Source organism: Diadema antillarum, unplaced genomic scaffold, assembly GCF_040938485.1.
Source record: "Diadema antillarum isolate AM-2024a unplaced genomic scaffold, OU_Dant_1.0 seq00002156_RagTag, whole genome shotgun sequence".
Lineage (NCBI taxonomy): Eukaryota > Metazoa > Echinodermata > Echinoidea > Diadematoida > Diadematidae > Diadema > Diadema antillarum.
Genome location: NW_027272795.1, coordinates 11,080 through 155,258, shown reverse-complemented (window position 1 = coordinate 155,258; position 144,179 = coordinate 11,080). Strand labels below are relative to the sequence as shown.

The 144,179-nt window shown below is 38.1% G+C and overlaps 3 protein-coding genes across 3 annotated transcripts in view; 1 reads left to right on the top strand and 2 right to left on the bottom strand.

Annotated features, from left to right (window-relative positions):
- Nucleotides 1-40,268: 40,268 nt before the first annotated feature.
- On the bottom strand, nt 40,269-85,976 carry LOC139714076 (uncharacterized). Its single transcript, XM_071625802.1, has 8 exons — nt 84,953-85,976; nt 78,516-78,721; nt 75,710-75,817; nt 64,083-64,171; nt 53,824-53,972; nt 44,837-44,950; nt 41,984-42,127; nt 40,269-40,845 (listed from the first exon to the last, which is right to left on the bottom strand). Exons 1-8 carry the CDS (start codon nt 85,028-85,030, stop codon nt 40,804-40,806), a joined length of 930 nt encoding a protein of 309 aa, XP_071481903.1. The 5' UTR covers nt 85,031-85,976; the 3' UTR covers nt 40,269-40,803.
- An 8,617-nt stretch (nt 85,977-94,593) lies between these two features.
- On the top strand, nt 94,594-116,168 carry LOC139714077 (josephin-2-like). Its single transcript, XM_071625803.1, has 4 exons — nt 94,594-94,718; nt 107,385-107,855; nt 108,425-108,550; nt 114,257-116,168. The coding sequence occupies exons 2-4, from the start codon at nt 107,740-107,742 to the stop codon at nt 114,555-114,557; spliced, it is 543 nt and encodes a 180-aa protein (XP_071481904.1). The 5' UTR covers nt 94,594-94,718; nt 107,385-107,739; the 3' UTR covers nt 114,558-116,168.
- Nucleotides 116,169-126,337: 10,169 nt separating this feature from the next.
- LOC139714078 (4-aminobutyrate aminotransferase, mitochondrial-like) overlaps nt 126,338-144,179 on the bottom strand; it is a 26,997-nt gene continuing 9,155 nt past the window's right edge. The window contains exons 5-14 of the mRNA XM_071625804.1: nt 138,387-138,467; nt 136,224-136,316; nt 135,324-135,383; nt 134,274-134,337; nt 132,493-132,641; nt 131,854-131,991; nt 130,954-131,121; nt 130,144-130,290; nt 128,649-128,760; nt 126,338-128,133 (exon numbers count right to left, since the gene is read on the bottom strand). Coding sequence (XP_071481905.1) covers nt 128,015-128,133; nt 128,649-128,760; nt 130,144-130,290; nt 130,954-131,121; nt 131,854-131,991; nt 132,493-132,641; nt 134,274-134,337; nt 135,324-135,383; nt 136,224-136,316; nt 138,387-138,467 — 1,131 coding nt within the window. The 3' untranslated portion in view covers nt 126,338-128,014. The remainder of the gene's footprint in view (nt 128,134-128,648; nt 128,761-130,143; nt 130,291-130,953; nt 131,122-131,853; nt 131,992-132,492; nt 132,642-134,273; nt 134,338-135,323; nt 135,384-136,223; nt 136,317-138,386; nt 138,468-144,179) is intronic.

Below are 144,179 nucleotides of genomic sequence, written 5' to 3'. Positions count from 1 at the left end.
TCATTACTTTAAAAGCAATCTATGGTTCCCTTACCATCACCAGTACCACACCACAATGACGTCTCTAAAATCAATGGTAGCACATTTATCATTGCATCATGCATTAACTCCCTTTGCCTAAACTACCAGTGGAACGTGTCATATTATATTGCGTATTTCGATCAGTAGTGATTGACTTTAAAGAAGAAAGATGATGCAAAAAATTGAACGCTTACCACATTGCTTATAGGGCTATTCCAGTTTGGTACTGATCTGTTCTATTCTCCCAGATGCCAGCAACATAATATCACCTATGGCTAACTAGTGAAACAGCCATGACGAAAATAAACGACAGAGAACCCCGTCATAATCACTACACTTGGAAAGGTGTTGCCCGAAATTCCTCATTATGAAGCAATATCAAGTCACTTCCTTCCCTGCCTGTCTTTAACTCCGTTATTTGGTCAAACAATAACCTGGAATTCCAAAGAGATAAGCGAGACGCCATGCACCTGGACTAGAGTTAATTAATTCAGTTCCCATTCATGTTAGTTATGTAAACGAACACGTTCCTAAATATCCTGCTACAGTATAACAAGAACAAATGAAGAGAAAAGGAAAGAGAAAACGAATCGTGGCAAGCGGGACACTGTAACAAGGGGAAATTTACAACATTAAGTGTGACAAAATTATTGAAGCAAACCCAATCTCCAAACTCCAATACAAAGCAAGCGAAATAGAGCAGCCGTGTTCACGGGTTACGTACACTTGATAAAATAATACGATAAATGACATCGGAGTAAAGCTGAACTGCCGAAAAAAAAAGAGAGAAAAAAAAAGAAGAAAGAACGGATAAAAGTCCTGCGGGGGTCGAACCTCTCGCCTTCCGGTATGGCGTTATGAAGAACCAGCGCGCTAACAGATTATGCCACATTGCTGTCCTGAAGATCGAGTGCAAAACTTAAATGTAAATACTATTGTGACAGTGTCGACTTGTGATGGCGCTATTCAATTTCTCACAAGTGGCAGCGTGGATTCGATCAATATACAGTTGCAAAGAAAAATTGGGAATCGTTCCGTACAGATTGCATTCTCATTTTCAGTTTTAAATTGCAAAATTGTCAACCTGATGAGGAGATTTGAAAACATAAAATGCATGATTACTAAAGCTTATTGTCTAAACTACAACATATTTATGTTTCAGAGGAAATGGAGCAAAATCAGATGAGGTAAAGGTGCTTAAACGTTGTCAAGTCAATGCATGGTTTAAAAAAAAAAATCACCTCCCATAGACATAACACGTAAACTTGTCTGATTTTGAGTCTTTACCTTTAATCACAATTTCTAGTGTGATGACGTCATCATATTTCAAAACCATCACATGGACTTGAAAGGCAAATGTTCAAACTGCAACATATCTGAATTTGGGATAATATTGAGCTTAAACAACAGAGATACGAGCAAATGAATGTCAGAAACAGTACCTCAAAAAAATCAATTCCACTTTTTTCATCTAAAATGACGATATGATGACGTCATCGCGTTTTCCTGGCAATATTGATACCAGGAATGTTATTTACAATTCATATACTTTTGTAATATGCAATAGAAATATAGGGTCAACGGACGATTTAAAGAGCCATGGCGAAATAAACAAAGACATGTTTTTTCACTATATTTGCAGAAAGACGCGCACGTGGAATTTCAACTTTGACGCCAGTGCATTCCTTTGTTATAGGTCGAAATCGATCGGAAATCAATGGATATTGTTACTCAAAGTATCAGGAATCCAAATCAGTCAAAAAAATTGCATTTTCATGTTGCTTACGGGCTCTGCGCGCGGAATTGCGCGGACGGACGCGCACGCGAGAAAATGTTTGAAACGCTTAAAATTGTCTGAAACTTCGAGATTTCCCATTGGGAAGTCGTTTTGAGCCTTTTAAAATTTTGACGCGCGCTTACGCGCGCGTAATGATGACCTGTGTAACTAGCGTTAAAAAGTAAGATAGAGCGTGACCTGAACTTCATGTCCACCGAAAATGATACAGAAATGACATCTAGTTATGAAGTTATGATCGATCATGTGACAAGGTCCGAAAATCACAAAATGGCGCCTAGATGACGTCATAGATATGTTACTGTCATGAAAACCTTATTGTGGCTAGATTTTGTCATGAGACATGTTGACTGAAAATGTCATGTTATTTCGTTATGTCATTCTTGAGATATTGACGACACAAAATTGTCCAGAAAGAAAGAAGAATAAAAAAAAATAAAGAGAGATTTTGACAATCACAATAGGTGATACGCTGATAGCGTATTACCTAATTAATCATATGAACAGGAACATACCATATACATGTAAATGGATAAAACCTTCATTCTAAATATCTCTTTGAATAGCACATTGAGCTTTATATACAGACCTTCATTACACCCATTTATCAATGTTTACATGGGCCTCACCAGGGGGGGGGGGGGGGGTGCGTTGGGTGCGGACGTACCCCACTTCGGACAACAACAACAACAACAAAAATCACCACTTCAATCTGCGAGCGACATCAACGCCGGACGCTACATAATTATTCTTGGGGTTTTTCTTTTTTACTTTTTTTAAAATTTTGCACCAGGGACAACAAAATCGTGGGCAACAACAATTCTCATCCTGGGCTCTGTCAGCACTCATTTTATACATATTTACGAGTATTCTACATCAGCGTTTACTATTCATCGACCGTACTGTACATCCGTACGGTACTTAGCACGTATACACGATTGCATGTACGTGTGCTACTTACAAGTATGTAGGGTCTATGTACAGCACGTTACTTCTGACCAATCCATATTGATATGAATGCGAGCACAAGTGCGAGCCTTAGCCTCATTAAAAAAAAATGGAGGGGCAAGTATATCATTTTGCCCACCCCAATAATTCCCGAGAGGAGAAGATTTTCATGCTTTTTTTGCCAGAAAAAAAAGTTTACCCCCATAAAAACATTGGAAGGGCACGCATATTTTAATTTAGCCCCCCCCCCCCCCATAAGAAATGATTAGTGAGATGAGATTTTCTTGCTTTTTTGACAGAAAAAAAAGTTGCCTCCATAAAAATTTTCGAAGGGCCAGCGCACCATATCTGCCCCACCTCATATGATTATAACTCCCGAGATGAAAAGATATTCTTGCTTTTTTGTAAGAAATCTGTCCAATCATTTCACCCAAAGTGTGCACTAGATGGCAGGTTGCTGAATTTCAGTTCTAAGCATTGTGAAGCAAAGTCTTTCTCGTGTGGGAGGGGGATACCTCTTCCCACACCTTCCCCCGTTCGGTCTATTTTCCATGGACTTAATAACCTATAGATTGACAGATTTACAAATGTTTCATCGAAAGTGTGCACCAAATCTGTCACTTTACTTAATGAATAAAAAATGCAAAAGTTCCGTCGTGGGGGAGGGGATATTATCTCCTTTCAATTGACAATTAACCCTCTTTCCCAATGGCGTAGCCAGGGGGGGGGGGGGGGGGGGCGATGGGGCAGTCGCCCCCCCCCCCCCCCAAGATTTTGACCGGGGATTTGGAAGGCGGAAAAAATATAATAGAATATGGGAGAGGTATCTTACCACCCTCCCATTGCCTTGTCCCTTCTATATACTGATCGAGTACACTATGGGGAATGACAATTTCCGGATTTTCCACGAAAGGCATGCTTCAGATCGCTTTATTTAAATTCTAAAAACTCAAAAGCTCCGTCGAGCGGGAGGGGGTATCCCCCTCCCACATCCTCCCCCTAATCTCTACCTCACTATACTTTGTACATACACAGAGATTATGCACACTCGGAATAAGAGCCATTAACATTTCACCGAAAAAAAAAAATTTTTAACAATGATTATTTTTGGTAGGGGGCTGCAAAAAATTCAAGTACAGTTGTATTGCACCAAAAGTTTGCACCAGATCGCTGAATTTCAGGCCTGAAAATACAAAATCATCTTCGTTTGGGAGGAAAAATGCCACTTATGTACACCCTCGTGTGCATGCTTTTTTCTGTTTGATTGCTTAACAGACAGCGTTCGTAATATTCAGTGTAAGAATTAATACAAGAAGTTTATTCAATTACACCATTTTATAGGCAAATTGTTTAATAATGATTTACATCAAAATGTACTGCTATTTTAGTGGGACTGTTTCAAGTCGATAAAACACGCAAAAACCAGCATCAAATTGCAACATTTACAACATCAAAGTGCAAAAAGTTCTGACTGTGGGAGGGGACAACCCCCTCCCACGCCCCAAACCCTCGATCGCTCCGCTTTTTCGGGCTCGGTCGCGTTCATGACATCCCCAAGAATTAATACAAGAAGTTTATTTAAATGATACTATTCTATAGGCAAATTGTTCATTAACAATTTACATTAAAATGTACTGCTACCTTAAGGTAGAAGTACATTTTGATGTAAATTGTCTTTACAAGTGGGACTGTTTCAAGTCGATAAAACTTGCAAAAACCTGGATCAAACTGCACCATTTACAACATCAAAATGCAAAAAGTTCTCACCGTGGGAAAAGGACACCCCCTCCCACACCCCCCCCCCCCGCTCACTCCGTTCGCTCTTGTTTCGTCGTGTTCATGATAACAGTGTAAATATTAAACAGGAAGTTTATTTGGATGACACTATATTTTATAGGCAAATTGTTCAAGAATAATCGACATCAAAATATACTGCTACCTTAAACAAGTGGGACTGTTTCAAGTCAATAAAACTAGCAAAAACATGCATCAAATTGCACCATTTACAACATCAAAATGCAACTAGAAATGTCGCTAAGGCGACTGGTATGCCTCCGCCATAGTGCACGATTCTCCTAATAGGTCTATAGTACATGTAGACAATGTGTGATTACATTTTTACAAAATTGGCAAAATATTAGAATGACAAGTTTGTCACAAATGTGTTGGATGTTCACCTTTCTTGACCTAGGTTTAATTGAATGAATAGGAGAGCATGTACTTGGGGATTTAAGGACTTTAACTTGACTTCATAACTTTATGCATTGAGTAATTTTCAAGATATGGAGAAAAAGTGCAATTTCTATAATGAAAAGTTCATTGTTACCATTTACATCTGGCCTTTGACCCTAAAATTCATAGGATAATCACTGTCAGGTACAACATGTATAAATATGTAGTAAGTTTGAAGAAAACTTGAGCCACTTCTGAGATATGGAGGAAAAAGTTAGTTCGGCACTTTCCCTTAATCTTTGACCTTTTGACCTTTGAGGCAAACAAAAAAAGAAGAAAAAAGAAAGCTTCCTGAGAATCTCTATTAGTTTATACATGCATACACCAAGTGTAAAAAAAAACCAAGATAATCCTGCTGGTATTGCATAAATATGAGGGAAATAGTACAATTTGAAGTGTTGCCCTTGACCTTTGACCCCTGACCTTTGACCCATGAACCCTAAATTCTCTAGATATTCACTGCCAGTCACTACATGTATATATACTATGTTCCATGAAGATACCTTGAACAATTTCCAAGAAACGGAGAGAAAAGTTAAGTTTTAATATTTTTACTTGACCTTTTGACATTTGACCTTTGACCTCATGACCCCAAACTTTCACCAAAGAATTTTAATTGGGTAATACATGTATGCACTAAGTTTCAAGAAAATATCTTCAGGCATTGCATAGATATGGTGGAAATAGTGAAATTTTACGTATTTGAGCTTGACCTTAGTGACCTTTAACCCTGAGCATGTGCACCCAAAAGTTGATAGGCACAACTTCACCCCCTAATACACATACATGCCAAGTTTCATTAGGATACCTCAAAAGGTTTTTTAGTTACGCTGTCCACAAAATTCATTACGGACGGAAGGACGGACGGACGGACGGACATCCCGAAAACATAATGCCTCCGGCACCACTTCGTGGCGGAGGCATAAAAAGTTCTCACCGTGGAAGGGGGGACAACCCCCTCCCACACCCTACCCCCCCCCCCTTGCTCGCTCCGTTCGCTCGGGCTCGGTCGCTTCGCTCCCTCGCATACTAACAGCCCCCCCCCAGAAAAAAACAAAACAAAACAAAAAACAAAAACAAAAAAAAAGAAATCCTTGCTACGCCGGTGCCCTTTCCCCCCTTGGTTTCCCTAAAAAATCCTAAAAGTCTGGGGATTGAGAGCTTTCTGAATTCCAAATGTCTGCCCAAAAAATCTCGTTACATTTAGTGTCAAAACGCACCCCCCCCCCCCCCTTGAAAAAAAAGCTGGTGACGCCCCTGGTTTATGATATTACGAGATGCAACATCCTATATTCTGACGCTCATTCACAAACTCCTACAAGCGCTACGTCATGTACATGCGTGTAAACACTGACCCTTTGCCGAGAATTAGAACCTTACTTCTGAGCTTAATGACATAGGCCTATATATGTCAGCATTAATGCTTTGTCTGGTAATTCCATTCAATAGCGCTCAACATCTATACCCGCCTTTCCATTCCGCCTACCTGTTTGTACTGTTGCCGTTCCAACGTTAACCGGACTTGGAGCATTGCCCAATACGTTCACTTGGTACTGGTTCCGTGGTGTCAAACCTGTCACTGTGATAAAATTGTCGGTGGTGGCCAGCTGCCGAGTGCCTTCGGGGCCCGACACAATAATCTGATACACGATGTTGTTCGGTATGGCTGTCCAGTTCAGAGTGGCGGTCGTAGGAGTTTGAGAAATGACTTGAAGCACTGGAACTGTGTTAACCAAAACATGTTGCGTTATACGGTCATTACCAGACAGGTGGCTTAATTTACGTTTACAGCGTTAACCCTAAGTTCCGTTAATAAGCAAAGGAAATAAGGTTTGTTATCGCGAAAGTTCGTTGATATGAAAAGGGAAAAGGGTTCCTTATTTCGAAAGTTTGTTATTTTGATTGTTCATTTTTCCGCAAAGCTGAAATGTGTTCTTCCTAAGGTTCTTTAAGCGGAAAATGAAAAGGCTCCTTATTCCGAAGGTTCGTTAATTATTATGAGAAAGAATAAAGATTCGTTATTCCGAGGTTTGATAATGAGAAAATGTAAGAAGACTTGGTATTCCGAGAACGAAACAAGGAATAAAGAACCTTCAGAATAACGCCACAAATGTTCGGAATAACAAATCTTTTTGTCATTTCCAGATTAAAGAACATCTAATTAGAGGGAATTTGTATGTTTCGGAACAACGGTACGAACCTTCTAAATACCGAAAATCCCCCTTAAGCCCCCGTCACATTAGAGCGGATCGAGCCAACGAATGCCCAGCGGATCCGAAAATTTGCAGATACGCTCACATCCGTTGCTCGTCGTTCTTGACCCGCTTGACGTTCGTTGTATCCGCTAGCTGTTCGCAGAGATTCGCAGAGATCCGCCGGAGCCAAATTTTGATTTTGGACATGTCCAAAATCTTGAGCGGATGACGAACGGAATGACAATCCGCTCTGTGTTCGCTTAGCATCCGCTGATTGAAAGTTTTGGTCGCTCTGCATTCGTTTCTCATTCGTCCGCCGTTCTTCCAAATTCGCCCAGCAAATCTGCTCAGCAACACACGTTAATCAAAGGTAGATAAAAAATAGATATTCATATATAGCACACATAATAATAAAAATGATAATCATAATAATAAGAAAAAAAAAGTCTTATTTGCCCAGGGTAGTCTCTTCAGTGTTGCCACTGCTCTACCAGAGGGCCCTGCCATTATTATTACCCCAGCGTTGCCAGGTACCCATTTATACACCTGGGTCGAGATGGACATCGTGGGTAAAAAAAAAACCAAACAAACAAATCTTGTCCAAGGATGTAAGCATTGGGCGGGATTCGAACCCGGGTCCTCGGTTTGGGTCAGTCGGATCCACTATGCCACAGGCCCCCCCCCCCCCACATGACATTTTATTATACGTATTCTGACATTAAGTAATAAGAAAACATTCTTCTAAACCACTGCTATAAAAGTCAACCTGTAGTAAATGGGAATCTCTGAATGGAAATTGGGAATTGGGAAAGTTCGACTTCAGTTGGAGGCACCAGACGCAATGGAGGATGTTGGACTACCAACATCATCGTCACGTGATCATCAGAAGGAAGTACTAGGGAATCTTGAATGAGCGACATCAGGAGTACTTGGTGGTTACTTCTGCTTCCTTCTTTTTGGGGCCATTTTTACAGTCACAACTATCTAAAAAAGAAGAGTGAAAATGTTCAATTTTTAAGGAGTGAATAACAGAAAAGAGTTAGTTTCGAGTGAAATTGGAGTGACTTTGGAGTGAAAATTTTCATTTTTCACTACTTTTGGAGTGACCTTAGGGATCACTCCAAAATCTTCGAGTGATCCCTGAGGTTACTCCAAAATTAGTGAAAATGAACATTTTCACTCCAAAGTCACTCCAATTTCACTCGAAACTCACTCTTTTCTGTTGTTCACTCCTTCATGAGTGAACATTGTCACTCTTCTTTTTTTAGAGAGACAACATTACTTGACACTGTCACTGCTCAAAATGATTTGGTAAATTAGTGTGCGTCATCCGAGATCCGTCACGTGATTGCCGCAGTATCGCTCTGCAAATGTTGGGCATTCGCTGCTCATTCGCTTTGTCCGCTCAGCATCCGTTGGATGGGCTGTACGCATTCGCTTTCATTCGTTACTTTATCCGCTCGTCACACGGTTAGCATATGCCCATCATTCGTTAGGCGAACGTTCGAAAACCACACTTTGCTTGCGAATTCGAGCGGATTCGAACGTATCTGGACTTTGCCAAATTTTGCCCATCCGCTAGGCATTCGCTGATTTATACGCTGTAGTGTGACGGGGCCTTTATTTCACTCATGTTGACAGTTAGAGTGAGACAGCTGAAAAAAAAAAGAGAATAACAAAACAAAGCAAAACACTCGTAAGAATTCGCAAACGGTTGAATACAGTGTCGCTAACATCTTTTTTTATTCGCCACTGCTATCCAACAAGTAACCATATGGTTCTTATATAAAATTGACCCATTAAGAGAAATTTGTCATATAGAAAGTTCATGACTTTTGACATCTCCATCATGTAATTGCTACAAATGCTTTACATATCGACTAAAGTCTGTCCTCTGCAACAACCACTCTCTTTGCATATGTTGGGCATTCGCTGCTCATTCGCTCTGTCCGCTCAGCATCCGTTGAATGGACTGTACGCATTCGCTTTCGTTCGTTACTTTACCCGTTCGTAACACGGTTAGCATATGCTCATCATTCGTTAGGCGAACGTTCGAAAACCACATTTTGCTTGCGAATTCGAGCGGATTCGAGCGTATCTGGACTTTGCCAAATTTTGCCCATCCGCTAGGCATTCGCTGATTTATAAGTGTGATATGGCCTTTGTGAAAATGTATAATCATTAATGACTCAACACGATAAATGTGGTTGTCTAGTTTACTCACATGTTTTGTTTTGTTTTTAAATAGTATGTCAGCCAACTTTGGGTCGTCACATGTTCGTTTTGCTCAAGGGAGATGTTGGTTGAATGAAAATATACTCCTGCCTCGTGATTCAAGAGACTTACGTGTTGTAGCAGTAGCAGAGCCGACATCCATGCGATTGGTAAGAGAGCCGCCTTGTACGGTGAAAGTGTAAGTACTGCCCGGGGTCAAGTTGGTGATGGTAGCACTCGTCGTTGTGGACGGGACTGTGGCGCTGGTCACCCCGTCTGTGTAGGTGATTGTGTAGAACGCAGTGCCTGCTATTGGATCCCACATCAATACAGCCGTGTCCGACGTAATGTTTTGAATAGTCACCGATGTTTGACGTTCTTGTGACAGAGCGATCATCAGAAAAATAACGAGAAGTGGATCGATTGCATTATTATAATCATGACCTTTTTCCCCTAGCTTTCGATATTTTTGTCCAATGTTATAAACGTTAAGTTCCGACTGAACAAACATAAGATCTATTCCTTTTTTCTTTTCTTTTTTGGCTTAACAAGGCGAAACTTGTCCCTGATCTTGCATTTCAGACCAGCAGAGAACCCCCCCCCCCCCACACACACACACACATTTTGGCGTGAATAGTTCACCGGAGTTTGTGGAACGGAGATGAAAACTACTGCCGTTTTCCTTTTCTTTCTGTTTCTAGCGCGAAACATGTTAACGTCTCTCTTATTTTTAGCTTACACTCAAGATACACTGTACATCAGTTTACTCGCTCCTGAGAATATGGATATAAACGACTCATATCGCCATGCCATTTCAAACCTAATTCTCCTCAGTCGTGAAAGTTCGCTTGTTTGAATTTTCTTCACCGAGTGAATTATGAAAGATCACAGTCCGATGAATCCATTTGTGTTGGTCGAAAACCAGGTCTTAGAGTTCTAGACGTACCGGTATCAGGCATGATCCGATTATAGGCAAGATTGTCCGACATTTGAATCTAGCTCAGCGCTTAAGGCCCAATTCCACTGACCATCGGAGGCTCATCTGATCCCCAAATGCCAAAAATTCGGCGTTCCGCTGAGTTCCGATGAAATCTGAGCCGACAAGCGGTATTTATGGGTCCTGTTTCCTAGCAAATCAAAAAAAAAAAAGAGAAAGAGAGAGAGAGAGAGAGAGAGAGAGAGAGAGAGATCTGACTTTGATCGGGGTAGTCGGATCGAAGTCTGGTAGCCGCCTGATATCTGTTATCTGTTCATCTGATTATGATTATAGAGGAGGATCTGACGCTGACACAACACTTCCAACAATCGCAGGACACCAGTTCAACTAATCGGTCATATATCGAATGACAATCAGACTGAGACCAGATACTCGACTGATTTGCGCCAAAACCGTTAATTGTGTATGTAAGTGGGTTAAACAGACTCCAAACCAGTACACCTCCTGACGATAGTGTAAGTGAAATGCCAATTCCATGTATCTCTGAAGTCTTTAGATTAAAAAGAAACAAAAACAATCCAAACAATATTTGTATTATAAACAGATACCTATATTATTATTCTTTATTCTAGTTTCGTAAACTCCACTGTACTTCCCAGCGCATAAGGGGTGACATGGACCAGAGTAGTATATCCTCCGGAGCCGTAGGCCTGTATAGGTGTGGAAGTGTTTGAGTACGATCTTGTCCACCGGCACTTAGGTTTGTAGTGGCGCAGGAGAGTCTGTTTGTTTGTTTGTTTGTTTATTCATTCACCGTATAAAATCACAAAAATAACAATGATACAATACAACTGGGATATATGTCTGAAGAAAAACGGATGGATTGCCCTGCTCAGCTCGGCCTTCATGGCCGTGCTGGTCTTCCGAGGAGTCTGCAGTCTCTTAAAGGAAATATCCAGTCCAAGTATGACTTAGTCTGATAAGAAGAAGTAAAATATTTCGAGTTAAACGGTAAGATTTTGATCGAAATCGGATGAAAACTAAGGAAGTTACATGGCATTTTGAAGTTTCGCTAATTTTTGAGGAAACAGTTCTTGAACGGTCAATATGAATATGCAAATGGCGAAGTGAACATGTGTCATACCCTAACAACTTGTCATAAGTGTGCATAAAATGTTGACATTTTCAGTTTTTCATTCAAACACAATTATACCCGGGGCTCAAATCCTGATACATCTAACTGACCACAATATTCTGAAGTTATTCAACCAGGAATAACATGTTTCAGACTTCAATGACACAAACATTGAATTTTTGTCATTTTTTTGTACACAATAAATGAAAAATTGTGAGGTTATGACATGATCAGTTCACTCATTTGTATATTCATTTCCACTGTACGAGAACTGTTTTGCAGAAATTTCATAACTTCCTTATTTTTCATCCAATTTCAGTCAAATGTTTACCTTTAAACTCGTAAAATTTTACTCTTTGTTATCAGACAAACTTATTTTTGGACTGGATTTCCTTTTTAAAGAAGAATGTAATTTAAATGTATGCATGGATTAAATAAATGCAGCAATATTAGTAAAAAAACGTTAGTGAAATGATTTGGAGGAAAATCGTTCCATCACTTGGAAAGTTATGAATCCTCAGAATTCGATGCTGCTAACGTTGGATGAGAAGTCTACAACATTTTGTGACGTTGCCTATGGAAAACGAAGTTAAAGAAATATAAGAAAAAAATGACATGTTTTCACATTTCTGGCATCTAATATTATCACTTATTTACCTCACTAAGAAAGCGTGGGGGAAGGGGAATGATTTTTCTCTTATCATATGTTAGCAACAAGTCGAAGGAATGTGAAATTTTCACAAAAGAAAATCAATTTTGTGGAATTCGTTATATCGTTTTCCATAATCAAACGTGACGTCACAAAATGCTGTAGTGCTCTTATCCAGGAGTAGCGGTGGTAGCGGCACCGAAACTTTAACAATTTAAAACTTGTGAACGGATCGTCCGATTTTCCTCAAGCTTTCACTGATGTGTTCAACTAATATTGCTACATTAATTCAATCTATATTTGTATTATATTTGCATTTGTATGTCATTTCGTATTAGAACACAGAAGGGGACTTGTCGTCGACTCCCAATCTTCACGATCAGGATGTAGCTAACAGTTTTTGCCAAGGCGCCCGTTTTGGCTGACTGTGGGATCACCCTCCTTTTATAGACCGTTGGCAAACGGATGTCACTAGGTTTGTACGATGAGTGTACGATGAGTGTCGGGTGACAGTTGAATTGATAAACTTTTAACCTTTCGATCTCACAACAGGTATAGTAATCGAACGGTGCAGAATATCGTTTACCCTCTGATGAGTGTTGCATTGGGCTGGGCGACTCTCGAACACGTCGGGCAGACCGCAGATTGGAATCAGATGAGCGTCTGATGACGGTTAATTATCGGACACTCCACAGATTGTTGCCGGAAGTCAGCCAGACACGCCCGATACCTGCGCAATACAATCTGACACACAACAGACTGACTCGACACTCATCCGACACTAATTCGACTTGCGATCGGGAAAGGCGTCCGATGACGATCAAAGCCCTGAGATTAGTTCCTTCATCGGACGATCTTGCCTCATCGGAACACACCCGACATGTATGACACTGACCCGATAGTCTACCAACACAAGTCGGATTCATCAGACTGTGATCCGATACACTTCGATGAGTGACTGGAAGCAACAAACCTTGCTTCCGACGAGTGACCGATGAGAGAGAGAAAAAAAAAAACCTCTGTGGAATGGTGGTATCAGTTCGCCATTTGTCGAAAGTGTCGAACTTAATAGTGAGCGATCATCCAAGAATTACCCCCCCCCCCCCCCACCCCACAATCAGATGAATCGGACGCTTCGGATGAAAGCTTCCGTCAGATATATCGGGCGGTTACCAGTCTTTCACCCGATAACCCCTATTAATGTCGAATCTTTACCGCAGGGCCCCTATAATATGCTTCTCGGCTCAGATTTCTTCGGAACGCTGAAAGTTATGAATTTAGGGGATCAGATGAGCCTCCATATTGTCAGCGGAAGGAGGCATTAGCCAGATTAATCTTTTCAATAATATGAAATAAGCAAGGCCTGTGCGGTTCTGATTTTTGTTTTATTTTTGTTTTCTTTTTTCTACCAATTCATGAGTTTTATGAAGGGATAAGAAATTATTGCTTTGTGAAAATATCACACAAAGCAGTTGCAGTTGTCGCATACCTCTACGAAGCCCACGGGTAACAGGTGTTTCCGCGCAAGCATGATAGAATTATAACCTTTACATGGGTGGGATGGGGTAGTTTTTGTTTGTCTGCTGTTATCTATTAATCAGATTCAGCCTCTTTTTTCAAATATTTTCCTTTTCTTACCAGTAGTGGCAGTGTCTGTGCCAACCTCTAACTGGGAACCGTCATTTCTGAAAGCCACAACTCTGACGCTATACGTCGTCCCGGGGATGAGGTTAGGGATAATGATTGAGTTCGCTCCGTCAGACACTAGTGAAGCCCGTGAGTTATCAGAAGTGTAAGTGATCTGATACACAGTGGTATCGGGGACTGTCGTCCAATTCGCAAAAATTGTGGTTTCTGATGTCGCCGTAGCAGTTGTTCCCAACAAAATATCTGAAAAAAAAACACCCAATAATATGCAGGAACAAAGACAAAGAATTACGGTGGCTAATGAAGCCGGAAGAATGAGAATGCTAATCACTGGGATAATTCTGATGATGGTCATCATCATAATCGCACAAAACGGAAATGTAACACTTGAGCTGAACAATAGACACATTTGCCTTACCATCCATTGCTGTTACTACCTGCACTTACTTTTTTTTTACGCAAGGGTTTCTGAAATATGACGTAGTGATGAATGGTAAAGCAAATAACTGTGTTCATTGTCCAGGATGATGTCACAGCTGCAGGGGCGGATCCAGGAATTCTGTAAAAGGGGCGCAACTAATATTTCTGGTGCCACTTCCGGGTTTCATTTCATTTTTCTTTTTCTCTTTTTTTTAAACGAAAAAATAAAGGGGGGGCGTGCGACGGTTGCGCCCCCCTCTGGATCCGCCACAGCGGCTGGAAAATGAATAAAGATAATCGAGAGGATTTTAGTTTTTAGTGGTTGGCTTAATCGTGCACAGAGGAAAAAAAAAGAGAAAAGATGTTGAACTAGAAATGTCGCTATGGCGACTGATGCCTCCGCCATAATGCATGATTCTCCCAATAGGTGTATGGTACAATGTCTTCACAATGTGTTATGACAGTTTCACAAAAATGACAAAATATTGAAATGACAGGTTTGTCAGAAATATCTTGAATGTTCACTTTCCTTGAACTAGGTTTGCTATAATTGTCTAAGAGTGCAGGTACCTGTATTTGGGGAATTGAGAATTTTTACTTGACTTCTGACCGACCCTTTTGTAAGTTTATGCATTGAGTAATTTTCAAGGTATGAAGACAGAGTGTAATTACAGTGTAAAACATATATTTCTTTTTGCATTCAAACCTGGCCTTTGACCCTTAACCTTTGACCTTTGACCTTCTGGCTGGAAATTTCTCAGAGAATCTCCATTAGGGAATACATTGGTTCTCACAAAATTTCGATATCACGCAAGAAAACGGCTGGTCCCAAGCATTACGCGTTCAAGAATATTTATAAGGCTTAGCTCGAACTTTATCGAATTTTACCAGTCTCACACGGCTCAGACATACACTTTTTCTTCCTCGACGTGTTCTCTGTTCACATTTATGCTCATGGAAAAAATACACTTTTAGGGGAAACTAAATGCAACACTGTAGTCATATTATCGGCCCTCTCCGTTTTATTGTAACTCTCTTAGGTTCGTACTGACTAATTTCTATGATGTTCTTTATGAACAAAAAGGGACGATGCTGGGTTCTAAGGCTGATACCTTTTGTCCATCAGACAGTGGCAGATTTACCGCTGAGCTGTCTCCACTTGACAATGCACCTTCAATAAATATTGGAACGAATCCTACGCGCTATAATTTAATTTCTGTCCTGTTTCTTCCATGAATAGGATCTTAAGGATTGCATTAGAATAAGTGAAAGAATTATTGCATTGCTTGCATTGAGCACATACATTGTTGAATGAATAGAAATATGCAAAACATTGGAGAAATAAATTTCGTTGCCATAAAATTGTTTTAAAATACTAATGAAAGCAAACAGAAAGAATGTTTTCATTGTTGTATTCTTATATACATTATATTCAAATGTTAGGCCTAACTGATTTGTATCACCCTTTCTCACCTTGGGAAGAATTGAAAGAGGGAGCTAGGATTTGAAGAGCTCCAGGCGTCCTTAGACCATTTCTCTGACTATAAAGCTCGAATAGATAGTCAGAGTTGGCGATCAGGTTTGTAGCTAAGTATGAGTTTCTCGTAGGAGTGAGGTCAACACTGGTTACAGAATCTCCAGTGGAGGTGGCAAAGACGACAACAAAGCCATCCACTCCTGCAGGTATGTTCCAGTTGACTTCAAAACTTGTCTCAGACACCTGTTGTACGGTTCCACCAGTAGGAGCGACCGGCAGGACTGGGTTAGACAGAGGTAACATTGATAAGACTCATATCTCTGATACAGACGATCCTCTCCAAAACTTAAATGAGAAACCTTTTGGACCGCCCCCTCAAGTTACAAGAGCGGGAATGACCTGTGAGAAACTAGCATTTATGGTTCGACAATATCTGTGCATGGTATAATTCTTCTGTGTTCTTCATATACTTTATTTCAGGAAATATCGAAGATGAAAATGTTTTCATCGACTTCATCATGCAACAGCAGTTTACAGCATGCAGCTTTATGATTGTAATGCTCCACCGATATTTTTCTGAAGCTGTTCTTGTTACAGAAAAAAAAAAACAACCCTTAACACAACGACACCATCGCCATCTGTAGCTGCCAGGGAAATGAGGATTATGAAAATGTAATTAAAGCAACAAATATTTGAGTCTTTGGTCTTTTAGCTAAAAATGACATACGGGCGTAGACGGTAATATTCCATGCTAATTTCGTATTTACCACTCCTCAGTTCACATCTGTAGGTTTCGTTAGTACTAAAGAACTTTGGCATTTATATACATTACTCATTCCGGGATACCTTTACGTGAAGATGAAGGTGGCTGTTATGAGTGTCGACATTCCAATCGTATGATAAAGTATAAATTCAGCGATGGTGATTTTTTTTTTTTAATTTAACAAAGCGAATAAAATCTAACTCTGGATGCCTTTATCTGTTATCTCACGCTTTAAACTTCAAAATACAACTTACGACCAGCCGGCGGATTAGTTGTTATATCAGTGGCCTGCACGGAATTTTCTGGCAAGATGCCTCCAGTGGTGATGGAGACAACAAGAACATTAGTGGGCCTAGCTCCATTTAGAGTTTCGTTGCGTAGTGTGACTGTTGTTCGGGTCCCATCGAAGATGTACTCGTCGAAGATGAGTACATCTGTACCTATGTTGTATTGCACAACGAACCCGATAACTGGGTTTACTGGGAGAGTCCATGACGCTGTGAAGAAGTCGTATGAGTGGCCCTGAAGGTATGCATCCCGTGGAGCTATGACGACAAAGAATCAAAGTAAACATTAAGGTAACGTTATTTTATTTTGAACTGTGAATATAATAAACAAAAAGTCTTTGGGGATAAAAAAAAAATGATCACATGACTCTAAAGAACATAAAAGTAGGGAAAGTATGTTATTGTCAGGTGTATTGGCAACTCATGCCTTGAAGCAATTTTTGCTATTATTATGACTCCGGATCTCAATATCGCACGGTGAAATATAGAGTGGCAAATAAGATTATGTCGTGAATAATTTTTGAAATATTTTATCCTTAGCATTCGTTCATCCTTCCATCTGGTTATCTTACGTTTCCCTACTGTTTATCTCCCGATATCTTACAATTTCATTAAATTGCGTAACCAATAAATTATTTCCAAAACATCGCTGTGGGGTAGTTTATTATCTTTCTTTCGTCCAGGTATTTATAGATCTTTATCAAACTGTTAAGAAATGAAAAGAGAAGGTTCAGTACAAACCTTGTTGAGCCGTAACTAACCCTGGCAGAACTATTGATACCAGAATGACGCAGATTACTGCGCCAGACCGACGTCCCTTGCTGCAGGCATCCATTGCTCATCTCCAGCAAAGACAACTTCGATCCCCGTCGCACTGCCACTGTCCTTCCAGCTCCAGTAATCGCTGGGGAGTGGTCAAACCCTCTATTGCCAATACTATAAATACCCTTGTAGGGGTGCTAAATGCTTCAAGTACATTGTACTATCCTTCGTTTAATACCGTACATGACGTAAATGAATGCAAATCTGATGATTGGCGCGTGCGCAATACAAAGAATGGCGATACATTCACACGTCTGAACCATTTTCTATTTATGTCGTCCATTGGTGGGCGTTACTGCATGGGCTCCACTCTGGCATAAACAAGATAAATCAATATCTACTTATGAACGAACCAACTGCATTCTCTAGTTAAGATTGCGCAATTGACAATGAACACCTGTTAGTGGGAATAAAGTGCCCCAAAGTGGATAAAGAATGATTTTATCTTCCTGCCTTACACACGCCAGATCATATACAATTATTTTCGTGAAAGTTGCTTATGAAGAGAAATTTACCACAATGGATAAATATGAATTTATTGACGAATGCAGAAAGATTAGAAAGCACTTCACTATAGAGGTTGAGAGAATTTGAACGAGGCGGTCCAAAGTTATGAATTCTAAACTTTTTGTTAATCAATATTTCGTCATCGCTGGATAGGAAGGCTACAGTGCGTAATGTCATGGCAATACAACGATAGAGAGAAAATACGAATAAAAAAAAATGCATTTCAACGATACTTACATAATCCTACTTCCCCGACTTCTTGCCAACATTTATTATGGGTAATATAATTTCCTGATTTTATTCAAAAGATGAATCAATCCTTCAACTGATGTATTTGAGCATCGAGTAAATGAAGACTTGAATTTCGAGTAGGCTGCCTTGTGTAATGCTCGTATTTAATGTGGGTTTTTTTTTTTATTCATCATTGATAGAAACAAGTTGTTTTCCGTTGGATGCACTACCGCCGTACCACTCTAAGGCCTTCCCACGGATTTATTCGAAGTATTTCATTTGTGTACGGTATCGTGGGTCTGAGGGCCTGTTCACACATACGCAGACTGGTTGCCGACCTCCATCAGCCTAAAAATTATTGGCGACAAAACCCAACAATTTGGGATTGGCGGCGGATTGCAGACCAGTTATAGACCAATTACTGTCGACCGATCGCCGCCCGTTTGCAAGCCATTTGACGACCAGTTAGCGAGCGCCTTGCGAACATTTTAACAACAACAACAACAACAACAACAACAACAACAACAACAAAACCATAACAATCCTGATGATGATGAATTGACGACTGCTGGCAGAAAATTTTGCAAATGGTCAGCAACTGGTAACCAACTACATGGTCTGCAAGTTGGAAATTGGTTGCTGATTTTCGTTTGGAACTCGGCAACAAGTGCTGCAGGATTATTGAATTGGTAGGACTGTTGAGAAGAACTACTAGCTGTCAATGAGGAGTCTACAGGGTTTTGCCAAGACAAGTCAAGATCACAGATTGAGTGTTTACTCGCGGGGGGAAGAAGAGCAAGGTCATTTGTATGTCATTGTATGTAGGGATCGCTTTGTGTGATCTCGGGGGTGTTTCACGAAGAATTTACGTCTGGCTTAAAAGTTAAGATCGACCTAAAATTGTGGTATGCCGTTGGTTTCCCTTTTCAGTTTTATGATATGATCCACTTCAAACTTTAATCAAAATTTACAAAACAATCCTTTGTCTCTTACTTTATTTTGTTAATTGATGCCTGTACGAAAAAGTCTCCCAATTCTCATTCTTACGACGAAACTTACAAGACAAAGGAAGTCACACTCAGTCTACCATAATCTTAAGTTGGTCTTAAAATTTAAGTTTGACTTAGTTAATACGGTAAAAGTTTATCAACAACCGTAAATATTTTCCAAAATTGACCATATATATATATATATATATGTGTGTGTGTGTGTGTGTGTGTGTGTGTGCGTGCATTGAAACACATGCACAAGCACACACACATTATACATGTGAAGAACAGACACAATAAAGAATTTACCTTAATGTGTGTGAATGTGAATGTGTGTCCCCACAAAAGGATACGACAATGGCTCACTATACAACACAATAAGGAGAAATTTGGCAACTCTCAACCATCTATACGCACAACAAGACTACTGATGACATAGCCATTATAGACTCACGCTAGTTAGATTTATATTGTTACGAGTGTACCCATACGAGTGAGTCATTTTTGTATCATTACAGCCCTGATGAAGGTCCTAATGAGACCGAAAGCTCGGCAATAAACACGCACGTTGATCACTAGCTACGTCCACGAATGCTCTTCTTCTCGCACTATATATATATATATATATATATATATATATATATATATACAGGGCTCGACACTAACGGTGGCTCGGTGGCCCAGGGCCACCAAAAATGAAAATCGGGCCACTAAATTTCAAAAAAGGGCAAATTTGGTCGCCCGCCTCGGGCCACCAAAATTTTTTTGAAAAGTGTCATTTATTTATGTTAAGATGCTGCAACCCATGTGCCTGTCAATGAATATTCATACTTAGTCTTACCATTCAGCAGTCAAATTTGTTTAGAGGATGGATGAAAAGGACTGATTGAGTGCCTGAGAGTGAGTGTTGCGAGATTGTTGAGGTTTATTTATGAGTAGACATGTCCAGCTTCCAGTTCTTACTATGATAAAACGTAAATATTTGACTTATCAAAAAAAAAAGGAATTTTAATGTTTTTATTGTTTTTGGGGGGCCACCAAAAATTTGAAATTGATTATTTTGGTGGCCCCATCGGGCCACTAAATAAAAAAGTTAGTGTGGAGCCCCGATATATATATATATATATATATATATATATATATATATATAGACAGTATATGTGTGTGTGTGTGTATGCATATACGCATACATAAACATCTATATGATAAAGAGAGATACACGAAAATTAACACAAAGGTTGCCATTATTGTGAAGTGCTGAAATTCTGTTCTGCACCAGATAACTTTTTTTTTCTTTTTTCTTTATTCATTTTTCACTCATGAAAAGGATTGCCCTTTCAGCCACAAATATATATAATTTTCATTGGGGTTCCTGTCGTATATTCAGAACTAAAAAACAAACAAATGTAGGCTACAAATAACATTGTTTCATAAATAGAAATAAATATTCAAAATACAGCAAATTTCGGTGCAGTTACTCAAGATGTCGATACACACACACGAAAGATAAATACAATGATGCAATATTTAATACTAAAATCAAAAGGAAACCTCTACTATTATGCGAGTAAGGGGCATAGTACCATACACTGTAAAAACATCGGTGTTAGATTTAACACCACGGGTGTTAAATCTAACACCGATCAAACTTCAATAAAGGACCACACCCACAGGTGTTAAAAATGCACTGTGATGGTGTTGAAAAGTGTTCACCTGACACTTCGTGGTGTTAATTTGACACTGTACCTGGTGTTATTTTGACACTGTACTGGTGTCAATTCAAAAATGACACCACATGGTGTTGATTTGATATTTGTTGGTGTTAATATCAATGGTTTAACACCCGTCCAGCTTCAATAAGAGACCACACCAGCTGGTGTTATTACTTTGGTGTAAATTTATTTTCACATTTTTTCAAAAATCTAGTATTTTAATGTAAAATTCTTGATCGTCTTGTTTAAATTAAAAATCAACAAGAAGTGCAGTTACTAAGAAACTCTTCAAAAAACAGTTTAAAATTTGGAAATGACACCCGGAGGTGTTAATTTAACACCATAAATGAGCACCGAAAATTTGACACCAGCTCGGTGTTCACTATTTAACACCGGACTTTTTGCAGTGTACAAAAACAAACCTCAATCATACACTTTACAAAACAAATAAAATAGAAAAGTAACAGCAACTATGAAAACATAATATGTGAGAAAAGAGATGAATCATAACCTATAGAAATTTCATGTGGTGCATATTTTGTGCAAAATTAGGATTATAAATATGGTTTTTCATTAATACGGGCAGAACTGACAAATGTTACGTTTAAATGATACAATTAATACAGATGCGGACTCTGGATATTCGAATTCATTCCAGAGTTTCGGTCCTCTGTACGTGAGGGCTCTTTTACAGTAATTCGTCTTGGTTGTTCAAGATATAATTTCCTCGGGCCAGGTCGTGTACATTACACAGATTCTCGAAAACAACATAATTCACTCAAATAAGAAGGACACAGCGAATTAGTCGCTAGATACATTGTTCGTGCAAGTGTAGACCAACGAACCTGCAGTCTGTCTCGGGTCATACAAATCATTTGTTGGAAATTTGTAGTTTACATTCACCACAATGCGACGCGATTGTTTTGCAATACTTACATAGGATTTAGAGCCGTTTTACCAGACGAATTGCAATAATTAATTGTATGTATAACCGATACATAACCCTTTAGAAACTGAAGATTTTGCACAAAATGGCCTATGGTTCCCTGGAAGGCACATCATTTCGACAACTTTCTAATTTGATTAAAATTAGCTCATCGCATGCTTATTTTTGTCTATCATAAGTTATGTTCATTTGAAAATCTATTAAGACTTAACCAAGAGAATGGTGTGTTTCAGAAATATTTTTGACATACTTTTACTGATCTTTGACGTCTTACAAATTACATGATTATATATTCTATAAGAAACTAGAAATGTCGCTATGGCGACTGATGCCTCCGCCATAATTCATGATTCTCCCAATAGGCGTATAGTACAATGTCTTCTCAATGTGTGATCCATGACAGTTTCACATAACTGGCAAAATATTGAAATGACAGGTTTGTCAGAAATGTCTAGTGGGTTTGTTATAATTTTCTAAGAGTGCAGGTACACATATTTGGGGAATTGAGACGGACCTTTTTATAAGTATATGCATTGAGTAATTTCCAAGGTATGAAGAAAGAGTGTAATGACGGTACAAAATAGATTTTAATTTTTTTCTTGGGGGGGGGAGGGGCATTGAAACCTGGCCTTTGACTCTTAACCTTTGACCTTTGACCTTCTGGCTCGAAATTTCCCGGAGAATCTCCATTAGGTAATGCATGTATTAAGTTTTGAAACAAATAATGCAAGCATTGTATATACTGGTATATGAGGGAAATAGTAACATTTTGAGGAGTTAACCTTGACCTTTGACCCCTGACTATTGACCCATGACCCCTAAATTCCCTAGATAATCCCTGCCAGTCAGTACATGCGTATGTACCAAGTTCCACGAAGATACATTGAACCATTTGCGAGAAAAGTGATATTGCAACATTTTCATCTAACCTTTGACCTTATGACATGAAACTCTCTCTGGAGAATCTTTACGCAGCATTACATGTCCACACCAAGTTTCAAGAAAATACCTTTGGGCATTGCATAGATATGGGGGAAATTGCAACATTTGTAGCATTTGACCTTGACCTTTTGACCTTTGACCTCTTGCCAATGTCACTAAAATCTACTCAACTAATTGTCCCATCATACATCATCCTTGGACCAAGTTTGGCGAAAGCTGCTTCATCCAGTTTTGAGTTATCACGTAAACAGATGAATTTTAGGATTTGACCTTGATCTTTGACCTTTGACCTCTGTCCGATTTCACTGAAAAACTAATCAAGTAATTGTCCCATCACACATCATCCTCCAACAAAGTTTGGTGAAATTTGCTCCATCCAGTCTTGAGTTATCGCGTAAACGGATGCAATTTCATGATTTGACCTTGACCTTTGACCTTTAGCCGATTTCACCCCAAATCTAATCAAATAATTGCCCCATCATACTTCATACTTGGACCAAGTTTGGTAAAATTCTAGTAAATATTACTCAAGTTATCGCGTAAACGAAAGCGGACGGACGTACGGACGGACGGACAACCCGCAAACATAATGCCTCCGGCACCACTTCGTGGAGGAGGCATAAAAAATGGTAACGCATAAAACTACTGAATAAAACGGACGCGGGCAGTTTCGGGCGTTTTAGTGAATATAAGACAGGGCGATGGTTGATGAACTGACGTTATCTCTTCAACTGTACATTTTCTATAACTTTCTTCTTGATATGTTCGATATGATTGTGCCACGAAAGATTTTGGTCGATATCTACTCCTAGATATTTGCAGGAGTCCATCTTTTTTTATCTCATTACCATTCATGGAAATGCGACAACTTTCAATCTTATTAAAATTCAATTTTTAAGCGATGCACATTCCAATAAACAATGTTGCACATTTTATTATAAGCACCGTAAGCTTGTTGTTATATAACCAGTGTGACAATTTCAGTAAATCTTCATTCGACTTTGTTTCAATTTATCTTAGCTCTTTTGACGATATGAGTAAACAAGTATCATCTGAATACGTGTATAATGTTTATTCACCCGTTTCAACGCTACGTGGCATGTTGTGAACAAACAAAGTAGATAACAACTGGCCGTTAATGACGCATATGACACCTGTAGCTATTCAAACCCACGCAATCCGTTATTTAGGCCTACATAGGCCCCTACTATTGTTTACGCATAGATTCTGTGAATTCAACATGTGTCGGGGGCAAAATAGTAGCAAGAAAAAATGTAGGTAGAACGGGGATTCCCAGTCTCTTTGCTAGCTGTGATATCATTGATTTTTGTTTTCATTGTTAACATTTATGTAGGATAATCAATGCTTTATTCTACCCTATACATTTTGCCCTACTTATTTGTTCTCAGAATAACCTTAGGGCCTTTACACCAGCACGCGTAATAAAGAAGTATGGGGATGGGGTGAGGGCATTGTCTCACTACAAAGAATACTATTATGTTGAAGAAAAATTGAAGAGCCGTGATAAAAGTCCTCTGAACCAAATGCCACAGAGATTTTAAGCAACTGTTCACAATTTCCACTGACATCACTCTCTTTCAAATTGTGCATTTTGTATATGTTTTAACTTTACTACCACCCTCTTTTACGATGACTTAGTGAGTTTTGAAGATTGTACAAGCATGCCTGTGTTGGTCACCAATGATTTCTGTCACAGAACTGAAATGTTTGATTTGATTGCTTTATGAGATTATCCTGGGTCAAATAAGCCAGTAAGAAGGAACCTCGCTGCACATGTTGATAGCGTACTGTCCAGCGATGTCGCACAGATTAGTTACCTCATGTCGTCGCTCGGGGCGCCCTATACGGAAACTCTCGAATGACACGTTCAAGGCCACCTAGAAAAGAAGAAAGAAATCATAAAGAAATGTTTTTGATTTTTGCATAAGGCAATTTTTCGGCAACACCGTGTTTTGTTTTTTTATAGATCATTTGACCTCTCAAATGAACAATGGGAAAGCGCCGTTCTACACTGAGGAAATACACTCAAACTCTAGACTAGTCCTTCGTTGAAACTACGTAGTGAGTTAGACCAGGTCATTGTTTATCTATTTATTTCTTTTCTTTTCTTTTTTTAAGCCAGAGTGCTCTTCTATGTCAATTTTGTTCTTTACATGTCAAGATTTTTCTTGCACATAATCTAGAAGGGATCGCTTGAATATCGATATATCGATATAAGGGTATATCTCCGTCAAAGGCAATGAAATAAAAATACACAATATTATTATTATGTAAGAATGGGGCTAATTGGATTTTATTCCAAGAGTCCACGTTCTTGAGTACAGTACAATCTTTTTGTCAAACAGGGATGAAGTTGCATTTTAAGTGTTGGTATTATGACCCCGATGATTCCTATTTATTGCTTTACATTTTCTAAATTAGTGTTAACCTTAACATCTGACAAGTAATGATTGCATGACAGATGCGATATTCTTGAAGAACACATAATGAATTAGGAAAGACCGGTAGCATAAGTGAAACCCACATGCATAGACCTATAAATCGCATGCCAGATGAAATTCAAATGAAATGCATTTTCTCTTTAATACAACTGTAACTTAATTCGATATATATATAAATAAATATATATATATATATATATATATATATATATGTATATATATATAATGAGAGAGAGAAAGAGAGTTGCCACGGAGCTGGAGGGCTTGGGGAACTTTGGTATGAAGTACATTTTTATCATAAAGCACAGCGCATGTTAAAGAAAGGACACTGTGTAATTATGATTCAGGGAAATGAAATCGCGTCGATCTCTGTGAAGGCCAACATGATATCGAATGTGACCATATGTTATAGCACGGGAGAATAAATACTTGTTATCAAACAATACAAAGGTCATCAGCAGGGTCTCGGATAGACCCTGATGGAAAGAACACAGCGTTTCACGGTGCGAGAAACACAGTGTGAACACAGTGTGAAATCTTTTCACACTGTTAAATTCGAGCGTTTTAACAGTGTGAGCACAATGTGAGTCATCAGTTCACAGTGTGAAACAAAGCATTAGGAGACCACAGCACAGTGTGAAATCATCTTCACATTGTTAAATTCGAGAGTTTTCACGTAGTCGACCATTTGAACACACTGTGAACACTGTGAACACACTGTGAACACACTGTGAACACACTGTGAACACACTGTGAACACACTGTGAACACACTGTGAACACACTGTGAACACACAGTGAACACACTGTGAACACACTGTGAACACACTGTGAACACACTGTGGGACACTGTGTTCTTTCCAGTAGGGAAACACGTTTGTCGCCACATCAAAATGACTGCAATTCTAGAAACACTTTCCTACGTGATCAGAGCACCCTTTCTCAACGTTTAAATATTCTTTTGGCAATCATCTTTAAGTTGACAAAGTCTGGCAATTTTGAAGGACATCTGTCATGACATGTGTGTACAGTCAGAAAAACGTACTTGCAATGGACATAAACCATATTACAGTCCTTTGTTAAAATAAATCTAATCTATGGATAATGCTCATATAGCTTGAGAAACACACTTCATAGCAGTATGATAGTCTATCGAAATGACTTATTAGAAATCATACAGAACCTTAAGAGCATTTGTTTTTCATAGAGACCAGTGACTTTTTGTTATCGGTATACTCAATAGAATTTTAGAGTGATACGATTAGAACCGCTAGCTGCAATGTAAATTTCAGCCAAAGTTTGACTATTTGGAGTCTGGCTCTTACATGCTGAAGTTAAGGGATAATGTGAAAGATCAACATTTAAGTTAATATTAAATCATTGATATTCGGTCAAATCAGATAATAAAGACATGGAATCTCTTTCAGCAAGGAGAGAACCCATTGATACTTAAAGAAGCGTGAATTACATCGTTAATGCAAGTGGGGTTTTTTTCTATTCAAGGAGACAGAGAGAGAGAGAGAGATGCTCTTGTCTAAACATATCAAGCGATGAGTTTCATATATCAAAATCAACATTGAGCAACGGTAATGATGATATTAAACTGATGTGAAGTGATCTAACTCCCAATTATAGCAATAGGCATCGAATTCCACACAAAATATATTTGCCGAGATTTTCATATTACAGTATTACAGTGTGTATTGTGATGGCATTGGCTGTAATCAATAATTTTCTGACGCTGCCTATTTTAAAGCAGTAGGGATTTCCATATGAAATCGATTCGTTTAATGATACATGACACAAAAGGATTTATAGCATGCACAATCTTGTTTAAAAATGGTTGTTTCATTACATCTGGTCATGGTCGGCAAACATGTTTGCATTTAACCTCTGCGTAACATGCACTCACCAGATGAGATTTGATCGCTTGAAGAAGTCGAGGTATTGAGCTGTTTGTCACGTGGTACCTGTCTAGAAAGCACGGACTGTCATCCATCAGGAATTCTCGAGGTTTGTAGACAGTCAGGTTCTGTAAGAAAAACATTCTCACAAAATGTACGCGTGTATCGGTTCGGTGTCATATACATGTACTTGATAACAGACATGATAAGCGAATATAGAGTAGTTCCATGACATTTGCTCCTGCGACAATAATTACTGTCATGAAATATCTGCATGCTGAGCCAAGCACAGATTATACCCCATAAAATAACCCTAACCCAGATCCTAATCTTCATATCAAACTAATCCTATAACCTTATCACAACCATAACCCTAACTCTAAGTCCTTTAAGAAAATAAGACCACAGCAGTTGTTGCAGGAGCAAAAATGTTGTGTCTTCTAAAGACTGACATACCTTTCGCCTTTAACGCTCTTTAAAGAACTTCATGTAGGTAGGAAGCAGCCTTTCAAATTTCTAGAATTTTACCTTTATACGATTCATACCACCGCATTTTTCAGAGGCGTATTAATAGTGCATTTAACAGATATTGTAATAAGAAAAGAACAATTTAATATAGTGTAAAATAAACACAATATTTAATGATAACTTACCACCCCCACCCCCTTATGATAAAATCAATTTCCAGGATGACATTTCGGAGAGTTATGGGTTCGTGAATTTTATCATCCCTATTATCCATATTATTATTTCGGTTCTTTTTATTCCTGTAAAAATGAGGGAGTTGGAGCTCAACCCCTCTCCCGTTTTTGCCCCCGATTTCAAATTGCACATACACATTCACAACATACCCCAAACTCAAACATAAGTGCTTTCCGCTTTGCCGATTGAAACATAATTATCTCGATACTTGTGCTCACTAACTCCATTCATTCCTGGTCCTACTGTAGCAGCAGGGGATTTATTTGATATCCGCATAACGCACCTTTATTTTTTTCTTACATTTTAGGCCATTTAAACCTGTCACCCCATGAAAAATACAGCAATAATCTTCACGTTTGGCGGTATTCAACGTTTTCTAACATCATTAGTTTTAGTCCTGTATATTTCGTTTCGTGTTGATCTCCTCTATGTGTGTTCTGAAGCATAGGCGCAAAACACACTGACAAGATAAAATGAATGATGGAAGCAATGGTGATGGACCGGTGCATTCATTTTTTTTTTCACAAGAGGGCGCCACTCCCCTGGTTTCTCACAGCCTCAGTAAGTCGGAGGTTGTGTCCACTACATCATGTATGTAGAGGTCACAAACAATACGGTCTAAATCTAATATTTCGAATCGGAATAAAACTTAACATAAATCTAATTTGTTATAAGCAACTATGACTGTAATTGTGTTTCAATTTCATCCTCAAATCAATAAACGGAGACAAGAATGCCAAATATTACTTATTTCCGACAAGAAGACGACCTCGAAGTGTTTGTAATCAACTGCGTAGCAAAGATAGGGTCAGTCTGTTTCTATTGTATGGTCAGGAAATGAGTATCAAGTTATATGTCCTAATTAACATACTGCACCATGATAACAGGACATCATATGAAATTCATATACCTATTTCCTTATAGATGGTGAAACACTAAAAAATGGTTTCACCCTAGTTCGAGGGTGCTGGATCCAAAGTGGACGATGCAACGTTTGTACCCATGGGGATTTTCACATTTATTCAAAATGGCCACCCAAATGACTGCAAAGATGGCCGCCAAAATCTAAAATCCAGGTGTACATGTGTGTAATTAACGTTATAAATCATGAAACTATTATAGTTTTACTCTGCTTCTAAATTCTACCAAAAACACTCTCCCCACATCGGCCCACCCCATCAGACAGTATACATTAAAAACACACACAGTCACGGATCTGGGGGTGACAGATACCGCCTGTTAGTTAAAGGTATCGTATAGTTTTGGTTGAGACCTAATTTCAGGTTTCTAACATTTTTTGGTGAGATAATGAGACACCACTTATAAAATATGAAAGAGCATGCAATTCCATGAGGAATTCAATGTTTATTTGATGAAAATTGGTTTTGAAATGGCTGAGATATCCAAAACAGAGCGATTCTAATAAAGACGTGAGTGTGGGACCCACCTTTTATTGCGATCGCTTTGTTTTACTTTGCTTTTGGATGTTTCAGTCATTCCAAACCTGATTTTCGTCAAATAAACTGTGGATTACTCTTAAAATGGTATGCTCTGTACTATTTCATAAATCTTTTCTTGGAATCTCGCAAAAAATTTAAAAGCCCAATTATCATCTCCGCCAATTCTGTACTATCCCTTTAACTATTCATATTACCCTGAATATTCATTTTCCTTACTTTTTCGATTGGGAATTTTCCAGATTTTCCTCCGAGGGCGTGCATCAAAATGTCGAATTTCACTCCTAAAAATGTAAAAGCTCCCTCCTGCGACAGTGGGATATCCCCTCCCTTGTGTGTCCCCCTATATACCTCCCCCCCCCCCCCCGAAAACTTTCTGTGCATGGCCACGCATGTATGCATGTTAGGGGTATCACATGCATGCGATGTCACTCCCCCCCCCCCCCCCCTCCTCATTTGTTTCATAAAATCGCCGCCACTGATTGCCGCCATTTCTGGTGATGCTACAATATGATAACATACAAGTCTTATAAAAACACAAAACGAGTTTCAACATTTAAACCAAAAAAGTCACACAGTCATTGACACTAGCCGAGATAAACTTCACATCTTGGGAGCCATCTTGGCGGCCATCTTTTTGGCCATTATAAAGTTATCACAAACATATTTGTGTTCGCAAGTGTTGGAATGACATCTCTTGAAGATGTTAACATCAATCATTCCAAGATACGTATGCAAACATCCTGACATTCAAGATGGGGAAATATTAGATTAACATTGTGGAAACTATTTTGATACCGTTCTTGCTGATTTGACAAATTCATTAAACTGGAATGTAAATGAAATACCATTATCGGTTCCATCATTCGAATAACCCTATCAGAGCACAATGTTTCACCATTTGTTAGGAAACAATAGGCCTTAAGGAATTTTAGGTTTTAGAAGCCATGAGAATATCTCAAAACCTTTCAACATGTTCAAGGACAAAAGAGTTGCTTCGCCCAGACTCGGATTCAGCGCCATAGAAAACGGGTAAAAACTTTAATGTGTTTCAATTTTCACCATTTATTAAAAAGATAAAATTTTCAGATATTGAAGCTATTTTGACGGCCATTTTGGTGACAAGCTCGTCGCTCATCTTAAATATCTCAAAACATTCAAAGATGAAAGAGCTGCATCATCCAAGTTCAGATTCAGTACCCGAAATAGGATTAGATTTTTTTTTTCAATTTTCACATTTATAAGGAAATAATAGGAATTTCAGATTTTGGCAGCCATTTTGCGGGCGTTTCGTATATCTCAAAGCCCTCAGGGATGCGTAAATTGCACCATCCAGATTCGGATTCAGAACCCTTGAAACATGACAAACCCTCAGAAACCAGTGGGCAGAAGGTAAAGAGAGGTTCAACCTCTGGTACCCATACTATCTTTACCTGTGAATGATAATGAACTATACGAAGAGCGTCGATGGGGGTAGAACCAACGAAAGGAATAGCCAACAAGCTGATGTCATCTTCATCTAAGGTGGAGTTCTCTGCTGTTGTACTATCAGGCATCCTGTACAATTTTGCGTATGAAATACGGGAGAGCTGCACAAAGAGACAAATCAAACATGTCGGGTCACGTGAAACCAGACTTTATGTGTAACTGCGTTGATGTGCACTTATGAGGACTTGCGTCTAAATAACGAATTCTGAGGATATTGCATCTGTATCGATACTTGATTTTATTCTCAGTGCTGTATCTTTATTTTTACTCTTGACATTTTTCTCGTGACGTCTTTAACCAAGTTAACGCTGACATCTTTACCCCGAACCCACCATCCTTTTGTAAATCACTGCGATTTATACCCATTTTCGTTCTTTTCCCCCTTGACTTTTGAAACGAAACAAATTGCTATAAACTTGTAAGAACATAAGACTTCCCGAATATACAATGTATTGTATTTTGATATGGTCATCATTCACTCTGGGCGTGTTTTGATACCCCAAATCGGTCACAAAAATGAGTATAATCATAACTTCATAGCAGGAAGCATTAACTTCGTATACGTATCAGCTAAACAGTATTTTGACAAATAAGAACTGAAATTATACTCCATGAAATCCGTGTAAATGATCTTTCTCTGAGGCTTAATCCTTTATCCTCGTAAATAGGCAAAGTGACTTCCCTTTATTACCTATATACTGTGGTGTGTGCTCTTAGCAAGCTAAGTGTCAATCGATACCATTACATATTGCCAATCTTTTAAACATTCAACCTCTTACACTTTCGTTTCTTCGACGTTCACATTCACTTTAAAAAGTGAGGTACTGGAAGTACCTCCTCACTTTCAGCAGAAGTCAAACCTGGCTATAGCGGCCACTCAAAGGAGAAAAAAACGGTCGTTACAGACAGGTGGCTGCTATAGACGCTGTCATTAACATGATTTTTCTGGGGGTGTTATTTTTGATTGGCCGTATACCGCAGGGGTCGCTATAGACAGGTGGCCGTTAAGGCAGGTTTTGACTGTATGCAGGACTCATTCTTGGAAACCAAATCAGCCGGGATCGAGGTGTCCACCCTTCTCCGGAGTAGCCTGACCCACCAGAAGAGGTTTTTGGGGTCTCAATTTGCATCATAATCTGTTCGTCATGACTGCTATGTCTGTTTCTATCTTTCTAAAAAAAAAAACAGGATTGAGTTGAATTGAATTATTGATCTAGATCCCTTGCCATAAATTTCATTAAACAATGTACGAAGAATGTTATTGAAACTCTCATCACACCTTACTCATTACACATAATACATTGTAGGTCTACTTGGAGCACGTGGAAACGTTATCCGAGAGGCTTCGACCGGGGCTTCCAATGAACAGACAGTGTTGTATCCAACAAAAAGAATCCGGACATTGCGTATTCCTAACGATGAATAATTATTGAAGGCTTTGTTTGCAGATAATATCATGCGAGCGCAGCAAGTCCCTTTTTACATTCTTGTACAAATTAAACTAATTAACTAACAAATAAAATCAAAGAACTTACTCTACTCTTCTTCCCCGAGCTACAGTAACTAAGTTCTGACTTTGTTTATATCGTTTTGGTTGGTTTTTTTTTTTCTAAATGCATTCATAATACATAATACGGCTGTACTTACATGGCAATTAAACACGTCGATGGAATGTGTGTGTTGGCTGCACTCCGCTGGGGCAGTAAATATGACAGAGTACATGCGAGCATACCATATCACAGAGAGAAGCAGCGAAACCAACGTCACCATGCAAACGAATTTGACTGCCTTCAATTGCCCATGTACCAGAAGCTGTCAAGTGTGTATAGAGAACGACTTCAGTCAAGTCGGATATATCTGACACTACGAGTATGAATGACGATAATGGCGAGTGTGATAATGCTGGCAAAGGGAACAATGACGATGAAAAATGGTTTGAAATTTAGGGGGAAAAGAGAAAAAGATGGCGGTGTTGGTAAAGAGTAGACAGCGTATTTAGACGGGTTTGAAAGCAGACGTAATACAAATTGAAAAGGCAAAGTTGGAGACACTAAGGAAATACTAAACATACACAGCGAAAAATTCAAACCGCTTGCCATCATAATATGAACGTATTAATAACATGCAACACTAAAGATTACTAAAGAAACGGGTTTTCATAACATGTGATAACATTCTATTTTTCAAATCACGCTGGCAATAAAAACATCGTTTTCTAGTTAATTCCTAATGACCGTCGCTCCAAAATACATTTTACATAATTTCGTTTTCTTTAATTCTGGACATAAAAGTTTACAAATACCGGTAATAACATCAGTAGACATGCAATGGCAAGCATCGTTGTATCACCTCAAACAATTATCTATTGAAGTGGGAAAATATATTTTGCTGAATTAGAAATAACATGCGTGTTGATTATTAAGATAGGATTGTCATCCTCACACAAAACACAATATTTGTCTTTCCGAAACAAGGATTCTGAATCGACCGTGTCTCTTAACAAACGTAGGAAACGAATTAACGGTAGAAAACCTTCATAAATGAAATTTTGTCAGACCTTGTTATCAAATGTATAGATGAACTTACCTCTTGAGATTGACACTTCATTGTTTGCGATCTCTCCTTCCCGCGGTTTCTCGTAAGAGATGACGAATTGAAAAAAAAAAGGCTTCTAGGTTATCTAGAAAAGCAAGATTGTGGTGTACAATAAAAGCTATTTCGCGTTTTGACAACTTAGTCCACAGTCGTATTCTGTGTATATTCTGAAGGAGTCGCTAAGTGAAAACATCTCATATAACGAATGCTGAAAGCACCAAATAGGCTATGCTTTGGCTTTGTGCAAATTGCATGGTACGACTGACGTTGATACAATACATAGGCACATCATTGAATGGAAGCCATGTAGTGTAGGGATATGCAAATTTCTTCAGCATCTGCTGCAAACATATGGCTTCACTAAATATGGCTTTCTCCTCAGTACCTATATGAAAGTCATATGCAATACATGCATTGTCACACATCTTTCATGGTATAAGACTACTGTATTACATAACAAAAAAACAATGACAAATTATATGGTTATAAAAGCAGTTATTATGCACTGATACTTCTGAAATGATACTCCTCGCACAATGTACATCTAGCATTACACTGTATATCCATTGATAATTCCTGTTTACCGGTACTTCTTTGAGAGACAACCCGTAAGTGTTATTCATTTTCGGTACATGTACGAAACAGATTTCTTCGAATATCCTCGTTCCTAACAATATTATTCTTGGTTTACTCCATAAAATTGCAGCTTCACTGCAAAAAGTCCGGTGTTAACTAGTGAACACCGAGCTGGTGTTAAATTTTCGGTGCTCATTTATGGTGTTAAATTAACACCTCCGGGTGTCACTTCCAAATATAAAACTGTTTTTTGAAGAGTTTCTTAGTAACTGCACTTCTTGTTGATTTTTAATTTAAACAAGACGATCAAGAATTTTACATTAAAATACTAGATTTTTTTTTTTTAATGTGAAAATAAATTTACACCACAGTAACACCAGCTGATGTGGTCTCTTATTAAAGCTGGACGGGTGTTAAACCATTGATACTAACACCAACAAATATCAAATCAACACCATGTGGTGTCATTTTTGAATTAACACCAGTACAGTGTCAAAATATCACCAGGTACAGTGTCAAATTAACACCACGAAGTGTCAGGTGAACACTTTTCAACACCATCACAGTGCATTTTCTACACCTGTGGGTGTGGTCCTCTATTAACACTTGATCGGTGTTAAATTTAACACCCATGGTGTTAAATCTAACACCGATGTTTTTACAGTGTTGCATGTTATTCTGTAGTTAACTGTCTCTCCCTCTCTCTCTCCCTTTCTCCCAATCTCTGTCTCTCTCTCTCTCTCTCTCTCTTTCTGCTCTGATTAGCAGATAAATAAGTTAGTTACTCTACAAAATTTAGCCTCATCGGATACTGTAGTTCTCAGGAATGTTTTCCATGTACGGGGATCATTGTTGAACTGAAGTCCAATCGAACCTACCGAGTGATAGGTTAGTTCCTAAAGAGATAAAGAAACTGACAGTCAATGAATACATGTCGTGATTCTGATTCTTAACACGTCATGAAGTGATCTATGAGGGGTGGGCCAGGGTCCTTTCAATTCTCCGATGTAAAACAAAGTTGTGGTAACATCGATTAATATAAATTTAGTTATATTCTTTAATTGAACATAGTATAGGCTTGCATTCAAGGTCCTACGAGTGTATGCATGCATGATTGCGAAAACGATGTTTCAGAAATGTCTTCTTCTTTGGGATTGAAATTGTATTGGAAGTAAAACGTTGGTCTCATTCGTTACCTTTCACAGAAACATACACTCACACACAACATGTAGCGTCTGATAAGACAGTTCGCATAATTAGCCCAAGTGCACATTGGTACACGTCATGACCTTTCGTTTTGCTCAGTTAGTTAGGCACTTCACACGTTTTCAAAACGGCATAATTAATAAGCTCGCCAAATGTAACGATTTATGGAATTCATGTCAAAATATGGAATTAATTTGCGTAGACCAGATGACCAGAATGATCCGTCTATTAACTCTTGGAAAACATCCATTTCATTGGTATGCATAGAATGCATTTAACAAGTTGTTTGTTATATCAATATTGTCAAATATCAGGTTTAGAATCGTCAAGTGGATGTGTCGGCAAGCACCATTTATGTATAAGGATAACACGAATGATCATTGCTTCACAGATTCTTATTTCAGTAAATTTACAAACCAACATACATGTTGGCACAAACGACCTTTTGTTCTGCTCATGTACAAACTGTAACTACGATCTAGCTTATTCACACTCGGTTTCCCATGCCTCTCTCACCCCTCACTGTTTTACGCACATGAACGTTCTCCTCTACTCTGTCCTAACATGAAAGAACGACGGAGACAATTAGGATGGAATTCAAAGTATTTATTTAGAACAGTTCTCATTTGTAAGTCAATGTTACAGTTTTATTTAACCCTAGTATACAGTAATACAACAGAACAATTTGAAATAGTATTACTTCCAATTAAAATGTTCCAATAATTACATCTAAACGTCAGTTTCATTTGAAACACATGCATATCTTCAAAACTTTCATAAAGAAAATGCGTTGACAATTTTTATATATCTGATAACTTCTCATAAACTTTTTGAATACACTTCTTATACACATGCAAAAACATATTCAAGACAAACAGCGCTTGGCTGAGATATAGTCACTATGCGTGAAAACCAGATATTAACGTCAAGAAATAGTCTATGAGAGCGGAGGTTGCTTTTCCTTGAGAAACGAAGATATTTGGTGGAAAAACTCTTTACAACTTTTTGAACTCACATCACGATAAAAATGATCTATCCCAAATAGTTTTGTTGCTTGAACATTTTGTCACTGGATTAAAACCTAGAAAATAGACGTTATACTAATCTAAAAAGTGTAGTGTGTTAATCAGGATTGAAACGGACACGAGACAAATTCTTCACTCCTTACAGAGATGGAGAGAGAGAAGTAAAATAGAGATTAACAAAATAATGTGTGTCCCTCCCCCCCCCCATAAAGGATCTTCAGGTAAGTATCTATGTGTGTGTGTGTGTGTGTGTGTGTGTGTGTGTGTGTGTGTGTGTCTTAAACATTCAGAACAGACTACCATGTACTGCTTTCCATTGAGGTACCTCAAAGTATCTGTAAAAGGATTTTAATAACATTTAAAATAACTTTACAATATCGTCCATCACACACACACAAACACACTCACACACACACACACACACACACACACACACATAAAAGATGAATTGGATCTAAAACAAATTTGGAACAAGAAATCAAGTCTTAATTTGCTATTATCTATCAATCAGTTATCCTATTGCCTGTTGGAAATATCACACACAGCTGGTATTACAAACCAGGCTCTTGAAGGAAAGATAGCCTTCAGACATCTGTGAGAATGAGGGATGGTAATTCATGACGTATCACTTTAAGCAAGCTGTGTATGCCAACATGTGTATGGGGATCACGAGTGCTTGATTAGCCTTGTTAATTCCAATGGCTACCGGAATTCAGTGTTACATGCTGAGGCCTATGCCTTTCTGACATTTCTGTTTCTGTGTTGAATTTCACTATCTATAAAATCCTCTACAATAACAAAAAGGTAATAAAAAATAAATATCAATCAGGCAATTTTGCTCTTCATCTTGATGTCATCATTAAGTGGTTTTAACAATTGGCAGTACTTCATTTTTCTCAAACAAAACTGAAACATCAATATTGCTTTTTGTTTCTAAAATGACATAGACATCACAAATATGTCAAGGTAGGATTATAAGTTTGAAGAAGCCACAAAAACAAACTGTAAAGAAAACACAAGAAAGATACATAGAAATATGCCAGTCCATGCAACTCCTACATTTCAGTAAGTGAATGAAATAAACAATAACAGCTGCATACTGCACAACACCAAAATGGACATGGGACTTTCTCAGGAAACGGTAGCAATCAATGAAATTTTGATGTTGTTGCTGTTGTTTTTGCTGCTGCTGCTGTTTTGTTGGCAAAACCTCATATCCAGTGATGCAGAAGGAAACAGGTTAATAGTGTTCACAAACATGCTTTACCTTAAATTTCAACAATTGTAGTACACTATTCAAATTCTTCTAGCATTTTGATAGGTATCAAGTAGCATTGTGACCATTTTATCAACCACGAGTTAATCAGGCATATGAATTTAACACAAACGACACACTGCCAAAAAACTATACAGGATTATTGATACTAAAACTGAACCCCTTATAAGCGGGAAAAGTAATATCAACATTGATGCATACTTGCTTTTAGTAAACAAAAGGTGAAAGGTATGTGAGTATTGAAGTATATTGTTACACTCGCAAAGAAAAAAACGAACAACAAAATAATTTGAAGCTTTTTTTATCTGCTGGTAGTTTTTACAAAACTGCCATGTTCATAGAGCAGTGAATTTTCTATTCAAATTTAGTTTAACATTACACTGAGGAGTGATAAACAGAAACACTTTAAATCTGAAGATTAAATTAACTTATTCCAAGATAACATAATCATTGAATTGCATGTATACAACACTTCTATTTTAATTGTACTTTGTACCAAGTTTTCGCATATATTTGTAAGAAAACGAAAATTGCACTTTTAATAAAACAATAAGAACATGCACTTGCTGTCAACAGCTATGATGCTAGCGTATCAAAAACTCTAAAATATTTCAGAGTTCATCTTATCATTCCACAGCAAACATATTGCTTTAGAGGTTGTGAAATGCAAGAGAATACTATAGGCAAGGTCTAAAACTGGAGTGGCAAATACCAAGTGAATGAAACTATTGTGCACACTCTTGGATTAACACTACTGATTACAGTTAACAATATTTGACGAAAGTTACTTTCAGCAGTAAAATCTACCAGGTTAAGGTACAGACGATGCAAACATGTTGAGAACTGCACTGGTACTTGTAGTTCCCATTCGTACATTGTTACAATGCTACAGAGCATTACTATTCTGATTATCCCTTTTCTGCTGTAAAAAAAAAAAATCAAATAGTTTTCACAGTTCAACTTTAAGAAGGGCAGGTGTCTTGGTCTTGCTGCCCTGAATGTGAATAGCTGAAAATGCCAATACTCCCTCAAAATTTTGTACAAATATAGCCAAGAGGTTTGCTATGAAAACCTTTACCTCCCAATAAAGTCATACCAGCCTTTTCCATGTTTGCTTATTTTACCAGGTCTATTTATTTAATTTTCTGTCAGTTTACACTTTAAGTTCCAAGAATTGTGGAAGAAGTTTTCAGTACTGATGCACTCTGAAACAAGACTCAATTTAGTAGAATCCAGTGTTTATCAGTGATAGCCTGAAAAAAAAGGTAATATTTTGTCACCAATTAACACCTGCATTAATAACTTTTAATAATATCACAAGCTCCAATTTCATGAGAGGTGCATATAGCCACCAAGGCAGGCTAAACTGTTATTTTAAATATCAAATACTAAATTATATTGGCACAAACATTTTCAGATATCATCTCTTTCTTACACATACTTCACCCTTCAGGGTTGAGTATATCCCCCCCCCCCAAAAAAAAAAAAGAAAAAAAAAGAAGAAAGATAATGATAGTGTACATTAATGCTCATGTTCAACCTGTTTGATATTTTCAATCAACTAGAAAACTATGTCCATTTGTAATGGGTACTTATAAAAATTGTTTCTCTTACAAACAATTTGTATGTTCCTTTCATACTTTTCAAATTTAAATCAACCAATTTAAACTGATATACCACAACAATCACCAACTCTACAAAATTCCATCCACTTTTCAATGATGACATTTCCATATATGAATACGTCAAGTAACTTTTAACTCTCAACTTGAAACTAGCAAACAACAAAATCAATAACTTGATAACTGAATATTATAGAATTAGTACAATGTAATACACATTTTCTTTTCAATGTATATGTATTATGTATATATATATCATATATATAAAGCTATCCTGTGGTCACACTTCTCTTATTGGTCTCTAAGTTTTATGAAAGCCTTTGATTATGAACAACTATAAACCTAAAATCACCACACAAGGTATGCTGAACAACCACACATAAATGAAATATTTGCTATCCTTCAAACTTTACTGCTGCAGAACTTACTACATGAGATCTGGGTAAAATGCTCATCAAAATATTTGTGGCAAATATTCAACTAACGTCTTCTGCAAATCTGCAGCATGTTAGCAATTTGAAAATAGAGAAATATCATCTCTTTGATAATGATAGATTACCATTTGCTATCTTTTTCTTTTATCCACACATCGGTGGTCAAACACTCTATTGATCACCAAACTATGCTGGAAAATGGATAGCTCTAGTTATTTCCCACATCAAATGAGATGGATAATCTAACTCGGTCAACAGAGTTCATCTTTGGTCACATGGTACCTCGCAGAAATATTCATCTCCAGACGAGTAAGCAATGAATAATTACAGATTGGACACTACATCCTTCATGCAGGACCAGAAATGCACCATTAATACAATGGTAAAGAGAGCTAAAGTACCTTTTTCTCCAGGCTTTCTCCAGAAAACCAGCCTTGTTTAGATCTAGTGCAGACATCATTTTCAGCCAGGCAAGATAATAAGAGAAAAGGACTAAAAAAATCTTCGAAGATGAATTTAAGTTTACGAAAGAAAGACTAACATCAAAGTGCAAAAACATAGTTTATCTCATCCCAAAGGTTTACTTGCATCTTAATTATTTTGGCTTTGTTTTATGTTTTTTTTTGTCAAAGATGAAAAACAATGCACTACTTTTATTTTGCACTAGGCTAGCACTGTCTTTCTCAAGCTGGTGAGTCACTTTATGCCAAGTTTCTCAAACTGACGAAATAAGTTTACATCAATGCAAGTATTTATGCATTCAGAGAGTGTTTGTAAATTGAGATGTTCTTTACTTTAAAAAGTAAATCTAAACAATGAATGTCTTTTCACAATGAACCACAGATCATGTTTGAATCTTTCCCTTCAGCAGATCAAATATATACTAAAAGTATGCTAAGTGTTGATCAACACTGATCAAAAGGTGGAAAATATCAACATTTTCATAAAACTCTGAATAGATCAAACAACTTTCTTACAGGTACCTTGCTATACAATGGCAGAGAGAAAGATTAATCATACCTGTGTCTTTTTCTGAAAAATTTACTTCAGCAGAAGACATGACAAAAAAAAAAAAAAAAGATGTCAGCTAAATCTGGCATACTCCAATCAGTATTCTTGGAAGAATCCCAGCTGATGTGATGGATTCCTCTGTAAGTCCAGGAAAGGTAGACAAGAGAAGCTGAAACATCATTTCTTCTTTGATTCTTGCTTTGGTCCATTTCCTTGTGGCTGACGAAAGAGAAAATAAGGATGCAGAGAGAACCAGAGAACATGAAAATATACCCCCCCCCCCCAAAAAAAAAAAAAAAAAAAAAGAGTATGGTGGACTTTTTCTTCTTTCTTTTCTCTTTTGACCAGCCACAAGATGTTGACAAAGTCATTGGTCATTTATGGCTGGTGTAGAATGAAGCAATTACCCCATACAAAGCTCAGTGTCTATTATAAACTAATGCATGCAGAGTTATTCTACCAACTGATATCAATGACAGCAGGTTCAATGCCAAAAAAGAAAATGGCAATAAAAATGAAGTGCATGTGTGAATGGTGAGCTGCCTGTGCTGGATATCACTGCCAACACATCACAATACTGAGAAGTCCCACACACTACCGCCTACTGGTAGTTGGTAAATGTTTTGGTTGCACAATCGGCAATTCTGTCTGAAACTGGTATGAAAACATTCAGTCTGGTAGGGAAATGAAATCCCTGTGATTATCTCTCTAGACTTAGTTTTAATGTATATTAGACATAGATGACCCAAAAAAAAATGGAAGTGTTTTAGCAAATCTACACATGTATTTCCTGATAAACTGTTTCTGTGCCACGGATTTAGGACAGTGTGTACAATACTTGTATGAGGCTTTTTGTGCCAAACGGCACTCGAATCACATAAGGGTTTATCCTCAAGTTTATCCTCAAGTTCATCCTACTTTAAACAGAACTTGCTGGTGTGATATGTACGATCAAAGTCGTTTTCTATGAAGAAAAGAGAAAACGTATCAGAAATTCACCAAGAACTTTAGCAAAAATGTCATGAAATTTAAAAAAAATATGGTTATTCCTTTCCTTCATTTAAAATCTTAAAATGATTCAGAGCTTAATAGTCAGTAAGATGTTTCTGAAATTAATATGCCCAAATATCGAACTATAACAGTGGGAATTTTTTGTGCATTACACATGACATAAAACTAGCACAAAAATAAAAGCAAGCACATATATTTGCTTGTAATAATGAATTATGTAATGATAATTCATTTCTTTGATTCCATGGAATAAAAAAAATAAAAAAACTGTTTTACCGAACTGAGCACAGAAAATAACCCACACAAAAATGTTCACTTTAACAATAAAAGACAGATGCCTCTTTACCTGTAGAATGGAGAACGAGCATGTGAGGTCTTGTGTAACAATCATGACTCCACCGGCATTGTCAAACTCTCCACAGTAATTTGGAGCACTGAACAGCGTCACCAACTTTCTTTTCTGGAAGAATTGGTAGCCATCCTCCACAACCTGCAAGAGAAAATACAGATGAAGATAACTAGTCGAGAAAGTTGCTAGATAAGAATTTTTAGCTGTCAGATCCTGAGAGAAGAGATTCTCAGCTTTAGTATAACTCATTAGATTTGGAGAGCATTTATTATTGTAATTATTATCATTATCACTATTTATATCATTTGGCATTTCATTCGTCTCCACATATACAATCAAAAAACAAATTTAATTCAGCATAACAAACATCAAAATAAATCATATCATAGTCATTAAGAAAAAATGGAAAAATAGGCCTACATCGCGACATAACAAACTGGGCTGCCAGGGGCAAGAAAGGAAAACGTATTTACCATGACCCACAGGTCTTCTAGCCATCCAAATCAAATGATAAAAACTGAATCATGGTATGTTGGAATGCTACTTCACACTAGAAATATCACTGAAGGTGTTAAAATAAATACACCCTAGCAAACACTTCTGTACTGGTACACTGCTGACAATAATAAAGAGTGTTGTTTTACCTTGGAAACATTCTTTCAACTTCTATCAAAAGCAAGGTATCCTGCAGAACTACATATCATTATGATCATATGTGCTTAATTTCATATTGTTCAAAAATGAGGGAGTACAATGCAGTTTGATCGACAAGACTGTGATGTTTTGTATTAAAAATAGATGCTACTATGGCAATATATTTCATGATACTGACAAAAATGGTGTCTGTCACAACTGCTCAATATGGCAATCATATGTGTAAAATCCCAGCTCAACTACTTGAAAATTTGACCATTTCCATCTACAAGATTCACATATAAAATGCTCTAGCTTGCCACGCAAAAAATAAAAAAATAAAAAAATGTGTATTTCTATCAAAATTTTGTATGATTTTGATCGTATGTCCCGAATTCCATGTCCCTAAGTTTCTCAAAAAACTAAGAGTATTTTGATCAATTAAATTTTGTATGATTTGTATACAAAGTGCTGTCTGGAATGCACTACCTCAGCATGTTCGTAATTTACAAAAAATAGTTACTTTCAAAAGGTCGATCAAACATATTCTATTATCAGCTTCACGCTGAACTCCTGGATATTATTAACTATTAAAATTGCTGTGATCATATATTTCCCCTGAAATCGACATTTGAATGGGATTTATGAGAAATTTAATCAATTTAATCATAGTCTGAGAGCTGGCTGCTGGTCAATTTACCCCATCAAGCCCAAAAGGTTTCACCCCTCAGAGTTGCTGGGGCCACCCTTCTCATTAAAAAAATGCCTGTCAGCCTGGTCCCTGAGGGCGGGTTCGGCCCCCAGGGACCCCCCGAAAAGGCCCTCCGGCGGGTGTAATTTACCCCATGGAGCCCATGGACCAAACTTGGCCTATATGAATGTCCTATGGGTGTACATAATCAAAATATAAAAACTGACAAAATATCTGGTCGGGAAAGGGGTTGCCAGACCGCTTGTTTGCAGGCATAAAACCTTGTTTTTGGTCAAGGTGTCTGCGCCAAGACTACACTGTCCCATAGGCCCTGTACTGTAGCGTCTCCCTACAGGCTGACGGACAGTGCCGGTTAGTGCATGAAGTAGTCTTGGCGCAGACTCCTTCACGCGAACAAGGGTTTGTGCCTGCAAACTACCCGTTATACCCTTGGACCCAGGGTTGTTTGCATGCACAAATTGACCACACACACACACACACACGCACACACACGCACACACACGCACACACACACATTCACACATGACTCTATGTATACTAAGTATACCGTATTAAACACAAAACATGTTCAGTGGTTTCTCCATACAGCAATGATACCTTGCACATATTAAATGTCAGACCTATAATTATTATGTTCATAACTTTTGAATGTTTTACATCGATACTATCAGTGAACCTTCAAGCAGGAACACTGAAGAGATTTTGAAATTTGTGTGAAATTGTATTGTGTTTTAATGGCCACACAACCTGCTTACCCTTTATTATGTATCCACCATACAAGACAAACATGTATATATTATATATATACACATATTTTTGGAATATGCTGAAATAAACCCTTTGTTGTGAGTAGACTTCAGTTTCTCAAATCATGCATTATACTGTATGATAGACTAAAATGTGAAATTATGTTTGATATTATATGAAATAAATTCATGCCAAATACTGGTCAGTTCAGGAATCATAAGACTGCAACTGAAACATGTGCAATGCTTATTATGGGCCTACATTATACATAATTTATGTAAGCTTTAGTCTTCCATAGAGTATGATGCATGGTTTGATGTGTAATTGCCATGGTTTTGAATGGCAACTAAATTATAAATATGAACTAGGACCTGCATTGTAACTGTATGTGACACCCTGGAAGTATTATCTTTTTTTTTTTTTTTTTTTTTTTTTTTGGGGGGGTAGACAAAGTATCTCAATGAGGAGTTGACAAAAATTCTGATACAAAAGAGAACACAACATGTAAATGCTCTCAACGTGTATGCCATATTTTTTTTATTTAAAAAAAAAAATGTGGTACTGATGCAGACAAGTTGGTAAGAAACTATGAAAATTCTTGTTTTTTTCAGTGTCTTTTTGTTTTGTGTGCATGTATATATTGTGGGCATCTACATTATATGTCTCTGTCTGGCTGTGCCCAATGTACCTTGATGAGTTTGGAGGTAGTGCATTATCCAAAGCAAAAAGTAATTTTTCTGTCTTAGCTTGTGTTTTACCTGGTGTGCCCTGACAATGAGACTGAGGTCATTCTTCTTCAGGAACTGTCTGACCACATCACCACCAAAGGTGTAGGAGACTCCTCGGTCATTCTCACCCCACCCGGTGATGTCCTGTCAGGGTACAAATTGTAAGATGACACAAAGAAAATGTGAAATAACATTGAGACATCACACACTCATGGCATGCTGAAAAACAGCTGTCCAGCTGAAAGCAGACTTTTAATCAGTGTATGAATTACTAGAAATGTCGCTATGGCGACTGATGCCTCCGCCATAATGCATGATTCTCCCAATACAATGTCTTCACAATGTGTGATGACAGTTTCACATAGCTGGCAAAATATTGAAATGTCAGGTTTATCAGAAATATCTTGAATGTTCACTTTTCTTGAACTGGGTTTGCTATAATTGCCCAAGAGTGCAGGTACACATATTTAGGGAATTGAGAATTTTTACTTGACTTCTGACCGACCCTTTTATAAGTTTATGCATTGAGTAATTTCCAAGGTATGAAGAAAGAGTGTAATTACAGTACAAAATAGATTTTTTTGGGGGGCATTGAAACCTGGCCTTTGACCTTTGACCTTCTGGCTGGAAATTTCCCAGGGAATCTCCATTAGGTAATGCATGAATAAGTTTTAAAACTAATAATGCAAGCATTGCATATATACTAGTATATGAGGGAAATAGCAAAATTTTGAGAAGTTGACCTTGACCTTTGACCCCTGACTATTGACCCATGACCCCTAAATTCCCCAGATAATCCCTGCCAGTCAGTACATGCGTATGCACCAAGCTCCACGAAGATACATTGAACCATTTGCGAGAAAAGTGATATTGCAACATTTTCACCGAACCTTTGACCCTTTGACCTTTGACCTTATGACATGAAACTCTCTCTGGACAATCTTTACGCAGTAGTACATGTCCACACCAAGTTTCAAGAAAATACCTTTGGGCATTGCATAGATATGGGGAAAATTGCAACATTTGTAGCATTTGACCTTGACCTTTTGACCTTTGACCTCTTGCCAATGTCACTGAAATTGACTCAACTAATTGTCCCATCATACATCATCCTTGGACCAAGTTTGGTGAACGCTGCTTCATCCAGTTTTGAGTTATCACGTAAACAGATAAATTTTAGGATTTGACCTTGATCTTTGACCTTTGACCTCTGTCCAATTTCACTGAAAAACTAATCAAGCAATTGTCCTATCATACATCATCCTCCAACAAAGTTTGGTGAAATTTGCTCTATCCAGTCATGAGTTATCGCGTAAACGGATACAATTTCATGATTTGACCTTGACCTTTGACCATTGACCTTTAGCCAATTTCACCCCAAATCTAATCAAATAATTGCCCCATCATACTTCATACTTGGACCAAGTTTGGTAAAATTCCAGTTAATATTACTTAAGTTATCGCGTAAACGAAAGCGGACGGACGGACGTACGTATGGATGTACGTACGGACGGACGGACGGACAACCCGAAAACATAATGCCTCCGGCACCACTTCGTGGCGGAGGCATAAAAATAAAAATCAATTAGATTTGATTTTCACTTTGCAAAATGAATGTAATATGAAATTGGAGAAAAGCAGAAGGGCTTTGGGCAATATTTAAGCTTCAATCTTTCCGTGCAATGTGTTCCTGACTAAACTAGAACTATCACTCAATGTGATTTAATACCCCCACCTACATGTAACACTGAGAGAGTTACGTGTAGCTCTACTAGCAATTACTTTGTTTTTATTGCAAAAAGAACAAAAAAATACCATGGCAATGTACTGCTCAACATTGAATAAAGGTATATTTTGCTCACTGATAGTCACATGTGCCATATCTCAAGTCAAATGCTCAAAACCTGAGGGAGCAAGATAAGTAAATCTGCAATTTCTATGATTTTCATTTAAAAAAAATGCAGTTACCATGGCAACACAATGTTTGACATTAACAAAAAATTAAGATTGCACAAATATATATCATAGCTGTCACATGTGCCAAATTTCAAGTCAAATGCTCAAAAGCTGAGGGAGTTAGCTGAAATCACATTATCGCATGATTTTCATTTAAAATATGCTGTTACCATGGCAACATATTTTTCAACAATGAAGAAAGATGAATTTTGCACATCTAGGTAATATAGTGGTCACATGTGTCAAATTTGAAGCCAAATGCAAAAAAAAAAACTGAGTCAGCTGAACCAAAATTGTATAATTTTCATTAAAAATATACTGTTACCATGGCAACATATTGTTCAACGATGACGAAATATAGATTAAACCCTCGCAAAAATAACCACTTTATATAGAGTATACCCCCGTACACACTATGTGTTGGTGGGGGTATAATAAATTGGTTATGTTCGGCTTCCAGATAAGGGAATATCGGGTAAACAGCATGCTATATAAACCAACTGGGCAGTGTTTCACAGCACACCTAGCATCAACATATACGCCACATCCCTTTGGAAGTTATGAGCAATTATCCTATAAAAGCTCTCTATGACAAATTAGCCAATTATGGACGATAGTTAATCAGCAGGGGAGGAGCTACATAAACATTGACTGTCATTCGGATAAAGTAAAGGTAACAGGCTTTTGACAAATTGGCACTTAGTCGAAGCAGCCTTAAAGCAGCCATACCACAATTCACACTGCGATGAACTCTAACATACAGCACAATTTCGTACTGTTCTCCTGCGGACTCTACAGAACAATGGTAGCTTATGGTAGTTTACATTTGGGAAATTCAATCTGGTCATTAAACACCAAAGTCACACAGAAATCAGACGGCAAATTCAATATTTTGCAATTGGTGGTGTCACCCTCTTGTGTAAATGGTGCACTATGCTGGCCATGTCTGTGAGTTGTTTTTGTATTAAAGTTCCTGGAGAACTGCAATGAAATTGTTTAATTGTGTCCTTCTAAACTAGCATGGTGGCAGCAGCGAAATTGCAATAATCAGCATCAAACTGAAATGATAAAGGATTATGAAAACAAGCAGGCAATGCAATTTGCATTTAAAGGTAGAAATTTATGTCACTTTACATTTCAATTTAAGACACTTGTATGAATAGCTAGGGGATTTTTTTTTTATGTTCTAATTCTTTATCGTAACATATGTATATCTATGACAGCACTAAGCTTTAATAGTATCCATCTAGATAGCAGAGGACACTGTTGAGGTATCAGTTATGTGCCAAATTGTGTAACAGCAACACAAACATTTCCCAGAATCAAAATAAAGAATTTAAAGCTAATAAAACAATTGCACAGTAGTAAGGTTTGTGGCAGTTATTGTCATGTTCACAGAAAATGCCTTCAAATGACACTTCTTCTTTACATCATGTAAAATCTTCATCAATTTCCCAATTCTTGCATTGACAGCTTTATAATACATGTACTTAGACAAACTTTTAGGTGATGTGTGTAACAGGATCACAAAGTATTCAATGACTCTGCCACGACTAATCTTACTATAGACTGGTTTGCCTTTTAATAGGAGATGTAGATGAACTGCTGAGCAAAGACCATTTGCCTGTAGGCCTTGCCTTTCTCGTCTCTGTTTACATAGGAACAAGCTATATATAGCTGCAGGAGGACAGATACGTTTCTAGTATGCTCTGCAGCATACAATTACTTCTAGATCCACAATCATGTGATCAAATTTTTTTCAGGGGAAAACTATAGGACTGCCATACTGCATGAAAGTTGAGACATATACACCACAGTGAATGGTATAAGACCCAGTCAGGCGCCTGTTGATTCTACAAGTGTATGAATGCAGTGTTAATGCTCTGTGCATAAATCTCCATTCTTACAGTGTACACATATGTTGTTCCTTTGTTAATTGTACATTTGTCCACGAAAAGGCCACAAAGCAAAATATCATTGCCTGAGAACAAGAATTAAGGGTGTTACCCCAATTTGGGGGTATCGAGTTATTGGTATCACACTGTATAGCTTGATCTCCTCTATGTCATAGCGTAAATTTTTGATTGTTTTCATTGTCATTAAAATGCTAAAGATAAAAACCTACAAGAATAATATTTTGCCTGATTTGGGGACAATGTTTATAAATCTACCCACTTTTGAGTTAGTAAACTTTTTATTTCATGAAAAGTGATTGTTCTGTTTTTGTTTGTGCTGAAATATTAGAATGCAATACTGCCCAACTGGTTCTCAGCTGATGATATGTGATTTAGTGATTTAAACACTCAAACTTGTAATGAAAATGGATGATTCCATGAAGTTGGGGCACAAAGTGTTACATTTTAGCATAACTCAATACTAATTATGCTATACATATATTGTTCATAGCTTTATATTTGTATTGAGACCATACATTTTCTTGGAAATTTTGTGCCATTCAGACTCAATTTTGATGAAGTTATTAAAAAAAAAATGTAACGGTGTCCTGTAGCATCGTGACGTGTCCATGTAGCATCGTGATAGTTAAAATCTGGTCCTAAAAGACAAATTGATGCAATTAGCTTGACCAAAATTTGATATAATATGCATAATTACTTGATTAGTCAGATAGCTAAATATCTTTACTCTCCTTTCCACAGTCTTACTTTTACAAGAAAATTACAAAATGTGTCACTATGCTACGCGGTGTCCACCAAATGTAACAAAAAAGGTCACCGTGTAGCATTGTGATACATTTTGTAATTCATTTTGTAATTTTCTTTTAAAATTAAAACTGTGTACAGGAAATTTGAGATATTTAGCTATCCGACTAATCTAGTGAATATGCATATTGCATCAAATTTTGGTCAAGCTAATTGCCATAATTTGTCTCTTAAGACCAAATTTTAAAATATCACGATGCTACATGGACACGTCACGATGCTACAGGACACTGTTACATATTGTTTAATAACTTCATCAAAATTGAATCTGAATGGCACAAAGTTTCCAAGAAAATGTGTGGCCTCAATGCAAATGTAAAGTCTACAAACAATAAATGTATAGCATAATTGATATTGAGTTATGCTGAAATATATTTTTCAAATATCACGATGCTACATGGACACTGCCCCAACTTCATGGAATTACCCAAATGTATAATTTTGACGGCAGTGAACAGGTGAATCATGACGCACTATGTGAGAAGTAAATGTGAGGACTGCAGCACTTTGGTCTCACCTTGACTGATGATTTAATTACTGGAGCTGTAGAGAGCTCCGGCACATTCAGCTTGTAAGCTGCTAGATTTGCAGTTAAGTTATGAGGGGATTTCTTTTTTTCTTCCAATATGAACAGTAACAATCATTAAAACTGTGCATGGAATTAAAGTATACTTTGACCACAGCACTTTCCAACAGCAGCAGAGGTAATTGAAAACACAATGCAAATAGAAGAATGTTTCTGGCTCTTTTGATAATCATAAGAACAAGAAAAAAAACACCTTTATAATAAGAGTAGTATAATGTGTTCGAGCTTGAATTTCAATGTCTACCTCAAGGAACATGTTAATTTCAACAATCTTGTTTGAAGCATACACACTCAGTCAAAACTACACTGCATGCAAGCAAGGCCAGAATTCCTTTGCGATGTAAATTCCCTCAATGAATTTAATACTGCATTTATAAGGTTTAAAAGCTTGCATGAACATAAGGTTCAAAAAGTGCAATTAGATGGCACAGTATTCTATCAGAAATGTGTATTTTGTCTGTTCAGCTGAGAAACTGCACGCAACAGTACTTTTCAAAGGAATTACCCATACTGCATGAAAGCCAACACTATTGCAGGTAAATATTTGACATTAGTGTGCATCTAAGGTCATTTCAAATACTACTGTGAGAATACTGCCATTAATAGAAGATAACAATAATAATAGTAATGAAGATTTTTTAAAATTCCTAAAAGGCTTCCTAAAGATAGCATGTCACGTGATGGAAACAACTGAACTCATTAATGCTAGAAACTGACCTGACATTTACAAGCAAAATTCCTGCTGCAAATATGTTTTACTCAGGTACATTCAAATTTTTATCAAACATCAAATGCATTTCCCATTAACCTCAGCCCAAGGATACTCTGGACTAGTCTGCAACGGGTTACGGCCCTTTATTATTCAGTCTCAAATCGGTTTGCCTGTTTTCCAGCCATGATGTGAATGTACAAACAGTACAATACAGTAAAATGTCAATTTTTTGCGTGATCAAAAACATATTTGCGGGTTCTTGAATTCTTAACCCAATCAAATGTGCAGAGAAAGTTATGAAGATATTTTTGCGGGTTTTATAATTCATGCTAATCAGAAGTAGCACAAAATATGCACACACAAAAATGTTTGTGTTTAAAGTAACCAGCAGCTATGAAATTTGGACATACTCATGAATAAAATGTCGCTACAGCATGAACCAAGTCTTCAGAGTGGGTAATTCCACTCATTGTTCCATGAACAAGAGTCTACGAAAGACTCTTACAATTGTACATTGAAACTCTCTATATAGAACTCCTGTGTAAGAATTTTCATGAAACATTTTGATAGGAAGAGAACATCCAGTCTGGATGAGTTAATTGAATATGATTGTAATGCTGAGAATTTTTTTCTTCTTCTTCTTCTTCTTCTTCTTTTCAATTTGTCCTTAACTTAGAAGTCTTACCTGGCAGGATTTGTAGATTTTGTGATGCAGCTTAAGCACACACACACACACACACACACACACACACACACACACAGACATACGCATTCATTCTAATACCTTTGAATTTAAAGCAAGATATTATGTTAAGAACTGCTTGCACTTCATGGAACAGCATAATATAGGTTCTTTATAACAAGCTGAACCTTGTTGTGTTTTGTTGTCTTTGTCAATGAATTTCAGACAATTCTCCCATTTGAGAAATGGAAATCAAGCAATAGTTCTCAGCTTATCAATAAAAGCTATTATATCTCAATGTGTCATAACTGCAGCCCTTGCAATCACTCCTAGAGAGCAATTTACATCTGTTTTATCACATTTTTTCTCCATTGCCTAGGGCATGTCTCATTCCAACACACAAGACAAATGTGAATTTAGGTACATAATGACAAACAGGTGCTCTCTGTAAGACCTCAGAACTTTTACCTCTTGATCAATGGCCTATTTTTTGAAAATCTGCACCTTAAAGCCTTTTTCCATCAATCTCTAGTGAAATTGCTTTCTATTGAATGTGTACACATTCCTCCTTTTTTTCTGATTTTCTGAGAGATTTTTGTACTTCTATATAGAGCGTCCTGTCTGTCTTTCCAAATATGTCTCAACAAATGTGTAATTGTACACATTTGTTTATAAACAACTCTAATTACTGCAAAGTGTACCTATAATTTATGACACATCCTGCAGTTATTTTCATGTGTTTGTTCCCCATCAAATCTTTTTCATCACAAGACAGTAGAAATGTCTGTATGTTCATCTTGCAAGCAATAATTTTTTGGGTATTGTCTTCATATTTGGTTTTGAATCTAAATTTTGTGCTGGCTAAGATAGAGTTGTTTATCAATTGGTAACATAACATTGGTTATAAACATTGATTGTGAGCGCTTTGAGCAACTTTGTGTGGAAATGTTGTGCGTTACAAATGTCTAGAAATTATCATTATTATTATCATTATTATTATTATTATTATTATCATCATCATCATTATCATTATTATTATTATCATTGTTATTATTATTCTATCATTCCAGTATTAAGAGAAAGCACTTGCAGATTCTGTATCACCTTGTATTTATGCTGTATATAAAAAAAAAGATTTTTTTTTTTTTTTTTTTTTTTTTTTGGGGGGGGGGGGGGTTCCCTACCTAATCTACACAGAGAAAGTACCTCCTTTGTATAAACTGTTATACTGCTGTACACTGCAATACAATCCTATGATGTACCATGGAGTTTTTTCCCCTCTCTCTCTCTCTCTTTCAAGCACTGGCTGTCATTTTAAATCCAGAGGTGCATTTCTCTCATCCAATCTATCCATTCCCTTGAATCCTGGCCTATACAGCCAATCCATCTGTCTCCCTCCCTGATGAGAGGCAGTGGGGTGTCTACTACTATCTTGATACCCTGCTTCTTTTCCCCTCTATGACATGACATGTGTGGTAGGAACAGCACACACCAGATATTGATGTTGGATTTGTGTTGTTATGTAGTATGAGAATCCACCAAACCACAGATGCAACTAAAGCAGGGTCCATTTACAAGGGTACTCTGCCTAAGCACAGTACACGGCGGCTTGTGGTTATACTATTCCCTGGTGGTGTACACAAATGCCCTGCATTCCTAAATGTCATTCCTTCACAAACAGGTATCTTGTTTCCAGATGGAACGTTTCAGTAAACAGGGCAGCCATTCAGCTGGGAATGATAACCACTGCATTAAACAATTTACACAGCATCGCTATCACCAATCCTCAATCACAGTGGTAAAATGTTTATTTGGACACGTCTGATACAGTGTGAAGTGCTTGCATGGTTTAGGACTGTCAATACTTGGTAGCTGCATCTTTGAACATTCACAAATTTATACCGTTTAAGCCACTGAAGCATAGGATACGCTCTACATTGACATAACTTATGATGTACACTGTATGCTACAGCAACTGTTGCACATGAGGCAATGCCATCAAACAATACTGATCCAATGAAATGTATCTACAGCATTGGTGATTCCTTGGTAGCTACATACTTATACCAAGGAAATAGTTTAAAATTGTACAAGATCAATTAAATGATTTCTCAAGGTGTTTTAAAACATTTGTGCAAGGATTGTTTTTTCCTTCCTGTGTAGTACACCACCACAGAGCATGGAATAAAAGGCTAAAATTTTAAACTTCTCATTCAATACAATTGATACACAGACTGAAACCCTTCGACTATCAGCATGTTTTCATGCGAGTTTTTTGTGATTTTATTTTTAATAGAAAACAATTCTCCAAACCATAAAAACCAAATAAAACATAAAACCATAGAAATCCTCTTTACTTACCTCATCTGGATCTGCCCAGAGCAGATCACACACTAGCCCATGGTCTGGGATGTCCAGTGGCCGGTTGATGTGTCTCAACTGATCAACATTGCTGAGGTCAGGAGAAAGACCTCCATGCATACAGAATATGGTCCCTTCAACCACAGCAGCTGTACAATAAAGAATCAATGTCTTGGCATTAGACAATCAATATGTTATACATCAGTGGGCTTTATAATAAAGATGAGGGGATATCTTTAATGCACAAGAAACATGGATCCCACTCATGGTGAATGATATAAATTGAAATCATTTATGTCTGAGCAACTTTAATGTAATCAAGACACCACAAAGTACTTACCACAGTTACCATTTATGTCTGATAGGAGGAGGCAATACTCTCATCTTAAATAGTTATTATTATTATTATCATTATCACCGTTCTTATATAGCGCATAATACCTTTGGCAAGGTCTCTATGTGCTTTGGAGGGAGACAAAGAAACATACAAAAAATATAAAATTTAAAAGAAACAGTAGAATGCTGCATAAATCATCATCGACAATCACTATGTTACTTTCTGAACAGATACGTTTTTAAAGACGTTTTGAACTTATTGATGGAACTCGCATGTTTTATATCACTTGGGATGCTGTTCCACAGTTCTGGGGCGGCATGCCTGAAACTACGTTTGCCATAATAGTTTGTTGAAATGGAGGTTATTACGTATAGATCCTCCCGTGATGATCTAAGAACTCGCATAGGTTCATATTTTACAAGGAGATCTGAAAGGTAAGAAGGAGCAGTTTTGTGGAAACACTGATAAACAAGCAGTAAGATCTTAAATTCAATACGTGATCTGATAGGAAGCCAATGTGCAAAGCAAGTACAACGCAGCTCCTTCTACAGCTGAAATGATACCGAAACATTGGAGAGTTCACAGATGTCCAAAGCAGTTTCACTTCTATACAGCATATTTTGCTTTCGTCTAGGATTAATATTGTTGGAACTCAACAATAGATTTGCTCTTGCACAAGTATTTTTCCTCTGAATAGATGATATCTTCTAATGCCACGACAGACTGCCACAGTAGATTGTACATTGTTTCACATCTTCATTAGATGACAGCTAACCACATAAATACTGTATTCCTCCTTTCATGTTTCAGTCATCCTTAAAGAATAAATATAATAGGAAACTACTGCACAATATGCAAACTGAATTATCTTCTCCACTCTGGACACACGAGGTATAATTTGTGCATAAATCTGTGTGTTTCCATAGCAGGTCTGTCATGACATCATCTTCTGACCATGGTTTCAGTTGCTGTTGCCATCCATCACACATGGTAGCACCTGCAAGTACACTAACATGCACGCGAGCCTTTTATCCCACTTCAACCATTGATGGACGTGTAAAATGTGATGGGATAGGGAGAAAGCCTGTTGATATGGATTAATATTGAATGCCTGTATGATTAACAATTGACACTGAGAAATTGTTACCAGGAGCCAAATGCAAAACACAAGCAAGCTGTAGCATTTTAACTGCAGAGACTCCAACTCTACTGCTTTGATGCCATTTTCACAAAATCTCCCACCCTCGGTTTGGGATAAAGAAATTAATGGGAAATCACGTTTTTTGCAGTTTTTCTACAACACTTTTTTTTCTTTTTTTTTACAATAGTGTGATAAGATAAGTCTTTTAACAGAGGTACCACTTAGGAGAAAATCCGTGGAGCAGGCTTTCTTAAGTCTGCATACAATTGTAGCAAGATATGGGATAAACGGACAAACAGCTCCCTAAATACAATGCCTCTGGCACCCTTTTGGGTAGAGGCATAACAATGAGAAACATCTCCTTTAGAGATGGAATGAGCCGTTTGAATACAAGAGCTATCCAAATATATACTGTGTGACATGTGCTTAATGTCATGCTCGATATGACCCTTGATAGCCAGTTCTAATGATAAAGAATAAGAGTTGACAGCATTAGTCATATCAACTCATGAACATGACACCCTCATGTGGTGCTTCAACTAATGGAAATGGCTGAATTATTTTTTTTTCCACTGTTTGATCTACCATAATTCAGTTGTTTCTGCAAAGATGGAGAATCTTCAAGTAACTACAGATCTATCTCCTAGACACTGTTCTATTTTGATTTTTTTTTCTTCAATACACTGAACCTGGTTTGATAGGTATTTCGCCCTTTTTCTGCTTTCCGCATTGAAGCTGCACTGCAAAAAAAAAAGTACTCTTACATTGCATTGAAAAACAAACTGAACATATGGATCAATCATGCTAACAGTCAATCATTGAATGTAATTCACATGGCGCCAAACAGCTACATGTGTATCTACACCCCTTGAATCTCATCTTTCCTCTCTATTCTATACAACAGGAAAAGACGCAAACCACAGTGCACAGCATTACATGAACATTTGGCAGTGTTCATGGTTTCTTTAACGCCACCACTGTTTCTGTGTCAGTATACATGTACAGTTTTTTTTTTTTTCATCAATACACTTAGTAATCATACATTAAAGACATACTGTACTTTGACTACTGGCTGTACATTTAAACACTCAAAAAGTGCTTTAATTAGATCACCGAATTGACAAAATAAAGGCCATAACAATGAAACACTATACATCAAACTCAGAAATCAATTCCCTCTCCTCCATTATCTTCAAAATGATGAATGTGGGAGGAAAACAAATCAAATGCATGGCTCTCCATTCTATCTTGGGCCGTGCAAACCTAAATAATCATGCCACAGCCCTCAGTGTCTGGCAAAGTCTAAGCTGCACACAATTTTACCTCTCCGTTTCAATTCACTGCATCATGAATTCCGCATTATTGCACCCCGCAGACCACGAAAGGCCACTCTCAATTTTCCGGTCGAAGTATGAGAAGGTATAAAGCTGGCGGCCATGAAAGGCAGACTGACCTGCTTTGTTAATCAAAGGCTAGACCTGCATCATACACACAGCTCAATAACTGCCACCACCCCCTACTCTGAATTTTCCAATCAAATAATATCTATAATTTGCTGATGACCCTCCCCAATAAAGGACTGCAGAGCTGCTTTAAAATGTTTTTTAAAAAGTCGAATTTTTTTTTGGTTGCTTTGACCCAAACCAAACTTGTCACAAATTCTCCATCATACTTTATTCCCATCTTTTGACCACTGACATTTTGAGACACTAAGCCCAAAACAGAATCACTGGTAATGCAACTTCTATTTAGTTGGTAGCTTTTCTCAATATCAAACTTCATTTTTGACATGTTTCTGACATTACATAATGAAGAATTCTTGCAGAACTTAATTTTTTACTTCCAGCCTTAGACATACATTTTGTAGAATTGGTATCCCACTAAGAATATCTATACACATTTCTGACTTTTTCTTAAAGCTTGATTTGGCAGGTCTGTTGATCAAAATCTAATTAACCTGTTGAGGATGGGCTGATTTTGCTACAACACGCATTTCCCATTGACACTTGCCCGAGTATACTCGGGACTCGTCCTCAGCGGGGTAAAAGCATTGTACAGAAAGAGAAATATAAGTCAAGACTTTGATTTGTCCAAAAATGGATGTAATTGATGTCTTGTGGTTTATTTAAGAACATGCAACTTTGTGATTTTGAATATACGGGGTACTTTTCTCGTTCCTATTAACGTTTGAATGGGTTAATAACAAATACTGAAGCATAGGTGGACGAAAACAGACAACCTCAAAATATGTTGGTATCACATGTCATATTACACATGAAAGACAAAAACAAAATCACTTCTAGAGTAGTTAATCTTGTGCTTAACTCCCATTCTATTAAAGCCCTTAATATTGACACTTAGGGATCAATGCTTCAATTTCCCTCAACGGCTTCAGTACATTAAAGCAAATATGATCATTAACTAAAATAAGGTTTATACCAAAAAAAAAAAGTAGCTTGTTGCCCCCATGCATATTTGATTTTGGCTCTGCATCTCTCTTTTTTTTTTTACTATTTACTATTCTTCAAAATGCCAATGAAAATATTAAAAAAAAATTGTGTTTAAAGTCCCTGCCCGCATTCTTTTTGAGTTGCCATCAACTTTATTCCTATTTACTGCTTTTGGGCAGCTGTAAAAAACACTGGAAATTCACCTAATGATTGTGATGTCATGCATGCATTCTGATCGTGTGCATGCACTATTGTGCTAGGCAAGAATGATCTACAAACCAGCCATGGTATGTAATGTTTGTGGGCATGGACGAGACATGCTGTAAGAGAACATCAGCACGTACTCAGTGCGTCGTGAATGGACACGTTGTCTCCACACACTTGTGTACATTGTATGCATATTATGAGCCTGGCTTGGTTTCAATGGATATGATACTCATGCCCGCTACTGCGCTAGGACGCAGGGCCTCATGAGTGATTTTCAAACATGTTCAAACTCACCCTGAATATTTCCAAACCTATCACACTTGCATCTGAGTCTGCAATGTCTGGTAGAAGACACTTTAAAACTCTTTCACACATTACAGAATGACTGTTGCTTCATCAGAAGCTCTGTGCTGTACTGGGCAGTTAGTCATAGTATGATACCTGCTACCATGATTTATTACATGTACACGATAGTGCAGCTGTCAGTACAATACGTACAACGCAGACAGCAGCATTGTAAAGTTATTCTGAATGTGTAAAAAGTGTAAAAAGTGTCAAAAGTAACAGCAAATATGAAACTTTTACCTAACTTTTACCTACACATATGTGTAGTGGCTTCACATCTGGAGAATAGATATCAAATAGTTAAAGGATCTCCAGTATCACCTCTCTCCAAAAATCTGACAAGAAATTACTTTTTTAACAAAATTTGGTTTAACACAATAATTGTTGAATATCTGCTGTATGGTTATGTGAAAATGAATGCACACTAAAATTTCTCGAAAATATTGAAATGTTAGAATATTACCTCATCACAGAAATTACAAACAAGAGAGAATCCTCTAGAATTGGCCTAGCATGGTTGCTTAAAGGGCATTTGCCACCACGTAATTGGGATGCTGCAAAAGTGGATATTTTTGCGTTGTAGAAATTTTGACGCATTTTGTGCAACAGGAAACTAGTGCAAAAATAAAAGCACACAAATATATATATATATATATATATATATATATATATATATTTTTTTTTTTTTTTTTTTTTTTTTTTTTGGTAGTATGATATATAAGCTTGTTACATACAACATTTATGACTGGCTCAAGTCTGTATACATGGCTTCCTGAATGCTGTTGAAAAAGCTAGGCAAGTTAAGCTTAGCGCCTGCACTAGTAAAGGGCTAATATGAACTTGAACAAGAATCACTATGCACAAATGTAAGAAACTTATTTCATCAACATGACAAGAAAGTTGGATCCTATATACATTCCATATGTAAAATGCATGTATGATTTGTCTGGCTAATACAGTGTATATCTCCATCAAAGGTTCACTTAACTATTAGTGTAATATATTGATACAGTTACCCAATAATACTTTACAGACAGCCAAAAAAAAAAATCATAGTGTAGTTATTATAATTGTATTGAAAGGAGAAAACTCAAGGGCATAACAAATCCCATCTATCACTAGCATGCACAAATGGCCGAGTATTTGAAATGACTGAAATATCAATAACTGCGACTGCAAGCTGCTGTTAACTTCCTCCTCAAGAGTGCACTGACCTGCAGGCAGGCTAGAAGAGAGCTATCTGCATGAAGCACGCAGTAGGGCTGCCATTGCTTTGAATGACCCTTGGTTGTACTTGAGTGCTAAATTTGACAGCACTAAGCTGTATTTGATTCCCTCTCTTCCATGCCCTTTCCTCCACTTGTAAAAGTTGCTTTTATCCAGCATTCATGAATCTTGTGTGTCAAGGTTTCCTCATCTCCTTTCTGAACTATTTCTATTGACTTGTGTTATTCTTCTTGCAATAAACCTCACAAAAGACCTCTTTAAGGATGAAATCCCAGACAAAATTGTGAAAAATGCTTATTTATTATATGAACAATTATGAAAACAAATACATACAACTATAACAGTCATACATGCACCATAAGATAACTGTTAGATTATGTATGATTCATTCAGCTTCTTCAAAATATTAAATATTAAATTTTTTTACCATTTTTTATAGTCAGCTGAGCAATAAACATAATATCTCAATAAATTTCTGCTATAGTAACTCAGCGATACAATCAGTACATGAAAGTGCTTTATATCCAGTCAAAGTATGTGAGGTCCAGACACTTTACATGAAGCAATTGTAAACACTAGAGCTGAAAATACAGTGGAATTGATGATTTGGTTAAAATAAGCATATTATTATCTAATGTACTAACTTCTGAAAATAGACATTACACATTAAAGGCTTCTCGTGTGTCAAGTCACTTCCAGCTCAATGAAACAATTACTACTGATAAGAGTAGTCCGCAAAAGTCATTAGATAGCAATCTACAAAGGCACATGTTGTCCAGTATCTCCATGTTCTCCGGAGCTATTAATCTCTGCTGAATGGTTTTGAATATGTCTATTACAATAGCCATAATCTGGTTTTCAGCAGTCTTTGGTTTCCAGCACTGGCCTCAAGGTATATGAAGACAGTGTGCAGCTTGGAGATGATTTTTAAGGTTAATCCTTTATTCTAATAGTTTGAAATCTTACCCATAAATCAAAAATTGGTACATGTATTAGCAGTGGCCTGGGGCCATCAGATATGTCTACATACATGTGGGTTATTTGTGAGTGTATGAGCTTGATATGCGCTCTTCTCATCAGGAAGATGGGAGAATCACAGGCCATCAAAATTTGGTAAGTGTGTACGTAGATTTTGTGTTTTTCTCATCCAGGGAGGGGGAGTAGAATTTATAACTCATGGCTCAGTGCATCATAACTGCATGCATTCCAGCAGCCGCAATGAATAGTGTTGCAAAATAATCTTTAGGGCCAATCTCAGTCTGTTTTACAAGCTCCTTTTTTTCTATCTTCTCTCTAAATCTTATCTATCAAACAATAAAAGTTAGTCAATCCTATGTTAAATATGATTATTTCATGAATATGTGGTGTCATGGATTCATGTTCATGCCTCCATTCAATATCAAACATCTAATGTTAGACTTAGCTGCAGTAGACCTGTAATGTGACATTTGAAGCCCCTTAAACATATCTGCCAATTTTTCACATACATGTATGTTTTTTTCATAGTTTTAATGTTTTATCAAAATCATTACATTTTTTACTTCCTTACTTCTAAGTCACAGTAAATGGTATATGACGCACTTCCTCATAAATAAATGTTGTATCATTATCTTAACATTTCATCAAATCATTGCATTTTAATGCTACTCTTGAGTTTTTGTTTGTTTGTTTGTTTGTTGTTGTTGGGTTTTTTCGGGGGGGGGGGGGGGGGGGCACCAAGAAAAAAGAAACCAATCCGATGTTTTGGGTGGCCAAAAAAGAAAAAAGTTCATGTTAAGCCTTACACATGTGAATTCAAAGCTTCTGTGTGGCAATCAGTATACAAAATGTATTTACAATATGTTGAATCATGATATCTAGATTTTGTAACATAAAGAAAGCATAGAGGTACAACTGTACATGTAAGGGATCGCATTGCAATAAGAATTAACACATAAAATATCAGGAATGCACAGATGCCTATAAAGTTCCTAATACATAAGTAGATCACACCGGTACGTGGTAAAGGTAAGTTGAATTTGGTGAGGATTTAATACCTTTACCTTGAATGATTTATTCCATCAATATACATTCTACAGCTTCTACTCCATGCGATTTCTCTTGTCAAATTGCGACAACTTTGCCTTGTAGTAACCGTGTGATGATACTCACTAGCTCATTACCTAGTGGTGAGAAAGTAATTACATTTCACACACTTCAAACATTCGTATGCATCCTCTTTACTCATCTCACATGGCAGATACTGTCTTCACTGCTTGCCAGCTCAAAGCCATCAGTCACTCACTGGGATTTCCTTCCTTGCCTTATGACTCTATTTCAGGAATTTCCCCTTGCAGGCTATTAGGTCAATCTTTATCTCTCTCCATCACTATTTACTGCTAGTGTCATGCAGCTCAAAGGCTTACAAAAAAATAAAATGGATACCAAATCTGGCCATGGTATCCACAATGCACCTTGAGCTAGCATAGAAAGAGCATTTTACTGCGTTGTAATAAACTGTGTATCTAGATGGAGGCAGCTGGTTCACCTCATGACAATTTTCTGCCCAAGAGAGGCCTTTAAAGTGAGCTTCACTGTTTGGCTAAATCGTGTGTGGATGGGAAGAAAATTGAGTGGGAGGAATGAGGGAGGCTATAATGATAGTGGAGTAGAGAAGGAAACTGAGTGCACACTCACTGGGATATGGAGACAAGCCATAGAACTAACTGTCACATTGAAGGTATGTTAAGTGGTGTGGGAGTCTTGGAGGAAGAGGATTTGCTCAGCAAAATGTCACCAGAGTCGCAAATCTTACCCTGCTTTAGGCCATTTGGAAAAGAACAAGAAAACTGCATCCTGCATCTAATAAATTGTTTCAACTTGGGTATTTATCTGGGGCATGATACTAGATACCTTACTTTTTCACAGTCACCAAGCCAAGGTATCACTTAATCATACATTCATTACACTTCAAAGAGTAATTTACCACAACCCTGAATAATTCATATTAATTCCATGAATGCAGAAAACTATGATGCATCAGTGAAGTTAGAGGAAGTTGAGAAAAAGTTTTTTTTTTTTCAGGTTTAGTTAAACTTATGTGCTGTAATCAGTGTATCATGTAGACTACAACAATCCATGATGCCAGGTACAGTAGCAGTAAAACAATCAGGTGCAAAATAACAAACAATAAACAAAAAGAAAGCAGGTTATGTAAAAAATTCCACACATTTGGTTTTTCTAGCATAATGAAAGAGCACTTTAGATACATCTCCTTCAGAAGACAGAGGGAATACTATTTCCCAATACATGACAATAACTAATCAAGGAAATATGCACTTTTAATCAAAAAAAAAAAAAAAAGAGAGATTCTATGGAATTCTCTTGATATTTTCTTTATATCATTGTAATGTCATGACATCACTCATTGTTGTAGGCCACCAATCTAGGGATTACTGTACATAGATTCTACCATGACATCAAAGAATTCAGGACTGCTTTCTTTTCTGCATGATGAATTCATGTTCATGTGAGAATTGTCGAATCCAAAGTATCTTGTGGACAGTCCGTCATCTGATCTGGGGGATATAATCAGCATGCATGCACTCGTGTGATGCATTATTTCTCAAGTGTCAATTAAAGATTAATCAGCATCATATTAATCATATATCATAATTAGGAGAACCACTCTAAAGAATGATTGCCAAAGTATTGAGGGTCACTGAATGACAAATGGATAGGAGATGAGCATGCACAATCAACTCCTCTCACAGACTACACGTGTACACCCTCTGTATATTGCAAATCAGTATTAAACTCTTTAAAAAAAAATAGGTCTTCAAAGCTTTGCACAGATTACAAGGTTACAAGGTACCCAACATACATACAGTGAAGACATGCAAAGGAAAGAATCACAAAACCAGTACACACCATTCCACACAGTTGTCTGGATGCAATATGACAAGCATCTCTTTAACCCGTTGAGGACGAGTCCAGAGTATACTCGGGCAGGTGTCTATGGGAAATGCGGGTTGTACCAAAATCAAACTGTCCTCAACGTGTTAACATCGTGTAGATTGGTCACTTAGCCAGAAAACAAATCAAAACAAAAAGAATTCCAACTGACTGCAAATGTTGTGCCTGAATGATTATTAAAATTATTTCTGACTCTGTCTCAAATCATAGCAATGTGTTCTCAGTGTGATGCAGTTTAACATGACAAAGTTAATAAAGCATGTGATGCATGCTGTTATTCAATTGCATAAAACTGTACATTGCCAACTCTCGGAGTGATTCAAAGTGGATCAGTGTGATACAAATTGGACATGAGATCTTTACATTAAAATCCCTATGACTGCAAAATTGTCACAAGTGGTTGTTCGGATGTGCTATAAACCAATGCTGCATACTGGCACTGGTCTGATGGTCCCTAAATAGTAAAAATCACTGTCGGACCAGAAACTTTTTCGGGAATGGACCTGTAAAACATGGAAAAACTGGGTACCTACGGGTCTAACAGACAGGTTGGACCAGTAGAAAAAATGAGTTAGTGTGTAGCCCTGTATAAACTTACCAATTGGCAGGCAGTTGAAACAGTCTGTGAAGGTTTTCCATAGCTTGATGTTATAGCGCCGCTTGCATTCATCATAGAACCCATATATCCTGTGAAGCATAGAAAATTATCATATTTTCATGTTACTGGGAGTGTTAGAGGATGACAGCTGATGCATTTTATGATATCAAAATGAGTACATTTTGTACACTGTTATGCCATGAATTGCTTCCATAGACAAAGGGATACAAAAAGGGGTGTATCCAGACTCTGATCTACACTGGATGTGGAATGCTTTTGCTGGACTGATGTTTGTTGAGATAAGACTATTTCACCCACCTGACTAATGGAGAGAGTCATTGCTACAAGCTGTATCTTGTGCATTGGATTTAACAATTTCAGTTTTAATCTCTTTTTCTGTTCTCAAGTCAACCATAGTTTATAGAAAATGTGCTGGAGATTATTTTCTTTTTCTGCTGCAATGTTTATTATTTTGTTTAATAACATGTAAGCTGCTATCTAAATCCATAATAGCTGATTGCTTGCCAGGTATTGATACTTACATGCATACGCAAACATTGATGATCAGTTCAAATTTAACTAGTTGTTTGTCAGGTACATCATTCATTGTGCCATCAAATGCATCACTTTACTGTAGGTAGTAAAGCTTAGCTGTCGATACAATTCACAAGCAAGTTTCTAAAGAAAACATTTTTATTCACACTGATGTATATCAACTGCCTGGAAATGATGCAGTGTACAGTAGTTTGTGAGAATTGACAGAATCTATAAGGGTACAGCTGCAACAATGAAAAAGAATACATTCAGTGTGCATGCATTCCATTTGTATGCACAATGCTGTTGTCCATTTAACCTGAAAGCATGGTTTTTAAGGCATCGTGTAGCCTTAAAAAGCCTGAAAGGGAGGACAAAGTTAAGATGGATGAAGGTTTTGCAACGCCTTTGTGTATAACCACGCTCTGACAATATGAACGTCTGGGCACTTTGATGCAGTATGTATATCACAGCTTGTGGGTCATGAAAAATATTAGATGCACATGACATTAACTTTTTGCATTAACATTTGAGTAAGCAGTGTTTCATGATAAGGCACTGAATGCGTTTGCACTTAAAACTATTGGCGGTCTGTACTGTACATTTGCCTGAATACCATTTACATTTATATGCACATAATCTGGTGAGTAGACATCTTCATACTTTATATACCGTACCATGCACGAAGCGGTAAGAATCCTATATGCATAATGTGCAATGTGGTGCAATGCACATGTTTTACTTTGCATGTTTTTTGTCCTCTCTATTGAAACAACTGTATACCTAGAGCTAGGATGTCATTATACACTCGTGCCACTGTCCATGGATACCAGTACATGTACTTCAGTGTATGTACTCTTTTTAAGTTTGGAAGGGAAAAAAAGAACAGGACTTGAAATACTGGGGAAAACACACACACACACACACACACACACACACACACACACACACAAGATCACAGAATTCTAGATCTGTATCCATCAACCGATGTACGACACTTTGTCTCATGGATATTTTGGCAAGAACTAACAATCATTCTCCTACCCTTGAAATACTTACTTCTTGCTACTATTATTATCATGGTGTAAAAACTGTTATTTTGGCGTACGGGATATTTTTGCAAATGAGGTCACAGATATTTTCACGAGATGTTGATTTTGTGAGTTGACACCGAGGCTATCATAAGTGCACTAATGCCTTGTCCATTCACTCCACAAATTTAATGTGATCAAGATCAGGTGGTTATATTATCAAGTGTTGTAAAAGTTGCTGCCCAACTGTGATTTGCAAAATTCATGAAAATTAAACCCTCATGAAAATAAGTTTTTACACGAATGTGAAATATATTTGGGCATACAATTAAAGCTAATCCTACATGTACACTAATATTTGAACTGCTATTAGCTGAACTTATTTTCTATTTAAAAAAAATCCTCTTCAAGACCAATGTGCAAGGTAATCAGAGCTCTTTTTTCTCTGTAACAGCTGTAGAACATAGTGCAATTTAATGCACTTTTTCCTTTAGGTCTGAGAAAATTGTGGTACAGCTGTATACAAGACAGATGCAATATTAAGGCAAATGTTGTGGTTCATACATGATCATACACTAGCTTTATTGCTCTTCAGCTGCGAAAAAAATTATTATTATATTGTCATATTACCCCCGGTGCATTTCTCTTCAAGTTATAATATTTTTACAAATAACCATCCTCTTTGCAGTCTCTCAAAATAGGAATGTCATACTGCCATAATACAGATATTGTTCCAACATTTGAGTGCAGTTTGTGACTAGGTGGCAGAATGACAAGTCTTTCAAAATTGAGGGTGTTGTGTATACATGTTGTACACCGTGTAGCTCAACACTAGTGTCAGACAGAATGTATAATGTGACATGCCTTGAAACTGTTGAACTGATTTTGTTCTTTAAAAGGAGCATTCCCTATATATTATACATATGACCCCCAATTAAACAGTGATGATAGCATAAGGACATATAATTTAATTGTATTTCAACCGGTTTTTTTTCTTTTTATTTCAAGTGATGCACATTTTCTTTAAATTAGAATAAAAGACCTCATGCTTTGTAATTTTACTATGAAAGCATACTATCAGGCTGAGATTTTGTTTTTGCACCATGACAGATACCGGTACAACAATCAAAATCATATATCACATTTTTCTTTTTTATCTAAAAAATTCCTACCAGCTTCACAGGACAACATTTGCAAAAGATTTTTGACACCCTGTAATGACACATCAGTTGATGCAATCATGTAACATAGATCGATATACATGTATTCTTCATGGCCCTGTGTGCTTTCATTCGCAACCAATGCAAAAGAAATGTCTGATAACATAACTAGTTTATATATAATCTACAGCTGTATGGTACATTTGTGCCTGAGTTGTGACCCGATGTTCTGAGGCATGTAAACTTGGTGCTGCTCAAAATTACCTGTGTTTTGTTAAATTAACTATACACTGTATGTGACTTGTAAGCAATTACACCCGTTCAAGAAACCTTTTCACGAGTATTGTTTTCTACATTACTAACAGTCCCATATATACATTGTATTTGATGTCTGTTCATCAGAACTTTCACAACTGCATTCAATCATCAACAAATCAAAATCAACTATTTACATGGTCTGCCAAAGTGGTACACCTGTGATAACTCATACTATGCAACAACAACAAAGAAAAAAAAGAGCACAGATCTATGAAAGTCTGAGATAGAATAAATGAGGGGAATATAAGACCTCAATATTTCCTTTTTCTACTGCATTTTGCCTACCTCTGCTGTTGTTGCAAAAGTACCAAGAGATGAGACACTGGTGAAAAATGCATGTATAGGAAAATTACACGATATTCACCATACAATCTATAACTTGACATATTTGTGATAAATTCCGTAAATGTCATCGATCATCACCCTTTTTTTTCCCACAGAAATTATAGCCATGCTCTATTTCATTGGCATGTGTTTTTAAAGCAAAGCTAAATAAACAATAACTCTTGCTTGGCCTGGAGTTCCAGCCTATAATCTTAAGTAGAATAAAGCAATAAATATAATGACGAGACCATCTACACATGCACAAAATGATGTATCAGTGTAGTTGCTATGAGCTTGAATGCCAAAATTTGTATACTTATAACTTGCTCAGGGATCCTGTTGTTTAATAGACATAAAAGACTAGGGGAATGACATGCCTTGTGCACTTTTTGCACACATGATCACTTCCTTCAGTCAGAGGTAGCTAGGTAGGTTGTATTAAATGTGACAGAGACACAAGGGATGAACATCATATCAAGCCACCTATAGCAAGACTACATGTAGCTGTGCTGGCCTGCTTTCATGGACAGAATTACGGCTCATCTGCACAGAAATGTGCACAGTATACATTCAGAACAATAAAATGCCTAATCTTACATACTGTATGTGTACAATATAATCTATCTGTTCAAGCTAGGCCTCTTGACTTCAGCACCCATCATTAGTACACACAGTATGTGTACATATATGGGGGGAAATGGCTATAAATCCAGACATGCTACACTGAAATAGGGTCAGAGAATAAGCCTACACAGGGAGCAGTTTCTGTGCACATAAACTTTTCATGCTCTGGCTGTAGCAAGCACCTGCTCAAACCCTGTATACACTGTAATGAGTTGATAACACATATATTTTTAAGATGCCCCCATTAATCCCATCAAACTCTGTGATAGTGTCCACGGTAGTATAAAAAATGCACATCTCTTCCATCATAACTATACGGTACTGCACTCTCAAACACATCTATTTTTGTAAGAAAGAATTCTTTCATTGAGAAATGCTATTACCAGAAGGAAATATTCTTTGCAAAGCATAACAAATCTGTGATTTACACATTGCCATATACGGCTGATAACAAATAAAACAAGAATGTGATATTGATATCTTTAAATGGAAACAAAATCCATAGTTTTGACATACATTTTGTTACTGTTATTGACAGAAACAACAAGATAGTAGAAGCGGTAAAGAAACCAAAACCAACTGATGAGATATAAATCACAGTAGATGAAGAATAAGGATATAAGATTTTTTTTTTAAATATAGACTGTACATGTATGTGCCAAAGAGGACAGAAGTTCAGCTGAATGGAACATAAAGAGGAGAAACATGGGTAGCTGAATAACTTTGTCTTTTTATTGCCCAAACATAGATGAGGTATGACATCTATACAAGCCTCCAGCATCCAGTACTGTTTCGGGCAGCATTTGTGGATTTCACAGGGCAACTAGCAAATGGACTATTAATCCAGTGCTCAGAGGGATAGCAAAACATCTGCCCAGATGCCTGTTGAGTTATACGTGACTTCTACTTGGTAACAACACTTACGCATCTGATATGTACGTCAGATGTGGGAAGAGAGGGAGGGAGGGATAGCAGACGTTTCTGAATGCTCCTTTTTCTAGCATCACATCAAGTACATGTATGTGCCTGCCTCACATTATAATTGGATGTATTAAAATGCTACCCATGAATGTATTTATTTACATCACAATACCATAGAGCAAATTTACCGTCAGTATCGCTGATTGAATTACAGCTGTATGCTGAAAAGGTGGAAATTTTTGCACTCAGCTATTAATGAAAGACAAATATCCCATGTAATCACATCAATTTCACGTGCTGTCAAGACAATATGATATAGTACAGAGTATACTACAGTAGGAGAGCAAAAACCATAAGATTATATGGAATAAGTATGAACTACATGTATATTAGAAGCGACATAGAAATTCATTCATGAAGCTGCAAATTGCACTATCAAGGTAACACATTTTTCTTCCCATTTATTATATAGCACATGAACTGTCACATAAAGAGAAGAATCTATGTCCAAAATAAACACTATAATAGATGTATGCAGTCAAAAAAGAACATACAGTGTACATGTATAATGTAAACTATAACAACCCATATATGCATTGGTCAACTTCAATATGATCGTTTATATGACAACATAGTGTGCAAGATTTACAAAAGAACAAAGAGAGCGGTTTTATAACAAACAATGACGTTAGAGCAAAAGCAAGTGCAGTTTATGTATTATGGTACAATTAGGGGGCATACTAGGAATGCAGGTGCCATAGTCCTGGATTGAAGAGTACCTTACATACTATTCATACTGTAATCATACACTGTATCTCAGGAGAGAGAAGTCAATGGATTGCATTAAGGACACAATCAATGGCTAGTGGTTGGGTCCGTACGCTGGCACCATACGCTATGTGCAAATGAATGAAGTGATCTCATGCACCCGCATGCAACACACGGAGTCACACTTTTGCGGTTCGGATCACATGTGCAATTCTGGTAGGAAGAGCGAGTTTACTGTGAAGCAGGTACGGGCATGAGTGCACATGCAGTAATCACATCTAATTTTTCTGTTTTTATCATTACTAAAACATTCTCACTTCTGAATAGAAATACATTTTTTCTTAGCACGTTGCAGTTACTACGAAAATGTACCTACATTATTGCAGTTTCGAGATATTAGTACTCTGTGTTATTTGTGTATGATCAAAAAGAGCTTGTGTGCTGTGCACTAAACATACATGTACATCTAGTTGACTCATTTTTATGGTAATTTGGAAATTAATAGTGCTGTCACCATTTGAGTTTATACATGTTATATGTAATAGTGGGAATTGACACATACTACCCATGCTCACAAATATGCAATCCATGATTTGTACCACTTATTGACTTTTGGAAGATTTGTGGCAATACTGTTTTAAACCAGGTCTGTATGATGCACATGCAACTTGACATGGCTTTTCAGTTTGGCTGCAATGACTGAAGTGCATCTAAGCCAACAAGAGTGACATGCAATGTGATATAAAGCTGAAACATAATTCTTTTAAGGGCTCAAAATTCATATACCACCATTTGGTGTTTTCATGTATTAAATACCACAGGACTCTATCCAAAAAAAAAAAAAAAAAAAATTGTCTGGCTGATGTGCTTTGACCGGATAATTAGTTGTTTTGGAGTGTTTTGAGATCAAAGGTACGAAATAATAACATTTGGTATACCCGAATTTTATTCTTGAAGTGCCCAGCCTGTTCAGTAGTGGGTACGTAAAAAGCTGCTAGTATGTAAGGATCAAATCGCACTTTGCCAGTAGTACTGAATTGCATGCTACTACAAAAGTGTATATATGATGCATCACGCGTTACCCCGGGGTACCGTAGTACCCCAGGGTACCACGTTATGTAACGCACCTCACGTCCACTCGAGGACAGCCACAGAGAAATGCATGCACTGTGTGTGCATGATTGTACAATTGTACATAGTCATTCCCATGCCACTGCATGTTATACTACGCATGCATGGCATGCTGTGCTAGCAATAGCGTGCAGTGACTGCAGTGCAGTGCAGTACCTAGCGTGCGCTAGCTCCAGCACCAAAATAAATTCCACTTTTTGGCAACCCAGGGTATAACCTTTTTAAAAAAATAAATAATTCAACAAAATGGCCGATTTTTATTCGGTGCCTCGGGATACCATTTATGTCATCATATGCTGCACACAATGCAATTTATTCTCATTATATGTGAATGATGGATACTGCTATGGCCCGATAAATTGTTGTAATTGATTATGAAACATCACATAGAAGCCACAATCGGGAATGCTCTCAGACTGCGATACTTCTGGTGTACCTTGTGGGCAATGCATCAATTTTTTGTTCTCATTAGTCAAGTGAAATTGTGTTATATCCAACATTATTTCCAGCATTTCATATGCATAAGAGCATGCAAGAATCAACAGTTTCTGCAGTTGCATTAAAAATTTGTTTAAGCTTTAATCAATTCTTCAGAAACCTGCAGGGTTCCATGAAAACCGTTGATGGGATATTCACAATTTCCTTTTTAAAAAAAAGCAAGCAATTGTATGGTATGACCCCAGAATCATTTCCAAACAGCAGCTCACTTTGAAGTGCATGTCATTCTAAACCACATCCCTGAATCATTTTCAACCTATCACAGGTATGACTGCACTCATCATGATAGAGTTAAACTGCCATACACATGTATCATCAATCAAATCCAGCAATCATGGGATTATCTCAGTAGGAATCAGTTATACAGAAGACACACTCCTCTAAACCTGAACCTATCGAGTTGTAATCACATGCTGTATCTTTAGATATCTTCTCTGACAGTTTTTCACACTGATTCATGATTCTCTTTCTGCCTGCATACATGTGTGAAATTAAGGGTTCCTTGGATTAAAGTACCTGTTATTACTGTTAAAACTGTATGTGTTGTTTAATGCAATAACCTTTGAAGTAGTAAGTTCACCTCGGGAGGATAAACGTTGAGTTCATGTCTTCCAACTTTACAGGATATACACCTGCAAATAAAATGGAACATTCCCACCCCATTGCTTTGTAATTTACCAAATGATATATCACAGTCAGAAGATTATTGGTGAAAAATCAGTAAAGGAAAGGATAAAAAGAGACTGAACAACTGGAGCACTTTAAAGTGAAAACATAGTTTTGGTAAGGGTCTGAGAACCCGGCCGTCTAATTGCACCATTTCATATTTGCTAGCAATATATTGATGGAGTCTGCCAAGAAACTTACCTGGCTGACGCGGTTTGCAAGGATGATGAGTTGTTTCGGAGTATTTTGAGATCAAAAATAAAAGTTGGTATACCGACTTTCATTCCAGAAGGATCCAGGTTAACTCGGTCTCAGGGACAACTCAGCCCTATTTCAGACAATTTTTATGCAGTTCGTAATCGCCATTATTCTATACATAGGCGCAAGTTCATTTTTGTAGGCACACCAGAGGTTCTTTGATGCATGCGTTGAATTAACTCAGCCCCTAACAGCGACCAGCAAGAACGCGAAACACTTCCATAGTACAACACTGATAAATACAGAGGGCCGAGTTGTCCCCGAGTCAGCCTGACCCCCATAGGGTAAGTTCTGAGATGCGAACATTTTTAGTTGATATTTCGCATATTCGTCATTACCCAAGGAATATCTTGTTATTACAGCGTTATTCCACTCATTTCTTAGGCATAAGTGTACATTTCGGAGCAAAATTTGACAATTTTGCTGGCGTACCAGAACTATGTTTCGGCTTTAAGCTTCATGGCACTCTGAGGCAAACTACTTGAAATATCTTGAGTTTCATGAAATATTGCAAGCTTCTTTGGCAATAATATCCTCCTAATTTGGGATATTAGGGCCCTGCCCTAGGGGCTCCCGAGGGCACTCCCATCATTTTAGTGTAAACCACCATCCTCTTTCCCTATACAACTTGATTCCTGCCATGTATGGCCGAAATTCAGCTTCCAGCTGATGCATGTACAGTGTAGACAATTATGAAAAGTAGCTACTTTTGCACACTTCAGCTCTACCATAGGATTTGCAATTTGCAAAATTTTGACATCATATAAACCCACCTTTGTCACATCACAATAAGAATGCACAAAATAAGCTTTTGATTGATGGTACAGATTTCCCTTGACTTTGGGTAAGAATCAAATGGCCTGTGTGTCTGGTACAATACAAGAAATCCTTGAGCAGCACAGTCCATTTCATATTTGGACATGAAGTAAAAATCAATATCGACAGCTGCTACCATGACAACAGACAGGCTTTGATGCTTTGTCCCAATGAGTATAGTCTGGGTATTGATCATGAATAGAATACTAGGATGACAAAATGAAGGCTCAATTTACCTGTGCCATTATCATCATGACACAATTACACATAGTAGGGTGCTCTTTTCAGCTTTTTATTCATAACCACATGAGAATCTATACTGTATGCATGTTCTTAATGTTGGGATATCATAAGAGTAATACTATTCAACTACAGTTTTCATAATTCAAAGATAAATTGACTACATCGTGCAATATTTTCCACGACAAGAGATGTTTTGCACTCATCACCAGTTACGTATGTACATGTACTCACTGCATGGCCTGAAATTTGAAGCAATTTTCTGCATGTACACTAACAGCAGGTCCTTGCCATCTATGATATCTTACTGTAGTGAAGGTCAAGTCATTCCATAGAAACACGCACTCTGTTCCTACATATCCTATCTGTGATGCTGACAAACTTTGTTCACATTTCACATTTGTAGATCATACTCATATGATAAATGTAATTGATGAATAAAACAAGAACTGAAAATCCAAATTCTAAAGGCAGAGTAGGAAAGGAGAAAAACAAATTTCATGCCAAAGTCACAGGATTGGAATAGAAAGGTTGTTAAATTTGCCAATGTGTAATCCACTGTATGAATTCAATTCATTTTATTGACAGTTTATCCAAATTAAAGACAGTTGTCAAAACTGATCATTATTCTACATGGCTTTCATTACATCATCTTTCCTAGAAATGGTATGCTGGACAGACTCCATTTAGTCTGTTCTTGTATCCACATGGCAATAATGCCTACCAATGCTTGGTAGACCTACACTCTTCAGAAAAGGGTTAATTACTCTCTTACTATATACTGTGTACATTGTACATTCTCTTTATCACTGCAGTTGACACCAATCATGAATCCTTTTCATGGACAACCAATTGTTTCCCTATTTTTTGCTAACCCTATCCCAAAACTGAAGTTTGAAATGACAATTATTAAACACATTTGACATTTAAACCTGAACATGTGTTGCTCCTATCCCAAGACAGAGTCCTCCTTCATGATGTAACTACCTTCCTTCACAGTGATAATGACATACACTTGACTGCTCATCCTGTTTTCAGATAATAGGGCATCATTAACTAGTCTCTGCAGACTTGTTAGATGTTTCTACTTTAAATATGCACACTGTACGACCTATCGATTGCAGGCCTACCGCCCTCTCTCAGTCTCTGAAACGATTATGTGATATAGACTGAGCAGGTGCAATGTATACTTTGAAATAATTCAATTGCCTAGGGTCTCAGCTTTTCTAAATATTGAGACCCAAAGCTCCATGTCAATCAACATCATTCTACTGACTTGCCTCACTATTGAAACTTGCCCTAAGGAATGCAATCCTGCACAGCTTCCTTTGAAGAAACTTGGAAGTAGACAAAGGAACATCTGTCTAGAGGCTTCCCTGTACTCCATCATTGTATACGTGCATGCATACATATGTGTGTATGTGTGTGTATGTGTGTGTTTGTATGGTGTTTACTCTACTAAATGCAATTACTGTATATGCCACATATCTAGCGGGTCTAGTTTTTCAGCAATCAAGACTTCCCGACAATTTCACGAGTGATTAAATTTGCTCTCAGTATGGAAATTGACATGTCAGTTTAAAATCAGAGACCAAAAAGTGCACATTTTTAATGTGTATGCCTGTGAATGTGAAATCTTTATGTACAGCTGTAGTTAGACATTAAATTTCAGAAACGTTTGCAAAGGTGTGTATTTCATAAACATCTAGGCTTACTGTGCAGTTTACATTTTATCATGAAGGCTACAATACATGAGGAAAAAAAGAGTTCAGTAGATTTATTACATCACCATGCAGGTCATGCTGCACTGCAATCACATGCTGCTACTCCAACTCTGTACATACTTGTATTGACTGCCATGTTTTGAGGCAACACTGAATAAAATGCATCTGCACATGATTCATACTCAACTTATAAAGTATGTTCATATTCACTGTTTTGGTAAGCATTTCTTTAATAAACATTACTGTGGCTACCATTTTTAATTTCATTTCATTAGTTCAATGGTCATTTCATTAGTTCAATGGTCATTCTGACTTCAAGTCACGGACATGTACATGTGAAATAGTTTAATCAGATTTTGATATGCATAAAACTCAGTACAAATTCATACAAAATAACAAGAATGATATTCCAAAAACAAATGAGGTACAATGATGACACAATGCATTATGACACCTGTGACCAGATTTATCAAAAGCTATTGCTGACATGGCTACTAAGAAAAATATTCAAGCTACTAGGAATGGAAAATCTATATTTCACTGTTATAAAAAAAAATAAAAAAATAAAAATGAATATAATGTAGTACCCAACCATGACTCTAGGCCAATCTTACCTATTGATGCTAGCACACTCATGATTTCCACGCAGTAGGAAGAAATTGTTTGGATACTTCAGTTTGTATGCCAGCAACAAGCAAATGGTTTCCAGGGACTGCTTTCCTCTGCAACAAAGACATGGTAAAACAAGTTCAGATTTAGTTTTACTGCTGAAGTTTTCTTACGTCACGATATTCACCAGTATGATTCTGCAAGCAGAACTCACATCCTTTGTTATTCTGCCTTCCTGGGTGTGAGGACAAGAGAGTACATTGCATCTCTTTCAATTTGTGTGGAAACATTCACATCTCAGGAGTCATTACATTAGATGGCAATAGATGGGAACAACAATCATGCAAGCTGGCCTCATACAAGTGTAAAATATTGCATGAGTTTGAAGCAGATAAAATATGTGTGCACCTACAGGCAACAATATTTACTGGTATTTCAGGAAAGAAGATCATCCATCTAAAATCATAAGTCCTTTTACCTCATGCTTTACCCTGTCAGAATTACAACTACCAGGTAGTTTTTCCCTTTTTCAGAGATTGAAATTAGCAGTAGGATATCAACATTATTTGCTGTAATGTACTGCATGTGTACAGGCTGGTTTGCTCATGTTATGGAGCAAGTCTGGACATTTCATACATGATCTATAACTCTATGGGAGTCCTATAAACTACCATAACACAGCTTTTAGGTGGCGACCGGGTAATAGTCACCCTAAAAACTCCACTATCTCTGCGCATGGATATTATGAGATAATGCAAAATATGCATGTACCACAGATGCTGACCTGGTAATTAGTACAGTGGTCTCTGGGGAAAACAGTGTTGTTATTCTGTCCATATTGCACATTGCTTTGACATAGCACACAGACAAACCAAGGACAATGCATACACGATATATCTTAACATATGATATAATAATGACCCATATTTCCCTTTTATGTTTTGTCCCTTTTATGTGCACAATTGTATTATCACGCAAAGCTCTTTCAATTTCTAAGTCAGACAATATCTCCAATGCCAAAGGCTTCTGAAATCTATTGGAATGTAAACAGCATATGGTACTGATTAGAAAACATTAGGCACAATGATAGTACTTTATGTTTGTGTTCTAAGAGAGTTGATGTTGCACTGGCCAGCATTGTATGCATCACAGAACATATTAGTACAGATAGTCATAGCAGTCTTCAACACCATGGTGTTCAGCATACATGTGTCATCTAACATGGTAGCCCATGCAATGAGGTCTTGCTGCTTAGTTTTTGCTATTACCTTCTTCTCTGCGTACCAGTGCAGTTTCATCAACACAGTCCTTCTTGTCAAGATGGTCATACAAGTAGGGGAAAGTTTGTTCTGGTTTCATCACTATAATTGTAAGTATGGGGTGAATATCTTCTGTGGGAGAATAATTTGTTCACATCAACTTTCTTGTTATGTATGATTTTACAATCAAAGCAACAGGAGAATATCTCCAAGTCATTAGAGGCACGAAAAATTACATATGTGTACACATGCATATCAGAATGAAATATTCTTGAACAAAAATGTAGAAACAATCAGCATTCATGCATTGTTACCCTACAAAAAATCATTTCCTCATTTGATGTGGCCATTAGTTAAAAAAGAAAGGTTTTAGCTCTGAAAATGAATGTGCATTCAATATTCAACATCAGTGTAGATGGACAGATTTCCTGCCTTCCTTTCAGTACTAGTCACTCGTCATTATACATTTGTGTACATGTCATCTGTCTTTGAGTTGTTTGTGTGCTTTGAACTGTCCTATGTGTAGCATGTCTCTTGCCTGCTACTTTATCAGTGGGATGTAGAACACTTTGAGGTTTTTGTCTCTCTGCTCAGCAGCACTAGGGAGCTTTAGATTTTGATGCGCGGACGTTTGAAACGACGAGTGCGCTGGACGTTCTCCTCTCCCCTGCGTCGCGTTGAAAAGTACCTTTAGATTATGCTGGGACGCAACGTATCAAAAATAAAATCGCGCCCCCATACGATCGGTGCATGAAGTAGTTCTCTACGTAGCAAACTGTGTGGACGTAAAAATAGCCCAGTACGCATAGTGAAAAATTCAGGCGACGCAAACTAAAAATAGATCGACTTGACGCGCGCTTCTGCGCACGCTCAGAACAAGTTTTTTTCCCTCTGAACGTCAGCGCGTCTAAAATCTAAAGCTCCCTACTGTCTCAACCTGCAGAACTTATAAATGATCAGGTTTGATTACCAGGTACTGTCCTCATCACATTGATGAAAAAACTGCAACAGGGGTATAGATATACCAATGTATAAAAAATAACAGAGGTCGGTACATTGCTGAATAGGGGAGACTACAATGTATGTTGACAGAGAAGCATTTTCTTTGGTATATCAGAAAATAATTGAGATAAGAAGAGAAAAAGCCTAGATTTTGTCCTGAAAAAGACTAAATATTAAAGTTTGATATTCCTCCCACAAAATTCCACTTAACTCTTGCAAAAGTGTTTTTTATCCTTTTGAGTTTAATTTTGATTTAATGTTATAGAAGACTATCAAATCTCTCCAGGTATTAATGATTAAATAAAAGAGTATCAAATTCAAAGTTTAAATTTACGCAAAACTGATCTGCCTGGAAAGGAGTGATTTCCTGGGATGGATACGTAGATTTAGGCAATTTGTACGACAGTAATGCATACAAACCAAATGTATTAGTGTGCATGACACAGCAGAAATGCCTTTATATTCACTGCACACACACACACACACACACACACACACTCACACACACAAAAATGCACCCTTACTTCTCTCCAATGCTAGCGGTACTCACCGATCAACATAATCACCCAAGAAGAGATAGTTTGTATCTGGCGGGAAACCACACTTATCGAAGTGTCTAATCAGATCACCATACTGGCCATGTATGTCACCTACTATGTTGACAGGTGCTTCAAGCTCAACCAGCATGGGTTCCTCCAAGAATTGCTCTCTGGACAGTTGGCATAGGTGTCGAATTTGGTTCTCTGGTAACTGAACCTACAGGCCAGACAGGGAAAACATCAAGCTGTTTTACAACCACAACATTCGAACAGAAGATCTGCATACTGCATGTGGAAGTGATTAGGCAGATTGATACATTAATACTGCTCTACAGGGACCTACCTAAATGCAAGTTCATAAACTCAGAATGTTGCAAGAAATGCAATGTTCACAAGTAATGACATCAACACATACACAATGACACTACATATCATGACCATGTTTTCAGACCTATGTTTGAGACACCTTGCAGGTACAAGGATTATGCGATGTTTGCACAGTAGTAAATGTCAACACATAGTTAAGAGCATAGCAACAGATTGGAGGATTCAGCATCAAACAACCAATGCATACAGTTCATACCATTTCATCATCCAAGAGGTAGACCTACCATGTGATTTATTTTCTGGTGAAGTCATCATTTCCAGAAAGTAAAATTTATGCAAAAGTAGATTTGATATTGATGTCTCCATAGTCAGTTCAAGCAGGATTGTGTTTGTGGAGGGCAAACAAGCAAAGACACTTAATGGAATGTGTGTTTGCTGTACATCTTCATAAAGGGACAAACTGGTTGTCACTTTAGGCTGTAACACCTTCACACGCTGCCCACCTGTGTGACATTTCATTTCAACACTACCTGCGCACTTCCAAGCTTGATGGTGTTTAGCTACCACCTTTTGAATGCTTGCTTTAAAAATATTTTCTAGGCATTGCCATTGACCACCATAGTATGCAAACTTGAAAGACAACAGACATCTTTGTATTAGAAGTATTAACCCGCTGAAGGCTAGTCCCGAGTATACTACCTGGGGCAGGTGTCTATGGAAAATGTGTGTTATATCAAAATCAGCTCATCCTCAACAGATTAAGACAAGATGTCATCTGTTTCAAACAGCATACTATGTCCTCCATAGTCCAGTTCCAAAGAAGACTGTTAAAATCATCACTTTTAAAAAGAGTTATCATTTTTCACTGCAATAATTGTATAATAAAATCCATGTAATTCATCATAACACAGACACTAAGAGCAGGTTGCAAATCATGCAGCCCTCTCAGTCTATATACAAATACACGTGTAGTGCATGCACAATCAAGCATCATATCCCTCACAAAATATTTCTTGTCCTCTGGTTTCTTGAGAGCATTGAAAGAGACAAAACATATTTCTGCCATGAAACTCCTTGTCCCGTCAGAGTCCAGTTAATTCCCTGGGGAAACAGTAAAAAGAAGACTATATCACACTGATGATTTACTATTAAATACAAAACGTACCAACAATACGTCAGACGGGCGTATTTTAGTGTATGAAATCCCGCTCATTGCATTGACACAAATAGAATACGTTTTTTTCCACCAACTCACGAGAAGACTGGTTAGGTAGGTTGACCCATAAAAACATTACATTTAGTATTGCTTTTGCTTCAATGTTCAACATTTGAATAACCCTAAAGATGCAACTAAAGTCAGTTGTGCATACTCTGTACATATCCTGTCCTAAGGCTGATTTTAGTTTAAAATCATGACAAGTCTTTGATAGCCTTAACTTACACACAAAAAAAAACTTAATGATGTATAATATTCTCAGAAGGGTTCAAAATTCATATTCCACCATTTGGAATTTGCTTGCAATACATCAAGAGGGTCTACAGCTGTACCAAGAAACCTACCTGGCTGACACAATTCGCCAGGATACAATGCAGGGTTCGAAATTGGCGATGGTCCGCTGGCCATTGGCCACCCAAAATCACGTCGGACTAGCTAAAAATCATAAAATTCTGAAGTTACTAGTCCGTCTGGCTAGCCAAAATATTGTTTCAGTGTCAAAATTGATTCTACACTTGTAAGTAGTCCGCCTGGCTAGTTAAAAAAAAAGTCAAGTGCGACCCCTGCAATGACAAGTTAAGGAATTTGTTTTTGAATATTTTGAGATTAAAGATGTAGAATTTTGATCGTAGTACATGACTTTTATTTCAGGAGAGCCCTACCCATTCAGCATTGTGGGTAGACCGTACCATACATGACAATCGATCATGTCCTAGCACTCATATTTTCCAACAAGCTCCATGCAATCCAACTAAGCACAGAAGATTGGCGAGTACTGCTGTTGCCCTATTAATACAGTATGTCAATTACCGATAATGTAGATAACAAACTAGAAATGTTGCTATGGCTACTGGTATGCCTCCACCATAATGAATGGTTCTCCTACAGAGGTCTATAGTACAATGGCTTGACAATCTGTGATGACAGTTTCACATAATTGGCAAAATATTGAAATCACAGGTTTTGTCACAAATGTGTTGAATGTTTACTTTCCTTGAACTAGGTTTAATTGGATGAATGACTACCGTATATTGTCTAAGTGCAGGTTTTTGGGGGTTTGAGGATTTTTACTTAACTATTGATCTTTTTATAAGTTTATGCATTGAGTAATTTTCAAAGTGTACAGAAAAAAAGTAAAATCAGTATTAAATAGTAAAATTTTGGAATTTAAACCTCGACTTTGACCCTTGACTCTTGACCCTATGACCCTAAAATTCCCAAGAGAGTTACTGTTGGCCCTTTGCAGGCACACCAAAACTTTCTCTCTTCGATAAAACACTCATCTGTGCTGAAAACCGCATGTTGATTCACCATTGCTAAGGTTTTTTTTCTCTCTCTCTCTGTGTAATGATGTGTTTGATTATTAGGCCTCCATTTATTCATTTATTTCTGATTCTATCTCAATTTTTTCTCACCTGCAAGAATTTCTAGCTCAGTTTGATTGCCATATCATGTTCCTCTTTTCTGTGTCATGTGAAATATGAAGTTTTGTATTTTGAACAACTTTATTGATATGAATTCAGTGTTTTGTATAATACATTGTAATAGTACATTTTTGATGAATGTAATATTGATTGATGTTTTGTAATAGAGAGTAAATGGAAGTTTAATTGTTATGATGAAAAATATGTGTGATTATGGTAATGATAATTTTAGGGAATAAGAAGAGGTTGAAGGAGGGAAAGTGAAGAAGAGGATGGTAAAATTTGTAGCAGCTAAACTTTTCTCCATTTCTCTCTCCTCCACAATCTCCCCCTCTCTCTGTGGGTCATTGATCCTCTCCACTGGTTCTCCTCAATGTAGGGCTATTATTTCAACAAATTATCTAATGATGATTTGCGAGCCTCTGCTCACCAGTGTGTCTGTCCGCAGCGTTATGACAAATTCAATTCCTAATATTCTAAGCGGAACAAATTCTCTCCCACCTGACGTCCACTCGTCTCTTTTAGGCTGCCACTGTAATGTACATAAATAAGGCCACCCATAAATAATCTCAAAACAAGGTAATCGCTTGTCAACACTGACCACTGCTTTCTAACTTTCTTTAATCCCCTTGTTTTACCGCTTGATACCAGAGAGGTGAGTCACCTCTCTGCTGAAATGCTTGTATAAATACTGTGCTCTTTGTGTGAAGATATCACAGTGTGTCACAATTCCATCAGTTACTCGTACTTGCTCCGACAACTCGCCTCGGTGCAGAGCCTCTATTAAAACCTCCTATCTACAATGCAATCCCGGAGTGCCTGATGTCTCATTTTTCTATATTCGACTTTAATTAGTGAGTAGGTGTTGTTGTGGAGTGTATACTTGCAGCTGTGCAATACGAACAATACACAAACACATACACATCTATTCTCACTAAAAGTTTATAAGGAGGGGAAAAGAGAAGATGAAGAAGAAGATGAGTAGATGAAAAAGAAGTTGATTTTTAGTCAGGTTATTTGTATAAACAATAGAGATTATTTATGAAAATAAGAACGGAGGTGTTAATAATTATAATTGTAATATTTGTTTTTTGTTTTGTTAATGGTAAAGGTTAGCTCTATTGTGCAATAGTTAATATTTTTTGAATGTATGTTTGTATATTTGAATGTATTCATGCTGATCCTTGTAAAATGTCTGCAAGGGATGTAATTCAGTAAATACTTTCAATCAATCAGGTAGAGCATGTATAAAATTTATACAAGTTTCACAATACCTTGAGTCACTTTCGAGATATGGAAGAGGTGAAATTTAGCACTTTCACCTGACCTTTGACCTTTTGGCAAGAAACTTCCCAGAGAGTCTCTATTGGGTAATACATATAGTTTCAAGAAAAATCCTGCAGGTATTACATACATATGAGTAAGATAGTAAAATTTTGAGGAGTTGATCTTGACCTTTGACCTATGACCCCAAAATTCCCTATATAATTACTGCCAGCCAATACATGTACATGCATGTACGAAGTTCCATCAAGATACCTTGAACCATTTGTGAGATATGGAGAATAAAGTGAAATTTAAACATTTTCACTTGACCTTTGACCTCATGGCTCAAAACTCTCTCTGGAAAATCTTTATATGGTAATACATATGTACACTAAGTTTCAAGAAAATACCTTCAGGCATTGCATAGATATGGGGGAAATAGTTGACTTTGACCTTTTGACCTTTAGCATGTCCACCCAAAAGTTGACAGACACAACTTCACCCACTCATACAATGTGTACGTATCCCCACATGCCAAGTTTCAGTAGGATACCTAATACATTGTCCACAAAATTGATTACGGACGAATGAAAGGACAGAAGGACGGACGGACGGACAGACAACCCGAAAACATTATGCCTCTGAGCGACACTTGATGGTGGAGGCATAACAATCATGTTGCAATCATCATCAACTATGCTCTGAGACTGCACTACGATCAGGGCACCTTTTCTGCTAGTATTTCACATTTTCGTCATTACCAAATGGAAATTGTGTTATTACCCAATGGAAATTGTGCTATTACAGCGTTATTTCACACATCATACATTTAGAACATCTATATGTATTAGTGCTAAAAAAATGGACAGATCTGCAGGCATATGAGAGCTATGATTTCACTTCGGGTGTCACAACAAAATGATTCCTTTTAACATCTGAATGATAATAATATTAAATAATAATGTCTTATTTATCCAGGGTAGCCTCTTCAGTGTTGCCACTGCTCTACCAGTGGGCCCTGCTATTATTATTACCCCAGCATTGCCAGGTACCCATTTATACACCTGGGTCAAGAGGGACATTGTGGGTAAAAACATGTTGTCCAAGGACGTAAGCACTGGGCGGGACTCAAACTCGGGTCCTCCGATCGGGAGTCGGGAGTCTTATCCACTATGCCACAGCGCCCCCACATGTAATAGATGGTTGATTTAGCAACTATTGATATTAATCAACATCAATAACTGGAGAAGCACTCTGAGAGTGCAGACCTCTGCCAAGCAGCTAATTTCCATCACTGATTTAATTCTTCCACAGAGATCAGTGATTTCTACCCAAACGTATGCATGCTGAAAATTGCCTGATTTCCCAATGTAGAAACCTTTTGTTACGTCATCAATGCCAGCTGCATGTTGTGCCATGCCCTGGACCAGAAACTAGTGCACGCCTCTAGTGCATGCATGAAGACCTCAACTATATGTAGCTTGAACTCCCAAGTTCATTAACCCTAGTCCAAAAATAAAAAATCCTTCATAAAATCAATAAAAATTCAAGGAACACTACCAAAATTCAATCATCTGTTTCTTGTGTTATCAACCTTTCCTGCAACAGTGCAAGTTGAGTTTATTTTGCACACTGACAAACAAACCAACCAACCAACCAACCAAAGGTAAGGAAAACATAACCTCCTCCCTTATTTTGTTAATTTTGTATTATATCTATAGGTCCAACTATACTAGTGGTGGTACCATCAGTGTTGTGTATGTACCCCGGGGTACCGTCGTAACCCGGGGCACGGCGTTGTGTAGCGCCATCTTGTGTCCATTATTATACAGTCATGCAATGTTGTCATAGTGACCATTTTCTCATCATCAGCGCCGACATAAATCCACGCGGAAACGTAACACACACTTGATCATGCATTCTCTCAATGCAAGAACAATAATGAAAGAAAACGAGTAACACTGTCAGTTGCTGCATAATTACAAACACGAAACCATTTTTGTGCATAACTACTCTGATAAAAATCATTTTTACTCATTAATCCAGGGTACAGCACTGAAAAAATGATCATATAACAAAATAGTAAATTTTCATTGGGTACCCTGGCCTAGGGTACCAAATATCACATCAAATGCTGTGGCTAGACTGTATAGATGGTATTTTAATACACGATTGTAAATCCTAACATACCAGAGCATTTATTGTTCAGCCTCACCTGCTTTCCTGGTGTGGACTTCACTGACAGCAGCTGTTCAATGATGCGGTCCAAATTGACATCAGCCTTGGTATTCATGATCGATGCCTTATTCAGTTCCTCTAATGTTACCTAAATAGTATATTGCTCACTTTCCAATAGATTAGGGGGAAAAGTGAATGTGAATAAGAATTTAAATGTCTCGCTTGGCAAGGTCCCAAGGACCCCACAATTACAAGTTTATGGCTGGGTAGGCCTATAGGCTATGTAACGTTTCAGATTCAAAAGTTCCAAAGCACTCTTGAGATTCTGCACCTCACCGTATTAAATGCTGGTTTGCTCTTGGTCAACAGGTGTAGAAAGAAATGCTCTTTCTATTCTAGTGTTCACGGAAGGTCACATAACAGAAAGCCCGTTCGAATTCAGCATCAACAAACATCTCAATATTGCATTTCTGTGTCATTTCCAGATCGACTCACGACTACATTGACAAATGCCAGTGACAGTGTACTGTACGCACGTTTCCCCCAACAAAGTCTTCTCGACGAACGTCTACTAGTATCTCATGATCTGTAACCTTAGAACAGTGGATAGACACTATGTTTAAGAAATTGATGCCATTTCGTTTTAAGCCTGCATTAAGCTGATCCTTCGAATGTGAAACTGCTGCTTTGCGGCATTATTTTGTACAATCACACTGTACAAACGCAACAATCCGTCACCTTTAGGGCTTTACTATCTTCATAAGATGTGAATATGCGCGTTGTTGGTGTCGTCGTACCCTTGCCAAGCATGCAACGCCACGGTATCGGATCTGCGAACCTAACCCGTCAATAATGCAAGCGTTGTTAGGGAGCAATTCCAAGCTTAACGTCAGAGATACAATCGGTTGCAGAAGTACAACAATGAGACATATTTTCCTTAAATTTCTCCACGCACCGCTGGGACTACTGTAACACACTTTGTTTGTGATCGCTTAGGTCCGTACCCTTCAAAAGAAGAGAAAAGCAGTCGCATGTACCAAATTCGTCCATCGGTTCCCGAGTATTTTATCCGCGCCTTTCTTCGTTGACCGACGACGCGACACGTTACACATATTCATACTGCATCCACAGCAGCTGTGTGAGGAGTACTCTGCATGCTGATTGCTAGCTAGCTAGCTGCTGCTAGGTAAAGCTCCAGCGCAGCGCCATCGACCATACCACCGGCCAATCATCCACAGTTAACAGTATGTACACAGTATGTATCGCGGATTGACACGATCACGATCGTCCGCGCGTACGTACATGTGCATTTACATTTACCTACGTATCTCGATGGATTCCGACGGCGCATAGAAAGCCGTATGTATGTGTTGTAAAGTGGTGTTGTGGACGGGGAAGTACGGCACTACACCGGCGCATACAAAACGCTCATCGTCTGGTACACGGTGTACCACCATAGTACACGACGTATGGTCGGTCTCCGTCTCATCAGGCATCTCTTTGGGCACCACATGCCCACACTGTGTGCGCGCTTTTGCAGCCCGCGGATGCTTTGTACACTGCTCTGTCGCGATAAACGTCCTATCGGTACACGGACTGTACGCATACCCTTCACCCCTCCTCCTTCTTCTTCTCTTTCTCCTCCTCCTCCTCCTCCGCCTCTCCTCTAGCACCGTTCGAGTCAAGAAGTCTCAGATGTGTGTGTGTGTGTGTGTGTGTGTGTGTGTGTGTGTTTAGGCCGTTTAGATTATTGATTACTGGTTATTGGTTTTGTTCGTCTAGTTTACAACACTGTGAAAAAAAAATGTGAAATAACGTCAATAACGCCTGATCACTCTGGTGTTTTGTTACAGGTTGAACATTTGGTAGATATATGAAGAGTTTGTTCGCAAAAACCGATAAGTCCATTTTTGAAGATTTTGAAGTACTGTCTCTGTCATAAAGTACAAAATAATACCTTTCAAATGATATATTAGTCACTACATATAAAGGTACATTTTTGAAGTTATGATCAAAAGAAGCAAAGATTTTCTTATTATTCTCTTTATTTATCTTGACCTTTAATCGCAAATATCTCCATTTGGCAAATATGGACTTATCTGTTTTTGCGAACAAACTCTTCATATTTTGTTATGGTAAGTCATATTGGAAATTTAATAACAGTTTATGTATGGATAGAGAATTTGTTTAAAAAAAAATTAGTGATGAAATAATTAGACTAAGGGAAGAATTGATTTTGAATATTCAGGATAAACGACTGTTATGGGATTTTATGAAAATGAAAAAGAGGGAATATATTATAAGTTATTCCAAAGATAAAGCAAGATTGAGAAAATGTAGAATAGAGGAGTTAGAAAGGGACATTACAGACTTACGAGCTCAGAATACCACCCCTGAGAATCAGATATTAGTTTCATCTCGCAATGCGGTAGTAGATGATATAATAGAGAAGAAAAAAATCGGAGTTATGAAAAATATAAGTATTCTTGACAAGGTATGAGAGTTCTTTCTCGGGCCGAATGGTTTGAAGAAGGAGAAACAAAAACACAATATTTTGAACAATTATTGTTGAAATCTAATAAAAAGAAAAGTGGAAATATATGATAATAATGAACAATTATTGATAAAGGATATAAATGGAATAATGAAAATAATTAGGTTATTTCATGAAAAGTTGTATTTTAATAATGATAATAATTATGCTATATAGAAATTGTGTATATTTTTTAATGATATTCTGAAATAAGTGAGGAGAGTCGAGAAAGTTGTGAAGGGAAAATTAATATAAATGACTGTTTTATGGTTTTAAAAGAAATGAAATGTATAGTAAAGCTTCTGGAAACGGTGGTTTCACAGTGGAGTTTTATCTTACTTTTTGGCCGGTTCTGGGGCAAATGGTCGTATATAGATGCTCTGAATGAGGCATATGATGAAGGGGAATTATCAGTATCAGAAAAGCAAGGTGCTATTACTTTATTAGAAAAAGAAAAATAGGGATGTATTATACATCAAAAATTATCGACCAATTACACCGTTGAATGTTATACATTATAAGATATTATTTAAGGTGTTGTCAAATAGAATTAAAGAAGTTCTGGGAGAAATTATTCATTTTGATCAAGTTGGGTATATTAAGAATAGGAATATAGGAGAAGCGGTAAGATTAGTAGATGATATGTTATTTCATTCTTTGCAATACACAAGTGGGTTGTTGGTCACAAAGGATTTTGAAAAAGCGTTTGATTCAGTTGCTCAAGAATTTTTATTTCGGGTTTTAAATAGGTTTGGATACGGCAATTCGTTTTGTTCCTGGGTTAAGGTGCTTTATAAAGATATTAGCAGTTGTGTTATGAATGGAGGGCACTCTACTGCATGTTATTTCAAAATCAAGAGAGGGGTATAGGGTGATCCTTTATCTCCGTATTTGTTTTTATTAGTTATTGAAACACTGGCACAAGTAGTAAGGAAAGATAATGCTGTTAAAGGAATATGTTTGGGGGGAAATGAAATAAAGCAAATCTATATGTGGATGATATCTCGATGTTTATAAAGGATACGAAATCTTTAAATATACGTTACAGTATATTTTTGAAACAAAAACAGAAACATTAAATTTTTTGTGGATGGGTAAGGACACAGAGAAACCTGTATTATCTGTATCTGGAAAATATGTTGATGCAGTTAAAATTTGGGGGGTTTATTTTGCACGCGATGTGAGGGGGAAGAATGAGATAGATTTTAAAGAAATATTAAGTAGAATAAAAAAGTTATAGGATGGTGGAAACAGCGTGATTTAACACTCATGGGTAAAATTCATTTGTTGAAAACATGCATTATCTAGGGTTAAATCATGTTTCATGACTATTAGTGGTTCCTCAATGGATATTTTCCGAATTGGATAAGATGATTTTTGATTTTTTTTGTGTGTAATGGTCTGTTTGTGTTAATGGGGGACTGCGAATGATAAATTTCAAGCTGTTTGTCAAAACGCAACGTATTATGTGGTTGAAACGTTTATTGTATGGTGAGAAGAAATCTGGGTGGAAAATGTATTTTGATATTAGTTTTCGATCAGTAGGAGGAAGGTTTTTATTTTTATGTGATTATGAATGGTCTAGATTGACACTGATAAACCCAGTCCCACCTTTTTATATAGAAATGGTTAAGGTATGGAAGGAAATTGATAAATGTAGGAATTTTGAAGATGAAGTGATGAATCCGGTAATATTTAATTATAGAAAAATATGTATAAAAGGGAAGAGTATTTTTTATTGCGATTTATATGAAAAGGATATTTATAATGTGATACACCATATTTTACGAGGAGGTTTTATCAAACCCTTTGGGCATTTTCAAAATTCAGGTATTATGGGAAATGGTGTACTTAAGATAAATTATATTTACAATGTTTTTCCAGAGAAGTGGAAAGAGTCCACAGGTAGTGTAAGGTTCCAGCAAATTGATGTACTAACTTATGATATGCAGGTGAAGATTTTTGGTAAAACATCAGAATTTCAACATATTAATGCGTGTGCCTCTCTGCGGGTAATCCCCCGCGACTCACCCAGAACAATTTTGGGCATGCTCAAGGCCTTGCCAAACCGTGTCTGGGGAAGCCTTGCGAGTTGACTGGCGTGGAAAATTTTTACTACCCGGAGCTCCCCGCAGTTGGCCCGCACCTGACAGTGCACGTATACTTACAACGTATCTCGTATGTAGTTGCCCGGAGGTGCGCACGCTGTAGTCCAATTTACCCGCAGCCAAGTTTTGAGCATGACCAAAACTTTTCCCAGGTGAGTCGAGGGGATTGCCCGCAGAGGTCCACGTGGAACACCAGTAGGAGGCCCGTAGCTGCCCCAAGTCACAAGCAGTTAATTGACGCGGCGCTTGAAGTACGTAAGTTGCCCGTGGATCTATATGCCTATTTGCGCCGGGCATTCTACAAACGTAATACGGGTATTTTACTGGCAAAGAACGTTGTCGAAACTGGCAATATACGCGTAGCTTGTCAAGTTCTGCGTGCCATCTGAGGGTCAGTTACTACCTTTCTGCTGATGAGTTGTTAGAGTCGGCTGCGGCAAAGATAATGGCATTCTGTGGGAGTTCTGCTGACTGGTTCTGCCATATCAAATTCCTTCAGAGGGATTCCTTCACCAAGTTGTCAGCCCTCACTCGCCACGCACCTGAGACGGCGCCTGACACGCATGCAGGTTACATGAAATGCACGTAAGTAGAACGTGCTTAGCACGGGTCCTGCATGTAGAACGCACGCGAAACTCGTCCAAATCCTCGTCCGCCCGCAAAAATTTTCCTGCTTGCTGGAAAGTCCCCACACGCAACAAGCCCGAGTAGCTCGCCCGAAAGGTGTGACAGGGCCTAAACTTGACTGCGAGTAAATAGGACCTGCGTGCACAACGCCAAGTACCTACGGGCGAGATCATATTATACGCAAGCAAGGCTTGCCCGGAAAGGTGTGACACGGCCTTGAGGCCCTATCACACCTTTCCGGGCAAGCTATACGTGACTTGTTGCGTGTAGAGCTTTTCAAACACGCAGGATAGTTCTGCGGGCAGACAAGGCGTTTCGTGTGTATCTTACCTGCTAGACGCGTGCTGCTTACGTTCTAGTAACGGGCGACATATATACGGGCACTGCGAAGCATACAGGCCTATACCTTCGTTGCTGCTAACTGCGTGTTACCTGAGTGGGAGTTGTCTTCGAGGTGCTGCCGCTATGGTACGTCCTCCTAGTGTATATTTTATAGTGGTGTTCTACGTGGAACTCTGTCGCTGCGGGCAATCCCCGCGAATCGCACGGAATAGGTTTTGGGCATGCTCAAGGACCTGTCACACCTTTCCGTGCAAGCCTTGCTTATGAGTTGCGGGGGATAATTATTTTGCTACCCGGAGGTCCCCGCAGATGGCCCGCAACTGACAGTACCTAGCACGTATCTCGCCCGCCCGTAGTTTTCCAGAAGCAGTGGCGGATCCAGGGGGAGCGCACCGGGCGCCCCCTCCCCCCTTTTATTTTTTTGTAAAATAGCAAAAGTAATAAAAAGAAAAAAATGGGGGAGGTGTGCTGCGCCCCCTTTGATTATGTGAAGGCGCCCTCTCTTTACGGAATTCCTGAAAGCGCCCCTGAGAAGTGTAGGCCTACAGGCAAGTCATATTACCCGCAGCCAATCTTTATACTTTCACTCAATCCTCATTTTGTATTTGGACTTTGATTTCCTGTAGTGTCTTAGGCTGTATTATGTCTCTTGATATCTCCTATAGGCTTTGTATTAACTTTATTGCACTTTGGGCCCTAATTTTTTTCCATAGGGCCTATTTTTCCCCTCAGACTTTTTCATAATTACTGTTTTCTTGGTATGATTATGCTTTTACTTATGTTCACTTGTACAGTGATTCGTTTTATACAGCTATACTTCATGGCATGTGCACTTTTTTTTTCACGTCAGCATAATTATGTATATCATATAGGCTTTTGCATAGTGTGCACGTTTGAGCCCCCCCCCCTTGATTTTACTATTCTGTTCTTATTCTTTCACCCGCTTGATACCCATCATCTTCTATAGGGCTTTTTACACTTGTGTTTCTTAACCCCGGACTTTCTCTGACCCAGGACTATCGTTAGTCCCGTACCAATTTTTTCAGCTTTTTACACTCGCCAATTAGTCCCGTACTATCTCTTGTCCGGGGCTAAGGAGAAAACTGACCTTTTTACACTCGTATTTCTTAGCCCCGGACTTTCCAAACCACATGGATATTCATAATTACGCTGTGTGCTGTACACGTACACGCACGCACCGGCAGCACATGATTACCTCGTTTCTGATTGGTCAGTGAGGTCGGACTTTGTCTCCGTCGCTTAGCCCAGGATTATTTTTTCGTTCTGTTTACACTCACTAGCTTGGCACCGCAATTGCGGTGCTAGCACCGCAATTGCGGTGCTAACCCCTGCTATTTTGCAGGGCCAGATAGTACCGTACTATCGGTGGGGCTAGCCCACTTTGGCAAAAACGAGTGTAAACAGAAAGTGGGCTAAGGATAATCCCGTACCAACGGTGGGGCTAAGGTCCCCCCTTAGCCCCACCGTTGGTCCGGGGCTAAGCAAAATTTTACAAGTGTAAAAAGCCCTTTTGTGAATTGCTCCTGATCTTGGGTGATCAGTTGCCTCCCCATTCATCCTTACACTGTAAAAACATCGGTGTTAGATTTAACACCATGGGTGTTAAATCTAATACCGATCAAACTTCAATACAGGACCACACCCACAGGTGTTGAAAATGTATTGTGACTGTGTTAAAAAGTGTTCACCTGGCACTTCGTGGTGTTAATTTGACACTGCGCTAGAGTTAATTCAATAATGACACCGCATGGTGTTGATTTGATATTGGTGGTGTTAATCTCAATGGTATAACACCCGTCCAGCTTCAATAGGGGACCACATCAACTGGTGTTACTGTGGTGCAAATGTGTTTACGCATTTTTTTCAAAAATCAAGTACTTTATCGGAAAAATTCTTTATCGTCTTGTTGAGGTTCAAAATTAACAAGAAGTGCAGTAACTAAGAAAGTATTCAAAAAACAATTTTAAATTTTGAAATGACATCCGGAGGTGTTAATCTAACACCATGAATGAGCACCGGAAATTTAACACCAGCTCGGTGTTTCTGTGGTATTAAACACCGGACTTTTTGCAGTGTATCCTGCGTATGGCCTTACTGATATTACAGTTGTACCACTATTGGGTTTTAGTATTGTGATTGCTCTTTCTCTCTCTCTCTCTCTCTCTCTCTCTCTCTCTCTCTCTCTTTCGTGTTATTGCTTTATCTCTTTCTATAACTGATTGGCTCCTTGCTGATGACATCCAATTTTGCCCTTTTGTTTTATTGTTCTGTGTCCCCAGCCACTCCCAGTCTGTCCATGTTCTCTTGTTATATGTTTATTTGGGTCCCATTTGGGTTCCATGCTCCTGCCACGAATATTCTCATGAAATATCTGCACGCCATAGACCAAAACCTACCCACAGCATAACCCTGACCCTAATCCTAATCTTCACATCAAACTAAACTTAATACCCTGTGACAACCGTCAACCTATATACTACCCAATGTCTTTGTGGATACAACACCGGCAATCATGTCGCATCAGGAGCTAAGTTATACGTCGTGTCACCGTGCGTGCAAGTGTGCCTTTTCATCTTGTCACTTTGTCTCTGACAAAGAGTCTATTTTGGTCGAAAGCCCGAGTCCCCTTTTCTCTTAAATACATACCAACTTATGCTAATCATTGTTGATTTGGTCACTGTTAAATTCCTCAACCATACAACTTTTTTTTTTTTGAAGTCGGAAGGTTATCATTTGTGTTTTTCAGTGATAATCCGTGATAATTGTGCCATACTTCATAATGATTATTGTAACCTGTACATGATACCCTCGTGGTTTGGTGTAACCTTTGAGCACATGCGTGGTCTTGAAGATCATGCTTCCCTTTTAAAGTCTTATACATTAACATCTTCTGTTCCTTTTTAAAAATGTTGAATGTGTTATGCATATATGAAGAGTTTGTTCGCAAAAACCGATAAGTCCATATTTGCCAAATGGAGATATTTGCGATTAAAGGTCAAGAAAAATAAAGAGAATAGTAAGAAAAATTTTGCTTCTTTTAAAGTCTTATGCATTAACATCTTCCGTTCCTGTTAGAAATGTTGAATGTGTTATGCATAATTATTTTGATAATCTATGTTCCATTTTCACATAGGCCTATTCATGATTTAATATCGTGCTCTTAGAGAATGTTTAAAAAGTGGAGAAAGTGACCTCTTTTCTTATCTTTTATGAAATTATCCCGTTTTATATCTGTATCTTCATGACAACAAATTGATAGTGTTCGGGGTGGGGGTGGGGGTGGGGGTGGGGGTCCTGTTTATGAGGTGTGATAACTCTAGCAATCCGTATCGAGCTTTTTACTCTTCATTAAAGGACAAGTTCACCTTCATAAACATAAGGATTGAGAGAATGTAGCAATCTTAGTAGAACACATCAGTGAAAGTTTGAGGAAAATCAGACAATCCGTTCAAAAGTTATGCATTTTTGAAGTTTTTTGTGCAGTAACCGCTGGATGAGAAGACTACTGCAGTGTATGAATAACTTAGATGTCACATGCGTACAACAATATAAGGAAAATATAAAGAGAATTTCACAAAATTCCATCTTTTGAAAAAAATACACATTCCCCTGACTCGTTACCGACAAATGTTATGGGTGATATTATTCCCCCTGCCTTTAGAAAGAGGCAAGTCAAGAGCTCCTTTATTATGCGAGAAAAGTTAAAATATGTTGAATTTTCTTTTACATTTTCTTTATACTGTTGTACGAATATGACTCACAAGCTGTAGTAGTCTCCTCATTCAGCGGTTCCAACACAAAAAATTAAAAAATTCATAACTTTTGCATCGATTGTCCAATTTTCGTCAAACTTTCACTGATGTGTTCTACTTTTATTGTTGCATTCTCTCAATCCTTATGTTTATGAAGGTGAACTTGTCCTTTAAAACGCCTCACTCTCAACAGTAATAGTGCCGTAATTTTTACTGAGCTTACTTGTGGCACTTGCTCACACATCCACACCAGAGAACGCCCTCTTCAGTTCGTTACTTGTCAATGATGAAAATACATGATGGAAGGTTGAGTAAAGTTGTCCTCCGTCACGAATGCAAACAAAATTGATCCTTCTTCTGAAAACATCAAGAAGCTGTGGCAGGAGTAACAACAGAGGCAGGGAAAACGGGAAAACCAAGGTAATGCTGTAGTGATTTAGGTGTACTATATGTGAATATTGTATTTGCGAGCTTTGAGATTGATATGAGTTGCACAGGAATGTACAGGGCTACAGTGTGTAAATACAACCCAATGAACTCTTCACACTCACAACAGGGCGCCCGTGCAGTGCCAGTCAGTTTGTAGTAGGCCAGTGCAGTGCAGTGGCAGTGACCATCGACGCGAGGCTGGCATGTTTTGATACGCACTAACCATGCTAACCGCTAACTCAACGCCCAATAAACAGTACAGTAAGCCCTACAGTGTGCTACTTGCTTTTTTCCCCAAAATCTGCCAAAGATTGGAACTCCCTCCCCCACTCATTAATTTCCATCAAGGACTCAATGATATTCAAACAAAAGCTAAAGAGCACACAGCTCGATTAGATACCGTTCCCTCACAGACCGCGACCGCTATCAACATTGATTGAGTGATGTTCCGGATGGAGCTTTTCAACCGTGATACCGTGAAACCGTGAAACCGTGAGTCAGCTAATGTTAGATTTGACCGAAAGATCGGTCTGTATCTGTCCGTCGGGGAATGTTCCGCAGAGACTGCGTCTGGCTTCACGGATCCCCTCCGTATTTTCTACAGACCGAAGTCAATGATCCCGGCTCCTGTGTGGAGCATCGCGCACCGATCAAACGTTACGATAAACCAAATTTCAGACAGCTTTTTTACATTCAAACAAGTTTGACATGACATGACACATTATGCAGCAATATTTGGGGTTAATTTCTCACATTGTGCAATCGAAATACAGTAACTCGGTTATAATGCAGAAATTTTATCCATATCGCAACATCGCCGTTCGCTAGCCGTAAGTCGCCATTTTGAATCTGTAAACCAATCACATGCGAGGTACGTGTTTTAGTAAAAAAAACACGTAGAAACTACCTCGCATGTGATTGGCTTATAGATTCATACTGTATATGTTTCTGCAGTTTGAACTTGACGACGCGAAGGGCTGGTTGATGTGTGTTTTACGTTGAAAATTCTACCGAAATGTTGGATTATTCATTAATCTGGTGAGTGTAGTCTATTCTTGAATAGTTGATTTAACTATACAAGCTTAAATTTGCCGACCTAAGGCCGTGAATTAGACGCAATCGAGAAGGGTGAGGTACCTCACCCAATTTTCCATAGAGACAGTGGTTAAGAATATCCACACAGCAATGGGTACTGGTACCTTCCGTCTGTCTACGGAGGACAGCGTTAATGGCAAAATATAAAAGAGTCCTCCGGACAGACGGATCTTTCTGTCTAATGTTAGATATGTTGGCACTAGGGACCAGATTGTCGTCTAGTAAACTTTACCACAGACCCAGGCCAGGGCAAAATCGTGATCGTGAAATCGGCCCCACCGCCTGCACCCAGTGCGCGTGCATGCCTTTGGCAAGCAAGGTCAGGTTAGGCCTAAGTTAGGGTTAGGTTCGGGTTTTATTTATGATTGAATTGGCCATTGAATTAGTCGAGGGACATTAGGGAGTCCTTCTGGGACTAAAAAGTTGAAGACCAAAGAAAAAAAGAAGTCTGACCATATCTCTCCAATACTTTGTGAGCTTCACTGGCTGCCTGTGCAATGTAGAGTGCAGTAGTAAGATCTAGCCTGACCTGACATGTGTTAGTGTTTAAACGTTGTAAACGATCGCCTTTTATTTTGTTTGATTTTAAGAGGAATGATAATTTTTACCACTCACCTACATCGTATTTTCCTGATGGTTGAGTTGAATTCGGCGTTTTGTTGGTATCCAGACCTTATTGTTGAATTTTTCGGAGTAGATTGTGCGGTGGAATCTATTCCTTCGAGAGCTTCACAAAATCAACAAACTACCACGCATGCAGAACCGGAAGTGGTTGCGTTTTACGTACGCCCGTGCCCCCGTGCGCCCGTGCGTTTTATGTGTTACGTACGTAAAGCTACAGCACTCGTATCCGCGCGTGCTGCGCCGGCAATGATTTGACCTTTTTATGGGTCATCCCGACTAGCTACGTTGTAGTATAGGAGAGTGAATGCCATTCAAATAACACGCAGATGAGGAGTGAAGCAATTTACGGACGTCTACAGACCTGACTTTAGCCACGGATTTCGGTGAGTTTTTGACGTAATTAAACAAAAAATCGCATACCGATTATTGAATGATTATGATAGATTACGGGATTCCTTATATTTTAGTTTTCCACGATTAATAAAGATATTCATAAAGGAAACGCACACCCACCGCTGAAAAATAACAACGTCTGCGAAGGAATAGACGTGCAGCCGCTGTCGCTTCACGACGATGGCGTGTGCTGTGTAACACACGCCCGAGATATACATACACACAGCATGCACACGCCCGAAATACTAGTACAGCATGTACACGCAATACTGCTCACGCTGTAAACGCCATGTGGCTGTGTTGCGTGTCGAATTTATGCATGAGCCTCAATACGGGAAAGTTACCATGGATCCTTGCATATGAAGCCACACCTACAACGTTTGCTGCAGCCGGAAAATCATTGCAAGGGTGGTTTTCAAGGCAAAATACACAGTCCAAGACGTGGAGGAAGCGAAAAACTAACCTCACCATTGGATTCAGCATATCCTAAACTGCTCACATGCTACACGCTGATGCAAGTACCGAAGCAGACGCTGAGATAAATGTACCAGCGCTCTAATACGATATAGAGACAAACTTCTTCTTTCATATGATACCGAATTTGTTAGGATTTGATATCAGCATGGATTGTGTAAAATGCAATAAAGGCGAAATCTGGCTCAAAATCGCATGTCAGAATCGGGGCACCGCGCATTTGCACTGTGTCCTGTGGGAGTTGCGTGTTATAAGATAGGGCGCGCAAAACGTTCGAAGGTACAGTTTGTAGGAAGCACACGATCCGACACCCTACCCTAACCTTACGTGCTAACGCAGTGGATGCATGCGCCCCTGGGATGGGGGCTATTTCACGATTTTGCCGAACTCTGGCCAACAAACCAACGAACTTAAGATGCCAAGTTTACAGCAGTAATTTTACCATAGATACAACCCTACACTACCCTAACCTTGCTCACTAACGCATGGATGCACGCGCCCTGTATGCGTTAGTGAAATGAACTTGCGATGTTAAGTCTCTGACCAATGCACATAGCAACAAGCACATCACTTCGTAGGTTGTTGGGTGACCAACTACGGTACTTACTCAGGATGGCATATTCTGCAGTTAACCCGTGTTCTGCCTACTACTGTAGTATTCATATCAGTCCGCTCATAAGCATCTATGTAGTATAAGCTTCTGCTCATAAGGCATTCCAGATACAGTATGTTAGAGATCTTCCCCTCATGAGCACCCCTGGAGTGCTGTGCTCATTTATTTGAATGAGACCTCTTGGCCTGGGATGCTCATGAGGCCTCCTCTTCACTTCTCATCAATCTCACAACTGACATAGATTGTCGCAAGTTTGCTCAGTGATTTGTTGTTGCACACACATGCCCACTTTCCATGATGAAAAGAAGAAAAAAAAAATTGTTTGTTCGTTTTGACAAAAATCAAGTTTTAATCAACCAATGGCCAGCGACTCATCAAGCATGGGCACTAGCGGGTTCGCTCAATGCAAGGCTGCCGCACCTATTGGCCTGATCCAACTCTAAATTTTTGGTGTTTTTTTCTGCGGCTCTCACCTCTCCAGGCACGAATCAGCCCTATGAAACTGAAATCTGACATCATTTTACAAATATTCATAAACAGAGAAATAAAATCAGAATTATCATGATCTTGTGCGTGTGTTCCAAATTACTATTTCACACTAATAGTAATAGAGTAGGTGGTTACTCAATTTGTCAGCAAACTAATCACTTTGCAGTGGTGGATCCAGGAGGGGGCGCACCGAGTGCACACCCCCACTTTATTTTTTGTTAAAACAAAAGAAATAAAAAAAAAATAGAGAGGGCGCGTGCGCCCCCCTTTAATTTTGTAAAGGTGCCCCCTCTTTACAGAATTCCTGGATCCGCCCCTGCTTTGTACGTATTGCAGGTTCACTTTCTTTGTGAATTCCGCCGTCCTTCAGCCTTTTGGTGCCTTTTGTGCAAGCGTCATGCGCATCCCGCAGTCACATAATTTAGGTTTCATCTGTGAATATCCTAACTGTAGTGCCAATGAGAAAATTGTGTATGCAGTGATTTCATGCTGCCTGGATTTCAGCAATGGCCTTTTGTTCTTTGCCTCATAACTCACTAGCAAAACTTCAAAAAGTTCAAATTGCAGACCCTGCTGGTGCTGTAACTATTTCCAACAAAATCACAATACATGCACATCACACCAGTTCTGAAATCTCTCACTTGGTTGCCTATAGATAAAAAAAAATGCATCGCTTTTAAAACTCTTCAATGTTTGCTTTTATTTCACTGTTTAAAGGACAAGTTCACCTTCATAGACATGTGGGTTGAGAGAATGCAGCAATAATTAGTAGAACACATCAGTGAGAGTTTCAGGAAAATCGGACAATCCGTTCAAAAGTTATGAAATTTTGAAGTTCCTGCTCAGTCACAGCTAGATGAGAAGACTAGTACATGTATAGCTTGTGATGTCAAATGTGTACAACGATATAAAGAAAGAATAGAGAAAATTCAACATATTTTCACTTTTCTCTCATAACAATTTAAGAATACTCGACTTCTCTCTTTCAGAAGACAGGGGGAATAATATTACCCTTAACATACGTCAGTAACAAGTCGAAGAAATGTGCACTTTATTCAAAAAGTAAAGTTTTGTGAAATTCTCTTTTTATTTTTCTTATATCGTTGCACGCATTTGGCATCATACTCTGTAGTAGTCTTCTCATCCAGCAGTGACTGCACAAATACTTTAAAAATCCATAACTTTTGAACAGATTGTCAGATTTTATATTGTCAGATGTATATGATGGTGGACTTGTCCTTTAAATGGCTGTGTTCCACACAGTGTAACTTCAGCCTGGTTATCCAATGCGTCCCCTCTAGACATCTTTGTTCTCAGAATTCTGGCCTGCTTTGTCATCCCTAGGTTTCACACAAAGTGGGGGAAACAAAACTTTTGCTTGGTAAACGCTGGGTCTTCAGAATTGGATCTCACTCCCTCAATTCATTCAACAGTAATTCTGTTGAAGTATATACGAATAATCTCAAGAAGTATTTCTTAATTTGGCTTATATTGATTATGATTATTCCATACATGTACAGCTGTATGTCCCGTATTATACAACACCTTAGAATGATGTCGAATTGTGATTGGCCAAGAACATGTCACATGACATTCAATAGTATACAAATATTCAATGTTTATGAGTGCGATGGTTCCGAATATTACATGAGCGTGCAAGTTCAACCGTTCTATTCAACGACGCGAAGCGGAGTTGAATAGAACGGTTAAACTTGCACCGAATGTAATAGTAGGGTGTCTGGTAGTTTTTGCAACTGGAGAAATACAAGTCATTTCACACAAAAACATACATATCCATAATGTCCATAGTTAACATAATACATGTGCAAAATTTCTCACCATAATCATGAATAATGGTGAAGTTATGAGCAAATAAAAACAGGGTATTTTTCATCCTCACGCTGTCAAACCTTGGCGAAAAAGTGGGTCGCGAGCGTAATGAAATTCACTTTCAAGCGCACTCCAGTGGGCAGTGCTATTCACTGCGTTTATCACATTCAAAGCGCGCGTGTTTCTAAGGCTAAGCGCGCATCCTTGTCAGCTAGCACACACCTACCCAGCCAGCTGTGCGAGGCCCGCTTCGATCCCGCGGCACGCACTTGTACTTGCACTCGCACGCGATTTGTACACACGGGTTTACGAGACCGATGACCCATCATACATACAAACGTATCACAAACGTAGGTCTAACAGCGCAGCGGAGTAAAAGCGCACACAGTAGTGGTGCATGTGCGATACTAGTACAGTGTACATGGAGACGCGTACATGTACCGGTACTCACATTACGTACCGGCGGTACGCTATAGCAGCTGTGCGGAGGCTGAACATCGTACCTATGCATGCAAAACCGACTCGACTGTATGGAGCTTCGCGTAAGTGCGCGCCGTAACCACGAGTCATGGCGTGTAACTACGTGTCTAGACTTGTAGGCCCCGCCTCGCTTAGTTCGCTGATGCTGTTACTATGCTGACAAGGGTATCTTAATCGCTATTTCGCGGGTTTATCCTGGGGAATAAGCGAAAAACCAATGCTATTTTTGGATTCAGCACCATTGCATCCTCCTACACCGGTATGACCAGTTTCACAGTCGGACGGAACAGCCAAGTTATAGCGATGTTTAGGCTTAAATCTGAATTTAAGTAGCAATACGTCTTGATATCTAAACTCGGCGTAGGACGAGAAGAATGAGACCACCACAAGCTTTCATATGATACCAAATTTATGGAGATTTGTTCCCGGGATAAACCCGCGAAAATGCCTGAAAGGTGATTTTAAGCCAAAATTGTGGGTCTACTTTTTGACCGAACGCGCGCCCTACGTTTGCCCATTGCCCAACACGCACTGAACGCATCTGGTAGTCGTAAGTTTATTTGAAAATGCTAGCGCTTTTGCATTCAAAATGTGACTTTCGTGATATCATTTAGTATCGAAGATAATATGATAGATTTCTCTTATTGTAAAAAATGATTTGAAGTAGTTTTATGTTCTGTAGATGCATATAGACCTAGAAAATCTAGGTCAAAGATGACTTGTGAACTCGCGACTTTTGCGTGAATTTCGAAGGGGATGACAAAGCGCATCGCGCTACCGACGCCCTAGTAATAGTCGGTACCGTCGCACGAATGATAAACATTGAATATTTGTTTTATACAACACATGATATCTAAATATTTAGGCATGGTCTAGAGTCTAGACCAAAATAGATGGTGTATATGCTTTAACCCTAAATAGGTAGGTCGAGAACTATGCGAAAGCCTACGCCTAACGTTATGCCTACTATAGCTACGTAATGTACGGTACTGCCACTGGCTCGATCTGTGGTAGGTCTTGAAAAAAGGTCTAAACCCTACGGGTGCACGTATACAATGCCAGCTAGTTAGTGTACGATACACAAGTTCAGTGTGTCCTAGGGTCTATTGCACTGCCGGCTCGCTTGTACCGTTCAATAGTCGACTATTGCACTGCCATTGAGAGTGAGCGTTGGATAGCTGATTCCTCTGAATGTCATGTGACCCGCATTCATCCAATCAGATGGCAAGATTCCATACATGTGTTGTATAAAAAATACCTATCGAACTCATTGAGAGTGACAGCCATGCAATAGGCCCCTGGCATGGGCCTATTGCACGGCTCGAAGGTACTATAGCACGGCTTCGCGGGGGGCTACTAATGCACTGCCGCTCACACTAGCAAAGCGCCAGCAAACTACGTGCTGGCCGGCTGCGCTGCCGGTAAGTCTCACAGACCAGGCGCGGCGGAGTACTCCTGCAACATTAACGTGTACGCGCAGCTACTTTACCTAGCTAGTTGCATGTATTGCGGCCTTACCTACTGCTGTGTTTTTTACTCTGATCTTCTGCATAGACCACAGTGATCCCCAAATCAAGACTTCATTTCAAGTTGAGAAACCGTAATTTGATTATTTTTCTGTGTGTTTATACAAAATCATTTTCGGAAATAGACAAAGTCTAGACCTACTACTAGATCTACCGACATCTCAGATCGGCCTAACAGTCAGGCCTAACTCGATCTAACGTTAGTGTAGAATGGGTATAGACCCTGCAGAGTTTGTGATTCCTGTGACTGTGTGGTCGAATCATGATGAGTGTTTGAAAGCAGTACACTGGGTGGTTTACAATTCTCGGCCTAATTGTTACATTTATTTTTGGGCCTTCCTGAGTTGGTGGTCACTAATTTAGTACTGTGATTGTGGACAAGGTGTTGTATAAAACGAATAATTTATGATTTTGTTCTTGCATTGAGGCACGTAATATCGCACTCGGCGCGAGATTCGCCACTGGTCTATTCAACGCGGCGCTACGCGCCTTGTTGAATAGACCAGTGGCTTATCTCGCGCCTTGTGCGATATTCGTGCCCTAATGCACTCACAACTCATAAATTATTCGTATACTGTTTCACTTTGTCATTTCCTTTCTCTTATACCTGTTTGTATGATGTATAGTTGGGTGACCCGCACCTCGCCATATTTAATGTTTATGCATATTTGAATCACATTTTGTCACTGAAATTCTATGAAATCCCACTCACATTTAACAGGAAAAATGCTGAAGATTCCAATAGAATCACAAGCTCACTGATCGATACCGGAAATTTGCAGCCATCGTCCTCAAACGCAAACGATGCAGAATAGTTGTGCGCTAAGGAAGGGTCCCGCACCTCGTCACCCGCGCTCCCATAGACAAAGCTCGTAAAAGACGTGTGCGGGTGACCGTGATGCTCCCATAGACAAGCACGTAAAAGATGCGTGCGGGTGATCGTGATGATACTTACAACACATGTTCCTAGCATTTCGCGCAAAACTGTTCGGTTTTCACCACAGTTTGCTTGGTTGTGGCAACCCTGCCGCGTTTCAAGTGTACTGAGCGCAGTCCCAGGCATAATTTTTTGTTCAGTGCGCTTGTGACAATTTTAAGCAGGGTGGCGGTATTTGGGCCCCTGGTGAGGTGCGGGCACCTCACTACTAGTACAATGTATATCTTGCACATGGTGCATAAGTCCCATGTTTATATTGTGATCATTATCTGAAAGGAACCACTGTGTGTGTGCATTATTGACAAAATTAGACCTTTTCTAGAACCACATGTCCATCTGACTTGGATTATTTTTTTTTTAAACTTTATTTTATTTGTAAATATCTTTAATGATTTTTTTAAATATTATTTGTTAATTTTAACATATTTATTTATTTATATATTTCTTGAATGTGTGTGTGTTGGAAGGGGGAATAGGGCCATGATGGTTTGGATGGAAGATATGACTGCAGAAAAACAAAGAACAAAATATTTTCATAGGGAAATCACTGGGAGACGTCTCACACCTCCCATGTGTGACATGGATTCATGAATGTTGTACTGCATCTCAGCATGCAGGTGAATCTTCTTCCAGTTAAGATCATGTGCACACACAGTTGTAATGGCCATTCACCATGATTCAGTCACTACAAATACAGTTACATGAGGAATCTTCTTCTTCTTCTTCTTCCGGTAAAGTGCTGCCCTCAAATGGTCGAGGATGAACGCACTGTGGATTTGCTGAAATTTGATGATATATGACCGCCTAAACCCACAATGCATGTTTACAGTGATACTTTAAAGGAAACCCAAACCCAAAGAGCAATTTGGATTGAGTTAAAGCAGCAACATTAGAAGAACACATCAATGAAAGTTTGAGGAAAATCGGACAGTCGTTGCAAAAGTTATGAAAGTTTTGGTGTTGGAACCGCTGGATGAGGAGACTACTAGAGGTTATGACGTATTTGTGGACAACAATATAAAGAAAGTATAAAGAAAATTCCACAAAAATTGATTTTTGTAGCATAATGAATGAGCACTTGACTAACCGCTTTCAGAAAGCAGGGAATATACGTTTGTTATTGCTACCCTTAACATGTCTGTATCAAGTTGACGGAATGTGTAATTTTTATAAAAAATGAATTTTTGTGGAATTTTCTTTATATTTTTGTCCACAAATACAATGTGTACGTCATAATCTCTAGTATTCTCCTCATCCAGCAGTTCCAATACCAAAACTTTAAAAATTCACAAAAGCTTCATGCCTTGAATGTTTTTGGTTTTGCATAATTCACTAATCTTCAAATTCATTCCTCTGTAAAAACGTAGATCACTATCCAGAACAGATACATTGTACTAGGTGTTTCAAAAAACATTTCCCACTTTTGATCATTAATAGTTCAAAAACTATTCATCTGATTCAAAACTGTCATTGATATGAGTAATAGCTGAAAAGTGTACAATTTGGTTGGAGGTGATTTGCACGTGAAAGCATAAATCAGTTTCATTAAATCTAAGATTGATTTTGAAGTAAGGTTTCAGATTTTGGTCAAATTTTAACCCTCTGTACAAAAATTGAACTTCGCACAGGAACCAATGATGTGTATGTGAGTGTGTGCTGACAATGGCCCTGAACAATGGACATGCCTGAACCACCTGTTGACTAGGCGTCAGTCTGGCGCTCCCTGGCACATGAATGCTTAATCAATAATTCATGTGGATTGCCCTGGGCACTGCTAGTCTGAATTCATGCACGGTAAAGTGCTTGCAAACACCACATTTCATTTCAGCTGGCAATCATTTTCAAATTTTGCTTCACATATCACTAAATTTGGAATATAAATAAGCATAAATGATCTAAAGTTCCTCATTCTAATACAACTGTCTACTAATTAAATAGTTTGACAAATTTTTCATATTTGGTAAAGAGTTCAGCAGCATTTATCATTGGGGTGATTTGTTTCACAGTAGATTTGTTTAAGGCTCCATATACACAAGTGTGTATATATACTCTAATTGATTTTCTTTACTTCCTGTCACCACGTTTACGATAGAACAGAAGGTATTCGTTGTAATTTTGTTTTTCAGAAGTATAATAGGGAGAGCACTGTCGCGACTCAATGACAGTATCGACAGGCGTTTGACTTTACACAGATACTGCCAGAGGCTGAATAAAGACTAGTTGTGATAGTGGAATTTCTCATGAATAAATAATGAAGCATTCAAACCCTAACCATTGTTTAGGACCATTGTCAGGGTGTTAACCACACACTCCCATACACACCCATTGACCCCTATGCAAAGTGAAATTTTGTACAGAGGGTTGAAAATAGAGCAAAGTCTGGAACCTAACTGTGAAATTAATCATGGATTTCATGAAACTTATTTATGCTTTCATATTCAAACCACCTTCAACCAAATTGTACACTATTCAGCTATCACTCTAATATCAATGACAGTGTTATCTGATGTATAGTTTTTGAATGATTAAGAATCAAAAGTGGGAAATGTTTTTTTGAAACACCTAGTAAAAGGCCAGATTTGTGTAGTATGGAAGGGCTTTGGTGTATTCAAATTTGTAGACTTGGGACCACTTGTGACTAGTTGTTTACAACTTACGTAGGCCTACTACTAAACACAAGTGGCCTATTTTGCTCCCTGCACGGATGGAGTGTTCAGAGGCTGGTGGGGGGGGGGGGGGGGGGGGGGGGGGGGGGATGGACAACGTACACATATTTTGCATTTCTCACTGACAAGCATTAGAAAATATTCCACAGGGTTGTTGTTTGTTTTTCCCCCTGGGAAAACCAGTTTGTTGTTTGTTTGTTTTTTTGCTTCCACCCACATGATGGCTATGATTTGATATATGAAATATTCAAATATGAAGTGTGTCATCTCTTGCCCTGATAATCCCTGAATACTGGCAGTAAAACTCACAAATTTCTACCTAAATCATATGACCTTGGATTCTCCCTGAAAGGGTCAACTCATTATGCCAAATATACTATAAAGGTACTACCACTTAGGTACTAAACATGACAGGGCCCCACCGTGTAGTACTGGGGTTTAATACAGCACAATCTGGATCCATCCTAAGTTGGATCACTGACACTTTGTACAGTAATCTATATTCATATTATATGACAAGCTAGGAAATTGAATGGAGTGTAATTAAACTTAAAGGGCTACCTTTCATTGTTGGTACATTTGACTTGTTACAGCAATGCATTTTTTTTATTCACTTGCAATCAAATAATGTGAGAAATATCAATTCACTTTGGTATAAGTTACTGTAAAAACATAGAAGAATAGAACGTTCTTTAAAAGATAATTGAAATAATTATGCATCTTCATGTTTCAATATTATCAATTCACTTTGGTATAAGTTACTGTAAAAACATAGAAGAATAGAACGTTCTTTAAAAGATAATTGAAATGATTATGCATCTTCATGTTTCAATATTATCAATTCACTTTGGTATAAGTTACTGTAAAAACATAGAAGAATAGAACGTTCTTTTGAAATAATTATGCATCTTCATGTTTCAATATATTAGAAATGAAACGGCAATAGTACAGCAATTACAGAAGAAAAAAGAATTGATGGTATATTATATTGAAAAAAAAATCCTCCAAAACAATTTTGCCTAGCTAACATAATTACCCTTCCTAACCATATACTATACTATTTAACTACAACAAAAAAAATGGAAAAACATAAAAAGAACACCCTCCACTTTGTCTTTACATACATGTAATTACCTCTCCCTTCCTTCCCACCCCTACTAATTACAATTTTACTATTTACTACCTAAACACAACCACTCATAAAAACTCCAATATAAACAGGCACAATTAACAGTCACACACACACACGCTGTTCAATTTTAAAACCCAAATACAGTCACTCACTTAGACACACAATACACCTGCATGCATGTGTATAGCACACAAATCTGACTCAGTACAACTTAATGCTTGTATTAATGTCAGTTAGTTCCAGAATTGATATTTACTGGCTTGTTTTCTTTGTTGCATTTTGCACTGTTGCATCAGTCACCGGCTGTCATTAACACTAAGTAAAAGTCAGTTATGACTAAGGACAGTAATCTCATAAAAAATGACTATTTGATCATATGATGTCATTTTCCTCTGCAGGTTTTTCCAGATGTTAGGATACAGAATATTTGAGACTTAAACTCAGGGATCATCCGTCCATCCGCAGTGCTAACTCTGTAGCTCACCAGTGTATCGTGGCAGGGATTACCAAGCATTCACATTCCTCAGCTTGTCACGCCTCAAGCCTCATTACCTAGCAGATGTGACATGATAAGTGTGACAGTCAGGCTTTACTCGTCTCCAAAGATATCGTCAAGTGTTCACCTCCTAACCAGTAACAACGACAGCAAATGAGAAATGACCATGAGAAGATAGCTGTCAACTAAATTGTGCTCTCTGCTTGCAGTTTGTGACTTTGACCTTTAACCTGTCGAAGGACAGTGCCATTGTGGCCATGCCGATCTATCATGAGAAGCAGCGTTGGGAGCTGTGTGCCCTCCATGCCCTCAATAATGTGTTTCAGGATGGTAAAGCCTTCACCAAACAGTCAATGGATGAGCTGTGTCAAAGGTCAGTTCCCTTTCTGTCTGTATGAGAATATCTAATGTCATTTGTGAAGGTATCTTGTTTATTCTAACATGTGTCTTAAAAGGTTTTTTAAGGATTGTTTTTTTAATTTTTTAATTTTTTTGAGGGGAGGGTGTAGAGATAAGTGAAGAGTTCATTTATGGATACTTGTACAATGTAATTACAATTTTGTCTTGTAATGTGTGTGGTTATGTTTTATGAAAACTTTGCAAAACCTTTCAGAGAAGCCTAGCATTCAAGTGTTGATGTGATAAAAACATGTGCCTTTGATGCATGTGCCAAGTGTGGAATATTTTTCTTATGCTCAAAAGCTAATGTCTGTCTGGTTTCATTCATAGCATGTAGTAATGACTTCAAATAGGTCTGTTATCAGGAACGAGAAATTTGATGATTTTGAAATGATCATTTTGTATTGATATTTTTGTTGTTAGCAAGTTTGTACTCTATGGAATAAAACATGAAATGTACCATTGTAGAAACGACTTTAAAAAACTATTTTGAAATGAGTAAAGAGCTAATAGCAAGAGGAATGAATGTCTTCCATCACACAGTCTGTCACCTGGGTCCGTCCTCAACCCTCACAAGAGCATGCTGGGACTGGGTAACTATGATGTGAATGTCATCATGGCAGCTGTACAGCGTAAGGAGTGTGAAGCAGTGTGGTGGGACAAGAGGAGGTAATACATTTCTCTTCTCAGGTTCCTCCCTACTCCCCCCCCCCCCCCCCCCCCCCCCCCCCCCCCCCCCCCCCCCCCGATAGTGAGACCTGGGGGGCACTCTGAGAGATGTGGGGTGAAATGTTCTGCAAAACCAGAAATTCATATAATGCGGTGGTTTTGATTTCACAAATTTCATGAGAGCCAAGATCTGCAAAATTAGAATGCACCCAAAAGTCTACACTATTATACATTGAATGCCATTGGCAATTGCAAAAATTTCATTCCATGAAAAAGGCTGTCTGCTCCAATTCGCAGAAAATTTCTTGCTGTGATTATTTTGTTTTTACAGTCTTAACACTAGTTTTTATTGTCTCGCCCACCGGAGGTGAAGGCGAGACTAAGGGATCGAAATGGCGTCCATCTGTCGTCCGTCCGTCGTCCGTCGTCTGTCACAAATGTTAAAGTTTACCTGCAAGACTCTCTTATGATGCATAACTTGACAACTGTTACAGCAATGGCAGCCACACTTGGGTGATAGAAGCACTAGGGGTATCTTCATGTTATGGTGTTGCAGAGACTCCAACCCAAAGCACCTTCTGATCTGGAGATTCTCCCGCCTGAAACCCCTAGCAAACGGGAGACTCCAACTTGATGTGTGCGAAGCGCGAAGTTCCCAGGGTTCTAGATACTCTCGTGTGCTATCTAAGGCTTATTTTTTCAACACACGATAGAAATAAGTAAGAAATCCTTTCCAACGGGAGACAAAGAGCCAGGGCGGGAGAAATTAAATCTCAAACGGGAGGACGGGAGATTTTGCAAAAATGGGTTTTAGGCGGGAGATCTCCCGTCGAAAACGGGAGAGTTGGAGTCTCTGGTGTTGTCGGAGGTCATGTGATGATGTCAAAGGTCATTTGAGGTCATATATTAAAGAGTATGTGCAAGACTCTCTTTTCTATGTTAAAGTTTACCTGCAAGACTCTCTTTTGACAAATAACTTCACATAAGTTGCTTGGATTACAACCTAACTTGGGTCATAGATGCACTGGGGGTACCTTCATGTTATGGTGCCATTGGAGGTCACAGGATAAGGTCAAAGGTCATTTGAGGTCATACGTTAAAGTTTACTTGCAAGACTCTCTTATCACACGTAACTCGACACATGTTGCTACAATGGCAATCAAACTTGGGTGATGGATGCACTGGGGGTACCTTCATGTTATGGTGCCGTAAGAGGTCACATGATAAGGTCAAAGGTCAATTGAGGTCATACGTTAAAGTTTACTTGCAAGACTCTCTTATCACACGTAACTCATCACATGTTGCTACACTGGCAATCAAACTTGGGTGATGGTAGATGTCTCTTGGGAAGTTGAAGGTAACCACAAGGTCAAACGTTACAGACGGGTCAACGAACTATTAGGGCCCAATGTTAAGTTTTTAGGGCGCATTTCGTTTATGGCTCATAACTTTTGATCCCTTTGTCCGTTTGTGACCAAACTTGGATGGAAGATGTCCCTTGGGGAGGTGAAGGTCGTCACAAGGTCAAAGGTCACAGACAGGGGTCAACAAACTTTTAGGGCCCAATGTTATGTTTTTAGGGCGCATTTTGATTGAGGCTCATAACTTTTGATCCCTATGTCCGTTTGTGACCAAACTTGGACGGTAGATGTCCCTTGGGGAGTTAAAGGTCATCACAAGGTTAAAGGTCACAGAAAGGGGTCAACAAATTTTTAGGGCCCAATGTTAAGTTTTTATGGCTCGTTTCGATTATGGCTCATTACTTTAGATCCCTTTGTCCGTTTGTGACCAAACTTGGATGGTAAATGTCCCTTAGGGTGTTGAAGGTCACCACAAGGTCAAAGGTCATAAGCAGGTCAATTAACTTCTGGGAGTTATAAAAAAATATTAATTCCTTGTACGCGAATGGGCGAGACACAATTTGGCGATTGCCTTGTAGTGAATTAGGGGCTGCATCTGTGAGCCACTGTACACAACACCACACACCTCTATGAGTCCTTAAATTGGTGCATTACCAAGGCCATATGACACAACGTAATGAAGGAGAGTCAGTCAGTGACTGAAGCTGTTCAAGCATTCCTGATGCACTGGGAGATCCATTATTGACTTTATACTGTAGCTCACCTGAGCCAAGGAGCCATGAGGAGGTGTTTGCTGTTCATCGTCCATTGTCTGCTTTTTATTCAACATTACATTTTCATCTTTTTCTCTGAAACAATGGTGTCATTGTAAGCAAGCTGGGTTGGCATACATATAATGTATTAACAAACTTGTTCAAACGCTACCAGTGGCAGCAATAAGGGTCAGGAAAGGGGGCAGAGAGGACAGTGTCACTTGCTACCTAGCATTCAGACCCTAACTCATTTCATGATGATATACTTGGATGCCTTCAGTGACTGGCTATTTCCTCTCCATAGCAATTGCCCTTGAGCTACAAATATTATGTACATGCAGTGAACCTTGCATAGATCAACATACTATAAACACTATTAGCTCACCTGAGCTGAAGGCTCAAGGGAGCTATTGCAATTGCTCTTCGTCCAGCATCCGGCGTGCGTCGTGCCTCGTTCGTCGTGTGTAAACTTTTTACATGTTCATCTTCTTCTTGACAACCCCATGACCGATTTTCACCAAACTTGGCAGGTAGCATCCCTTTGGGGATAGGATCTCAATTTGTTCAGATGGGCACCATGCCCCACCTAGGAATTTAGGAATCTTAAAAAATCTTCTTCTCTAGAACCAGAAGTAATAGAGCTACATATTATTTAAGTTAATAATATGAGGTAGTACTTTGATGACTGTAGTTTCAAGTTTGTCCATGGCGGAATCAGGTGTGCCCCCCTTGGACACGGGGGAGGGGGGTACGAGGGGTCCTAATGGCGAGCCTAAATTGTACATTTTCATCATCTTAAAAACCCCATGACCGATTTTCACCAAACTTGGCAGGTACATCCCTAGGGGATAGGATCTCAATTCCTTAAAATGGGCACCATGCCCATTAAAAGATCTTGTGTTCAGAATTTCTCTAGAACCAGAAGTGATAGAGCTAAGTTAATACAGTGAGTTAGTTTATTGATGACTGTTGTTTCAAGTTTGTTATTTTTGGAATCAGGGGTGCCCCTTTTGGGACGGGGGAGGGGAATGGGATCGTATGGGTCCAAATGGGGACTTAGCTTGTACATGTTCAACTTGGCAGGTACATCCCTAGGGGTTAGAATCTCAATTTGTTCAACTGGGCACCATGCTGCCCTTCGCCCCCCCCCCCCCCCCCCCCAAAAAAAAAAAAAAAAAAAAAAAAAAAAGATTGAAAAAATATTTACAAATCTTCTTCTCTATAACCAGAAGTGATAAAGCGAAGTTAATACCATGAGTTAGTACATTGATGACTGTAGTTCCAAGTTTATTCGTTGCAGATCCAGGGGTGCCCCCCCCCCCCCCCCCCCAATGGAGCAAGGGGAGGGATCCAAATGTGGGCTTAAATTTTACATTTTTATCTTCTTTAAGAAAAACAAAAAAACTCACTTATTCACTGATAAATCTAGTACAGTTGTAGGATGATGTGACATTTACTGCTGATGTTACAAACTTTTTGAGTTCTGTAAGTATTTGAAGGGGAATTCCAGCCCAATTATAAAGTTAGTCTGAAAAGAAAGAGTAAAATTTAAAGCAAAACCGTGAAAATTGATCAAAATCGGATTTTTAATTAGGGAAGTGATGGAATTATGAAGTTTTGCTAATTTTTCAAAACGATTCTTAAACGGTTGATATGAATGTGCATATGAGTGAGCTGATGATGTCATCACCTCACAATTTTTGCTATTGATTGTGTAAAAAGTGTTGACAAAATTCAATTCTTTTGTTGTAAAACATGATATTATTCCTGGCTAAACAATAATGATCACTCAGATATATTTGAATTTGAGGCTAGGGCATAAATGCACTTTAACAAAAAAACTGGAAATTTCAAGATTTGGTGTATGAACTCGATGGGAAGTTGTGAGGGGATGACATCATCAACTCACTTATATGCATATATTCATATTGACTGTTCAAGAAGTGTTTAGTGAAAATTAGAAAAATGTCACAATTTCATAACTTCCTTAATTCTTATCCAATTTTGATCAAATTTGTTGTGCATATCAGATTTTACTTTTAACAGTCACTGGAATTCCCCTTTAATTTCTTTCCCTTTCCTTTGTGATGGGGAGACATTTGGAATGAAGAGGAAGGCAAGTGTAGCTACAAGTATGAGTCTCAAGTAAAAGCAGTGCATTCATGGACAATTGGTGTCATCTCCTATTACCTTGGTCACACCAATGCATTGAACCAAGATGCACTTCCATTATGATGTAATATACCAGCTGACATCTATCTTTATAGAATGTATGATGTAAGTTGGATCTGAGGTGATGCTGATCTACAGTTGTAGCGATGCTGTGTTTCTCATGCATTTTAAAGGAACCATATTGACATCAAAAAGGTCCATGAACATTTTAAACCTGTTCAAACCCCAAACCAAAACATGGAGTTTTAAGGTGTCTGTATTTTCAGTTGTTGATCAGCAAGAGTTTGGTGCCAATAGTGTGAAATTGACTGCTGATATTGTAGGGTCTGATAATTTTGTGTCTTAACTTTACATGTATGATCAAACCTGATGGACTAAGGTGAAAGGCAAGCATAGCGAAAGACGATGGCTCATGAAGTATATCAATCCACCTTTTGGCCAATATTAAACATAGTACATACGCAATCAGCTGTGTCAATCAACACTGTTTCTTGATCAAAACATACAAATTGCAACCATTTCAACCATAAACTTCCTCCCAGTCAACAAATACTCTTACACATCTGGCACTATTGTCAGTATTGATAAACACATGGAATACCTAGGGATTTTAGGGATTTCCCCCAAACTCTCGAGTTTGAATTTTGGCTGAAATCAGCAACAGCTGAGCATGCATGTTAATGAACATGACACAGACACACAGACACACAGACACACATGCATACTGCACGTACATGTGTACCTTATACACATCATGCATTTTTGTGCTGGTGCAAGTCAACTCCTCAGAGAATTGAACCACAGTGCCAAGCAATTTCTTTTTGTTGATTTTTTTTTCTTTTTTCGTCAAAACAAAAATATCGTGGGACTAACTTGAAGAAATAGAAGCTACAACTGTCGGTGTTCCTCAGTTTGATGTATAAAATCATGTAGACATGTAGTTGTTTAACCAACTTATGTGTCAACTTATACACATATTGAAAGAATCTTGTGCAAAGTATCAAAGTGGTGAAAATTTGGATAAAATTGAATGGCAGTGAGTCAAATGATGTATTTGTACATGTTAAGATTGCTATGGTATTTGACCTTAGTGCCATCTTGTTTGGCATAAACTCGCTCTAGTTTTTTCAGAATTGTATGACAATTCCCTATTTGGCATGTGATAAATATGTTTTGTCCTATAGATGTTTTGTTATATTTTAAAGTAGTAATCAAATGTTCTGTCAAAGAGACTTTAATGGTTATTAGTTTAATGGTTTAATGGTATTAGTTATTAGTTTTAATAGTTAGTTAGTAGTGAGGCAGTGAGAAGCCTTTCTCTGTCTCAAACCCAAGTTGGGAGGCAAAAACACAGAGCTGATATAGGCCTCTGCCTGCCAACAGAGAGTAATGTGCTATTATCTTTATTCTTGTGTCTGTAGAAGCCTGGATCAACTAGAACTGGAAAACATCACTGGTTTCATCATGAATGTGCCATCTCCGATTCAGCTAGGCTTTGTCAGCGTGCCTATACGGCGCAAGCACTGGATTGCACTGCGGCAGATTGAGGGTGTCTTCTACAACCTGGACTCCAAACTTGGCAAGCCTCAAGCACTAGGCAGTGCTGCTGCCTTACAGGACTTCTTACGCTCGCAGCTCAAGCTAAAGGGCTGCGAACTCTTACTTATTGTGGAGCGAGATGTTTGCGAACTGCGCACCTGGTTGCGAGATCCAAGTTCTTGACTTCCTCCTGGCTGTCACCAAGATTGATTTCTATCCCCTAAGTGTAGGTGTGTATGTGTGTGTATGTGTTGTTGAAACACACTATTGTGGTCATGGAAGTGTGAGGTACAGACTCTGCAGTGTGACATGAACTCCCACAGTAAGAGGCATCAGCCAATATGTGCTCTGTCCAGTTACCATGTGGCGCAATTACACCACCCTCTTTCTTCTTTCGTATGCTTTATTTCAAGCTTGATATATACATATGTATATATACCATATGCATAGCTTAGAAGACTGATATTGTATACTATAGATTATATTAGGGGAAGATAGAAAGAAAAGATGATTATGACAGTCCTGTGTATTTGTTTTTTAGTTTTAGTCACCTATGAAATCCTTGCCAAAAGTGTACTGCAACATGCATTACATACAATCATAGAAGGTTTGATTCACGTGGCAAACTAGTTCATCAGTAAAAAGGTATTTGTAAAGACAGATCTACAAAATTTTTGTTTGATAATTGATAGTATCATTGCTTCTCATGAGTGAGGAGTTTTAAAAGTAATTTAAAGCTGTGAAGCTTAAAATGATTAACATCTTTTCAAATCATTCTTCAAATATTTGGTTATTTTCACATTTGTAAAATCATTCTTTCCTTTAGAAACAAATAACTTATACAGTGAGTACAGCTTATTGCTGTAGAATAAATGCTGGACATTAGGCCAAAAGAGTTACAACAGGATGATGTACTATGTTGCCCAAAAGAATATAACCCTGTGATGAACATTGCAAACAGCTCATTTCTTTGTGTGGCATTTTCTTTAAATCTTGCCATAAGCCATGTCAGTGCCACATGTACATCAAAAATATGTGTTAGTAGAATAGGCTGCTTTAGTTTCAAGGTAAATCACTGACCAAATGACGATGATATTTTCTGTGCAGGGCTCATAAGTAGGCCCTACCATTTGTTTTCACACAGCACCTTACAGGTACTGTCCATGGCCACTAGATATATTCATATTCATTATGTCCATTCGTGGCAGCATCCAATTCCGTGTTTAGCAGACTAGCATTTTCCAATCTCCTATTTGCTTTAGGGTGAAGAGTGACCAAGCAGTGTTATGCCCTGCTAAAGCTGTAATGGTTTAAAGCATAGAATGAAGAATAGCAGTACAGTGTTATGTCCTACTAAAGCTGTATTAGCTCTGAGCACATGATAAAACAACACTAGTCAACAGTTCCCATTGTATCTATATTGTGTTTTCTTTGCTAATGGATATTTACAGCATACTGTGTTCTCTGAGACACACAAATGTGACCACCCAGCTCAAAACCCACAAAATATCATAGGTAAGGATTCTGTGAGGAGACCAAAATAGACGTACCTATGGTACATGTATGTCATTTGGGTTGACCGACTGAAATTTTTCAAGTTTGATACATCTGGTGCAATAATTTTTTCTGTACTTACTGTCAAAATTTGGTGGCTTTGCACAAAACTAGATATTAGCAGTTTTTATGGACCATTTTTTTTTTTTCAGACAGGCATTGCTTTCAGAGTGAAACAAAGCATGTTTTCATTGATACTGGTACTTCTGCACAGCATGCCTGAGTGAGCCTAATCTTTATTAATCCTTTTTATTTTTTTTATTTTCTATGAAGCTGCACCTCCTAACTCGCTCTTATGTTTATCACTTTTTGGATGGGTTAAGATGGTCCAGTTATAACAAATTATATATCACTTTAAAGCTTAGAACTTACTCTTTCTTTAAACTATTCAGAAAAGTATGAATTCATTTTGCCTAATTTTTGTGGGTTTTGAGCTAGGCAGTCACAAGTGTCCTAAAACTACCAACAAACCAATGATGACACACAACCTTGTGAATCCCTAATGCATTTCACTTAAATACTTTCTTTGGGAATGGTGCATTGTTATACCTCAGTGGGTTTGTCCATCTAATTGTAAGCAAGTGAGTTCATTTATCTAAATGCCAACTAAATTGCTGGATTTGAAACCCTGCTAATAGTTATATCACAGGCAAACAAAAGGTTCAAGGCTTACTCTGGTATGAGGCAATCAATTTCCTCTCACAGTCAAGTAAATGCAGATGTTCAGACAAATTAATCTCAAGAGCTTTGAACAGAAAATATAGCAAAATCTAGAAAATGTACCCCGTGAAGGGGAGGCGCCTTTACAAAATTGGGGGGGGGGGGGGGGGGCTCTTTTTTTTATATTTCTTTTGTTAACAAAAAAATGAAGAGGGGGATGGCCCCTGAAAATGTCATGTCTTCTTTCCAAGTATCATCTGCCATACATTATCAGTAACAGTCAGGGAGGAGTGATACTGGATAAAGCTTACAGTGCTCAGCTGCTTACTGGTCAGTGTGGTACTGTCATCAGGATGAAATTTGAAGCATTTTAGAGTGTTAAAGAGCCCTCTTTTATTGTACCCAGTATGCATGCAATGAGCCTTTAATCCACTTTAAGCTCAAAAGTCAAAATGTGTATGTGGACCATGAATGTACCAGGATAGAAGTAGGTTTGATTGTGTTACGCTCTGCAACTTCAGTCCAAGACCCTTGACATGTATTGGATGTTAGTGCCAAGATATATCATTTTATGGTGACATGCGTGCAACCAGGCAGATGCTCAGGTTATTCTCTTTGTGGGACTCTTGTGTTTGTGTGTACATGTATGTGTGTGTGTGTGTGTGGGGGGGGGGGGGGGGGGGGGTGGTAAGTACAGTATGTTTGTGTGAATGTCTTTGTGTTTGTGTTTCATGAGAGAATGAGAGAGAGAGATGGGGGGGGGGTGCACTACTAAAGACCAACACTAGGAACTAAGAATTGTATTGAAGATAATAGTCACTTATTATCATTTTTTTCTCTTTTTTTGTTTTGTTTGTTTTTGTTTTATGATTTTTTTTTATTGATGGGGGGGGGGGAGGATAAGGGGCTCCTCTATTTATATAAAAGTACATTCCAGTGTGAGCTGTGATGTAATACTGGCTGTATTAATATATATGATAATAGAAGAAGATGAGTGTTGAGGTGTATCACTCATGAGTACAATGGTAGATCACACACTCCTTGTCATGTAACTAGTGTCATTTTGGGGAACAGAAAATACAATGAGATATTAGACAGATTTGTTGGCACTAATTTAATGTTTTAAAAACATTGCAGATGGTCCAACGGCCATGGCATCTCACAGAATTTTTTTTTTTTTTTTTTTGGGGGGGGGGGGGGGGGAGGAATTGTTTCTCATTTGACTTTACAGGCTCAAATAATGTATCCTGACAGTGCATTTTAGTCACATCAATTTTACTTCTAATCAGGAAGGAAAAAACTGCATTAGATAAAGATGAATTTGTGAGTACTCCAGTCAGCAAAATTACAAATAATGCTTTTTTATTTTTTTTGACATGTAGCTTACTAACAAATCATATATTAAAGGTTTGCAAGTCTTGCTTCTTCATGAGAAGTACATCCAGTGGAAAAAATATGGTTGATAATCCCATTATCATTTTTATTCATAAGTAAAACAATTTCAGACAAATGTGTAGAATGTGGCATAATTTTATCAATTTATCGAGTGTTTCAAGAAAGTTCAGTCTTTATATTAACGGTAATCAGAGCACACTGCAATGATTAACATTTGTGAGTTGTCACTGTAGAGGGAGAGGGATAGAGAGAGAGAGAGAGAGGGAGGGAGGGAGAGAGGGAGAGAAAGATACTGGTAGTGAGATATGGGCTGAACTACACTTTTCCAGTGTGCATGGTTTGGAATGACAATGTCTGTCAGAATTGCCATAATGATGTCATATGTAGAAAGTGTGATCACAGAGTTATAAAAGGCAATGTATCATGTGTGGTGTAAGACAAATTATTGGAAATCAATTATCTGTATGCTGCCCAAGTAATGGATGGAAATTGTATCAACTCTCCTGATGGACTTCTGTATGGTAGGAGATATATGCAATGTACATATCTATATCTTCACTGTTTGTACAGGAAGTATGACTGCATATATTTGATAGTTGTGTAGGCATATATGACTCTAGTCATCGTTTTAAATCATATTACACACCTTTCATCACTCTATCATGTAGGGCAGTGGTGTATCACAGAGCTACAGTAAGAGTGACAGATGAATGGTGTCCGTCATATGTCAACCTGCCATTTTATTTCTGATATGTAAGTTACTAGACTCTTTCTCTCTCCAAAGGGGTAAAAAAGAACACAGTCCAGTCTATACAGATGTATGTAATGCTTTTGTCTCTACATTCTCATTGTTTATTTGATGTATCTTAAGGCAGTAGCAACAAGATTATAGAATTCCCTACACTTCTTACAGGACCTAAAAAGATTCTGCAGACATTGGTGGACTAAGAATTCTGTCACGTGATTATCATATCTCAGGTTTTACATTTTTCATATGACTTATGTAGAGAATTGCACAGCAGTAGAGAGACTGTGGAATTCACCTTCAGCACATTGATCTTAGTATAAAGATACTGCAGGTATGTACAGGCAGTTTGAGAAAGGGCAGTGACTTCTGATGAATTCTAGACCAGATCAGACTGTTGTGATTAGGGCTAGCCACTCCCTTTACCCCACCCCCATCCATCCAGCTGGGAGAGTGGTGTCCTATCCCATAATTCACCTGAGAGTGTTTTCACACTGGGACAGATTCTCCTTGAATCTGAGCACCATGCTACATTACCAAGGCATGGCAAGGCTTTAATCACTGAAGAAATCAGCAGTGTGTGTACCATGTGTGTAATCTGGAGGAAACTGAGGGAAACAAGTCTCTCATGAGGGTCAAAGGTCATATCTTTTATAGGCTTCTAGTTCATTACCAATCAAATAATATATTGATTTATGATTTTCTTGACTGATCTTTGCATCACAACATATAAAATTTGTACCAGTAGTCTTGCAATACATGTAAAATACCATATCTAGCTCCTTGCACATACATTTCAAAGCAGCAAGCTAAGAAGAATCAACCATTTCCTTTGTCAGACTCAAGATTACCTAGACAAACTAGACTATAGATGCTGGCAACTTTCATGGCTTCTTTGTATGCGTGTGCACATGCATATTTTGTGCATGCATAATTTTTTGTGTTTATGCTTTTGCTTGTGTTTCCCAAGTTTCACAGAATCTACTTAGATACCTAACTTCCATACCATTGAGACAGAACCAATCAATATTTGAGAATTTTGTGCTTTGGTTCTAAATGAATGAAATGAAATGGCATGACCGTTTGAACTCCAGTGCTTCATAGAGATTTTCAAAGGGCAACATGTTCACCTTTTAAGAGAACAGTGTCTTGTGCCAGATTGTTGTACAATGCAGTCAATACATAGCGGAATTTTGTTTTGCATTTCACATGCTTTTTAAAAAGAGGAATGTCAAGACTCCATTGAATTTGTATAGTTTTGTCAGCTTTCTACTTTTACTTCTTGAACATTCTGTGAAATGTATGAAAAACACAGTTGCAAAGAATGTTTGTATTACTGTGGCGAAGATTGTCTTTCTACTCCATAGGCAGTTAGCAAACTGCAAAACCAGTTTATTCTGATAATGCATATATTTATAGTCACCAATACAAATTATCACTGTAGTAATTGCTTTGGTATAGTCCTCTCTTTCCTCCTCTCCCTATCTAATGTTTTACCATCATTATTATTACTAACATCTCTTTTATTACCATACTATTAACTGCTACAAATAAACAATAGAAGTAGTATTGACAAAGAACTATTTGTGAGCTTTGCTCACACAACTATTTTTATGAATTAATCTTTCCTGGTTGCTCTCTTCACCACTAAAATAACTCCAGTCATAAGCTAAACTCTATATGCTCTTTGAGACCAGTTAACATTACTCTTTAATTGTTCTGTCTGTACCAACCCCCGTCTGATTTACATTTAACAATAAGCAAAATGCTTGCTGTTAATCTTCCCTTGTATGTCATAAAGCAGGAATGTCAAATTAAACATGCTACAGTAGGTGGTTGTGGTTAAAGTGGCTCATCAGTGTTTGTGCTTAAACCACCATGACTCTGTGACTACCCAGTGACCACTGGTGTTAGGACCTGACCAGGAACGGACTCTCAAGCAACTTGATATCATTTCACAGTGATTGTTACCACTAGAGTTATGCAATCTAATAAGCATTGTTAGTATTCTTACTGTTGCAGTTACTATGATTACCATTGTGGTGTTAATCATGATTATTATGATAGTTATTATTATCATTATTATTATTATTATTATTATTATTATTATTATTATTATTATTATTATTATTATTATTATTATTATTATTATCATCATCATCATCATCATCACTATGTTTTTCAGGAGTTAATAATTAAGGCAACTCTGTTTCTGTTATCAGATGAAATCACGTGTCATGTGATTTCATTGCAGCAATGTGCAACTCCCGAGTTTCTCCTCATTTACTATGCTACATCAGATTTATGAATTCCATGTTTATGGTGATGAAACTAATGTTATTTAATGTATGCAAGTGATAATTAATTGTGAAAGTGACACTCTCGGTTGAACTGACAAAGTTCTTAGTTTCTTAGCAGAAACTACTACACCATTTGAGACTGGTTGATGTATTTAAGTGAGAACAAATCACATGTAGTAGCCATACTGTGCAAACACTGCATATGAATAAGAAACATAAATGTCTGTATGGTGTTTACTTTGTGAAATTAATTTGCAATTGTAAGGCTAAATAGTTTTCAAAAATGTTGGGAATTCCAGATCTATTTTTTTTCTTACATGCTTGGGCATAGTACATGTAAAATATATATGTTCAAGTGAGACCAAATTCATACGACAAACCAGCATACTGAGCCCAGTCCACACCAGAAGGCGGCACACTAAGTCCATTCTTTTTTGTTTTTAATGTGTTGCTAGTATGTTTGGTCTGCAGTGATATACACTCTGGTCCATTCTGAGGTCATAGCCTGATTTTTTTTTTTCCCCAGTACCAAATATAAAATCATACATCTTCCTCCAAGAATGATGTAAGAAAGCCCAAGACCACCATGTTAGAAGATATGTGCACTGACCAATTCATATAATTGTTGACCTGTTGATGTGAACTTATCCTATGAACTGGTTTGGAATCCTCTAGAGCTGTGCTTCTCAACCGACGGGCCGCAAAACTCTCGCAGATAGGCTGCAGTGTCAGCCAAAAATTTAAGAATAAAAAGAAAATGTTCATATTTGATCTTGCTGCGCTTCAAATTTTTTTTTTTTTTTTTTTTTTAAATGGTGGGAGCCAAAGTGGGCCTCTGGATGAAAAAGGTTGAAAAGTTTGGCTGTAGAGGACTGTTGAGCCACTTCTGAAGTGAATTCTGACTCATCTGAAAAAACATGAATTCTTCAGCAAAATATTGACTGTGGCAGGGAATAATAGGAATAAATTTGTTTACCAGCGATGTCATCTTTAATAAGTTTTGTGATGGATGACTTCACATGTAAAGATGCATTTAAAAGGCAACTGTCTTTGGCATGAGTAAATATTACATTATTAGTACTACACGTAGCAGTAGATCAAAACTTTGGTTTATGTGATGTGTGCAGGAGCAAAATATGTATGCCATAGTACTATTTGATTTTACAACCTTTACATCAATGAAAGTTCATGATATGATTATTTGTATAGTAAGTTTTGTACAAACAGAAGAGATTATGAAATAAAAGTCAAAACATCTTCAACAGTACGGCAGCACCAGCGTATGCTCTTTCATTTGTTTTCATATCATCGGTTGAGAATGATAAGGACGTTAAGTTGCCACTAAACCCATAGTGTTCGAGACAACTTAACGCCCTTCTCATTCTCAACAGACGATATGTTTTTTTGATTTTTGCTTCGTTCCTCTTTGTATGTGCAGAACGTTTTCTATTCTTTAAAGAGAGAATGAGACAGAGAGGGAGTCATTTTGCAGTGTGTATGGTCTCAGTTGGTAGAATAGACATGCAACACAGATGAAACTGCTTTCCATTCAAAAGGAAAGGAGACATTTGTTGCTAAAAGAACTGATAATTGAACGCTATCCTAAACATTGAATCAGCGTACGCTGATTATTTGCAAGTTGTGAGTATAATACATAATGTAGAGAGAGATGGGGGGCCAGGGGAAGAATGATACCATTTTTAATGACATACTATGGTATGGGAATCACAACCTAAAAATCAGCAATACTCTCTTCTTTGATCACATGGGTAAATTGAAGCACTATACACTGTATAACATAATGCTACCGTCTCCTGTAATTTAAAGGAGACCTACGCATAATTTTAAGATTTTACATTTGAAAACCTACTGTAAAACAAGAAATGTTCGCGTGCATTTTAATTTCGCGAATTTCGCGAGCGCCAAGATTCGCGAAATTAAAATGCACGCGAAATTTCTTATCTACACTATATGCATTGAACGCAAGAGGCAATTCGCGAAAATTTCTTGCCGCGAAAAAGGCCGTCGGCTCCAATTCGCGAAAATTTCGTGTCGCGAATATATCATGTTTTACAGTATTAATTAGCTAAACTGAGGACAGAGTTTCAGAATTTATGATAATTGGGATGAAGAATAAGAATATTTTCAAAATTTATAACAAATTGCAATGAACAAGGATGACGACATGGCAGGGTCACCATGAGAATGCATGAGTTGGGGCTCAAGGAAGCAGAACAAAAGAAGAAGGCATGCATAGATTATACACAGGTGAATTTGCAAGCAAGCAGTATTGTAATGGAATTATGTACACCACTACATTTCTGAAATATGTGAGCCTCCTATGTTATCATTCTTGTTCAGTGTAATTTGTTTAAGGTTTTTCAAAGTATTGTTTCTCTGCTCAAGAACCACAATAAATTCCATAAATCTATACATGGACCTGTTGATTTATGTACTACATGATGTGAAATTATGCAAGTCGTCTAGAATGCCCCTTAAACTGTCAATGAAAACAACTGTCAATGAAAACATAAAAAAGACATTGCATTATGACAATTCATCAGGAAATGCAAGTCGAAAAAAATTAGACTTCCACGTAAGTCGAATTTCGCGTAAGTCGAAGTGTTTTCGTTGGTCCCAATAGATTCGACTTAGGCGAGGTTGACTGTATACTGCATGCTACAGATGCAAACATTCTATACACTGCATGGTAAGTGTTACCTCTAGGTAATTTGTGTATGACAAATACAGCATTTGCCACATGTTTGTGTATATGTAATGTATAAATAAAGGAAATAATCTAAATGATAAAATCTCTCATGCTGATGATATCTTGTATCCATGATCAAAGTATGCCGTACAATGCAACTTCAAAATCATAACAACTTTTATGTGCTTTTCTTCACTTTATTGTATGTACAAAACTGCTGAGTTTCCATCACAGTAAAGGGTACAATCTTGTAAAAAGCAGTCACAAGCAAAATTAGTCAAGATAAATTTCAAGTACAACAGTGAAGCATGGATGCAATTGAATTTTATGTACATACCAAGTTCATGAACACATCCAGTCAGATATGTCAATACACTGGACATTACCTAATAGCTACTATATATACATAATGCCTCTTCGCTAATTGGTGTAAAGTGGAGTTGCCTACACATTTTGTGACTTCAAAGTGATTTCATTCCCCATGTAGACAAGACTTTAACAATAGTTGGATGTAATCAGTGATGCAATGTGTTCAATGCAAATATTGATTTAGAAAATAATACTCACATAGTTAGAAAATAATACTCACATAGTAGTATGTTTTATTACAAGAAATATACAATTCTTGGCAAATGAGCAGATTAAGCATAAGCACTACAGGCTTTGATATATTCTCTCATCACATTGTACATCAGATGGGGGTAGAAGTATACACACATTAGATAGGGTAGAAGTATACACACTGTAATATCAAGATAAAATACACAAAGCTTGTACACTGTGATAAAAGTCACTCAGGGCTATCCCTTATAACACAAAGAGGGAATATGACAAGGACATGTAGGCTGGTATGTGAGGAGGATACTGTCCCTCTAGAAGAACCACAATTTATCTCACACAGTTAGTTTTACAGACCCATATCTGTCTCCAAATTTAGGTGTTAGTGTCTGAAGTCCTACCATGGAGATGTACACCGATAATTCAGCAATGACAAATGCTGCATGTTAGTGTAACATTGTACACTGAATGAAAATGCAGAGGGGCAGGCTCTCGTCAAAACCTTGAAGTCACCTGACTCATCATATGACTTCTCTATACTAAATTATCTTTAGATTTTATTCTCAATTTCCATCCATTCTTAACACAAATCCTGAACACATCTAGGTTATAGAAACATCAATGGCCTCAAAATGACATGAACACCAATCAAAGCTCACTTCTCGTATGATAGGAATATTGTAAGAATTGTGATTACATGTTGTATTTATACTACAGCCAGGATAGAAGGAAGGAAGCACATGCATGCATCCCAATGATAAACCTCTAGGGTAAATCAACTAAATGGATACAGTGCATATGAGTTTTACCATTTAATGTAGAGTACTGTACGAGCTGAAATTTTCGCGTACAGATATTTTAGCGAATTTCTACTTGGAGGACATTTTCGCGTGTTGTTAATTTCGCGGTTGGGGTCTAATTGAACTTGCTTATTCGCGCGTTGTTATTTTTGCGGTTCAAAGGTGATTCGCGAAATTCGCGAAAATAAAACCACCGCGAAAATTTCAGCTCGTACAGTACATCAGTGCTGCAATACAACAATTCTAATCAGATATCAAGATATGGCAAGTCAATATGTACAAGGGTGGTGAAAATCTTCCAACCGTACCATGTCTCTTTCCATCTTTCATTTCCCCCCATTATTTGTGTATGGTGTCCATCTTTCTCTGATTTCAACAAGAGAAAACATGAAAACTGCTGAGTTCAGCTCTATCTTGGATATTGAACGTTTAACCACAACACTGCCTAAACCAGCCACCAACTCCAAAGAGCTTCATACCTTCCTTGCGGACAGTTTGCTTAATCTGGAGCAGTGTGTGTTTTTTTTTAAATAAATTGAAATTACAATTACAATTACAACTACAATTACAGTGATCCAGCTTCAAAGTCCCTCCCTCTCCAAGTTCATCACTTACAATTCCACCTTGATTTCTTTCAGCCCTTATCCTCCAAGACATATTGATGGAAAAAAAATTGCCTCTTTTCCAACACTGTATCTTGAGAAATGAAACAGTGCCAAATACAAATTTCATACATTGATACATTCCCTCAGAATCAATAATTAAATGGGTTTCCTTCCTGAAGCCCCATCATTTGCATGCATTAATTCATATTTTCATCATTTTAGACATGCATGTCTGGCAAGTCACAGACAGAAAAAAACAACAACTTGAAACAAACAAAATGCCCCCTAAAAACAAACAAAAAAAAAAAACAGCCACACAAATCAACAATTTTCATGAAAAGTTGTATAGTTTCATGTATTACATACAACTTAATATTTCTCTCTATTAATATATCTGTAGATGTAAAGTACTAGGCTATACACAATTTTCCCTGTGGCTCTGCAGAAGCTAACTTGATTTGTTTTCTCTTTTCTACCGAATCATAAGAGCTTGTAACCACATGATCACTTTCATTTACATTTGCTATATGATAACTGATTTTAGCTTTTTCTATTTCTTTTCTTTTTTTAAATCCATAATTTGCAATGTACAAATTCACAAAGTACAAAAAATATGAATGCATGGGATGGCTCCATTTTTAAAGACACTATGTGTCATGGAATATACTTTAAAAATTTCTTCAATAGAAAATCTATTTCTACTTTGCATGCATACGTATGTTGCTTGAGGTACGGATATTTGGTAATGTTCTAACCTAAACAAGAGACCCTGATGATCCTCCTACAAATTGTGTGCGTAAAGATGCAGTTTGTAAAATCAATAATTCATCCTTCATTTTAATCTTGGTAGGTTGAAGGAGGGGGGGGGGGGGATCCTAGACCTAAGAGCATCATAAGAGGTTGGTTTAGACGTATAGGGTGGAAGAGACTTGCCCCTTCACCAATTCGTTGTCAAGCTTGGGTACATTGGGTACACTGCTTGTCATACAGGCAGACAATGCAAACCTTGGAAAGGTCCTATCACATAAACACTTTATTATCCTCATGGAATTGAGTTACAGCTTAATGCATGATAGGTTCTTGAGTTTTGTGTTAGCAGTCTCATGAAAGATTTCTTACCACATGATACACTGCTAGCTAAACATCAATCATAGGATGTAAGGAAGTATCGGTATGATATCAAGAGCTGTGGTAAAGCTCTTATCTCAAAACTTGTGATGGCAACAGAGCTGAGGGACCTGGAATTCTTTGTCTCTAAGTCTTGGGTAAATCTTTCACCTACTCCTTCCTGCTTCTTTTTCCTCCACAGCATTCCATGCAAAGTTAACTTGCAAAATTCCATAAACATTTTCTATTCTTGCAAAACCACAAGCTGTGGAAGAGGTATTGAGACGTGTGTGTTACATTTTAACGGAATGCTTGAAAGAATTGAAGAGAGATTCCTGAACATGAGCACAGTGATAAATAAATGACAGACAAGTCTGTGATATAGCAGTATCAACAGTCGTCAATCTGAAAAGGCATTTTGTCAAGCGTTTTGTCAGATATTTTTTTCTGATGAATTTTCTCTAAGCCGATTAGATGCAAGAATTTCAGTGGCTTAAAACAGTTTGTCAGGAAAAATATTTGACAAAACGCTTGATGAAATGACACCTTGATACCAAGTTAATTCTCAAGGAAAAAGATGTTTACCACAATAAAATAGACAACCTGTAGTCAGGTGTCTATTTGCCCTATGGCATCTCAAGGATCTTTAAAATTTGAATCATTTTAAAGAAAATTAAGCATTACCTCTGTACAACACAGAAAATCTACAATAAACAGACAAGTACAAGGCAGTTAATATAGTCATACAATATATAGTCATACAATGTAACACATATCAATTCAATTACATGTAAAAAGGTTATTTCCTTCTTTCTTTACAAGTTCAAATTTCAGTTATCAAATCTTATAGCTTTGAAAACACAGAACACAATTAGTGAGCTTTTGTCCTTTAGATTGGAACCCTCAATACAAACTTTCAAAGCAAACTTGGTGAGTGAGATCAAGAATAGACTTTCATTTAAACTGATAAACAAGCAATGAGCAATAAAAAGGCATTTATAATGCTACTCCTGCATATCTTGCATCACAGTATACAGAATAGATCCAACATTTGATTGTTTTCAAACCGGGCTTTGGCTGATTATGTGCAATTGGCTTAGTTCGCAGACTTTGAGACGTATTAGAGCCGCATGCTATAATACCTGTGGCATATTTAAGCCAAGAATTGGCAAGGTGGGAGACATCAGCTCTCAAAGATTCTTTCTCTCACACGTCAGACAAGATGTGGCTCAGTGTGTCCAGTAAGATGTCACCATGCTGAATCTGGAAGATGAGGGCGGGGCGCAGACGGATTGTCTGTTTGCCACACAGTCCCAGGATGATACCTGTTGGGGTGGGGCAAGGAATGGAACACAATGTACAGATATTTTTACACTGGCTGCCCCTTCATGATGTAACATGAAGATGAAAATCTTAGGGAACAGATATTCAGTCAGTAACTTGATTCATGTTGAAGAAATAAAGGTAGCACTACAAGTTGTCAAGTCCTTTGTGAGTTTTCGGTAACTGAAATCTAGCATCTTATGTTTTTATTTTCATTTATCCATTTTCAAACAAAAGAAAATTATGTTTTCACATATCTTGAATCTTTTTAATGATTCAAATGTTTGCTGACAAATTAATGGTAAAGGAGTATTTCATCATCAGTTATATGATCTACATGCCAATGTGAACTAAAATCCCTATCATTCAGGCAGGCATGATTCTAATATTCTTTGTTCAGTGATAATCTAAGACTTGTTTCAGTAACTAATGGGGTGCCCTGGTAACTTGTTGACTCTTATTGGTAACTTCTGTCATCAGAATCATACCAATCAATGTTTCTCTATTCCAATCTCACCTTGATTCTTGGCCTTAGCGACAATGTCAGCAGCAGTCTCAGGGGTTGCTGCATCAAACGCAATAAAAGTACCGATACCTCGTACTCTTGAGATGAGCTGTGGGTGTTTTTCCTGCAAGATAGCAACAAACAGAACTCCACAGTTTATGCATTGCAAATCAGATTTATGCTTTTCTTAAGCGTATATTGGTATCTGTATGGAATGAAAAGAGAAGTTACTCAAATATCAACATTGCAAAATAACTCCCTCTTTTTCAACTTCCCCTCTCTACCTACCTTCTCCCTCTCTTCTAAACTTTCTCCTCTCTAATAACATTCCCTGTGTTGTCAACCCCCTCTCATTAATCCTTCCTCTCTTTATCTTAACCCGTTGATGAGTCCCGAGTATACTCGGGCAGGTGTCTATAAGAAATGAGTGTTGTAGCAAAATCAGTCCGTCCTCAACAGGTTAAATGCCTTCTCTTCTAAACTTCCAATCTCTACCAACCTTCAACCTGTACAGCTACACTCCCTTCACTACCAACCTTCTCCCTCTCTTCTAACTTTACCCTTTCTCTACCAACCTTCTCCCCTCTACCTACCTTCTCCCCTCTACCTACCTTCCACCTTTCTACAAACCATCCCCTCTCTACCAATCTTCCCCCTCTATCAATATTCCCCTTCTTGACCAATCTTACCTCACTCTACCAATCTTCTACCTCTCTACCAACCCTCCCTTCTCTACCAATCTTCCCCCACTCTACCAACCTCCCCTTTCCACCAACCTTACCCCTCTCTGCCAATATTGCCCCTCTCTTCCAACCTTACCCCTCTCTACCAATCTTGCCCTTCTCTATCAATATTGCCCCCTCTCTCTACCAATCTTGCCCCACTCTACTAATATTGCCCCTCTCTACCAACCTTACCCCTCTCTACCAATAGTGCCCCTCTCTACCAATCTTGCCCCTCTCTCTCAATCCTGCCCCTCTCTACCAACCTTACCCCTCTCTACCAATCTTGCCCCCTCTCCCTACCAATCTTGCCCCTCTCTACCAACCTTGCCCCTCTCTACCAACCTTACCCCTCTCTACCAATATTGCCTCTCTCTACCAACCTTACCCCTCTCTACCAATCTTTCCCCTCTCTACCAATATTGCCCCCCCCCTCTCTCTACCAATCTTGCCCCTCTCTACCAATCTTTCCCCTCTCTACCAATCTTTCCCCTCTCTACCAATCTTTCCCCTCTCTACCAATATTGCCCCGCCCTCTCTCTACCAATCTTGCCCCTCTCTACCAACCTTACTCCTCTCTACCAATAGTGCCCCTCTCTAACAATCTTGAACTTCTCTACCAATCTTCCCCCTCTCCACCAACCTTACCACTCTCTACCAACCTCACCCCACTCTACTGATCTTCTACCTCTCTACCAATCTTTCCCCCTCTATACCTGCCTACCAATCTTCCCTCTCTTTACCAGCCTGCCCTATTTTACCACCTTTCTTTCCCTGCCACCAACCTGGAGATCTTGCAGACCATGCATGATGTGTTCTCCAGTCTTCTGGGTGTTAGCCAACAAGTTGTCCCTCTTGATGACATAGACCACTGTCTCAAGAAGCATCAGTTTGGTGGGGTCTCCCATCCATGTGTTGAACACTTGGTAGGCCTGCAGAAGTCCAGCAAAGAGAAATGCTAGAGTGACTATCTATGTGTAGTTTAAGGATATGTGCCATCCTTGTAAAGTGACGAAATTTCTCCCTATACAGAAGACTTGAAAAAAGTCCTGTAAAATTTTGATTTCATTCAGTGCAAAGCAAAGACTCTAGGCATGACAGTACATTCTGACCATTGTTTTTACATATAGTTCATTACACTACACATCATTCAGGAGTGCAAGAAAACTGGACACATGTCTATTACATAACAGAACAACTCTCCAGACAGGTCTTGTGTTACTAAGCCTCAAATGATCATATCTTTGTCTTTTGGATGCATTCCAACTATGATATCTGTCTATAGGAGGGTAACATCTTGTTACTGATGTCATTCTATCCCTAGGAAAGAACATATCAGACTGATGTAGTGATGTACATTCAACAGTCTGTAGGAAACAAATAGGGTATTCTTTAGAGCAAAACAAGCCAGTACAATTGGTGTGAAGACATCTCATTTCCATTATAACCAATTATGGATGGAAAGAGAGTTCTCAGCCCTTTGTTTTTTATACCAAAAAAGGTAAAAGATGTGTACCTATTAAAAATCTCACACTCACTGTCATCATAATTATAACTTCATCAAGATCAAACAGCTCCCTCAAGGGCCTGCCTACCTGCTTGGGGGCAAATTCTGGCTTGTAGTAGTAACCACCAGTGATAAGCTTCTTAGCAAAGGTGACAAGGTCAGGTGAGTCGGGAAGGTTCCACTGTTCATGGGCCCACATGGTTCCTGCCACGCCTCCCCCAGTCTGGACCTCATCCACAATGAAGGCAGCACCAGCCTGACATGGGACAATGGAAAGAGGACAGGGTCACATGACATGCCCACAGGTTTGGCCTTGGTGTCGCCATGTCCTTATTCACTTCCGAACTGGAAGACATTCATGCAAACATGGATTTATTATATGGTGTGAACAGTAAGGTTTCAAGCCATAAGAAAGAAAAGCAATGCAGAGAACAATGACACGACAAACATACTCCATGATCCAACACTAGCTGCCAATCTACACATCAATCATTAACTCTTTCCTACAAGAGAGCTGTCTTATGTCACAAAGAGTAATCTTTTAATCAGTTATTGTGGTAGCAATCATGTGACTTGGCATGTATCTCCTACATATCATCTATAGAAGCACTTGAAAACAATATCAGAATTATCACAACGATGTCATATGCTTGCAACCTATCTTACACTGTATGATGGCATACTACAATACATTGAATACAATGACAAGTCATATATGCAATGACTCATTATCTCTCTTTATCTAGCATCTGGGACTCATGTTTGACTTGTGCAAATCTTTGTCAACATAAACCTTTGTCTTGTAACGTCCTCCCCTCCCCCCCCCCCCTTTATCAGTCTCATGTCATGAACGCACTCATGTATAACCCTGCAAAGATACTTGTCTCTTTACAGCTGTATCTCTAAAAACGTCAGGGGTTGACTGCTTTAGTTTCTAATGAATAGATTGTCTCAGTATTGTTTGCTACAGCTCTATCACTGCATTTACCTCTTTGAGAATCTTCTGGAGCTCATTGAAGAAGTAGGGTGTGGCATGATGGTCACCCCCTTCTGCCTGGACCGGTTCCACAATGCAGGCCGCCACAGGGTTGCCCTTGGCCTGGTACTCTGCAATCTTGTCCCTCACCTGAGATTACCAGAGAAGAAGAAATGACACACTTTTTATCTAGCTCTTGTAATCTGTGAAGCTTGTCCTCTTCTTTCTCACCTTTGTGAAGTATGCAGTGTGTGCATGTGTGTGATTTCAGCTGATACAAACATTAGATCAAAACATATTTACTGTATAGGCTATGCCATATATTTAGCAAGTCTAATTTTTCCTGAATCGGGGCTTCTCAACGATTTTGCGAGTGGTTAATTCGTAATCGGGAGTGCAGTACTGAACAGAGAAATGTAGATTGTTATACATGCACATCACATTCATGTATCAGGAGTCAGAGTCAAAATTTTCACATGTCTTAAAATTCGCACCTGAATCGCAAAATTTGCAAAAATACAAGCCTTGTGAAATATGTCTAGGCCCCCCCTATAGTAGTTCACACATTAAACCGGGCCCTTCACCAAATCACAGTTTCCACAAAGTATGACTTCTCTTGGTACCAAAGGGATAAAGAAGATGTCCACTCACTCCTTGCAAACACCGGTCTTCTTCAGCTCGGTTTTCCTGGACATGAAGGTCAAGGGGGTACTTGAGGTCAGGGAAGTCTACACAAGGCCAGTCCATGGCTGGGACATCCACCTTGTGAATTGGTTTGGAGTGTGTCAGTGACAACATGCCTAATAAGGAAAGAGTTAGAAAATTTTGTTGATATTAATTTTCAAATAAGTATAAATCCACATTAAGAATAACTATAATTATATTGTCATTGCAGGGGAAAACAGAGAATAAGAACAAATAGGCTTACATATGGAAGATAAACAAGCATCTACAGACAGAAGGATGGAGAGATTGCTATATTTCACTAACACAATATTTCCACCTATTATTGTGTATGACAAGACATGTTCTGTGCAGATCATAACATTACGCACTTTTCAACACAATCTCCCATGCAGACCTCCACTAATGGGGCATAAAAAGAGGAAAATCCTAACAGGAAATCACTGATGCATGCACAAATAAAGTGGATAACAAGCCATCCTGTTTTTGCAACAATCTGTCCCATTTTGGATTGCTTATTCAGCAGTTACTTAGAGTGATAGATGTTCTCATTCCTGTGGAAGGTAGTGAATTTTCATTCCACCTATAACATGGTACTGTCTATTCACCTTCCCTTCAAGCTACTGACTCCTTTTCATCTTCTGGAGCTGGCTACAACTGTCTGGTTATACCCTCCATCAACAGCTCTCACTATTGCAAATGCTCCAGTGGTTTGTTTGTTCGTTCACCTGCTTTTCTTGCAATCACGTTGTTTAAAGACATGATATGACTTTTGTAAGATTTCAATGTTTGGACAAAAGTGTTTGGTATAATCTGACCAAAAAAAATAGTTTTGGATAGGCACATAGATGCAAGTAATACTTAGGGTGCGTTTGTCAACTCTTTTTCTCGGCAGAAATAGGTTTTCCAAACTGCTTTCACAGAATTGTTATTATTCATTATTTATTATTTATCATTTATTCATAAACGCAAAGCTGTTTTGATTATGGAGTTCGGAAAGCCTTTTTGAAAACCACAAATTTGTGCTTTCCGAAACAGGTTTCCAGAAACCTGTTTCTAGAAACCCTTTGAAGCGAGACAAAATTACACAGAGATGTTTTGAAATGGCTTTGTACTGCATGTGCCGTATACGACCCCTTCTCCTTGGGTCAAAATGCGCAATGCAGCTGCGCAGTGACAAGGCCAGTTTTTGTGTTCGTGATGAGTTGATGAAAGCAACTATTTTGGAAGCCATTTCTAAAGGGCTTTGGAAACGGCTTTTGAAAGCCGTTTCAAACAGGGGAAAGATGATAAACGCAGCCTAAGATGCATTATAGACCCAGTCGCATGAAGATTAATGGGTGGCCCGATTCATTCGCTGCCCACTGGGTTACAGTAAAAAACCACAAACAGGACTTGGTGAACTATCCAATATGCATTGGAGTGTATGCTCACTGGTGATGATTGACTCCAATCAAGATTCTTTGGCTATGTGTGTACTTACAAAGTGATCAGCAATAAAGCTGTACATAATTCATTATGGGGATCCATTCTGTAATATCTGAGCTGGGCCAGCCTTCCCGTGACAGCCCCATGCTACCGGGTCTTAAACCAGCTGAGAACAATTTCCTCACACTAGAGTTCAAGATCAACAAGATCTCTGGCAAGATGTACAAGTCTTGCTAAAATCATAACCATTTGTTTTGGGTTCTTATTTTTTCCAGTGCAGATTATCTGTTATTTGATGTTGGATATGAAAAAAAACTCACCCACAGTCCTGCCATGGAATGCACCATTGAAGGACAAAACAGACAAGGAGGGTGTGCCTGGAGCCTACAATGTTTGGTGGCAGAAGGAAAAAAGGGTGAAAGAAGATTTCATTTCATATGTTTAAAATAAACAAGGATTATTTACCAAGTCACAAAAAATACATACATTCACAATATGGATATGGGAGGTATTCTCACTGCAGCTGTCTGAGAACATGGAGTGCTTGGGTTCAATGCGCTTTTGTGGTAAAGCCTCCAAAGTAGGTTGCCAATTCATACAAAGGGAACAAAGACTGGTTCACACATGACCAATTTCTCCTGAATAGGGCTGATATGCCTCTCATATCCCTCCAGTTAACAGTAATCCTTTCAAATATTTCATAACAAGTCACTTTAAATACAAGACAAAAAGAAAAGGCATCCGATATATTCACAGAGCTTCATAGTACATGCACTGTCTCAAGAACAAGTCAAATGTACAGATTTGCATTTACACTACATTTTGTACTAGTACTAGTCTAAAATGAATTAAAGTTCTAGAAGACACTGATTCATGCAAAAAGGGACTATCTTTCTTTAAAGGTCAAAGTCTACATTCTCAATTCTTACCAACATTATAGTGATGTCTCCTCAAATGACTTGTTTTCTCAACTAATCAATATCTAGATACTCACTACTTATCCAGATACATTAACCCATCGAGGACGAGTCCCGAGTATACTCGGGCAGGTGTCTATGGGAAATGCGTGTGGTAGCAAAATCAGCCCGTCCTCAATGAGTTAATTACATGAACAAATTAACTAATTTCTTCAGGGCAGTGACTATATTGAGCAGAATCATAATGGATTATAATTTTGAAATAAATATTGAGGCAAACCTGTGAGTGCAAACATGAAAGCTGGAATATATTGGACCAAAAAGAACTAAAACCATGAAGACTCGAAAGACAACTGAGATTTTGCAGCTCTCACAAGACAGTGATAATACCAAAGCTTCCAAGGACAAGCTGGCAAGCTGACAACATCAAATGTGCCAAAAGGAGTGACTTACTTCATTACGCATTGAAGACTCATACTCTTCTTGACTTGGCAGGCCACCTCGTTCCTTCACCTATTAATTTGTCAAAAACAGAAAAAAAAGGACTGTGTAAGCGAAACATCTTCCAAGTATGACATTTTGTGAATTGGGATGAGTAAGAAAATTTTACTAGTGTTTGACTTTGTGATTGATAACCACAATAATGGAGAAAGAAGAATTTTCATCACAACGGAAATATAAAATTGGTTATTTCCCACCATTAGATCACATGTGGTAAATTTTATGTATATCAGTTGAGTCACCAATTCCACACACAAAACACACAAATAAAAACATTGCAAAATATACCGTATACAGGGAAGGAAAATCATGTTAACATTGAGCACCTGAACAAGGTCTTCTTTTTTTTTTGTCAATGGTATAAATACTGGATGGTATAGATACAACACCAATTTTTACCTCCTGTAGACATAATCAAGTATACTGATTAAAGACAGTAACAGACCTTTTAGTACAGTAAACTTCACACTCAACATCTTAAGGTAATCTCGAGGACATTTGTACCACTACAATTCAACACAGTCTACATGAGAAGTAAAACAGAGTTACCAGCATTTTATAATCATGTTACCTGATAATCATCACACGTTGAAAATGTCTATTAATAATGAAAGTACAGCAAGTGGCTACATAACCAGGGGAGGATCCAGGAATTTGGTAAAGAGGGGGCGCCTTTATAAAATTAAGGGGGGGGGGGCACACACACTCCTCCCCCATTTTGTTCTTGTTTTGTTGTTTCAACAAAAAAAAATAAAGGGGGGGGGGGAGCGTGCCCGGTGCACTCCCCCTGGATCCACCACTGATCAGTCATATTCAGTGTGTGCTGATGCCAAGGCATGGCAGGTGTCTTACCCTGTACTGCATGAAAGCCTGTTTGATAGCATTCTCATTAGAACATGAGCCACACATCATGGTCTGCACACAATCCAGGCCCTTGGGAGCCACCTGTATCATAGCAGGTGAAAAACAGACAAAGGGGAACATAGAAAGAGGTATGCAAAGAGGATTAAAGAGATAGATAGAGATGAGAAATATAGAGAAATACATGGGGAGAAAATAGAGAAATATATGGAGAGAAAATAGATTGGATGACAAACACACAAAGATAATAAAAGAAAAAAAACAATAATAAGATATTAATGGACTCACATAAACACAATAGAAGGTAAGAGAAGAGGGTGAGAAAGGGAAAGAAACAAAAGCAATCAGATTTTTTGATAGAAAGTACAGATATATGAAATGAATCAGACAATATGCTCTATTTATGCACATTGTACTCTCCATTTGAGCCATTAATCAACTGAACTGGCCATCAAAAAGCTCTAATTAAAATACACTTTTCTTTCAGTGAACAAGGTCTCTGATACTAACAGTTATCATGTGGTATAGTCATTGTTTACTGGAATCAGTTGTGCTACAATGTACCACTCCAAAGTGAAACTCAGAAATCTGGAAAGCAGGTTTAGTGAAAGTAAATGGGATGCTACGCACTGATAATGCAGCAGGCAATAAGAGATTAGCTAGAGAGATATAAAAAAGAGATGGTACCGTACTGTATTACTTTTGTCTCACAAAATTGATCACTGATTTACGAATACTGATAATTATCTTTACCTAAAACACAGACAGTCAGTACCTTCACCAACATGCCTCTTCACAAATGCATCATGTTGTTACAAAAGCCAAATATCAATTTACCAAACAACGATTTGACTGATTTTGTGATTTAGGCATTTTCAACCTTGCCAGACATTTCCAATGATACGGTCTTGCCCTGTTTATTCTGAACAGCCTACCATCAAGATGATTTCAGGCTAGTCACTAGCCAAGTCAAGTTGTGAACAAACAAGTCTTTCAGCATACTAAAGTCAGTAAACTGGGGCTTAGGCATTTAATTACAAAAGGTAAATTCACAATGGATAGAGTGACAAGCATGTGATATGGTACAGCCGTTACAAACGCATTAGATTATCATGAAGGGTGGGGAATATTGTGATGGTAACGATCATTACAATTTTTGTTTCTGATCATTGGGTTAAGCACTATAATATAACAGAGATAAGATAAATTGAAAGGTTTTCATGAAGCTACATATCAAGACAAATATCATGATAATAACAAATGATAACAATAATGGTGGTAATGACGACAATATATATTGATGGTAATGTGATGATGATAATGATGAGGATTATAAAGATGATGAAGATGACAATAATGATAATAATCAATTTATTTATCTATTTATCTCTTCATTTATTCATTCATATTTTCTTTACAAATACAGGACAGGCAGATTCAGTTTGCTAACTGCTTTGCAATGGCACCCTGTATACATGTACATATAGATAAAATGGAATATGATACACACAAGAACAAAACAATGACACAAGCAAGAGAATAGAAATAACTACATAATTATGTACATCGAAGGAAGAATAGAATTGGGAAAGGGGAGAGTGACTAGGAAGTGTCCAAGGAGTGTGATAAAGAAAAGTGAAAAGACTGAAACTGCTGGATTCATAGGGGAAAAAAATATTTAAGCATACAGATAAATCTTAACCAATTCATTTTAAGTATATTCAGAGAAGAAGTCAGCTTTACTGCAGTAGGGAGTCTGTTGAAAAAATAAATACCGGTGTATGAAAAGGAACATTTTTGTAGTCAATTTTAGAGTATTATGTTTTGTAATTGATGATGGAGATGATGATAATAAAGATGATGATAATAAAGATGATGATGAAGACAACGAAAAGAGAACTACCAGTGTATGAAGGAAGAGGAACTTTTCTTTTTTTTTGTAGTCAGTTTTGAGTATCGTGAAATTTGTAATTAAAGATGCAGACGATGAATATGATGACGACAGTGATGATGATGAAGATGGAGATGATGATGATGACGACAATGATGATAATGTTGAGAAGACTGTAATAAAGATAACAATAATGATGATGATGATGGTGGTGGTGGTGATGATAATAATGATGACGATGATGGTAATGAGAAAGAACTCACAGAGAGAAGAGCTGAAGCCATTCGTCTTGGGTACTCCTCCGATGGAAAGACACCAAGAGACGGTCTGTTTACCATGGCGATCTGCAGCACAAAGTAAAGTTCACAATGCCACAGATGAGTTTTACTCCATCAATCAACAACAGTCAAACCTGTCCAGACCAGCCACCCAAGGGAGACAAAAAGAATAGCTGTTATAGACAGGTCATCGTCATCCACAATTTTGTGTGTATTGCACCCATGTATACATATATGTGTATGTATTATCATTACATGTGCTTACATGCACATCAGTGTACATATATGCATGTTTTATACATTGATCATTATTGACTGAGTTATTCCATGGAGCTACACTAGCCCTATGGTTATTCCAAATAAGCTTGCATTTTGTACTGCAAGCAAGCTTTTCATTAGTTAATTCCTATGCCTGACAAATGCATGACTATAACATGGCTACAAATAAGCAGGAAAAAGCACTGAATTATTGGCTCTTGCACAGCTCCTTGTGGGTCTATGGCTGCGTTTATCAACTCCTTTTCTCGGCAGAAACAGGTTATCCAAACAGCTTTCAAGGAATTTTTACGAGTTGATAAACGCAAAGCTGTTTTGAAAGCCCTTTAGGAAAGCCTTTTACGAAAGGGTGCGTTTATCAACTCTCCTTAATCGGCAGAAACAGGTTATCCAAACAGCTTTCAAGGAATTTTCATGAGTTGATAAACGCAAAGCAGTTTTGAAAGCCCTTTAGGAAAGCCTTTTCGAAAGCCCCAAATTTGTGACGATCCAAACAGGTTTCCTAAACAGGTTATCAGAAACCTGTTTGTAAAAGCCTTTCGAAGTTGATAAACGCAAAGCTGTTTTGAAAGCCCTTTAGGTCGCCCTACTGCGGTTACGCAACCATGCGTTTCCGGTTTCTGAAAAGACGCGCGCCACGTTAAGTGCACACGAGTACGTGTACACAGGTGTATACAGCTGTGTGTAATGCGCGCATATGCTTGGAACAAGGAGGTGTTTCTTTCACCAACAAGGTTTGAGAAATAGAGTTAACAACATTCTCATTCCCTTTGATCCCATGTCTCATGCCGCCACTCAGAAATATTTGAAGTATGTGCTAAACTGGAGCTGCCTCACAGAAAGGCCAGACAATTGATTCATGTGGCATTGTATCATGACTCGTCACTCTCAAAGGAAGATAATTATGTCTTTATGATGGTAATTGCTTTTCGCCGTCCCTTCTTAGAAAACAAGCGGCACATTAATAGTACAGGCAGTCAGGGCTTTAGGGCTCTCGAAAGGGCTATGGAAAGGGCTATGGAAAGGGCTATCGAAAGCCGTTTAAACAGGGGAAAGTTGATAAACGCAGCCGACGAAAACAAGCGGCACATTAATAGTACAGGGGAGTGGACAGGGCTTTCGAAAGGGCTATGGAAAGGGCTTTCGAAAGGGCTATGGAAAGGGCTATCGAAAGGGCTATCGAAAGGGCTTTCGAAAGTCGTTTAAACAGGGGAAAGTTGATAAACGCAGCCTATGGCTACTACACACAGCATAAAATCTCCCACAGGAAACAACATTTGCGGCCGGCCCCTTGCCGCATAAGACAGGTGGCTGCTATGCGAAGGAGCTATAAAGTGGGTTTTCTCGGGGGGGGGGGGGGGGGGGGGAATTATCAGTGGCCATGTATAAGGTGGCTGCTATAGACATGTGGCCTCTAAGGCAGGTTTGCCTGCACCTCCTACAGTAATTCATTGGGAATGGTCAGGAGAAAAAAATTTAGAACTTTTGCTTTTAAAAGCTGATCTCTTCCACACAACAAGAGCTAAGTACTGTATTTGAGATGGATTACTCCTGTGTTTGTCTTGCAATGTATCTGGCAGTACTATACAGGTGTATTCAGTATGTGATATAATAGGGAAGCTCACAGTATTGCCACTTCCAAACTCACATTATTCAGTGAACGCTAGAACTCAGTCACATATAAATATACTTTTCTTTTCATCTTCTTAACAATAACATCTCTATTCCTAAATGCTGCATAACCATTCCTGCTATTAAAATTTACTTCACACTACAATAATACAATGTGCCCAAATTTTGAATGTGCAGTGATTTATAGAAAGGTGCCATTCAATAATTTGTACAAAGTGTAGGTTTATCTTGCACCTTGCTCCATGTCATTAGATATCACTTTGCTGGCAAATATCCTGTTTGACAGACTGCCGGGCAAACTTCACTGGAGCCAGAGGTCCTAGATTGGAAGATCGATCAGCGGTGGATCTGCACTCATCTAGACTCCATTCTGAATGATAATACTGTAGGCCCCATGCACACCATTTAGACTCAGTTTGAGACTTCATATCATAGTTGGACTCAATAAAAAAGGTAAAACCAAACAAACAGATTAGAAGCAGATTTATCAAGATTTCACCTATATAACACAGTTTAATACAAAATTGATATTTTCCCACGTACAAGAAGTGGTGAAATTAGTTATAGACATATTTAGACATATTCAAATGTGTGACAATGTCATTTATCTCACACTTTTCAAATGAACAGGTCACAGATTAACACTTTAATAATTTTTTTTTACATGAAATGTATAATAAGATGTGTCCTTAGCATCAGACTATTCTATAACCTCTATCCAAACAAGAAGAAAATAAAATACAGGAAAGGGGCTGCAGCTGCTATAATCATTGAAAAAACACACACACACATAATTTCAACATTGACATTTTTGTGTTCAAACTATCAGGAAATTCCTGAGGTGGTGATGTTATTATCTCTTCTGATATTTATGTACTCTCTAAAAAAAATCGAGTGAAAATTTTCACTCTAAAAAGAGTGAATACAAAAAAGAGTGAATTTCGAGTGAAACTGGAGTGAATTTTGAGTGAAAATGCTCATTTTCACTCATTTTGGAGTGACGTCAGGGATCACTCGAAGATTTTTGAGTGATCCCTGACGTCACTCCAAAATGAGTGAAAATGAGCATTTTCACTCAAAATTCACTCCAATTTCACTCGAAATTCATTCTTTTTTGTATTCACTCTTTTTAGAGTGAATATTTTCACTCGATTTTTTTTAGAGAGTACTTGGTGAAAACATTCGAAAATTCAAAATTGCATAACTTTCTTAATAACCTATTGTTTGATTGTGATGACACTTCTATCATTTTGTATGCTCTGTAGATCTGGCTTTATGTTGAATTTAAAACGTGGTGTTGAACTTAAAGTGCACTTTAAAACTAAGCACCTGTCTTCACACACCATCGCATTTGAGGACCTGCTACCAATTAAGCTTTCTAATTTCTATAATCCAAGGCCTACTGTCTATCAACCACCCTTGCTATCCAGGGTATGTGTGCCCTCTGTGTGTATGGTTTGTGTGCCTCTATTGCTGATAGTTTACATCTTTAACAATTCAAAAGATTATGCATCCTCAGCACACAATTAAATAACCAGTTCTGACTGGGGAAAAAGGAAATTGATCATAGAAATCCCAGGTATGGAAATCTTTTTCTTTGATCTGGGCCTCAGTTTTGGGGCCTCAGTGTATTGTCAAAATGAGAGCAACTAACCAAGAAAACTTTCACTTGCTAACTTAGTGTCCTTTACCACGAGGTGAAGGATGATTCACTCCGGAGCAACAACAACAACAACAACAAAAGTTTGCTTTGAGCGATTGAGGCACTGTGTCCTTAGCCCTGAAATACTGACCTGATTTCATGCCACCCTGAGTATTCTGACCTACCAGCTTGTTGGTGACTCTCACACTTACAATATATATTAGCACTTATCTGAGGTGAAGGGTGATTTTTGCCAAATCTGGTTTATCTTTGAAGGATGTGGCAAACATGGACATCATAAAGTAGGTTCTTCAATCTAATCACGTGTGTCAGGTCTCCTAATGAAAACACACAAACTTTCTACACAGGCAGATAGGCCACAATCCAGTTTAAACTGGTTCATACAGTGAGGATTAGTCATCTATGGATGAAATCCTAGAAACTGCACTTACAGCAGTTTTTTTTTCCTAATCACTGCTAACCCTCAAAGTGATTATCTCTAATACAAACAAACATCAAGAACACATTTCAAATTGAACACTCCAAATCTGAAGAACAATGGGATGTATGACTGTATCGAGTGTCTTTCTTTTATCATATTCAATATTTGTACTGTCATAATATCTGAAGCGATCAATCAATTTACATCTTTGTACATCGTAATTTACATCATTTACATCCTTTTCTTCCTCTCTTTATTGTTATGTGTTCCATTATGTAACCCTCCAATTTCCCTACTTCTATAGTGTCAACTGTATAACATTACCAAACTAAACAATATCACATGTTCTCTGTTGTGGTCATTATGAAATGTCAACATACCATACACCCTGTCATAGGCAGAACACCTGAATACTTCAAGGTATTGCTTACCACTGGAAGCAGTGATCTAACAGATGTTTGAGTTATCATATTTGATGCATATATGTATAGGTCAGTTGTATCACTAAACATCCTACCATAAGCCTAATATAAGAATCTCTAGTTTGAAGCATAAAACCTGTGTTTTGTTTCATCTTTAAAGGACAAGTTCACCTTCAAAAACATAAGGATTGAGAGAATGTAGCAATATTAGTAGAACACATCATTGAAAGTTTGAGGAAAATCAGACAATCCGTTCAAAAGTCATGAATTTTTGAAGTTTTTGTGCAGTACCCGCTGGATGAGAAGACTACTGCAGTGTATGAATAACTTAGATGTCACATGCGTACAACAATATAAGGAAAATATAAAGAGAATTTCACAAAATTCCATCTTTTGAAAAAAGTACACATTCCCCTGACTCGTTACCGACAAATGTTATGGGCAATATTATTCCCCCAGCCTTTAGAAAGAGGCAAGTCATGTGCTCTTTTATTATGCCAAAAAAGTGAAAATATGTTGAATTTTCTTTTACATTTTCTTTAAACTGTTGTACGCATATGACTCACAAGCTGTAGTAGTCTCCTCATCCAGCGGTTCCAACACAAAAATTTAAAAAATTCATAACTTTTGCATCGATTGTCCAATTTTCCTCAAACTTTCACTGATGTGTTCTACTAATATTGCTGCATTCTCTCAATCCTTATGTATATGAAGGTGGACTTGTCCTTTAAATGGTATATAATGCCTTTGATATGACAACAGTGACAATCAACACAGTAATCAAGGCTTTTGTCATTACTTCTAGGGTATATTTAATTCTGCGTTTCTATTTGGATGCACAGTAAGACAGTGTCACAGATGATTAATAATGAAATATCTGACGATGGGATCGTCGAATCAAGAGGACTTCATGTCCCAGATCTCTTCAGCTTTCTAAAAATAAGAGTGATGTATTCATTGGTCCAGACAGAACCAATTTACTGGTCTAGAGTAACTTAATTTACATGAAGAAAGCATTGTAGACAATGACAATAGAAATATCTCCACTTTTCATCGAAACATGAAAACAATGTGATTTCATTGCTTGGATTTGTGTGTGTGTTTACAACTAAAACTCTTCCGCACACAATGGTTAATAGAGAATGTATCCAAACCTGTGCAACCTTTACAAGTTAGTATCAGGGATCACTGCCACAAACTTCCTCACCTCTGATATACCAGATAATCATTTCATTGTGTTGGCAGAAAAGGTACACAGAACTTTGAACGAGTTTTGGCTACTAGTGTGACACAATTATATTTTAGGTTCACTGTGCACTTTAGCAGTCACTAAAAGTAAGTCATTGGTATAGAACTACACATGT

Excerpts from the sequence above, each read along its gene's own strand:
- LOC139714076 (XM_071625802.1), bottom strand. The coding sequence starts at position 85,030 with ATGAATACCAAGGCTGATGTCAATTTGGACCGCATCATTGAACAGCTG. Across the intron at positions 78,722-84,952 it reads AGTCCACACCAGGAAAGCAG|GTTCAGTTACCAGAGAACCA; the intron begins GTGAGGCTGAAC and ends TCTGGCCTGTAG. Across the intron at positions 40,846-41,983 it reads GCTCGTTCTCCATTCTACAG|CCACAAGGAAATGGACCAAA; the intron begins GTAAAGAGGCAT and ends CTCTTTCGTCAG.
- LOC139714077 (XM_071625803.1), top strand. The coding sequence starts at position 107,740 with ATGCCGATCTATCATGAGAAGCAGCGTTGGGAGCTGTGTGCCCTCCAT. Across the intron at positions 107,856-108,424 it reads ATGGATGAGCTGTGTCAAAG|TCTGTCACCTGGGTCCGTCC; the intron begins GTCAGTTCCCTT and ends TCCATCACACAG. Across the intron at positions 108,551-114,256 it reads GTGTGGTGGGACAAGAGGAG|AAGCCTGGATCAACTAGAAC; the intron begins GTAATACATTTC and ends TTGTGTCTGTAG.